This window comes from the organism of the source record quoted next, unplaced genomic scaffold, assembly GCF_019419815.1.
Source record: "Pyrus x bretschneideri cultivar Hongxiangsu unplaced genomic scaffold, Pyrus_bretschneideri_v1 Contig265, whole genome shotgun sequence".
NCBI lineage: Eukaryota > Viridiplantae > Streptophyta > Magnoliopsida > Rosales > Rosaceae > Pyrus > Pyrus x bretschneideri.
The window spans coordinates 521,259-637,449 of NW_025999574.1; the positions used below are offsets into that span (position 1 = coordinate 521,259).

Genomic DNA, 116,191 nt, shown 5'->3' on the forward strand with positions numbered 1-116,191 from the left:
TTTTAGTCATAAATCCTAACAGATTTCACCACAGGTGCTTAACTCCTAATTCTTTTACCACAAAGACTATCTTCCATCTATTATATCACCACCACGGAGACTAATATTCCAATCTGGCCAAATATAAACTACAAGGAGAGACTAATACCACCATATAGGATGGGAATATAATGGACTTTTCAGTTGTGCCACCTTGATTGCCTGCTAATTATGGAGATCTTTTTATATAAGATTATAAAAAAATTCTAACCTGGCGGCCCCCTTGTTCCACGTCAGCTTGTGTAATATGATTTGCGTTACCTCTTAACCCAAGAATCAATTATCGGGCTTGCTTGGAATCAAATTGGATTATCAAAAGGCGAATTATTATTATATTGTTTAATAATTGTGATATTTTTCTTCATTAATTAACATTGATAAGCTAAAGGTAAATTTGAACCATATTATTACTAGTTTATTGTGAAGCTAACACACACCGTCCCTCCCCCACGGGCCCCACCCCACACACACCCACCATAAGGAGAGGTAAATCCTCTGACTGGATTAAAACCCACATTTCATTCGTGAAGAAGCAAATTTGGGATGTAATTTTGGTTTCGCATTCCAAACTTTAAGCCTATGTTTGAACAAGGGACTTTCAAAATACCAAGAAACTTTAGACTCACTTGTTAAAAATACACTACAAGAATACTACTGACAAACCACTCAAGCACGAAAACACTACAGATGCACTACAGACACACTAAACCTTAAACAAAAGACTTTCAAATGGGCCTAGGTTCCATGCAACTTAAACCGATGTACGGATATTAGTAACTTTTCTTTTAGAACCAAAACAAGATGCAAGATCAATTGTCACTTGATCGCCTTCTTCCTAATTTTACTCCTTTAATTTCATAATATACCCAACTTTTGCTTTTGCTATTTACATTGCCCCCACTATCATGTCTGCTTAATCATCCCTAAAGGCTGAAGGTTTAATTCACAAAGAAAGTTTTCTTCTATTTCTTCAAAAAACTCGTACCTATTAGCCTCTGGAAAATCACTTGGCACCCGATCGCCTTTCAACTTGGATGCACGGGAGACTGACAAAGTAGTACATCTACGTACTGGGAAGACTTTGGCGAACGGCATCATCAAGAAACACTGCCTCTTCCTCGCTTTGACCCTCCTTCCAAACCTTGAATTTCAATGGACGACGACTTGAATTGTTCCACTGCCTTAACAATGACATTTTATAGGGGCCCCTTGTTTCACCAAGAGGACTCATACAATGCCACAGTGCAGAATCTGGGTCTTCAGATGCAGGTGCTTTAACTTCATGTACATCTTCATCATCATCGCTTAGCTCAATTAACTCAGCTTTGGATGTGCTTTCATTTTCCAATTTTTGCTCAACACATTCTTCACTTTGCCTTTTAATATCGACACTGGAACTAAAATGGTGCGGCTCTTGCAGGTTGACATCAGGTTTACCTTGAGAAGCAACATCAAGATGTTTTTTTTCAAACTCTTCAGAGAACAAGACTTTATGAGACTTGTTCTTCACTTGAACGAATTGGTGCTCCTTTTGACGAATGCCACCTCGAACTTCTGGACTCAAAATATAAAATTGTCTAATCAACTTTACAGAAGTCAGTCCCGGTAGAAATGTTACTACCATGTTCTGTAGTAGATGCATCAAAATGGTGTCCACACTTACATACCAACAATAAAACTCTTAAATACTAAAGTATCACGCAGTATCTTACGTTGATGTTAACACTTGAAAGCATTTTCTTTTTAGAAAAGATGTTGCCCTCACAAAGAGCCAGTTACTCAAATCACATTACCAAGTGAAACTGACCAGAAAGCAAGAAAGGAGAAAACACTATATATCGAAAACAGAATGGGTTAACAAAAATAGTATTTATGCAGAGTGACAGTTGATTTGACATAAATTTCAATTTCATATTCATCAACCTCAATCCGAAGCAAGAGTAGAATTTTAGGACGTCTAAAATTGTCAAGATACTAAAAATTCTGCGAGAGTTACATCCAATACTTGTCACTTTCAGAACTAAGAATCAAATGGTAACGTTTGTCATGATCTAGGAACGCTGTTTCTGCATGCAAGCATGTCCATATTCCCGTTGATTAGTGGAAATAATAATGAACTCGAGTGAACAATATAGAACTCATCATTCTGAGACAGAAGCTTAGAACAAACCTGCCGGATCAGTTCCTCCATTTGAAAGACACAAAGTTACATTGACTAAATTAGTGTTTGGAGTTGGACAGGACCCCTTGAAGGCTGAAGCAGGAAAGCCATCACATTCTTGTTTATCCTTCCTTGGAGAGCTCTCAGGAGTAGGTTTAAATTTTTCTGTACCTGCGAACACTTCCAGAACCTCATTTAATGATCGTGATTGTTCCAACGGTGTTCCAAGAGAAGCTTCTTAACAATATTTAAAATTTCAAGCTTAACAAACCTGATGGATCTGTTCCGCCCTTTGCATGGTAGACAGTTCTGTTGGCTAGACCAGTTCTGGGAGTTTGAGAAGACCATTTGGCTCTGGGGGCTGATTCAGGCGATCCATCATGTTCTGTTTGATCCTGGCTTAGAGAGTTCTCAGAAGTAGGTTCAAGTTTTTCTATATCTGCAATTACTTCTGGAACCTCATTTATTAATCGGAATTGTTCTGATGGTTTCTCAAGAAGCAGCTTCTTATCCAAGTATTGCTCAAGCGTATTCAGAAAATTTAGGTCAAGGGTCACAATTTTCTTATCTAGATAAAGTAGTACATAGGGATAAATTATATGAGTCTCCTGTCAACCACTCATGGCCAGCGTAAAACAGAAAAGAAAAAGCTAAACTAATGAACAAGGGGGTCAAAGAACAAAGGAATGTCGTTTGTTGTTTCATGTTGCAAACATTCTAATTTAACAATGTAAACAATTTCAATTTGATGAAGGCCAGACCTGGAAATGTGCTAGACACTGTAGTAGGATTAGTCAAAGGGCTGAACCAATACCCTTTTCTGAAAATATAAAATTGAAACTAAGACTAGAAACATTTGGTTCCATCTCAACTTAATATAGATTTTATAACAACTAGCACACTTGATACTTCCTAGTCACTGAAAAACAATGGGTCACATGCGAAACTTAATAGCTCGAGACAATCTACACAACGAAATATCTAAAAAGAATGAAATGCAACAGAACCAAGGAACATATTAGATCTGTCCATATTCAAGAACTATCTAGCATAGTAAATTTTGTCAACGCATTGCTTCACAATATGAACTTGTCCCTACATCTCCAGGTTTCTACAACTACACATGTATACTATAACAATCATAATATACTAAACCTTCCCAACATATGTCATACACCAACATTTTTGTTATGTTGTTAATATCATCAATGAAAGGATATTCTCTCCTCCATCCTTTTTCATTTGCCTGGTCAATGCGCTTTTGCAACAGAGACAGCTCTCTAGCAATCCACTGAGATGTTTTTGACCAGATGATTCAGAAGTACATAAAATCAAAAGGCAAGCAAGAACGTTAAAATCCACACACAACAGAAAGATGAGCAAATACTGGAGTATGAAAGTCACATGAAAAAACAGATCATTGCACAATAGACACTTTTCGAATAGTCAAACACTCCATAACGGCATAGTGTAGAAAATATAAACAACAAGATATGTGTTGCTGACATTTACCTAGCACAAAGCCAAAAAAGCGTACAAGATTTCATAAAGTCTGTTTGGCTGAATTTTAAATAAATATTAGGCAAAACAGTACACAGAGAGTAGTGAGAAACATAATACTTATATCAGTTATATGTGATTTTTTTTTTTTTTTTTTACTGTTCTTTGCTTTTGCTCATTTTGATGTTGTAATTTTATTTCTCTAAGTAGGTATTTTGAAAAACTTTCCAAAGATGGTGTTTTGTTTTTCATACTGTTTCTGTTCTCAAGTGTTCTGAAGCAGAAAAAATTATTGCACCGCTAAATAGACTTTTGGTCTAACAGTTAAAAACATATTTGCGTTTTTACAGTTTCAAATCATAGATTACAGTCTGAAAACAATATGAAGTCAATATCTTTCCAAAGCATGCCCCAGCTTATTTGTGAGGCATCCATAGTAACACTTTCAACTATTGGGAATCTCAAAATTATGATAACATAGAAAACAGATATTCTTGTTAGAGGTTAAAGCAAGAAAACGCACACGCTCCGTTATATCCTTGTGCAGACATCTAGCCTTCTGTTCAAGCTCCACCTATCAAACAAGAAAATCCTGATTAACAGATTGAAATATATCAAATACTCTATGCAAACCCAAGTATTGCAGAAGTATTTGTTTTATAATTTATATCTAATCTAATTTATCTTAAAGTTATATTAATTGAGTTTAAATAAAAATTACATAGGCGGTCTAAATATATTTATAAATGAAAGACGAATGCTTTCAGAAATACTACAAAATAATAAAAATATAGACAGTTTGTAATTGGCTGTCTAAATTATTTATCAAGTTGGATCATCTGATTTTGTACAAGAAATATGTTTTTAAATGTAAATGTATAAGGAAACGTGACATCGATCCCAACAGGCTGGAAAATAAGAATTTACACACATGCTATTCATGAAAACACTATGAAAACTGGAAAGTCTTTAAAAACGTGAAAATGATGAATAACAGTCTTCCCCCATCCAATATTGCAAAACCATACATATTTATCCATTTCCCACCACAACACAACGAAAGAAGAAAACGAGTTAATGTCATAACCCATCAGAGTAAGAATCTTTGTAATTCTGGAATGAATCAATGGACAAATTGGTTGAGTCATTATCAATATCAATTTGATGTATCACAGATTGAATGTCATTATCAATATAATTCACAAACTGGTGAATTATATTCAATATCTTTCCATAGCAACAAATTGATCCCCTGACTACTAATTTGGACTCCTTTTAAAAAAAAAAAAAAAAAAAAAGAAAGGAAAAAGGGAAGACTACTAATTTGGAATCCCAACGTATTACCATGTAACCTATATTTACTTCTCAGAGCATGCCAAAGGGAACCCCTCTCCATATTAAGACTCTGGGACCAAGTCCAAGAAGGACCCCGTCACCAAATTACCCACCCTAAGCCACCGCTTTCTTTCATTCTAGATAGGTTAAAATCTTATTCAACATTTGCATAAATTTGTCAAGTTCAATAAAAACTTTTAATAAAGGTAAGCTTTCATTTATCTACAAGTTTTCAGAAAACACTAAATTGATCATGCATAACAAAAACTTACAATAGTGGGCCTCTTAAGTTTTCCTTCTTTCACTCTCTGATGCAAATCCTTACACTCTTCCTGCATAACATACAATCCAACTGAGTGCTCATTCTGTGAAAAACACTTGCAAAATATAGAAAGCAGTAACTTTAATTGATTCATGCAATTTTGGTTTCTGAGTTTGCACCTTTAATTTGTTTTTCTCATTATTTGGCACAAAGGAGGCGAAAGGGTAGGGACCGGGGGAGGTTTACACTCTAACTCTAGTCTTGGGTATAGGGGTAAGTGTTCTCAGCCACAGTAACCATAATTTGTGTTTGAAAAGAAAGAATAATCTCTATGAGTCATAAGGAATGACAATTATGCACAAGAATCAAAGTAAGTGCCCTTAACAAACATGAACAACTAAATGTTATATCTTACAAACCGTGGTCAATGAAAAAACTTGACCTACATAAACGCCATTCTAATGAACCAAGTTTTTTAGTTTTGTTCTTTGAAAAGAAAAGCCAAGTTAGTTAACTTTCACCATCTTACAAGAAATTTGACACAACAATATTACCTCACAGAAGTCATCATTTGACAGCTCGCAGACCTGTACATCTTTTGGCATATTGACCAGTTGCATGAAAATTTCTGTATTCATTTCACCATTGCTCGAAGTTTTCCGTATGCCTAGAAAAGTATGAAATGATAATACAAAGCATAAGTGATCATCCAAGGAGAAAACTGGCAGGATTACAGTTCTAACATATAAGAATCAGGAGCCCCTCCATTTGGAAGCACATTGTAGTGAGGTGATCCTAACCTAAGCCTTGCATCTCATTAATCTCCTAGTGATCTAACTTTTACATGGTTATGAGATCTTATAGACAACCATCCCCCATCATATACAACCCCATCCTGATCCGTGCACTCGTGCGGACACAGGAAAATGCCTACAATACACCTTTGAGATCAAACAAGTGCAAAATGTAGATTGTTTGTTTCCAACCCAAGACCTCATGCAACTGAAACTATGACCCAATGTTAGACAACCATCCCCAAAAGCTTAAACTGTATGGAATGGGCCAACGATACATATCAAGCTAACACATTGAATTCGTTATTTATGATATCTTACTTTGTCATAATATTTGTACAAGAAAAAAAAACATTGTAATCTCTGCATGAAAACCAAACAGATGTATTCCCCAGCTAACACCATGATAAAAACTCTGTTAAAATTACTGCATCAGGATTCTTACTTTCACGAACTGCTGAAAATATTTGCAGCAAACAGAATTGAGTTCTTTAATATCAGACGAAAAGGTGAACAGTCATTACCATTCAAAATTAGTAGCCATCATTAAGAACTTACCTTTGACTTGCAAGAGCTGGTGAGAATTTTTCTGTGAATAATCATTTGGGTCAGATTTGACTCTCACAAAACTTCCTACTACTTTTTCATCAAAAGTCTCAGGTTGCTTTAACAAGTCCTCCACCAAACTCCTCTTCAGGTACACAAGCTTAATGTTTTCAGCAACTATGGAAGCAAAACAGGTTTTCCGCACAAGTGGAACTACATTTGTCTTTTGAGGTTGTCTATCTGAGACCAACTTGGGCTGCCTATTACAAGTCACCATAAGATTCTTATCATTGTCTTCAGAACTACTGTCAGTCTCATCCTCCTCGGTTAAGTCAAGATTCTCAGCAAAATGGGCATCCAGAAGGTTATATAACCTATTTATATTGATAGATTTCTTTCCCAAAAGAGACTGTAGCATTGGATCACACATTACTGTCTTCTTTTTCTGTGGGTGAAAAAGGTTGTGTTCTTTACAGTAGTTTGAAACTATAGTGGTAACTTCATTCTGTGATAACTCCTTAGTTGTATCTTTCCCAATGGAAATGAGGAATTCTAAGAGAGATTTTGACCCCCATCCTCTAAACTCTATTTTCGTTGCTTTTGCTTTCCTTTTCATTGCACACTGGTTTCCCTTGGATCTCTTCTTTTTGCCAACTGGCATGTATTCTTCTCTATCTTTCCAATTTTCGTCGTCACTTTCTTCATCAGATTCAGTAAAACTTTCTTCTTCTTGAGAAATTTCGTTTAAATCGAAGTCAGAGTCAGGTGTATGGTTCTTACCATTCTTCAGTAAGTCTTTTGCGGAGTAAACCTGCTCTGAAGATAAGCCTTGTTTCTCTTTTATTATTTCCCAATATTCCATGAATAGGAACTCAAACGTATTTCTTTCTTTGAAATCAACTCTCCCCTGAAAAACAAAAGAGCACATTCTGAGATGACAAAGAGGACAACTCTGGAGATCTATATCATCAAATCACAGAAGGCCTGCTTCACTTCCCTTAACAAACCAAAATGACAAGCCAGAGAAGTGACCAGGCCACAGGTCACTACATCCGTAATTCCGTATTTACAAATAATTGTACATGAAAGAAATAACAACTTCAAGTACAAAATAATACAGTATTTAAAAGAAAAAAAAAATCCTGTATTTCAAGGTTTCTCTTTTGGACTTTACGTTATCTATAGATCTCAAAATTTATGAAGCAACTTAATAAGATAAAGTGATAAACAAAGTTAATTTTTGAAAATTATGATTCTAATATCCCCAATCTTAACATAATTTTTACAAATTTACCATGGACATGATTATTAACTCTCTACCCTCATTAGATACTAATATGAAACTTCAAATATGCATAATGACTAGAAACAGGAATGATCAGGGACGGAGCCATAAATTTCATTTAGTGGGGTCAACTTCGAACAATAAAAGTAAAATCCTTCGATAATGAGTCATGATATTTTTCACGCAATAGACAATTGTACTTTAATTCATGGAATTTTCATGCAATAGACAATTGTACTCAACCATAGAATACAAGCTGGATGGATGAATTAGATGGAGACCTCAACCATAGAACACAAGCTAGATGGATGAAGTGAGAGTGCATCCGGCGCGTTGTGTGACCATCGTATGCCACTAAAGCTCAAGGGAAAATTTTATAGGACGGCAATAAGGCCGGCGATGTTGTGAATGTTGGACGGTGAAGCATCAACATGTACATAAAATGGGCGTAGTGGAGATGAGGATGCTTCGTTGGATGTGTGGGCACATGCGAAAGGATAAGATTAGGAATGAGGATATCCAAGGTAAAGTAGGAGTAGCCAAAATTGAAGGAAAGATGAGAGAAAATCGGTTACGGTGGTTTGGACATGTGCAACGAAGGCTTGCTGACACTCCGGTTAGAAGATGTGACTACGAGACAAAGGTCTAGGGCTGAAGGGGTAGAGGAAGACCTAGGAAGACTTTGGAAGAGACTCTAAGAAAAGACTTAGAGTACTTGGATCTAACAGAAGACATGACATAGAACCCAGCGCAATGGCTTTCTAGGATTCATATAGAAGTGGGAAAAGGCTTTGTTGTTGTTGTTGCTGTAGACAATTGTACTCAATATATTTCCATGTTACGAGAGCATAACAAGCAGGTTTAAATTGAATCTACTTCAGAGAAAAAGTAAATAAATTATAAGAGAAAAAGTAAACAATTCAACTGCAAATGTGAACACCACATGGACATTCTACTACTTCTTAACTTTTCCTAATGAAATTTATCAGTTAACTACAAGGTTGATGGCCAAAATTGAAACTACAGGACCAAAGTAGAACACGGACCAAACCAAAAGGACTGAAAATTTAATTGGCCCGGAAAACATTAGGTCTAGTATCTAATTTTTGGATTTCGTATTTAAATACAATTGCTTGGGAGAGTTTCCTACTTTAGATTTCTCATATGAAACAAAATTCATGTATGCAGAAGAAACAAGAGAAGCCTTTTCTTAGCATTAATCAGAAACAACCATACCCCATCAGAATCCACATCCACATTTTCTTCTATCATTATTGCAAGCTTCAAACAATGATTGCAAAATCCTTCACTCCCTTTAACTACAGCAAACTCAGCATCACAGAGGCAACGTCCACACACAGCTTGCGGGCAGCAAAAGCAGTAAAATTTGGGAATTCTTTGGCATATGAAGCAAGAATGGCGATCTGAAATCCAAGAAAACATATTACTAACTGGCTAATCTATTCTCTACAAATTGATGCTAGCAAAAAGAGACGAGATAATAAATACTAAAACTCAGATAACACCTAAAGTATATAAATTGCTTTTTATTAACTGATAACACTCTACATTTTCAAAAAAGAAAAAATAATAATGAACTGAAGGAAGAATTATCTTCCATGGCCACATTTCACCAAAACTTCTACAAGAGTTAACATATCTGTTAAATTCTTTATGAAATTGATACATTTCACCAAAGTTTATCTCCTCCTTTTTTTAGAACAATTTGAATGCAAGGTATGAGAGCTACAATTGCGAAAGTCAGTTGAAGAAAGATTTGAGAACATCTTTATGGTGAATAACTAAAATACATCGAGTCAAGTTTCATGCATACATACCTTGGGAGTGTCAAACATAACATAGAAAATTGTACACATCGCACCTTTTTCCATGCATAAAATGCGCATATTTCATTGACAATGACATGTTGTAAAGCTGAGGCATTATCATAGAATAAATTGAGAGCTTACTGCAAGTCCAGCGATCTTTGCTCTTCAAAAACGAGTCATCTTTTTCGACACACTGAGGATGATAAACTTTTAGACAGTCCCTGAAAGATTAGAGGGAGCATTTCAACTAAAAGACCAAAAGCAAAAACTTAAGAGAGGAGGAGGGTTCTTCCTTTTGAAATCACATCCTTGACTAGTTGCATCCTTTTGATAATCTTAAATCCTTTTAGATGAGAAATATCTAGCCACATAACTTTATGTATTTAAATGAGAAACAAATTATGCTCTAAGTCATAGATAAAATTTGAAAAGTTAACAGAAAGCTTACTGTCTACCTACATTCTGTAATCCATTCTCATTATAACCATTGAGTTTTCATCAAATGACATAGAACATGATAGGGTCTTATTAAAATTCTTAATGATAAGAATCAGTCCTAAAATGCATTTCTAATAGTTATTCATACTTGTCCCGCTTTTAAATTTTAGTTTCTTATTTCTTTCTTCGTTCAGGTTGCTGGGGGTCCTAAATCTTAGCATGCCTGCTACTTCTTAAAAATACACCGCAATTAAGTTAAAATTACAATGTAACAGAATGTAACAAATGAGAAATTGAGAATTGCTTTCTTAATTAAATTAATTTTTGGGTTCTCCAATTGCGGACTCCTGAATTTAGAGTCAAATGCTCAAAATCCTAAGAACCCTAAATTCTGAATCCCAAAAAACCATTATACTAAACATAGTTAAAAGTCAACAAAAAATCTGATGGGTGCATGGCTAATTTTGTGGGGAAAGAAAGCATGCTATTCAACAGGACATCTTGAAACAATACCAAAAGAATACGTTCATATAGCATGTCCGGTTTTAAATTTAAATAAAGCCATCTATAAGCACCAACAAAAAAACATGTGCTGCAGGATTTTGATTCCAGGGTCCACTGAATTAACCTACTGTCATTGTGGAAAGACGAAGTTGCCTTCCTCAATGCAATATATGAAGTACTAGTATTTCAATTTTCTGTAAAATTTCAGAACTCACTTATAATCACATATCCTCACAGCTCCTCCATCTTTGCATCGAAAGCAATAATCTTCACAAATTTCTTCCTTTCTTCTTTTACTCTTTCTCGGCATTTTGATCAACCCTCTATTCTTCAACCCCAAAATGCCAATTCAACAACCCAAGTTCTTGTATCACAACAGCTTCCCCTAAACCTGTCAAATCAAAGCAAAGTTTAAAAAGACACCACTGCCACTGCCCCCCCCCCTTTTTCTCTCCCTCTCTCTCTCTCTCTCTCTCTCTCTCTCTCTCTCTCTCTCTCTCTCTCTAAGCATGACCATCAGCTAACATCACAGTACCAAAAACAAAACAAAAAAATCAAGGAAAAACCTCATCATCTTAAAAAAAACTAAAATAAAAAGAACCCCCCAAATGCATGTATCAAAAAGGAAAAGAAAAAAAACCCAGTTACCCAAATGAAAGCAAAAACTACTTCATACAATAACATGCAGGAGCTCCAAAGTCTAATCAATAAGCTTCTTCTTCAATTTATTTTTTGTGGGAATGTTTATCTTTCTAAGCAGCATTTCATGTATTCAAGTTCTACCAAATTAGTAAACCCATAAACAAAGAAAATGTAAGAGACCCAGTTGAGAGAAACAACAAAAGAGAGTACCTTTACCCTTAGGCCTTCAAAGAACAAGTCCATTGCGTTTGCAGCAATGGCGCTTTCTGTAAACGCAAGACCCAGTGAGGAGGGAACGAGGAGCTTAGAAAGACGACAGTGCTTAGCGCTGTGAGAGTAGAAACAAAAAATATTGGTGAGAAACAGACGTTTTGCGTTGAATGGGGGGCAGTTCATAATAAAGCTATGCCGTTTGGGTCAAATGCGAAAAGAATAATCTGGAATTTTGCCTCGAACATTTTGGTTCGGGTGGAAAGAAAGTGGAATCCCATCACTCGCTCTGCTCCTCCACTTTACACCGTCTTTATGTTCGGGTGAGCATATTTTTGGTCACCGCCACCTTCTAGTGGAGAAATGTCCGGAAAAATTTAACAAAAAAAAAAAGAAAAAAGAAAAATCATCTATAATGACACGTGGCATATGTGATGGTATTCTAGATACTTTGAAAAATCTCTCGTCGATTATACTGTCAAGTAGACTATATGTAATACAATTGGTTGAAAATTTGTAAAATATCCAATACTTATTGGTCGTGAATATCTTAATAGGACGAACTGCCACGTAGATATCTTTACATCGGAACCCCAAGATGAGCGCTTTCCTATTCTGACTTCCCCAGAGCCTCTGATAGCACATCCAAGACAGCGATGGGTTTTCTGCCCTTATGGGAGTGGAGCGACATAAGTTTTGAGAATTCAAGAGAAGGTCACGGCTAGACGAGCCGTTTATCATTACGATAAATGTCAAGTGGAAGTGCAGTGATGTATGCAGCTGAAGCATCTTAACAAACCGGTAGACTTGAACCTTGTTCCTACATGACCCGATCAATTCAATCAGGCACTCGCCATCTATTTTCATTGTTCAACTCTTTGACAACACCAAAAACTATTGTTCAACTCTTTAACAACATGACAAATCAAAAGCTTTGTCCTCCCCTCTATCTATTCAAGGGATGGAAGGAATTCGAGCTAATTATATTTTTATAATTGGTTTAAATTTTGAGATCTATATCGGTATATAGACAAAAATCTCAAAATTAAATTCATCTAACATTGATAAATAGGACGATGAGAATTACTACTTGAGGGTGCTGAGCAAAAATGCACCCATTTTTTAGTACAATTTTCTTTTTAACTTAAATGTTTGGTATTCCTGCCACATAATATTACGGTCTAATTTATTCATTTCTAACTATATGTAAGAGATTTTTAGTTTGAATATCGAGAATGTCGTGTGTTGGGCTGGAAATGATAAACTTTATACGACAAGCAATTTGACTTCCATGCTATCGTATGGATTTTGATTGAACTCTACATGGAAGTAGAGTTTGCGACTTTTATTTTGGATTTTAATTAAAATGATGACTATGATCATGATAAAGTGGTCATAAGAGGTTGCGGCGGTGGTCCCGGCATCTATAGTGGCTGTCGTGGTGTTGGTGGTAGTCATGTTGGGGTTGGTGGAAGTCATGTTGGGGGAGGAGGTGGTAAGGTGGTCATAGGAGGTTGTGGTGGTAATGGTTGTGACAAGGTGGTAGTAGCAAAGTAAGAGCGAAGGTGGTGGTGGCAGTAGCAGAAGCGGCGGTGGCGAGGGTGGGAGTGGTAGGCAAGGTAAGATAATGCTAACAGAGGTAGTTGTCGTGGTGGGTGACGGGAGTGACATAAAAGTGGTGGTAGGAGATTGTGGAACGGTGATCATGTCCGGGCACATTGAAAAATTTCCTAAACTCTGGAAAATTTTGATTCATTTCACTCCCTTCCTATTAATCTGGAAGTTCTTCTCATGTACAAGGAAATGGTTCAGTTCTAGAGCCAAAGAGCGTGGTTCTCGAGCGATTGGTAACGGCATAACAAGAAGAGGATAGGGGAGACCAAAATGGGTACTAAATAGTTTTCCAGAGATCAGTGAACAAGGCAGGGTAATAGCTCCAGAAAGCAAAGCCTACTCTACCAATAATCAAGGCAGGAACATTTTCCGTCCTTGAAATGGTGAAATCTGCTTCCATCCCTCACTATAATTTCTCTCTCAAATACCTTCGAAATTATCTTGCTTACCTCATGACAATCCTCACAAACCCTCAAATTCTTCATGATTCGGATGCAATCCCCAGCCTCTGTCACTAACAGGCCAAAAGCCATCGCAAGCCGCTCGCTGTGCTCCTTTATAACGTTCTCTTTTTCTTCCTCCCCTATATCATGCAAAACTGATGTGACATTCGGTGAGTAGCCGGCTTCTGCTATTCGTGTTCCAATTGTCTCCAGCATTTTGTGAATCTCTAGAGAGCGTTCGTGCTCTCTATCCCCTGCAACAAATTTATGAACTTTACCGTGTGCTTCAATCAAGCTCCAACCTGCAGCTTTATTAGTATTTTGCTCGACCATTAATCTCCGAACTCTCACAACGTCTTCCCATTTCCTTGCTTTTGCATATATATTGGCTAGTTGTACATAATGCCCGTCATGGGTTGGATCCAGTTCTAGTAATTTGTTCCCAATCTTTTCACCCAATTCTATTGATCCATGTATCTTACAGGCACCAAGGAGTGTTGCCCATAATACAGGATCTGGGGAAACCGTCATCTTCTCAATCAACTCAACAGCTTCATCTACAAATCCTGCACGGCCCAAGATATCAACCATGCACCCATAATGCTCCATCTCAGGTAATATGCCATACTTTTCCGTCATCAACTTAAAATGACGTCTTCCTTCGCTTACCAAACCTGCTCTACTACAGGCACCCAAGACACCAATGAAAGTCACATTTGCGGGACGGAAACCCTCATCAACGAACCTGTCAAAAAGTGCAAGTGCTTCTTTCCCAAGGCCATGTGATGCCAATCCGCAGATCATGACATTCCATGTCCAAATATCTCTCTGGGGCATGTTTTTAAACAAGAGCTTAGACTGTTCGATGCATCCACATTTTGCATACATGTCAATCAGAGCTGTGCCAAGGCAAGCAGTCAACGGAAAATTCAAAGACTCAGCAAGGGAGTGAACTAATCTACCATGTTCAAGCAACCCCAATTGCGCGGACGCTGAAAGAACAGAGACTAATGTGGCCTCATTCATCCTAATCCCTTCCTCCTTCATCCGTTTAAAGCAATCCAACCCTTGTTCTAACCGCCCATTTTGCACGTAACCCGAAATCATCGTACTCCACGAGATCACGTCTCTCTCGGGCATCTCCTCAAACAGCTTCTCTGCAACACCAATCTGCTCGTCTCTTACAAAAGCAGTCAGCATTGAGTTCCAAGTAACCACATCTCGTGAACTAACATTCTCCTCAAACACCCGTTTCGAGCATTCAATTCTAGAGCAAGAACAGTATAAATGAATCAAAGCATTCCTCACGAAAACATACCCGCCAAAACCAAGTTTTACAACAATGGCATGAACCTGAGCTCCTTCAGTGAGAGCCATAGCCTTGCTGCAAGCTTGAAGCAGAAAAGTAAAAGTATGGTTGTTGGGCTTGACGTAGGATCGCAGCATGGAGGAGGAAAAGAGAAGCAGGGAAAGGAGAGGCGAATCGCTCTTTGCGAAGCAGCGGATCATGTTATTGGTGGCGAAAACAGATGGGTATTTGATGGAACGGTAGAGAGAGAGGGAGTAGTGAAATGTAGTAGTTGGGGAGAGAGAAAGGAGGCAGAGGAGATGGGAAAGGAGGGGAGAGTAGGCGGCGTGGCCGGAGACGATGATGTGAGCATGGGCTTGCTTGGTTTGGCGGAGTGACGGGCGCGGCGGGAGTGCAGAGACAAGTGAGGAGGAGGAGTGAGAAAGTAGGGAATTTGAAATGTGTTTTGGAAGAGATGGGAAGAGGGATTTGGTTTTGTAGGCAAACATAAAGAAGCTCTCTCTCTCTGCAACTCCAACTCCGAGTTTCTTCCTTCACATAATTCTGAATCGGAGAAAAAAGCAGGGGATATTCTATAAAATATGGGGACGATCAGGCGTGATCGGCCGATCCTCCCCTTCAATTATATTTATTTATTTAAATATATTTTATACTATAAGTAGGCAAAAGTGAAAGAAATAACATTTGACAAAGATGATAAATTATAGCAATGGTCTAACGAAATTGAAGAAAATAATCATATTTATACGTTTTGATAAGTTGAGGGATTTGTTGTGTAACTGTATCACACAAATGATGTAGGTAAAAAGAGAGGAGGGATATATGTATTATTACTTTTTACTCTTGATCTGGTGTGTTGTATTGAGGTTACAAACACACCTCTATTTATAGAGATTTTCATCTGACACATCCTTACGTGCATAGTGAAAAACTTACCATGCTAGGACTTTTGTCTAAGACTTTTAAAGGTTGCCACCGAAAGTCTAACTTGGTTTGCTACCTTACATAATTACATATGTGGCATTCATATTAAGTTTCATAACATTTTTTATTTTTTTTATTTTGTTTTGTTTTTCTTTCCCTTGCCATAACATCAAATTATCGTCTTCATATTCTACAAAATGTATTTTTGGTGCAAAATCTCTCACAATTCATGTTTAAACACTCAAAATCAACTATATAAAATACTCAATTTAAAGATATATATTTGAATCTATCCATCTCCAGCTCTAGGTTACCATGCACATGCAATTCGCCAAGCTCATCGTTCTCCATCTCCAGCTCCAGCTCCGACTGGTAGTGGTGGATTTATGTTGTTCATTCAGAGCACGTACGTACGTAGATAGGTAAGTTTCTTTTTGTTCATTTGATTGCTTATAATCAGTGTTTCAAAAGACTCGCCCTGGGGCGTTCCTAGGCGGCCTTAGAGGCGAGGCTGCATCATTTTCGTCTCTGTTTTAAGGGAGTTGGCAAAATACACGCCTAGGCTGTCACATCCCGGCCCAAGGTCCACCACATCCCGAGCCCACTCCACCACCGTAGCACGATATTGTTCGTTTTGGACCCCGACCACGTCCTCAAGATTTTGTTTTTGGAAACTCACACGAGAACTTCTTTGGGAAGTCACACGAGAACTTCCCAGTGGGTCACCCATCATGGGATTGCTCTTGCGTGCTACTCGCTTAACTTCTGAATTCCCATGGAACCAGAAGCGAGTGATCTCCCAAAAGGCCTTGTGTTAGGTAGGGAAGGGAATATACATAAAAGGATCATTCCCCTGGGCGATGTGGGATCTTACATAGGCTTCTTGGGGCGCGCCTAAGCACCTGAGGTGTCGATTGTGCGTCCCTTTTTCATTTTTAAGTTTCAAAAATCTGGAAATTTTTTAGAGTTGTAGAGCTACTTTGAGTTGCAGGCCATGAACACCAACAAAGGAGATGAAGAAGATGAAGAAGAATGCTAGGTTTTTTAGGCTGAGTTTGTGTTTTTAATTTTTTTTTCTTTTTTTAATGCTTAAACTGACATCACTTTGCCATATTTATTACCCAATTATCTTTACTTTTTAAAACTAATCTCACTTTAAAGACATTTATGACCCCACTATCACTTTTCTTTTCACTTTTTATTTATAATATTTATTTTCTCATATACCAGATATATATTAGATAAGCATTGCTTTGTTTTTGTTTTTATTATTTTCCTGAATATTCTCATGATTAGGCGTAGAAAAGAAAACATCTTTTTATTTGGATTATTATTTTCTTAATGTTATATTATTCTTTTTTTTTTTAATTTGTTATATTTTTTTCTTATTTCTTATTTTTTTAGACTACCTATCCCACCCAAGTATTATCCAAGACTCTCATATAAATATGCACTTGCTTAAGTAGATGTTTGAAATTGATTAATTTGATTGCTTGATTAAACTTGGTTATGTGAAGTTGAACTTGTTTGTGACTATTATATTGTTATATGTAAAAATATGTATTAAAAAATTGGTCTCATGAGGCGAAGGCTTTTAACTAGAGAGAACTATCCATCAAACACCTCACTCACGCCTTTCCCTTTTAAAATATTGCTTATAATAACCGTGCATAATTACTACAATCATTCGAATTGGTCTTGTTGCATGCAGGTACGGCTTTTGAGATTGGAGATGCCGTGGCCAACAGGGCTGTGGATGCTTTGATGGGTCCTCGTCATGTCACTGCGCTGCCGCTGCCGCTGCTGCTTCTGCTGATCCTGCTGTCCTTGCTATTTCTGCTCCTCCAGCTCCTGCTGCTGCACACTACAAACCATGGCTAACACAAGCAGTATCAGTGGTTCAGATGCCTGCAGTATCACTCCAAGGCATTCCAAGATGTATGCAATGCTCGCTACGTCCTTTTCCCTTCATTATTTTCCTCAAGATTTATTGTGTCAGTGACCGTTTGCAGTTTTCGCTTTTTTCGAAAACTACAAACTAATTATATGATGACCTTTGGGTTTTTTGGGGCAAATAATTATACAAAAAACTAGATTTTAATCCCTAAATAAGATGAAGTTTAGAAAAATGTCTTATACAAGCTTAAAAATTAATTTTAGCCCCAAGACTATTTAATGCTAGCATATGTATTCAATGTTTCTTTTTTTTTATTTACAATTTTATGAATTTAAATTTTATGAAAATATTATAAATTTTAATTCTCATTATGGTAGGCATCTTATATAAGAAAATATTTTCGTAGAGATTTTTCGGTACACTTATGTTTTTGCATATTTTCTTATCTGCCACTAATTCATAAAAATATATTTAGGTACGAACATTTCGGTACAATAGGTTAGTATAATATGTTTAGGTACAAACATTTCGATACACTAGTTTAGTATAATATATTTAGGTACTGACATTTCGGTGCACTAGTTTAGTATTATATAATTAGGTACGGAATTTTGGTACACTTATGCTTTTACATATTTTCTTATCTATCACTGATTCATTATAATATATTTAGGTACGGGCATTTCGCTATCCTAATTTAGTAAAATATATTATGATATGGATGTTTAGATACACTAGTTGAAGAAAGTTAAATAAAATTGTATAATGATAAATTTAAAATTTAATGTAATAACATTAAATAAGTTATCTATTAAATATAAAAACTTTGACAAAAAAATTCTATTAATTATAAAAACAAAAATATAATATGAATTTGAATTAAGTACACATTAAAAGTCTAAAATCAATAATTAATCTAACATCAGATTTTTTTTAATTTTAATCTTCTTGAAGAATTAAAATTTAAAAACCCCATAATTATATGACCACCTTTGTGCAGTGCATCAACGAATTTTAAGTGATATCAGCAATTTTAAGTGATAAGCTGTACGAGTGCAAGAAAAATTCCAGCATGTTGAATGCTTAAGCATTGCTTCCTTGCAAATGAATTCCTGTGCCTATCATGATGGTGAATTGGTTGTCTATTTGTGGGGGAAGGATTCATATAAATCTTTATATTAGTAGCCCTTCTTATTTGAACTCGATTCGATCTGTGCTTGTTTATTGCGTTCATGTTTTTTTTTTTTTTTTTTTTTATTAAATTTGGCCACAAAGTCCATCCCACTCCAGTATTGTTATCATGGGAAGAGACTTTGAAGAGAATTTATTGATAAACAAGAAAAATACAATATGTCAGGGGAACATGAGGCCAAACTCAGACAATTAAATAATTCATAACCACAATTGAAAACCTCTTTTAGCAAAACCTATAACAATGAAGCTTAGAAAGGCTCTGAGAATAAGCAGCTGCAGCACAAGAAGGGCATGAATCCCACCTATGGACACCAAGGTGCTCAACACTATAATTGGCCAAATAATCAGCAACTTGATTATCCTCTCTAAAAATATGAGAAATCTGAACCTGTATGGAGGATAGTAAAACTTGACAGTTATGCTAACTGACCAAAAGCCTCCATGGGATAGATGTCATGGAAGGTGAGGATGAAGAGAGAAGATGAACAGAAGCCCCGTCAACTTTTGAGTCCTTTAGCCTTTTCGCAAAGCCAAAATCCGCCAACTTGACATTTCCGGAGGATCCCAAGAGCACATTCTTGCCCTTGAGGTCACAATGCACAATCCCACTTTCATGAAGATACTGTAGGCCGTGAACAATCTCTCTGGTGTACAACCGAACCACCTCTTCCTCCAATGCGCCACCGAATATCTGTGACACATTTGACAAACTACCCCCTGCCATATACTCCATGAACACATTGATGCATTTCCCTTCACCATTTTCCCTCCCCATACATTTAACAACGTATGGGGAATTCAGACTCTCGAGAATCGAGAAAGAATCTTAACGTCTTTCTCGAGAGCATCAACTCCATCCCTTGACTGCGCAGATTTCACAACAAAAAGCGCTCCTGTGGCTTTGCTCATGGCCAAATGAACACTGCCATAAGAACCAGACCCGACCAGTTTGCCCTTCATCCACTCACCGGGCAGAGGAGATGTGCACTGATTGCGATTCACCGCCATGTCCCTTCTGATATTTTAAACTGGATAAGAAAACAGGATGATGGAAAAAAAAACATGGCAACAGTTCCAGATTGAATGGAAATCGGAAACGTAAACAAAACAAGGAATTAATTTGGGATTAAACAGGAACTTCAATGACAGAATTACTCTCGTACTTTGATGGTAGTCAGATTTTTCAAAACAATTAAAGCTCATGAAAAAAACTGTAATGATGGTAGAGCGGTTTCCCTCTCGATGGAAAGCCGCTCTAGCAGCAAGAGATTTCTCCTGAAGTTTTACTAAGCAGACAAGTTTGATATTCTCCTCCTTTTTTTTAAGATACAATTTGATGTGGGATTTAGAATTTTTATGAAGTCTGATAGGAAGGAAAAAAAAACTGTTGGCCATCCTAGCCTTGTGGAACACCCTCGAGTCCTATCGGCCAGACGTAATGGTCCCTGCCACGTGACAGTAACTACAACTTAATTCAATTTCTTCATACATAAAAAAGAACGGTTATTGAGGCATTAAATTTCTTGCCGTTCATTTCACTTAAGTTGGAATTTCATCCCTACGAATTAATGGATTATAGTAGTTTAAAACGTTGTTTCTAGAAATTAGTCACTCCTTTTTATCACGTGCGTCGCTCCCAACTTACAGGTTATTGTTTTGCTCCATGTATTTGTGTACGGGTATACAGATCGATTGGTTACAAAAGAAAAAAAAAATGCAACTCTTTGATGTTTTGTGGTCATTAAAATATACAATTTGATGTTTCATGGTCAGGTTTTCCCGTTGATTTCGAACAATTTTTTACATTCGATTGTTTTTTTCTGGTTGTATTAACAGAGGGCAATTTGAGATTATTTGAATGTTTAACCATAACGCCTTCTGCCTAAATAATATGGACTAACCTTCATGAACAGGCTCAAGCGTGTGTAGAAAATATTTTTTGAATCACGGCGTACTACGCGCGATTTATACGTTTTAAATGTATTTATTTGCATAAATTGACAACAAATATTTGAAGTAAATGAATAATTTTAGATTATGCTAGAAGAAATCTCTCATAAACCAATTATAGCAGCCGAATTTACATAATAAAATCGGTCTCTATAGAATTTACTTTAAGAATATAGAAAATAATATTTAACAAACAATTGATTGAATCATATTATTACTAGCTCATTGTGAGGCTAAGACCACCCCTCATCCCCTTAATGTAAATAATATCGTTTGTTTAAAAAAAAAAATCATTTGACAATTAATTTAATCACATTATTATCTGTATGCGAAAGACATTTTTTATAACCGGCATTACACAACTCTTAAAATATTTTGAACGTACTTAAAAATAGAGAAAATAATATTTAAAATATACAATTTGATGTTTCATGGTCAAGTTTTTCCGTTGATTTCGAACAATTTTATATATTTGATATTTTTTTTTTCTGGTTGTATTAAAAAAGGCCAATCTGAGATTATTTGAATGTTTAACCATAACAGTGTATTAAAATTCCAAGGCGTGGGTAAGGCATCTGAGGGATAGCCTGGCCTAGGTCTGAGGTGTGAGGCGAAACCTCCCGGAACCTAAATTTTTTAATATATACACACATATATTATATTAAAAAAAGATTGTTAATCAATAATCATCCTGAGCACACACATATATTATAAAAATATATACATACATATATATATATATATATATAATAGAGGATGAAAAGTACAATAAGCACACATAAATGAGGCAGTTAAAACCCAACCCAAAATTTGGGTTTGGGAGTTATAAAAAAAAAAAAAAAAAAAAAAAAAAAGAGCCAAACAGAGGTGCCTGGACACCCTGAGGTGCACCTCCGCCACCTAGGCGACTCCAACTAAACCTTCCGCGCACTCCCTCAAAACAGAGGTGGCAACCCTCACGTCCAGCTTCAGAGGCCACCTAGACGCACCCTGAGGCAAGCCTTCTAAAACATTGAACCATAATGCCTTCTGCCTTAATAATACAGATATAGATAAAAACAAACCACTATTAAAAGTTGGATCCAAAATTTATAAGGAAAATTGAAGAGCACAAGGAAGTTGCAGATCTTTTTATACAACTTAGGAGATTTATAGAATGGTAATATACGCAAATACCTTCTAATCAAACTGGTTTTCTTCTTATTGAATGTACAGCACCAATATGTGGTATAAACATCGATTTATTACAAGAATCACGATTCAAGATGCTATACGCGGGCAGAAATTTCACTCACAGCCACATCCTCTTGCAGGTATAATCGAAAACAGTCTGCAAAATACTTCTTGATGATTCCTCGGGTGGCAACTTTAGAAGCTGAGCCACTTTCGAGAATCCAGCCTTGTGCCTAAGCAAAATAACTTCATCCACTTCTAATTCCGTCTCCTGCTTGAACAACGGTGGTTTTGTTAAAGCCCACTGCATTGACCAAATCGCCAGAGGGCGCATGTAAGCTAAAGATCTGTATTCACCGCTGGTGGTCCAAGCTTCAGGAGTCTGAAAAGAGTATCTGTCGATATAAAATGATAAAGGAGTTAGGAAGAGAGAAACAGAGAGCAGATAACATGTACATCAATACGTTGAGTTAACAAGAAATTGACAATAAGTGAGCCAACATTTAATGGATCATATATCCCTTGACTCCCTTCAACGAGATTGTTGACAATCTCCAGTATGGCCGCATTTCAGAAACTTGGAAGAGAAGTCATGTATTGCCATTTGTTTAAGCTAACATCCAACATAAACTTTAAACACATATGGTGCTCTCATAAACTCAATCTGAAACTCGTGACAGTAAAATTCACAAATATGGATGGATATCAGGCTCAAGCTGTTCCTATAAGTTAAAAGTTCAACTGAACTTGGAGACAGAGATGATAGTTGTGATTGTGGTGATGAGAGGTTTTTTCTTTTATACTTTTTCTTTCAAGGGTAAATCTGGTTAACGAAATATGCACAGAGGAGGGGCTAATATGAGCAAATTTGGAGGTTACACAAGAACCACCCTATGGTTATTTGATGTCCGACTTCTACCAATCTTGAGCTTTCGAATTACTGATTGTAAGTTAACTCACCCAAGTCCTTCTTTGGACCATCCAGCTTCATAAATTCCCTCCGCAGTATGAAATCCCATATCAATTGCATCTTCCTGAATCATCGATGCAGCTACAGCGTATGTAACTCCGGACCATATTTCTCTTGACTGCAATGTTGACATGTCAACCTTTCCATTAGGTAGCATCCCGTTAACAGCCCCTCGTCTTCCATCCTCAAACTTTAGGACATTGTAATTATAAATCTTTTCCAGTGCACTTCGTGCCTTGTCTTCGTCAACAATTGGCAAAAGACCACATGCTCTGGCATACCTACAAAGTAGCTAGACAGTAAGTTTTAATTCATCGCCATGCATTACTAAAGAACAAATAACCACATGATTTCCCCAAAGTACTGAATAGGTCATGACTAAAGAGAATAACTTCACCGTGTGTGATGGTTTTGTGAAAGGAATCTCTTGATTGGCATGAATAGATGACATTCAAAATATCTAAAATGTTAGTTGAGTCACAACATACCATTGTCCGGCCAGTTGATCAGCTTGAATTGATGAACTAGAAGCTTGACCACTGTTGTCATAATTAAAGTAAGATCCATTCCATAATTTCGCATACACGGCTTTTGCCTTCTGAAACTTTTGCCAAAAATAAACTTCTGAACCCTTGTCACCTACTTCTCGTGCCATGCCTGATGCAGCCTGCAATGCTGCTACCCACAGCCCACCACTATATGCACTCACACCATAGACTGACCACGTATCATAAGTCTGATCTGGGAAGCCATCATTCTCGATCATTCCATCTCCATCTTTATCAAATTGTTCCATATAAGCCATTGCAACATAAACAGCGGGCCAAACGGCTTCTGTAAACTTCTTATCACCCGTGGCAACCACATCCCTGTAAACTTGGAGAACAAACTTGGGATTCAAGTCTTTCCACCTATCTGTGTTATACAGGTTATAAGCATTTACTTCAAACCAGGGGTCATGGAGGCCGATATCATGAGGAACAGCTCCAAGAACCTTTCGTTGGACCCACCTTCCATCACAGAGAAGTCTCATCTTACTGGGGTCGTGCATCATTACTGCTGCTGCAAAGTCTCGTTGGATGCTGAGTTGAAGTTTTGGAAATAGCATGACTAGTGCAAAAGATGAGTAGAAATGGACATCGTAAGTATTCCACATCTGATATTCAATTCCTTCAAGATAAAGGAATTGACCAATGTTTTCTTCTCCCTCCTGAAGGAGATTTGTTCCAAATGCAGAGTTTGCTGCTATGGGCGTGTGAACTTGCTCAAGTGTTGATGTCATCCTTCCAAGAATGTCGATAGCAGTATCATTTTGCTCGGGTGCATCAATGACGCTTTTCAAACCTAATGAGGACTTATCAAGGGAAAACTTCCTTTCTATAATACTTCTTAAGCTATGGACTGGAGGTGATCCATCTGCAAAACGATTTATATGAAAAAAAGATTAACTAATGTTTCACTATAACTGTCCAATTTCACCATGAAAAATCTCGAACTTAACAAATACCTGTCCAAACTGTGCCCCCGGAATTTAGAAAGTATAGCTCATTGAACAGAGTGACAGGGTACCTGCAGAGAACTTTGACATATCTTAGGAATCTGATCAGATCGGACACATGCTCAAATCAGATTAGATATCTAAAACTCACCATTCTGGAAGTCTCTTGTCCTCAAGAACTGGTCTTTGCCATGCTTCAATCTGGGATTCCCAATGGCGATGCTCTATGTTTCAAGGAAAATAGAATAAAAAACAAAGGATGTAAGGCAACCGATGACAATCAATGGATAACATAACAAAAGAAATGGTGAATTAGGATTTCTTAGTTAAAGGAGTAGGTGAGTTTCACACTCCTTTGTGTGACCAGGCGACAATATACTATGTGACCACTTCCTAGTTTATAGACCAATGTTCCTTTAGGGTTGGATGATGACACAAGGGTTATGTAAGAGTGACTGACCATGAATTAGGTACAATCGAATAAATAATTATATTTAACAGCCTTGAAAAAATTCACCAACGTGAAATGTATGCAATCAACCATTACCAAGAATGGCATCATGAGCAATATTTGCAGCAGCTTCCCCATGTGTTCCATAAAATTTAGTGTACCGCCTGTTTATAAACAAATTTCAGCACGTAAATAACTAAATACTATTCCACAATATCATATATTTCCCCCATGTGTTTGGCCACCCACCTGTGATACGCCTTCCCACCCCTAAATTTTGCTTCTGGGCAATCCCATGCCAATGAAAATGTTACAGTACGTACTTCACCAGATGGAACTGCCACAGACGCAGCAATGGCTGCCCCAATAGATGATCCGGGTTCTGAAGGTAATGGCATTTCTGCAGAATTAAGACGATCAAAGGATCCATGCTGTAACAAAAGAGGCACAAGTATCAAGGTTTTTGAAGAATAAGAATAGTTCGAATATACCAAAATCAAATGGGTCTCCTACCCAGCACCATTCCTTCAAGAGCATCAAATGATTAAATGAAAATCTCCCATAAAAAGACAAAATTGTTGTATATAGACCAGATATTTGGTACAATCAAAGTGTCGTTTGTAACAGTGAAATCTAGCCTTATAAACTACTTCCTTGTAACAATTAAAATACAAAGGGATGAAGACACTTCTATGACATGAAAATGTTAGCATAATCTGCTGACCTCTTTTATCTCACTCCACATGTCCTTAGCTGTGACACCCTTTGAGTCACCAGATATCACAAAGCAAGGGCACTCTGATACGTGAACACCATCAGTCTCCTGTGCTGCTATTGCAAATGTCACTGGGGACAGCCCATTTGCAGTCCTGTATCTGCAAATAATGAGTGTTACATGTAGATAACATAACAAACATGTCATAAATTGAGCAGATCATTTCAATAATTGTTTTCCATCAAGAAAGGAAACTTACTTGTGATGTAGAAGTACGCCATGCACGCCATCCTTCATCCTAAAAGGTTAAATACTGTGGGTTAGAGTAAATTTTAGTTAAGGTGATGAGCAATTGGGTACATTTAGAGATACATCAGGAAAAATATATATGCACCGCCATGTGTATAAGTACACATGCATGTTATTTAGAAAACTCAAAGGTCTAATTTGGAAATCCAAAGAGAAGTGAAGCTAACGACAAGATCTTACAATGCTCTTGAATTGGAGTGATGACCAGAAATTCCAGAAAGCCCTCCAACAGAATTCTGAATGGGACATGCCAAAATGATTTTGAATTAGTTGTAATGGCATCTCATGGGATAAGTCTCGATTCAAGATTGCCAAGAAAACATACAAAAAGAAAAAGATAAATAAAATAATTCACAAAAAATAAAAATGACTTACTGCCCAGGTGAAAAGCAGTGTGACATCAGCTGAAGTCTTCCCAGAATTATATAGCTGGAAAGAGAGAGAAAGAAAAAGAAAACTCCTGATACAGCTGCGACAGATTTTATGAAACCATATTTCTCACAGAACATTCTTACCGTATAAGTAAAAACTGAAACAGGCAGGCTGCTCTCCTTGTAATTATGGGGAATAAAAGGTGAAATTTGACGACAGACTATTTTGAGAGCTGGGTCAGGTTCACCTGCATTAAAGAGAAAATTATGACCCACAAAGAACATAATACCACTCAGATGTGTAACATTTGATGTATCTTACCGTCATAAACAGACCAAGCCCTTGGAAAAAGGGCATGATATGTAGAATTATCCCCTTTCAGATTCCAGTCCCAAGATCCAATCCCTGAAACTTGACTTTCTCTGTTCATGCACACAATATCAGTAAATTCGTTCATTCATTCATAGCGGTTCCTTATTATAATGAAAAGTAAACAAGTTTTTTTGCTTCATGTTTAGGAACTTACTTCAGATCATCTGGGCTCCTCGGACAGAGCACAGTAGAATATTTTTCACCATTGGTGCGGGAAACAAATACCTGGCACAGCATTTGTAATTCAGTAATTAAGGGAAGAAACTTTTACATCATCTTGAAAAAAAAAAAGGTCTAATAAGAAAGGCTACTGCAACTATTTGTTAAAATGATGATGAAATATTATCAGAAGGTTCCAGAAGGGATAAGAGCGAAGCTAAAAGGACGTCTATTGAGATTGTATCAGACATTTATGCATCTTATAACTTAAGGAAAAATCAAATGAAGGTTATGTAATGAGGTACCATAAAACTATTGATTTTTGTAAAAGATTTCAAAAGAAATCATGGACTTGAATTTGAAGGTTCTTCTGCACACTTAACTGAACAACTGTAGACTCTTTTGAGAGAGCATCAGTGTCTAACACATGGGGACATGTATTATGCTTCTAGAGTGTTGCAATCCATTAAGTACATAATTCTCCCCAAGAGGATGTGTATATTATATAACTTCTGATTGTTGAAAGCATTAGCAAAGAAATGCCTCGAGATGGCCAGCAATAAACTTACATAATTTTCTACTTTTCTTTCGATAAGAATTAACTTACAGAAAATTGATCTGCTAAAACAGGTTTCTCTTCACATCTTCCAGGGAACAGCTGCCACCGCTGAAAATCACCACTGTAACTTCTTCCGATGCTTCCTGCCCTAAGAAAGCAAACAAAAGGATTATATAAGACACATTTGCAAACAAACTGATCTGCTAAAATGGTTGAAACAGATCACAACTGAAACAAACACACAAAAGAAATAAATTGGGAAAACCAAAAGTTCTCCTGTGAGAAACGGTAAATAGATACAGTACAGTAAATATATTTAGCTTCAATAATAATTCCCTGCATCTTGTGACATTCAACGATGTCTTTGGTTATCAAAAAATGAACCTTCAAATATGATATGCAAATAAATGTATATTCAAGTATGATATACACAACATACGTCTATCTGCCCCACCACCGGCAACGTCTTAAAAAATCATCTTGTTTCTCTACAAGCAAACTGCCCCAAAAAAGCAAATACTATGCACCCATAAAAGGTTGACCTTCTCCCTATATATCTTCTCTATCAAATTAATAGAAAATTAAAAACTGAAAACCAAAATGATAAGGTTTTCAAATGGACCCTAAACTACACGTAACCAGAAAGCTTCAAATACACACAACAAGATAGACATATGCACAAAAATATGTCTTGACATTGCATAAAAATTTGTCTTACTTCTATACTATGCAATTGGTTATGCTTATGTGAGAGAGAGAAAGCGAGAGAGATTGATGAGTTACCCAATACCACCAAGTGGGACACCATGACTAGACGTTAGAGAGCGCTTCGCAAATGGATCAATGAAGCCCTCCTGCAGATAAAAAACAAACAGGGGTGTCCGTGTTAGGAAGAAATTCAATTAGATGGATCCCCTAAAATAAGCAATCATCAAAGTAACTATGCTCATTTTACATTAAGAAGATTACCCTTTCGTTAGCAGCTTCTTCTCGTATATGACGCCATAGGCGAATACCTATTGGAGCCTACCAAAAACGAAACACACAATATTGTTGAGAGAAACAATACAAGAAGGTAAAGGTCAGATATCAAATGGCAGTCTCCAGTCAATACGTCATTTGTTCAACTTCATATATGGTGCACTTCAAACTTCATACATTCATATATGGTGTACTTCAAACTTCATTCATTCTATATTGTTTAAAAGACCTTAACTCTTTCCAAAAGAGTACATAATTAAGTGTTTCTAACTCAAGATATGAACATGAAATCGCACGACCCACAGGATTTTAAGTAAACATTTATATTGAAATTTCCAAACTTACCAAATGAATTATCTCTTTTAAACTTAGAGTGAATGGCAAAGGTGCACTGCCCTTGCTGTTTAATTTTCGTTGCCATGTCAGCGATGCAGGCTTCCCAGGGTCGACCTTAATCCAGATAAACAAAAGAAAGTACATATTAGAGAGCACCCAATAGCACAAAACTTTCAAGTCTCAAACAAATTTCAATCAACAGTCTTAGGTCACTCGTCAGATCTTAATTACATCACACGGACTATGTTAAGTAATAAAAAACCCACTATTTTTATTGGCCAAAGCCAGCATTCCCCAGTGACAGATTCTAAGCGTTTTCTTCAATTTTCATATTTAAAGAGTAGAGACATGAACACAGTGGGTCTTCAATATAAAATGATGCAAAGTAATCAGCCTTCCTTTCTATACTTGAAGACATTGAAAAGTTAGACTGAATACAATTACTTCATCTATTAGCACAGTTGCATTGTCACAATTATCCGTCTCCTCTAAGATGCATACGAAACAGATGCTGAAACTAAAGCCTCGAAGACATATTCAGCAGAAGTTAAAAGTCACAGGCTTTTCGTAAGAGAATGCAAAGTCAGTAATTAGCCGGATAAGTACACGAAATTCATCTTTTGAAGAATATAAGGACAAGTTAAAAGTCAAAACCTTTAATACACATCAAAAACAGGTTCAATTTACTTGTTTCAAACAAACAGGAAATGCTGCTACAAATAATCTGTATTGATCCTACCTTTTCAAGTGAAGAATCCGAATGCTCGTAATCTCTTTCAGCAAACCCATTCTCCAGTATCTTCTTCTCAGGCATGTTTCCTGTATCAAACAAAACAGTACTTAATCGGACAGACCGCAGTTACATGATTAATTAATAATGTTCTTCATCTTATCATGTGCCTTCAGTTAACTGGAAGTTAAGAACATCAACACAGGCATAGAAATTACAGCTACCATTTTACCTCGATAAGTTGGTAACAAAAAAATGCCCTTTTCCATCCTCTCATCCACCAAAAAAAAAAAAAAAAAAACTACTGCAAATAATTTCAGAGAATTCTCTGCAAGATGATCAAAATTACAGAAGTGGTAACCCAGATAGTAATGTTGTGGATAACTGTAGGACCCACATTCCTTTGACTTTAGGTGATCACTTTGCAATGCATCCTGAATCCGCAGGATTATTGAAATTTGCAATTCACACAACCTCAAATTTCATAACAAAAACACAAAAGAAACAGAACCCAATTGCGGAAATAAACAAGAACACAAATCAAGATAAAAAATCTTCATGACCGATTTCAACTGAACATTAACCCGACCCAACAATCCAAATAAACATAACAAAAACATTGACCTTTTTTTTTTTTTTTTTGATCGAAAACAAAAATATCGACTTGAAAATGCAAAAGAATCGACCCAAAGCGATGAACAAAACTGTGTATATAATTCAAACCTGACAGTTATCAGACTGGAACTCCAACCCAGAGAAACAGGAGAGGGAGGGAGAGGGCGGGCGAGAGAGATGGAGAATAATGCTAATGGTTAAAGGCCGGCCTTTGACCGTTATGCATGTCCAATCCAAACGCAATAAAACCCAACAAAAGTCTATAACTCCGACAGCATGACAACGACATTGAGATATTTGAAGAACTATTTCTCTTCTGTTTTGTTGGTTGGTGAGTGAGATGTCCCGGTGTCTCGGTTTTCTTTACGTTTGAATTTCGGAATGAGACTTGTATGTTTATTATTTTAACACACTTATCTGATTAAATCCACAACTTATAGGAGGTTTACCGCTGTTTGATTGGTTAAGTTGTCGATTTCTGGTGTTCTAGTAACAAAATATAGTCGGGTAGGCAAATTAATGGTACTGTAAAAACATATTATACTGTAACGACTTCTATGATAATGTGACAATTAATTTAATATTCGTAAATGTTTTAAGTCTTGTGCCAATGTATCACTTAAAAATGAGAGTTTGGAAGCAGTGTGCTTAAGTATTTTTTGTTGGAAGAGTAATGTGCTTAAGTAAAAATAAATTAACATGAACTAGTGAGATTACCTTATCGTTTTTCAAAAAATAAAAATAAAGAATTTGAAATAGTACATGGCTTCAATTTCTCATAAAATGGTGGGCTTCTTATTTTTTTTCTTTTTCTTGATTTGTCTTGCGACTCTAAAAGAGAGTCCAAGATGATTCATGTCGAATTAAAGTATGGTCGTTGAGATATGGTAATCAAGAAATTACACACTCTAAACGTGAGTTAGGCTTCTTGATCATAATATCGTATCCGTCATTTCGCATTCAGTACAAATCAGTTGTAGTTTACATTATTTACGTTTAAAAAAAGGATAAGTATACTTTCATTTCTGTTAGGGCTAGTTTGGGGTTGCTGTGTTTTTTTTTTCTTTTCAAATTGCTTCTATTGTGCTGTGAAAATAAATAGGAGTGAAAAAAACAGATAAGTGTTTGGTAAACTATGGTTCACTTGCTTTAATGGAAAAAAAAAAAAAAAACCACTTTTTTTTAGAAGCATGTGTAGTGCTACTTCTAATTTTGTTGTTACGGACCCATGATTTTGAATTTTTTTTTTCTCACATTTACCAAACATAATTAAGGCTCCAACTTTTTTTTTTTCAACAAATGATATTATTTACACTGAAAGAAGAATGTATGCTCAGCCTCACAATAAGTTAGCAATAATGTGGTTTATATTCTCTTTTAGCGAAAATCGAATCTAAAATTTCTCATTTATAAATGAAGATAAATAACACTAAAAAAAATTAAACTATTTCTTGATTTATGCTTGTCATCTTTGCCCAAGCTCTAACTTTTTTAAACAGCTAATCCAAATCCAAAAAGCTACCTTTACCAAAACTTTATGCAAATCTAAGACAGGGAACTTTTTTAAAAAGCTACTTTTACAAAAACTTTATGCAAATCCAACAGTGAGAGCATTGATTCCCAGTTAAAAGTTAAAATCTTTATTACTGTTACCGGAAAAAATTGCGTAAGAGTAAAAACGTACCCCCCAAATATTGTACCACATCAAACTAAACCTTGTTTTTTCCTTCCCAACAGGATCCTCTCCGGATCTTTTTGGTAAGGATCCTAGTGATCCGTGAATCGTGTTCATTAATCGTACATTATGCGATCAGATTTTATTAAATACTATTTATGTTTAATTTTAAATAAAAATATTTAAAATAATTTATGACTTCACGATATACAATGAATGGACAAGATTGACGGATCTCCAGAATCCTCACAATGAGGATCCGGATGTAAAAATTGACAAGTAATTAACCTCCAAAGGACTAAAAATACTGAAAAGTACAAACTAATTGATAGCTTCAGGCATATACATCGTACTATATACTAGAACAACAAAACCATCTCAAAGTTACGGGATTTACTCGGTAATACCTTAACTCAACATCATGGACTGAGAAGTTACAGAAGCGCTGATACATGTCATTTCGTCAAAGGGCTTTCATCAACAGGAAGGTATTGACTTCCAAGAGACCTTTAGTCCAATTGCCAAGCCAGTTACAATTCGGATCTTACTCATTCTTGTTGTCCAATATAATTGGTTTCTCAATCAATTGAATATAAGCAATGCCTTTCTTCATGGTGACTTAAAGGAGGATGTCTACATGCAACAACCTCCCGAGTTTGTTGATCCAAATTCTCCGAATTCTGTTTGCAAGTTGAAGAAATCCCTATATGGACTAAAACAAGCCCCTCGAGCTTGGTTTGATAAACTATTTCAAGCTCTTCATTCTCTTGGGTTCCAACAATCTTCATATGATGCCTCCTTGTTTGTTCTCAATGGTCCTCATTTAGTTATTGTTCTTGTGTACATTGATGACATTCTAGTAACCGATTCTAACTCTCAACTCTGTCAACAGTTTATCACACAACTCAGTTCTCAGTTTCCAGTAAAGGATCTTAGTCTTTTACACTACTTCTTGGGCTCAAAAGTACACAGATCCTCACAAGGAATTTTTGTTCATCAATCCAAGTACTTACTTGATCTTCTTAAGAAAACAAACATGGAGGGTGCCAAACCGTGCTACACACCACTTAGTTCCACGAAATTAGATAACAGTGGGCCTCTCTTGTCCAATCCCACTGAATATCGTTCTATTGTTGGAGGGTTACAATACCTAACTTGGACTAGACCAGATCTTGCTTTTGCTGTCAACCAGATCTACCAATTCATGCATGCTCCTAGGGAACAACATTTTCAGGCAGCTAAACGAGTTCTCCGATTTCTTAAAGGTTATCTTTCTCACGGTTTGTGGTTCACAAAGGGTCCAATCCATCTTTCAACATACTCTGATGTTGACTGGGCTGATTGCACTTTTGATAGAAGATCTACAAGTGGCTATTATGTGTTCTTAGGCTCCAATCTCATTAGCTGGAGTGCTAAGAAACAAAGTACTATTGCACGGTCATCTACAGAAGCTGAATATCGCTCATTAGCTCATACAGCTGCAGAACTTACTTGGGTTTGCAAAATCCGCATAGATCTTCACTTCCCTATCCTTACACTGCCTACACTTTGGTGTGACAACATCTCAGCAATCTCCCTAGCATCTAATCCTGTCTTTCATGCTCGTACAAAGCATGTTGAGATCGATTACCACTATATTCGGGAATTGGTTCTGGCTAATCTTCTCAAAGTACAGTATGTTTGCAGTGAAGACCAATTAGCTAATCTTCACACCAAGTCCCTATCCAAAAGTCAATTTCAGTTCCTGTGCTCCAAGCTTCCAATTGGAATCTGTTCTGATTCCCCTTTTAGCTTGAGGGGGTGTATTAGGGAAATTGACAAGTCACCCATTTCAGTTACTGTTAAATAGTTTGTTATCTCTAAATGTAATTAGCTATGCTAATGTTTGTGATTAGTTAGAACTGTTATAAGGTTAGGCAATTAAGGGTTATCTTTGTAAATAGCCAAGGGCTATATATATATATATATATATATATGTCTTCACAGTGTACAAATGATTATTTAGAAATATAATTGAAAGCTTACAGAGGAAGTTTCCAGTTTCTATAAGTTCGAGTTACAATGAATTCTCCGTCTGGGGCCCTTCCAAACATAAAACGTTGTGGGGACCTTTTGCTATCTAACTCTTCACTCGTACTTTCCAAATCAAATAACTCTTGCATGAATTACTGGTATGTTCGAGTACAAGTACGTGTTGACTGGTTTCGAGTTTTTAATGAATTCTGATTAGTCGATTTCATACTATATATTATTCCCTATTTTTGGTATATTTTGGTTATTATTTTGGTGAGATTTTATACTAAGCCGTTTGACCGTAGCAATGAAATAAAGGCCCAATGCGCAGCTTTTCCAGATTGACATTTCTGGACGTTTTGGGCATTTTGAAGGTTAAGATGGAATATTTTGAGAAATATTCCTTCTGAGGATTTGTAAGGGACGTCTTCAACTTTCAAAAGAGACCTTTTTGGACCAAGTCGGAGTTGATTTGGTCGGTTAAAAGTCTGATTTTCTAAGAAGTCTGAATTTTAGTTTAAATAGAACCTTTTATTTTCTGGTTTATTTTTTTATATTATGTTTCCTAGTTTTATTCTAAGACTTTTTAGGGTTTTATTTTGTAGTAGTATAAATAAGACTTTTTAACTGTTAGGGTTAGTAAGGAAGGAGAGGTGGAAACGCACACACAAGCCTTTGACAATTCAAGTTTATTTTCTAGGTGTTTTCTTTCCATGTTTTTAATAAATTTGTTTTATGAAGAGGGTTTCTTGTGATTAGTAATTATAAGTTCACTTAAGGCGAACATCATACTCTTAAGGGTTGCATGGTTTTTCAAAAGATTTTCACAAAGCTTAATGAGTCTTGCATATTTATATTTGATCTGAACATCACAGATGAATTGCATGTTAGATATACGTTTTCGCTTGAACATCACGAGAAACATATGCATTAGGAAAACCTAACCTTCAAAGCATGTGTGTGGAAATTCGTAAGTAATTGATAGAATTGCAAAGGATTGTTAAGGAAACAGCGAAACCTAGGCTTTACAAATTGACTTCATCTAAATCGTTCTCTAGTTAATTTCTTTAATTGTTTTGTTTTAAAATTCGTTTTTATTATATTAAATTCTAAAATCAACATTTTCCAAATTTTGTTTTCAATAATTAATTAAGAGTTGGTTTTAAACACAAATTATTCATTCAATCTCTGTGGAAAACGACTTTGTTTGAGCTGCTATACTACGACAACCTTATACTCTTGCAAGTATTTTTAAGTGTTTTTATCCCTACTTTTGCAGGTGGTAAAAATTCCTATCAAATTCTTCCTTCCAGATCCAGGAAAGCCGGCAGAAATGTTTCAGAGAACATCAACAGATTTCTTCTGCAAATATGATATCAAAGATGAATTGAACTGCAAAAAGAAGAGAAAGAATTACCAAATATCAAATGGACCACAAAGGATAGATGATTGACCAAATATCAAATGAAACAAAAGGGCAACGGTTTCAGTTTCAATTCCACGTCAATTAACTTGTCAGAACCAGTCGTAACACAAATATTCGTACAAGAAAATGGAAGGAAAGTGGCTCAAAGCATATATAGTTGAAAAGATTGGTATAACGCTCTCACATATTGTATCTTACCTTCCTCCTTGGGGATGTTAGGCTGATCAACCAAGAGCTGCTGGAGTGCTCCCAAATCACTGGCACTAGAAAATTGATGAACGAACGTCAAGTACAAAAGCTTAGTTCTTAAAAGTAGGAAGAAATATGTTGAAATATGACCATGTTAAAAAATGGCTGACACATCTGCAGATTACACCGAGTTCCAAAGTGTGCCAAATTTATAGTAGACTAGTAACTGTAACATAAAAAATCCAAGTACACTGGAGGTCCAAATAAAGTTCAGCCTACTGATCTGAGCTCCCAAAATCCCCAGCCCGGAAAAAATGGAATGGAAACTCAGAAATTGAGAAAGTTGAACTACAAACATATAAATAAGTGTGGGCTGCGAGGGCGGTGAGCTGAATCTCAACACAGTTCATTCTCCCTCGATGTTGCATGCTAAAGAAGAATAAAAGTTGCATTAAATAACATCTTCCAAACTACAACAGAATCTCTTCACATTTGGAAGGATCAAGTTCCTAAACAAATTAGAAAGGTAAAAATATCAGTTCTGATTAGAAGATAAGTACTTCGCACACCTGGGTTTCAAGGTCAGTTCTGACAGTGCTGAAACCAATGATGACTTCAAAAGGTACCTGATAAAGGAAGGGGAAAAGAGAAAATTATTCATGATCTCGAGTCTCAACCAATATATAACCCGAAAAGAAAGTTTAATTACATTGGTGCGTGGTGTGCGACTGTGTGTGTGGGCAGGAGAGGACCAGACATTTTGCAGCAATTTAGATTAAACTTCCAATACATCCAATTACCATAAAGTCACAGAAAAATAGGAATGACATCTGGCGAAACCTCGTTTGACATCTCAAAGCTAGCACACAACAATTATCGTTTAAGACACCAAAGAGTTACATACTCAGAGCAATGCATGTCCTGGAGAAGCATAAGCCCATCTAAGCAATCCGCAAGACTGGGCTTTACGCCAATTCGTTGCTGCAGTTGTTTTACACTCAGCTGACCAGAAGCACCGCCTTTTACCATCTGCCTACCATCACGATGGATCTTCCCAAGAGACAGTACAATACCATGAAACTCTTCCCTGAAAATAACAACACAAGTTTAACCTTTCCCCCCCCCCCCCCTTTCCACCTAAAAAATGACTGGTAGCACTAGATATACGCAAATAAGCACGCTATGCTTTCAATTGGAATAATCATGGTTTAGGACTGAAATGGATGCATTCATAATAAATTTCAGTTACCACCACAACAACAACAAAACCTTATCCCACCAAGCGGGGTCGGCTGTATAAATCCTAAAAAGCCACAGCTTTCGGTTTTGGGCCAAGTCTAGCTGCCGTAGTCCCGGTTACCAGTACCAGAGAGAAAATAACAGGAGGAAAGTTACTTACATGGTTTTCTTCATGGAAAGGAAGATGTTTTGCAATGATTCCATCTGCTTTGCCAGTAGTGCCTCTTCGATACCAACGACATCTTTCAAACGGCCGTAGTTCTTGGAATCTTGAAGCACCTGATCAAAAAGGCAAAGTTAAGAAATGAAACCCAAGTTGTAAATTAACAAAAGGCATATCAAGAAATGGTTTTTCTTTGGTGTGGGTTTGTTTTTCGTGGCTGCATATGGAAGAAGCAATTGGATAAGAAGAGGGGGTTCGAGACCTGCAACCTCTCAATGATGGAGGAGGCGTTCCTGAACTGCGAAATCAAGCGAGACTGAAGCAGGGCCCAGCTATCCATCTCATCCTTCACCTTCCTGAACCTCTGCTGGTACCTCTTCACCATCGCCTCCATCCCCACGACACCCACTCCACACAGAGAGTCAGAGCCGGACTCTAAGAGGGTAGCCGAAATTTTAAAATTTTGGTTTGCTTGTAGAGACGGGTCGAGTTCGAGTTCGAGTTCGAGATTCCACCTCTTTCGCATGTGGCTGCGGCTGTGTTGGTGGTGAGGCGGAAATGAATTGACGATGGGTGGGTTGTAGGGTGGAACCGTGCAAGGGTGGGTGCGTGGTCCATTTTAGGTTTTTAACTTTAAATTATTATCTTCCTAATCATTACTAACCTTAAATTATTTTCTTCCTAATCATTATTAACATTTTGAAAATAATTATGATTGAGGAAATGACCAAGGAATGTATGACATTCCAGTAAAATTTTAAATTTGTATATGAGATTGTAGTGTTTTAAAACTTGAAAATGCAAAATGTAATTTAACCATCATAATTATTCTCACAAACACAAACTTTTCGTCCCACTTTAAACTTGTAATTTACCTACCCCTTGTGAAGCTATAGGTCCCATAGCAAAAGTAGCATATTGAGGACCCGCAATAAAATTCAAACCAAAAGTTACAAAGATGGAACTTCAAATAGAAAAATGTAAAGGAGGAGCTGGAAGAGCAATACTCTCTCAAGCCATCCTGCAAAATAAGCAATCAAGCACACGGAAACACAAGCAACATATCGCCCCGGCACAGAAACCTCAGCGAAACTGCAGAGATTTCAAGTGTTTTTTTTTTTTTTGGTTTGTTAGATTAGATGTTTGATTAAGGAGCCAATGGAGTTCGAACCAACACCGTGATGCAAGAACAACACTCCTCTCCACTACTATGATAGAGAACCACTTGCGATTTTGAGGGTTCAGTTAAAATACTTGGTATTCCATTACACCACGTAACAACCGAAAACTTAAACCACTCAGACGATCGATGGATTGAGAAACAACAAACCGGTCCCGTAGATTTTGAGCAAACGAGTCTGTCTGCAATTTGGTAGCTAATCTCATCCAACCGGAAAACAAAATCATGTTTCAACTCAACAGATTCGAATCAAAATCGAAAGGTTTTGCATATAATAATACAATTAGATCTTCACTTCAGCAAACAAGGAAGGTGGATTCACAGAGAGCGAGAGAGAGAGAGAGAGAGAGAGAGAGAGAGAGAGAGAGAGAGAGAGAGAGAAATCATATCATGAATTCGATCAAGCAAGCAAAAACCCATCACTAATCTGAAGAAAACTAGAAAAACAAACCAAGAATAAAAATCCTTATTCAAAAATCTAAACCCTTTACAATCAGTTTTTCTTTACCACAAAATTGATATTGATATTGACCAGGCGAACTCAGTTGCGGCTGCATGCTTCTATCTAGCTGTGGTTCCGTGACCTTGAACTACTGGTGAGTGAGATGATGGAAGGGGGCGCATGGGCCACCCGAGCAGCGGAGGTGAGTCCGGGGGTGATGCATCTCGACTAGGAGAGAAGAGGCTCAGTTCCACAAAGGGTACCCTAGAAGAACCCTCCTCCCTTTCCAAAGTACGAAAAGAAATTGATCCACGCTTTGCTGACACATCAGAGTTTCTACATGGGCTGATTCCAGAACTTTCCTCCATATGACTCTGGTTAGCAATAAGAGAAATGGTGTCATTTTGATCATCATTAACTCTCCTACTCTCCAAGTCCTGTAAACTCCCCAGGGCTAAAGAATCCGCAACAGGGCAGTAAACAAGCATGCATATACACACCCCGGCACAACATAAAAGTGCAAGAAAAGCCAAGAAAGCAAGAACTTCAAACTGAATGTGCTCTGGTTTAGATAAAACAGAGAAACCAAGCAAAGTAACTCTTAATGGAAGGAAACTTGAAACCGAGAATATCAATGTATAAACTCTCTTCTGTAGACCCTTGTTGATGACCAATTTCAAAATCTGCCTTCCAAGCCAAAACAAATAGGCAGTAAGAATGATTGCAAAAATCCCAAGGAGGATGGTACTCAGCAAGGGGTAAGTGCAGAGGGCAATGTGATCAGTCTTGTGCACTGTACTTGTGAAGTAGGAAGGCAATTTACGTAAACTCTCATTCCCGTAGAGTTCGGGTCCAATTAAAATAACAAAGAGCTGAAGAGCAAACACTGGAAGGCAAAAGAAAAGAATGTAACCAGCTGTTTTCCCATTCCACGTTTGGCTTAGAATTCCAGTCTCCATTGTTTGCAAGGGCGCACGAAGTAGAAACACAAGCGTCAGGAATAGGCATGGTTCTGCAAACCCAAGGTTTGAGACAATGTAACATTTGCAAAGAGTCTCCTGCCATTTCAAGTTAAGGGCGTTCAACACTCTCCCCTCACGTCTCAACAAACTTAAACGGACAATTTCACCGAAACCCCACCAGATTGCAAACACGATGAAAGTAATTCGGATAATCCAAGGGCCACTGAAATAACCCAGCTGAATAAAACCCTGACTACGAATGCGAGAGCGAAAATAAAACAAGTAAATAATGCAGAGGAAACCAAGAAGGATCAAGAGAGCAACTAGACATATGGTCAACACACCGAGTGTATCGGCAGCAATACTCGTCAGGGGCATTACCCGAAGCACAGATTCCACGCATGCTCTCTGCCAGCATGGATACAATGATCCTCTAGTAGCGTAAACGCTTCCTTCCCACAATTAACGAGAACTATCAAAGCAGTTTAAATAGTAATACCAGAAGATTCTCATCGCACTCATAGATATATCAATTACTGAAGTTGATGTTTCCAGGACATTCCCGTGAACAACCATACAGCACCAACACTATCTGAACAATGTTGGGCTCTTAGGTTGATTATGTGACCCACACACCTGCAAAACAGATGGAAGAAAACCATGAGCACACAAGGGTTTACAAAGATTGAAGATTAAAAAATTTATGGTTACAATCAACATAACTCAGATAACTTAAACTTTAATTAAACAACAAGCTAAACAATAGTACACCAATAAAAATTTATAACTGCCATCCCTGAAAGAAAGGGTAAAAAGGTCACACAAAATAACCAACCCCATATAAGATTGTCAAAACATAATAAAGACAAGTGCGTACCACTTAAAAGAGGAAACATGAAAGAATAGCTTTTACTCGAGGCAAATAATAAGTGATTACAGATTCTATGAATATGTCAGATTTTGCAGGTACCAATTTTTGCATAAAAAATTAGAGCACGTCAAAGTGTCTGCGCACCCAAATATCTACTCTTTGTAATAGAAGAGATCTACATGTCCAGAAAGAAGAAGTGCGGATGGAATCTCATTGCTTGCGTAACATACTTCCCTCGGCATTGTGAGAACTAGTTTCGAACGATTGACGTGCTTTTAAAGCTTACGAAAATATCAATCAAACTACATTACCTCTCTTCTCACAAAAGAGTGTTTGCTCTAAACTGCTTATACTCTTATAATCTGACAAAAATCTTAGTATTGCATCTAATTCATGGACACTACTGATATTCTATCGAGCTATATCGACGTGCGCAAACAAATCATAAAAATGAAAACAAAAAAGAAACCAGGAAGCCTAAGGTTGTTCATTTATTTGATATCCATTATAATAGACCCAAAAACTGGAAAATATAGTTTGAATTTATAATCTAGTTTCTTTTCATTTCCTACCATTTCTCAGCAACCAAACAGTCCTTAAACATCAAACCGAATTTCAAAATAATAAACCTTGCACAAACATTATATTCCAAATCATTTCCAGAAGAAATTACAAGAAAACAAAAGTCACAAAAATGACTAAAAAATAACTACACCCAGAAAAATTAAACGAATTATGAATAACACAAAGAGAACAGCAAGCCGCAAACATAATAGAAACCCTAAATTCAAGAAAAGATGGCACAAATTAGTACGAATTAAAGCAAAAGGGAGATCAATCGAGATCTTACAGAGCCGAGAATCGTGATCTGCTGAAGCCGAAGCCTGAAGTGCAGAATCGGACGAGAAGATCAGCAAACCCTAACTTGCACAGAGAGAGGAGAGAGAGGAGGGAGAGAGGGAGAGAGGGAGAGACAGAGAGAGAGAACAGAGGGACTGGAGAGAGAGAGAGAGAGAGAGAGAGAGAGAGAGACTAGTTAGGGGAATAGGTGAGTGGGACTTTGTTGGTGACAGCCTGTTTCCAGCTGTGTCGTCCGAGCCTCGTGGTTCGAAAACTGAGTAGGCTTGCTTCGCTTTCTTCTCGAGCCTACGTGGCAATGTCGTGGCGGCGTTTACTGTGAGTGTCCTTTTTCTCCTGTTTATTTTTCCGTTGAGGACAATTCTTTTGGGAGATCGGGCAGTGGATTCTCGAGTTTCCTCTTCTACACATTTTTGACTAAAACAGCATAACCCTTTGCAAAAATATAATTTTAATTTCTTAATATGTTAGTTGTAATAATTTGGTATAAACATGACATCGATAATCGAAGTTAAAACTTCACATACAAGTAAAGAACAATACAACTTAAAAATAATTTTTTCTAAATACGACGATAGATTCAATTAGAAAAAACATTATTAGTACAAAACTTCGCCAACAAACAAACAACTAATTGATGCACTCGTTAAATAATAAATTTTGAAATGAGATTTGAAGGATTCTCAAAATAGTTAAACAACAAGTCACAATGAAGAGCATAACGAATTAACTGATAAGCATCACCATTGGCTTGGCGTTGTACATGGTAAAAGTTACTCCAATGATTGTAGAGAGTAGATACTATGCATCTTTGACAATAGGTCAAACGAAATACAAATTGACAAAAATATTCTTCAATGCTATGACTCAGCTATACGCGGAGGCGCGTAAATTTGATTCAAACAGTTGTAGTCGACAAAGTAACAAATAAAAAAGCACAAAATAAGTGCTTCTTTTAAAATGCACTCAAGCAACTCGAAACGAGCCCTTGAAATCTTGGCTAATAGTGATAGTGATTTTAGCATTATTTTACTATAATTAAGAGAGCACGACTTGTTAACCCTTTTTTTTTTTTTTTTCTTCTTTCCAAGACTTGTTAACCTTTTTGAAAATTCTATCCATGTCATCATTTTAATATTTACACAAGTCTCCGACTCTCCACTCAACCACAATTTTATTTATATACATTTTCTTATTGAATTAAAAACCTGATTATGTTGACAAAAGACAAGTAAACCCGATACTGAACTCGCACTTGAATTGTAAAAGGTTGGGTTGCTCTTCTAACCCAACCAACCAGTAGCAAGTTTTAGTTAGGAATTGAAAGAATTTTGAAAAAGTTATAACCCCATGACGCTTTATGGAGTTTCATTGACTCTATGTGGCCGTTTAGAAGTGCTTTTAAAATAATTGAAAGAGTTTTTACAGAAAATAATTTGGATGACTCTGCATGATTCGGTTTCTCAGTCTTGTTTCGAGGAACCTCCTAACCTTCTGGCCGATCATTTTGTAATAGATGTTCAAGGTTGAGTTGTGAGTTATGGGGGGTGCTTCTGCCCTTCTGTGCTTGTAATGTGTTCTCAAATGTTATTCTTTTGAATGAAATTTATCGTTGCTTGTCAAAAATAAAAAAATAAAAAAAAACAATGCAAGTGTTTTTCCAGGATTTCTTTGTATTTTTACCAAAAGATTGAATAAAAAAACATTTTCGCTAAAAGTGCTTTTAACCATTTTAAAACACTTCCAAATGAATCCTTTGTTAATTATGTAAAATCATTAAAAATCTTAGATGCCTGATTTCCTAAAGTCTAAAATACTACAAAATTGCTCCAAATCCCTTAAAATTCTTCGTATTTTAAAAATATTTTAAAATCAAATTCTAATAGAATACTAATTTACTACTATGAATTTATTTAAAATATTAATTAAAATTTTCGTGTTTTTAAATACTTTAAAATTAAATCTTAATAAAACACTAATATAGTTATAATTTTGTGTGTGTCAAAAGATAAATTTTGTTAAATTAAATGTTAGATTAGTCATCAATGAGGTTTGAACTCACGTTGTCATGCAACTTAACATCTTTCCACAATTGTGGTAAAGGGCCACTTCCCACTTGTGACATCCCACATCGCCCAGGGAAGTGATCCTTAAATGTATATTCCCATCCCTACCTAGCACGAGGCCTTTTGGGAGCTCACTGGTTTCGGGTTCCATAGGAACTCCGAAGTTAAGCGAGTAGTGCGCGAGAGCACTCCCAGGATGGGTGACCCATCGGGAAGTTCTCGTGTGAGTTCCCAGAAACAAAACCGTGAGGGCATGGTCGGGGCCCAAAGCGGACAATATCGTGCTACGGTGGTGGATCGGGCCCGGGTTGTGGTGGGGGCCAGGGCCGGGATGTGACAAATTGGTATCAGAGCCTATCCCTGGCCGAAAATGTGCCGACGAGGACGTCGGGCCCCTAAGGGTGGTGGATTGTGACATCTCACATCGCCTAGGGAAGTGATCCTTAAATGTATATTCCCATCCCTACTTAGCACGAGGCCTTTTGGGAGCTCACTGGTTTCGGGTTCCATAGGAACTCCGAAGTTAAGCGAGTAGCGCGCGAGAGCACTCCCAGGATGGGTGACCCATTGGGAAGTTCTCGTGTGAGTTCCCAGAAACAAAACCGTGAGGGCGTGGTCGGGGCCCAAAGCGGACAATATCGTGCTACGGTGGTGGATCGGGCCCGGGTTGTGGTGGGGGCCTGGGCCGGGACCCTGATAGGAGCATATTTAGGCGACTTACTTAGCTTGTTTTCGTGCATCTATGTTGTTAATTCATAGTTGTTTTAGTAGTTTAAGCCATTTTCGTGTGTTTTTAGGTTCATATGGCTAAGGAAGCAAAAAGATGCATTTTGGAGCATTTTGGAGCAAAATTGGGCTTGGAATGGATAGCATATGATTGGAGCCAAAGTGTTGGACGAATTTGAAGGCCTTGTATTCATTTTGGACATAAAACAAAGGGCCTAGCCCATTCTCTCTTAAACCAACCCCAAGGCCATGCATTTCCTTCCAATTCCAAAGCCCACAATCACTTCAAAAGCCATGCAAAGAACCATCCATTCCATCAAAAACAATCCATCAATTCACATGCAAAACCACCATTAACACACATGCACCCAAACAAAGCCAACCTAGCTAACCCTACATGCATTCTTTATGCAACTCTTCATCATTCCACCATTCATTCTTTATTCCACAAACAAGTCACATGCATTTCCACCTTCCTACTTCATCATTTCACCACATTCTCCCTCTTTAACTCATTTCATTATTCATTCACTTTGCATTCATTCAATTCCACCCCACATGCACCCTTTATTCTTCATCATTGCAACCATGGCACATTTACACCAACAAAACAACTCCCATGCCATGGCCTACTCATATTCCCATTTCCTTTCCAACATCTCACATGCATTTCCACCTTCCTACTTCATCATTTCACCACATTTTCCCTTTTATTTCCACATGCAATTCTTCATCATTGCAGCCACAAACACCTTAAACAAATAGCCATATACATCTCCACTCCTCCTATAAATACCCTTGCATTCATTCATTCAAAAATCATCTCATCTCATTCACAACACAACACACCACAAACACTTCCCTAGCCGTGAGTTTCTCTCCCTTAGAATCCAAAAACCATCTTCCATTTCCACCACTCCTCATCCATTTCCATAATTTCCCAACACTTCCATCCCCCCAACCAACTATCCCTAGACCTTATGCTACAATAAAGAGGAAGATAAGAGGGCCTAAACGTTCATACAATTCAAGATTGAGTTGTTGGAATGTTTAGGCGTTTCTTTGATTTCAATGTTTAATTTCAATTCTCTTTGTTTTGTACGTATGAGGAAATAAACCCCCTTTAGCTAGGGGGTGATTCGAAACTATGTTTATGTTTGTAATATGATTTGATTACTTTTAATTACGTTTCATAAGTTGTGAATTCAATTTGTTTAACTGTTTGATTGATAACCTATTTATGTATGTTTATTAAGAATGAATGCTTAATTTTCATGCATGAATTTGACGCTAGAATATAAGTGAGTTTCACGTAATAGTTATGAACTTATATTCACAAGTAGTGGAGGTTGCTTATAAACAATCGTGTTAAACATATTCTTGGCATAAGTTTCATGCAATCATAGTAACGAATGCCTCGTCAACACTTATAGTTTTCATGATGCTTAATGATTCTTGCTTGTATCTCTATTATGCAATTCATGTAGGGAACTTGTGAGGAATGCTTTGGATTGTCGTATGCAATCATCCAATTCATTAACTTAAGGAAAACTTGACGGTTAATTTAAGCGGACCTAATTAACCCGGGGCGTTGAGAATTCATGGTTTATTGAAAAGCAATTAGGCATCGTTTTGTATGCAAGTATAACATATGTGGAGATGAACCCCTTAGTTAGCTTCCCATCCATTCATTTCCGTCAAATCCATATTTACAATTTGTTTTATTTCCAAGTTTCTATTTTTAGTTTAAATTCGTCCAAATCCAATCCCCCTTTACTTAATTGTTCAATTTAGTTAGAAATCAATTTAGTTTGTGTTTTTAAAGCATTTTGAGTCTTTTGGTTTGTCTTAGTGTTTTAACGTTTAGTTTCACATTCTTTGAGTCTAGTTTAGTGTTTTATCTTGTTTTTACGTTTTTGAGTCAGTTTCCAAGAGATTAACAATCCCTCCTAATCCCCGGTCCAGAACGATCCCTACTTACATACTTACTACAATTGACGAAAAGAGGGTTTAATTTGTATGTGTATAATTCTCGCATCACCCATCCTGGGAGTTCTCGTGTGAGTTCCCAGAAACAAAACCGTGAGGGCGTGGTCGGGGCCCAAAGCGGACAATATCGTGCTACGGTGATGGAGCGGGCCCGGGAAGTGGTCCCACCCGGGCCGGGATGTGACACCACTAATTTACTTCTATGAATTTATTCAAAGGTAATTTAGTCAAAGATTAACAAAAACTACTATTTAGTCATATATCAATGCATATTTTTGTTATGAACTTAATCAATGATATATTTTTGTTAATTAGGAATAGGTTAATGATAAATGTTAAATGGGCTTTAAGGCTTTATCATAGTTAGAATTTTACCCTTCTCTCATTTTCTCTCATTTTTTTTCAAAAAAAATTGTGATTACATGCTGCCCGACTTTTCTCTTCCACCCCACAACTAGCTGCCAACCAGATTTACAAAATATGTAATCAAGACGTCATGTGCGCTCCACCTTCCCCCGCCAAGACACCACGTCGATCTCTCATAGCCTTCTCCCACTCTCAATCTAGCAACTTGTTCTTGGTGGGACTGTTTGACGACACCACACCACCGCCACCACCTGCTGGAGAAAAAAAACCCGAAAATCAGACCCAAAAAGCTATGATTTCAATACATACGCCACGTTGCCACTATCTTTCACCGATAAGGCCTTCTCGTTGAGTCCAAAACAAGTAAAGTCATATTGCTGATAATATCGTTTTTTTGAGAGGGCGATTGTGACAGCTGTCCCGAATTATTTGTACTGTATGTGTGAAATGACGTTTTTGCCCTTAGTGGTTATTTGTTATTTTGGGTGTTGTGGTGATGTTTGGCTGGTTACATATGGACCACACATTCACCCTTATCCTCATCTTCTTCCCTCGTATACCTTCTCTGTCTCGAACATTTTCTCTCTTTCTCTCTCTCTTCTTCTTCTTTCTTCGTACGAACAAGACCCAAAAACCGTGAAAACGTTGTAGATCAAGGTGGACAACTATACCTTTGTGTTCGTGAGGACCATGCGAGTTCAACCATACCAATTTTAGGTAGGAAATCCTTCGATTTCACGTCGAACCAGGAATCTCCGTTTTGGTCACTGTTCATGCACACGTGAAATGTTGTGTTTAAGGGAATTTGAAGCTTGTAGGAAGCTTAGTGAGGTCCTTAGGAAGCTCGGGGTGGTTTGTTGGAAGGATTTGGATGTCGGGTGTGACATCCCACATCGCCCAGGGGACTGATCCTTATATGTATATTCCATCTCTACTTAGCACGAGGCCTTTTGGGAGCTCACTGGCTTCGGGTTCCATGGGAACTCCGAAGTTAAGCGAGTAGCGCGCGAGAGCATTCCCAGGATGGGTGACCCATCGGGAAGTTCTCGTGTGAGTTCCCAGAAACAAAACCGTGAGGGCGTGGTCGGGGCCCAAAGCGGACAATATCGTGCTACGGTGGTGAAGCGGGCCCGGGAAGTGGTCCCACCTGGGCCGGGATGTGACATTGGTATCAGAGCCTAACCCTGGCCGTGGTGTGCCGACGAGGACGTCGGGCCCCTAAGGGGGGTGGATTGTGACATCCCACATCGCCCAGGGACTGATCCTTATATGTATATTCCATCTCTACCTAGCACGAGGCCTTTTGGGAGCTCACTGGCTTCGGGTTCCATGGGAACTTCGAAGTTAAGCGAGTAGCGCGTGAGAGCATTCCCAGGATGGGTGACCCATCGGGAAGTTCTCGTGTGAGTTCCCAGAAACAAAACCGTGAGGGCGTGGTCGGGGCCCAAAGTGGACAATATCGTGCTACGGTGGTGAAGCGGGCCCGAGAAGTGGTCCCACCCGGGCCGGGATGTGACATTGATACATTTAAGGATTACTCCCCTGGGCGATGTGGGATGTCACATCGGGATTGTGAGTTGCAGGTTTGGCCGGATTTTGTGAAGTTTCTACGACAAGATTCCGTGAATTTCAGGGCTTGAAAGTGGGGATGTTCGTGAGGTTGAGTAGATCATATTGGTGTATTCACACACCCCATTTGAGCATTGTATGAGATGTTATTACATAGTTTTGGTTATGTGCTTTAAATTAACGTTTTTATAGTTGTTTCGCATATAGGTGAGATCTATCCCGAGGACGATCGCAGTCACTCGAGGCAAGGGGGTTACGACCCTTCCACATACCAGTGAGTGGGCTTTTGGTTTTCCGTATATACATATATACTTGTGGTTTTTCCCAGAAAATGATATGGAATGTTTATATGTTTTAAATGCCATGCATTGCGTTTGCCTATTTATTTATGCATTAGTAGTTGCATATATGTATGTTTGGTGATGCGAACGTATAGGTAAGTTATAGTTTATAGTGTGACGTAGTGGTTATATGAGATACATAGAGAGCTCATAACCTGCACCCCCGGTGTTAGTGCTCCCGCCCAGAGTAGGGCACAGTCCTTCACGTGATGTTCACCTCCCGCACTACACCCTTATCTTGGATACAAGTTAGGTACACAGTCCTATCGTACAGACCACTATAGATGGTTCCGATTTGTAGGTGACTCGCGATTATTCGCCCAGTCTTCACGTGACCGTAGCACTTGAGTGTATTTATTTACACCCAGTCCTATCTTACAGACCACTTTAGGTGGTTTCGACTCGTGTGCAGGTATAGTTAGTGAGTTGAAGATTTAAGCTCTAGATTCAGCCGTACAGGTCACGTTAGGTGTCAGGTTGACATATTACATTGCATTGATTGACATTACCTAGGTTACTTACAGTTTATGTAGAGGCATTCGACACGGCATATTTTTGAGCATGTTTTCGATATATGTGTATATTCTATTTTCTAGGAAACTATAAAGGTTTTACGGCGAAGGGTTAGAAATTTTAATAAAATGATTTTGAAAAGTTTTGTTTTTGCCCACTCACACTTTCTGTTTTGCGCCCCTCGATGTTCTAGTTTGGGTTGCTTTTTTGGTGGCTTACAAGGAATCCACGACATATCTGAAAGATTATATCCAGTGTAGGACCACCTCTAGGTGTGTTTAGTTAATGTTTGTTCCTTTGGATTGCATTAGGCTTTCTGTGCTTTGAATATTGTTGTCACACTTACACTTGCACTTGTAAGTTAACTACATTGTTTAGTAGTTTGGTTTTTATTTATTCGTACTTTTACTATTATATTTTGCTTTCGTACTGTGCACATGGCTACGTCACCCTCACTTGAGGCCCAGCACGCCTTGATTTAGGTCGGGGTGTGTCAGCGATATTTTGACACTTATCCACTTAATTATTGTCAATACATCGATATTTTTATCGATATTATTGCGATAATATCGGAGACGATATTTTCAGCATTTTAATGTATATATTTGGGCAAATATCGATAATATCGTGAGATGAAACCCAAAAATACTTGAAAAATATTGAAAAGTCTCAATCTTGAGCATAGAGGGATTCGAACCCTTCCTTTTGTCAACCACGCACCTAGGTCTTATCCAACTCGTTACAGATGTGTTTGTGATTACATATTCAGCCTGTATTATTTATATGGTCGTTAAGATATTTGCAAGGCTTGCAAGCTAATATTTATTATCTAGGATAAATTTCTATGTTTTAAAAAAAACCAAGGGGATTCCAACCCCTCCCATTTTACTCCTTCAACACCTTGACCACCATATCACTTATGTTTTTGTGAAAATATGCTAAAATATTTATATATATGGTTTTGTTTTGAATTCTTTTTGCAAGAAACAAATTTGCACATGACAATGAATCTTTGACAATTTCTTTTCAAGTATCTACTTTTGAACTACTCACCACGTTCACTCGCCTAACTAATTAGTTGTAGTCATATTTCTATATATATGGTTAGGTAGTTCTATTTCTATATATACAAATAAAATCAAATGGTCCCATGCCGTCCCTTATTCTCAACATCTCTCCAAAATAAAACATAATGCTCATGTAATTCTCAACATCTCTCCAAAATAAAACATAATGCTCATGTTATTCTCAACAACTATCAACCTCAATTTCCCCTCAAGTAAAAAAATAAAATAAAATTGAACTATAGTAAGTTATTTTCATTCATTATTGTTATTTAATTTGCATGTTTGTTATTATCTATTCCAAATTTTTGGTGGTATTATATTTTAAATTATGTCAATTAATTACTTAGTCAATGGCATGTGGTTTTTAATTTTTCTATTTTTTATTTGGTCACTTACATGTGTGTTTATTGTCTCTTGATTCATTATTAAAGACTTTATATGTTTTCATCACATTTTGTTACATTTGTGTAATTATTATTTTACTGTTGGTCCACGTAGATTCTATTTGGCCTTTACACAAAGGGTTCCATATTTAAGGTAAGTTTACAAACTTATATTTATATTATTGTAATTTACACAAGAACAAAAAAATTTGTGTGGACCCGTGCATGTGATCGAAGAACCAAATAATACTTGCATGTTAATTTTTTGAAGTAATAGATAATTGACTAAATAAACATCCTGCAAAGTTTCAATAAAAATTTCCAACTTTGTCTTACAATTTCCGTGGTTTTTATTCAATTTTTATTGATATCGATAATATCCCGATATTTCCATCGAAATTTCCATATTTTTGGACGACTGATATTTGCGATATCATCGATATTTTAGACCTTGGTCGTGATGAGCATCTGTGGGGGATGAATTTGGGGTTGAATTTTATGGGTTTTGATATTTTCTTCTTTTGGGTTTGAAATCTTTTTGCGTTTTGATTAATTTGATGAGCATCTGTGGGGGATGAAGTTGGGGTTGAATTATATGGGTTTTGATGTTTTCTTCTTTTGGGTTTGAAATATTTTTGCGTTTTGATTAATTTGATGGGTTCTATCTCCCTTTGTTCTATGATATGAAATTTATATTGTCTTAAAGAAGTAATTTTATGGGTCGAGGGAGACTTCGTGAAACGTGGAAATGATGATGGGAAGAAGAAGAGAACTAGGAAACGGACACTGTAATGTAGTGTCTGAATAGAAATGTAAAAACAGAACTAAGAAACAGACACTACATTGCAGTGTCTGAATCAAAAAGTAAGAAAGCAAAAAAAAAAAAAAAAAAAAAAAAAGGAAACAGACATTGCACTGTAGTTTCTAAATCAAAATGTAAAAAAAAAAGACAAATAGAATAGGGAAACAGACACTGCATTGCAATGTATGAATCCAAATGTAAAAATAAAGAGTTGCGCAAAGAATGAAGCATAGAAGGCGTGTGAGTGATGAAAAAAAGGGAACCAAGAAATGGACACTACAATGTAGATTTTGAATCCGAGTGTAAAAGACAGAATCAGGAAACAGACATTGCTCTAATTCGTATTGACTTATTCCAAAATATGAAAAAAAGAGTATGAGAAATAGGGCAGTGGCTGATTAGTATTCACCTATTCCAAAATATGAAAAAAAAAAAAAGATGAGAAATAGGGTGTCGGTTGGAGTGGGTGCCAGTTGTAGTGGTATATTTTGTAATTTTTGTTTATTTTAAATGCATTTAAGTGTTACAATACATGATTGATCTATTTATAATTAACATAAATATTGTTGATCTACTATCAATATGATAACTTTGTATTGATTTTATACAAAATCACTCTTTATTTAAAATGTCAATCAAATACAACTCTTTCAAAATATTTAAACTCCTAGCTTTTTACTAATTCATAATCAGATTGATAGAAATTAAATTGAGGAGAAATTAGATTGAGGAGGAATCATAATCATATTCTTATTAAGTTTTTTGCTAAAACTGTCTGAAATCAAAATACGAAAGCTAATGAACAATAGAAATTGTGTATTAACTCATAGGGTAAATTACATTTTCATACCTCAGGTTTGGGGCCTATTTCAATTCCTTACAACATCTTCAAAACATTTCACTTTCATACCTTAAGTACTATTTTATTTCAAAATAATACCTTCGTTACATTTTCCATCCATTGATCCGTTAAGTTCTGACGTGGCTGCCAAATGTCTATCACGTGGCAAAAAAAATAAAATTTTAATTAAAAAAAAAACTTGAATCTTCAGCCAAAAAAAAAAAAAAAGGTTAGAAAACTAGATCCCATCACCCCACCCTCCCCCTCGCCGAAACCCCCCATACGTAAACCTTCAACCGAAAAAAAAAAAAAATAGAAAATCCAGATCCCGCACACCTTCCTTCCCAGATCCCGTCAAAACCCCCTCCTCGGGGGTGTCGGAGCCTCATCATCTTCCATCCGTCGTTCGCACCCATCCTCCACCTCCTCCTCCACACCCATCCTCCACCTCCTCCGTGCACCATCTTCCCATCTTCCCCCTTCCAACTTGAGCCCAACCTGTAACCCAGAAAGAAGAAAAAGGAAAAAACCCAGCACACCCACCCTCCGCTCCCACCCTCGCACGCACCCTCTTCCCTCCTCTATACACCCCACTCCTTAAATCCACACTCATTGGGGAAGACGGGATCTGGGTTGTATGGAAATGGAGAGTTTTTTTTTCCTTTCTTTTTTGGGTTTTTTGTTTTTATTTTCTGGGTTGCAGGTAGTGGGTGCAGAGGAGGAGGTGGAGGGTGGGTGCACAGTGGGTTTGGGGAAGACGGGAGGGAGGAAGATGAAAGATGGGCTTTTTTTTTTTTTTTTTTTTTTTTTTTCCATCTCCTCTTCTTCTTCTAGGTTGTAGGTTGGGTTGGGGGTATAGAGGGATAGGGGTTGCGGGTTTAGCTTTTGTTTTTGGTTTTTATTTTTATTTTTAGAAGGTTCAGTTTTTTTTTTAAATTACAAATTTTTTTTTGCCAAGTGGTAGACATTTGGCAGTCATGTGGCATATATGTGGTAACCACATCAGCACTTAACGGATCAATAGATAGAAAATGTAACGGAGGTATTATTTTGAAATAAAATAGTATTTAAGATATGAAAGTGAAATGTTTTGAAGATATTGTAAGGAATTGAAATAGACCTCAAACCTGAAGTATGAAAATGTAATTTACCCCAACTCATACGAATCGAATGAAAATTAATATTATTACCAAAATGCCCCTATGATCAGTAATCTATTTGTTGTTGCTGTTGAAGTTGGATTCACGGAATTTTCTGTCTTTTTCTCCTCCTCCTCCTCCTTATAAAGGTTCAGAGTGTGTCCTCCTCCACGTTCAGACTTTTACTCCGACGCCCATATGCTGCCGCATTATTACAGTTCAGATTCTTCTTCTTCTGCTTCGTTGCCGGGGCTTTGTTCCTTCTTCCTTCTCGCTCTTAATTTGTAGTCTGGTTTTCTTTCTAAATCTCGATTTCACGGATCCCTATAGGAATTGAGGTCCTCACCGTCGCCGGAGTTTTGTTTCCGGTCAAAATCCTCTGAAATCAGTGTATACTGAGACCCACCTCTCTTCATCGCCGGGGTCCTCTGGATCTTCCAATCACTTGCACTCAACAATCAACATGGCTTATGTTTCGAGCAACAAAGAGGTAAACCTTACATTGCTCAATTTGATGAAGCAACAGCTTAATTAGTATGATCTGCTTCCTAGTTTTGAAAATATTGTGTTAAATTACGATTGGGCGGGCTTTGTGCTTGCGTGCTTGCAGGGAGACTCTTATGATGTGAGCAATGGTGATGCTCAGAAAACCGTTTTCGATTTGGGTGCATTTGTTGGGGACTTGACCGTTGAGGAGGATGCAAGCAGGTATATACTTATTTCGTATATCTACATAGTTGATGTATTGAGTTCACATTGTCAAATTTTGGCTAACGGCTATTGGATACTGCACTAGGAATCAGTATTCACCCATGTATGAGTAATGCCATGCACAAACATTAGAGAGGTTTATGCGTGCAAATTAAATTGCTTGCTTGAAATGCATGTGCGGCGCGGCCGCATATTATGCTGAGTATGTTGATGACAGATGGAATAAGTATTCTAGAATTTCAAATTATAGTCTGAGAGTGCTTCATCTCAGAAATGATTCCATTGTAACTTTTTCCTCTCCTTTCAGTGATGATATATCGTTAGAAGGACTGCAGCAAGAATTGGAAGAATGTAAACACGATGATGTGAGTAGCATTCAAGTTTCCATGCTCTTTAATGCTCCAATACATGGTTCTAACGTATTTCTTTTAATTGGTATTTTGTTTATTGCGATAAGAGAGAATGGTCTTTTCTCTGTGCTTTGAGGTTTTGAAAATGGTTCTTGTGAAATGTAATTATCCGTTGACTAAGGAGAAGTATATGAACTCATGACAAATGGAATTCCTGGAAGTGATTTTTTCCTGGTCAGAGAACTCATATGATCTTATTTACATATTGAAAATAAGCTAGTTAGTTCATAAGGATTCATGTGGTTGGACACCTATCCCATTTTAATACTTATGTGTAATTTGTGTGAATAGTGAATACAGTAATTTCCTTGTAATTTTGTCGCTCTATTACTTGTGATGAACTAATCAAATGCATCAATATTTCTTCTATCTATCATCTGAATCTGATGTAGAAAGTTGGGAATGTATTGTCTTGTGGTTATCACTAAAATGCATTAATCTTTCGACTATATATCATCTAATGTAGGTAGTTGCGAACATATTGTCTAAAGGCACGAAACTTCGGGAGCATACAAAGGGGGTTGAGAACAATATACGACAAGTTGAATTGGACTCCATCCAGGTTCTCGTTCGCTCACATTCTCTTTACCATTTTTTGTGCATTCCCTAGTTGAATTATTTCTAACAGACTTATCGAGTTATTGATATCGTGATAATAGTTCCTTTTTTTTTCTTTTGTTTCACTTGAGTAGCTGTGCTTGTGTGCATAATATGTGCAAATAAGAAGTGTTAATATTCCTGTTGAAATGTGTACTTCCTTGAGCTTTTTGTGATTACAATATTTACCTTGTAACAAGGTTTATTCACGGTGAACTGTTCTCGTTTTGGTTATCAAACATTTGTTATGTGATTCAAATCTTTTCCGAGAGGTACTCATTTTTCTTGGAAGAGGCTGTGAAAATTTGTGAAGGGTTAAGATTTTGGTTTCATCCTGTTGTGTTTTGGTGCATTTTGAAATAATGTTGTCAAATTTCACCGTTTTCACCATAAATGCTTCTTCTATGGTGCATAGTTATTAATTTTTGTGAAAATCATTTATTCATGGCTCCCATCTAGTTTCCTGCATTAAATTTATATATATAGTGGATAAGGTTCTGGGAATAATTAATTTGATCGTTAGGATCTTCCTTTATGCAATACTGCAGGACTATATTAAAGAAAGTGATAATCTGGTATCTCTTCATGATCAAATTCGTGATTGTGACAGCATCTTGTCACAGATGGAAACTCTTCTGAGTGGATTTCAGGTAGATTGGTCCTTTCTTTGCTGTTTTACAATCATTACATGCTTTCACTCACAGAATGACTGTATCTTCTTTTGCTTATATTGATAGAAAGACTTCTGGCTTCCACTTATGTTTGCAGAAAATATATTTAACGATGACTTTTTAACATAAACATATATACCCAAATAAAAACCCTCGTAAATATCTCTAGGAGGATTACTTTACAGAAATTTTTTTTCCTTCTTTTGACCAGCGTATAAAGTTTTGCTTCAATCAAATACTTTGTATATGTATCGTACCATTATTTGAGTCATGTTAGTTATATTTGCTGCAGTAATTTAATAGGAATGCATTAAAAAAATCCACTTTTGATTTCCATTTTAGTTATATTCTAAAATTCTAATTAGTGTATTGTATTCTTCTTGATTGCGGAGGTGTTTAAAATAACGTACAGTGTTTGAATTTGAAGGTGTTATGTTAGATATATGGACTTTTATATTTTTTTTCTTCTAGTTTTTCATTAATAAAGTATGTGTTTCTTTTAAACGGTTTCTAAATTTTTATTTTATCCCACAACTATGCTCGAAAACAATACTAGTATCATTTCAGCTGTGATACAACTCAAAAGCGCATAAATTTCCAATATTACATGCATTTTAAATGATATCCATTTCCTTTTTCCTGTTCCTTTTCCTTTGGTTTATTAATTTCATATTAGGTTTCCTCAAGTCTTGTTGCTTAACCTCCAAATTCTTGCATTGAGATTTTATTTTATTTCCAATATTTTTTTTAAAAAAATTTAAAGCAAGAGCTTCTATTAAAAACATAAGCATAAGACTGGAGAACAAGGAGTGATCTGAAAAATAAGCACAACATGCAATCAGCCACTCTATCCTTAAATAAATACAACAAACCATAGAATTTTAAGGGGATTGTTTGTCAATTATCCTCACCCTTAACATATATTATATAAATGTCATTAACACTTCAAGAATTCTTTTCCAGTCAGAGATTGGTTCAATAAGTTCAGACATCAAAATTCTCCAGGAGAAGTCTATGGACATGGGTTTGAAGCTGAAGAATCGCAAGGTACCATTTGTTTGTATAAAAAAGCTCTATGTCTTTGCTTCTCTTGAGTTCAATTAACAAATAACCTTTTTGAGTATTAATGAGGCATGCTCCTCTGTAGCTTGCTGGTTTGTGTTATAAAATTGTTGGAATAATATCTGTAGAAATTTCTTACTAGTTTAGCAGATAGTGTGGTATGGAATGCCTGTAAATCATCATTATTGATTAAGGTGAAATGATGGTAGACATAGTTGGTCTGCTTCTTATCCATATGCTTCTTGTTTCTTATATGAATGACCGGTTTATGTTCATTTACCAGGTGGCAGAATCAAAATTGGCAAAGTTTGTTGAAGATATTATAGTCCCTCCAAGAATGGTAGACATAATTGTTGAAGGCGAGGTATATCTTATTCTTTTAATTGTTAAATTTATCCTTGTAAATGCAATATCATCATTTTTCACGTTTTTTCTGTTCGTATATGATAAAAAAGTGCCATTATAATCTTGATAAGAATGTTTTCTCACACTCTCAGCTGTATCATTTCTTAAGTGAAACTTAATGGAGTGTAACACGTTCTTTAGTTGGCATATTGAATTTGTATTATGTTGTGTTGTCTTTCTTTCATTGCTGTTAACATGCTTAATGTCTCGTTGTTATCCAGGTGAATGATGAATATATGAAAACTTTAGAGATTCTAAGTAAGAAGCTCAAGTTTGTAGAAGCAGATCTTATGGTTAAAACTTCAAAAGCCCTAAAAGATGTTCAGCCTGAGCTTGAAAAACTCCGACAGAAAGCAGTTTCCAAGGTTGGTACTAGAGTTGCTAGATAAACTGTCTGATATTGATCACCTAATTGCTTGTGTAATTGTATGTTCTTATCATACATGCCTGATCTATGTCAGTAGAACTGTAAACGCCTCTTAGGAGTAAAAGCTAGTGGTCTTGTGACAAAAATTGGTCATCCTAGCCAGTTAAACATGTGCGCATGTGAGTCTGTCCATTGCTATATGGGAAGCAATGTAATTGAGGTATTTGTCTACTAACTAGTAACTAATTTATTGGGAGGGATTTCAGTCTCTAGTCTAGACTACCAGGTTTTTCACTCAATGTTTTGTTTGTAGTTATGATATGGTTAAAACCTCATGCACAGTACTAATCCATGGTCGGTAAAAGCTGAAATTTGAACAACAACAACAACAACAACAAAGCCTTTTCCCACTAAGTGGGGTCGGCTATATGAATCCTAGAACGCCATTGCGCTCGGTTTTGTGTCACGTCTTCCATTAGATCTCTTAAGTCTTTTCTTAGAGTCTCTTCCAAAGTCTTCCTCTACCCCTTTGGCCCTGAACCACGGGACCGAACCTCTGTCCCGTGATCGCATCTTCTAACCGGAGCGTCAATAGGCCTTCATTTCAGATGCCTAAACCATCATAACCGATTTTCTCTCATCTTTCCTTCAATTCCGGCTACTCCTGGTTTACCTTGGATATCCTCATTCCTAATCTTATCCTTTCTTGTGTGCCCACACATCCAACAAAGCATTCTCATCTTTGCTACACCCATTTTATGTACGTATTGATGCTTCACCGTCCAGCATTCCGTGCCGTAAAGCATTGGCGGCCTTTTGCCGTCCTATAAAATTTTCCCTTGAGCTTCAGTGGCATACAACGGTCACACAACATGCCGGATGCACTCTTCCACTTCATCCATCCAACTTGTATTCTATGGTTGAGGTCTCCATCCAATTCTCCGTTCTTTTGCAAGATAGATCCTAGGTAGCGAAAGCGGTCGCTCTTTGGTACTTCCTGGTCTCCAATCCTCACCCCTAACTCATTTGGGCCTCCGTTTGCACTGAATTTGCACTCCATATACTCTTTCTTTGATCGACTTAGGCGAAGACCTTTAGATACTTCTCTCCAAAGGTTAAGCTTCACATTTACTCCTTCCTGAGTTTCATCTATCAACACTATATCGTTTGCGAAAAGCATACACCAAGGAGTATCATCTTGAATATGTCCCGTTAACTCATCCATTATCAATGCAAAAAGGTAAGGACTTAAAGATAAGTCTTGATGTAAGCTTACAGTTATGGGGAAGCTTTTGGTTTGTCCTTCATGAGTTCTTACGGCAGTTCTTGCTCCATCATACATATCCTTTATAGCTTGAATATATGCTACTTGTACTCCTTTCTTCTCTAAAATCCTCCAAAGAATGTATCTTGGGACCCTATCATACACTTTTTCCAAATCTATAAAGACCATGTGCAAGTCCTTTTTCATATCTCTATATCTTTCCATCGATTTTCGTAAGAGATAGATTGCCTCCATGGTAAAGCGCCCTGGCATGAATCTGAATTGGTTGTTCGAGACCCTTGTCTCTTGCCTTAGTTTATGCTCAATTACTCTCTTCCAGAGCTTCATTGTATGACTCATTAACTTAATACCCCTATAGTTCATGCAATTTTGTACGTCGCCCTTATTCTTGTAGATAGGCACCAGAGTGCTCTTTCGTCACTCATTTGACATCTTCTTCGTTTTCGGGCCCACTGTTTTTCTATGCTTCATCTTTTTCAAAGCTACAACCACTTCTTACATCCTAATTCGGCAGTAAAAGGAGTAGTTTCTACACTCTTCTGAGTTACTCAACTACCTTAAAGAAGTACTCCTTTCATGTCCTTCATTGAAAAGATTATGAAAATAACCTCTCCATCTGTCTTTGACCGCGTTCTCTATAGCAAGAACCTTTAACTGACATATTTTATATAGACAATTTTTTAGTTGAATTCTTGTTAGTAGTTGTTATGGATTAGTATTTGAGTTCTATTGTGTTCCCCTAATAATGTATGGAAGAATGAATTCTTTTTTATTTCATTGTTCAGTACATTATTTTGAGCTAACTCTTGGTTCTCTTATATCAGTTTGTAAAAAACTTGGTCACATCTTAGGTATCGAACTAATTCAGGTCTTATATCAGTATTTGAAAATATTGGTCACTTTCTTAGGTCTTCAAGCTCTTTTGTATTTATTTTCTTGGAAATGTTAATTTCACATGATTTAAACCAGTCAAGGCATGATTTAGACTTGGCACAAAGCCGAGTGTAGTGACGTTCTAGGATTCATACAGCCGACCCCACTCAGTGGATAAGGCTTTGTTGTTGTCAAGTTATGCTGCTGTTTAATTTCAATGATCCATCTCTTCTACAAAAGATTCATAATGTATGAGTTTTTATCTGTCTATATCTATCTTTCCGCAGGTGTTTGACTTCATTGTTCAGAAGCTTTATGCATTGAGAAAACCTAAAACAAATATCCAGATCCTTCAGCAGAATGTTCTTTTGAAGTACAAGTGAGTAGTTTCTTACAGTGTTCTCAATTCTATTTAGTTGGTTTCCATTAATATCACAAATTAATGGATCAAAGTCAAGTTGAATTCAGATCATTGAACCAACCCATTGACAGCCCCAGTTGCTGATATTCAGGGTGGCAGCAACTATTAAGGATAATGGTCTATTTACATGGGATATTAGAGGATTTGGGTAAAAGTTATGTTGCTTATTATTTTGATGCCGGGAAACAATCTGATTCACTTATGAGTTTGATCGTACGAGATAAATCAGACTGTGAAACTATTTGATTGTCTCATGAGTTTAAGATTAGGAGAAACTGGATTATACAGTCTGTCATTTTTATGTGTGTCTCACTCCTACTATCCTTTTTCTGGATTATGTGTTGGTAGTGCTAAATGATTGTAAAAAATAGTCTTCCTTGAGCTGTTCAGAACAAGTTCTCCATGGTGATATTGTTTCTGTATAAATATAGCATTCACTCATGTACCAGTAATGTGTGAGTGTGACATGGCCAAACATAGGTATCTGTTAAATGTGCATGCTGTTTTGGGTTTATTTCAGGTGCGAGTGCTGGTATCTGTTAGGCGTGTATAGATATTGTTATCAGATTGATTTTATTTTTGTTTTTTGATTTATTATTTGACTGATTCCAGTGTGACAATGTAGGTATGTTGTTTCCTTCCTGAAGGAACATGGCAAGGATGTATATATTGAGGTTCGCGGAGCATACATTGACACAATGAACAAGGTCAATACTTTTAAAAATGATGACCTGTCTTTGAATTATGATATTGAAGAACTAGAATACTGCTAGATGAATTACCATACATAAACAGGGAGTGTCACAACCTCATTGTCCATTTAACTTAAAATTCTCTCTGTTTTCTTCTATTATCAATTCTGGATTAGGTGATTTTGATTGTACATTTTGTTGATCTATAATACTTCCATCAAAGCCGAAGCTAAGCTTCATAAGTGTTTAACTGCAGATAGTATCCTACTTCATAAAAAATGCTTCACAAATTTATTTCTTTTTTTTCTGTTTTTCTTTTTGGGTACTGGTTACACAGTTTATAACTGTTTACTAGCAGATTACAAGCTTTATAAATGTTTACTTCCAGGCTGTATCCAACTTCATCAAAAAGCCTTTAGAAAGTCTTGTTTTTTAAGTTGAAGCCAAGTAAGTTTAAAGACCTTTCTCATTGCTTCATCTGACATCCAAATTACGCATTGCCTTCCTGTCATTTTGAGGACAGAAATTCCAAAAAAAAAAAAAAAACTACTTACATGAGATGTGAAACTCATGGTGGTCAGAGTTTTGATACACTTAGCTGCCCTATGCAACTGTACTATGATATCCAATGCAAGGGGAAGTTAGGGGAGAATGAAGCGAATGATCTGTTAGGTAGAAGGAGGGAGTTAAGGGACTGACTTTTAAGTTATGTATTTTACGGGTTTTAATATAAATAGAGACACAAGGAGTCGTTGAAGAAATTTAGAGCGGAAGAATGAGGATGATAGAAAAGAATGGAGTCAAAAACTAGTCAACCATGGCTAAATGCTCAAAAGCAAACCTATATGCAGAGAAAACACATGTTTACTGAGGAATTAATGTTTGAACCTCCTGACAAGAGGGGCATAAGAGAAAACACAAATTTATTTATTCACATGTTAATTGATTGATTAAATTTGATGCTATATTCTCTATTTTATAAAATTTGGTTTCAACATAGAAATAGTGTACAAATACTTTGTTTTATTCTATTGCTGCATGTTTATATGTTACCTTGTTTTAAACTGTTTACATTTTGTCCCACCAGTACTCTATGCACATTTGGCCTTTTTCTTTAATATTCTAAGGTTCATAACTTCATATAAAAGGGCCTTTCTGCATGGTTGAAATGACCCTGATATTTGAAGTTCATTCCTTGGTACCTCATTTTAACATTTAATGTAGCTTTATTAAAGGAGTTGGATAATTTATGCTATAAATACTATTGTAAAGGGTAATTGGTAGTGGCACATCTTTTCCCATTAATAAAAAATGGGGCAAAAAGAAAATGGATAATGTATGTAGTATATTGAAGTTCAGTTATATGTTTTGCAGGTTCTCAGTGCACATTTCCGCGCTTACATTCAAGCACTTGAGAAACTGCAGTTAGATATAGCAACATCTAGTGATTTAATTGGTGTTGAGACTAGAAACACTAGTCTCTTTTTAAGAGGAAGGGAACCACTGAAGAACCGGTCTGCTGTCTTTGCCCTTGGGGAGAGGAGAAAAATTTTAAAGGTTTTGTTACCGCAACTAACTCGTTAATCCAATTTTATACAAGCCCATGGGAAAATGATATTAACTTTATTATCTTTGCTAAAGGGTTGTTTCCTTTTTTCGTAAAAATAGTTGCGAAAAACTATCGACAAACTAATGCAACCTGTATAACTTATTTATGGCATAGCGATTATTATGCTGAATGTTGCCATTTTTGTCCCACTATTTTAGCAATGTGACATTACATGTTAGAACAGCCTGCTATATATGTTGAAGAATATAAAAATTGCAAGATAGGCTGGAGCAACAGAGGAGCTCTTCTGTTATGTTGATCATTGTATCATGATTCATGCCTTTATGAATGAAGAATGATCAACATTTTAAATCTGTTGTCATAATCAAATTGAGGAGATCTTTAACTTCTTTGGGCCTGTTGGTACTATTGATACTGAATGTCTTTGAGATGGGACTTGTTGGGAGCTTAGAATGAGTATATCTTTAATAGCTTTTGAATGGTTGGAATTGGCTGTCTAAAAACAGGCAACACTGTAAATGTAGTGTATTGTGACAAATGACATCTTTAATTGTGAGTATTTTAATTTTGATAAGGATTGTTATACTTCGTCTGATACTCCATATTTATATGTTCAATTGGTATAAATGTGATAGATGATGATTTTGTAATGGGCAGCTATTGTTAGTTTTCTTATAATGGCATTTTCTTTATATATCTTGCATGTAAAAAAACATGTCATGTTTGAATTTTGCTATCTGCCAGGAAATTGAGGAACCTGCATTGATTCCACATATAGCTGAAGCCAGCAACATCAAGTATCCATACGAGGTCCTCTTCAGGAGCTTGCACAAGCTACTTATGGATACTGCTACTTCCGAGTACGCTAGAGTTTGCCTCTGCTCCTCATTAATGGTTTCTAAAATGCTAATGGAAAATTGATCAAATAATGATATTTGTTTTCACAATTTTCCCCTCGTATATGCAGGTATCATTTCTGCGATGATTTCTTTGGTGAAGAATCCATATTTTATGAAATTTTTGCAGGTAAATCTGACAGCTATTCTTAATTCATCTTCTTATGGTTAAATATTTGGCAAAATGCATACTGATTATAAGTACAAAGAGCATAAACTTCTCCCAAATTTTAAAGCATTACTGGTGACTGTGTTTAGATTCAGATGATCACTTTGGATCATTTGAAGATCTCACTGTGCTTCTTTTTGAAAATTTGGTTCATTTTGATGACTTCTAATGTCTTTTAATGCCAGGCCCATTTTCTGTAATTGACGAGCACTTCAATTCAATACTTCCAAATTGTTACGATGCTATTGGGGTAATGCTTATGATTCGCATAATACACCAGCACCAGGTAGTGTTCCAGTTCCTAAGATCATATTTTTTGTATACGAGTTTAATCATGTCCAGAGTTGTTATTTAACCTGGTTGTCTGTATGTTGGTCTAGGTTTTCTCATTAATTTGTCTTGTTTCTTTTGTTTTTTGAGGTGTTTCATGGACTACTTGTCCATGCTTCTTGTATTCCTTGTGCTTTCTCTGGATCAATCTTGTGCTTCTAACTTTCTTATATAAATAAACCAAATAGTTTTAAATATCAGTTAACTTTTTTGGGCCTCCATATTGTCTGCATTTTTTTTTCTAGGTTTGGTCCTGATGTGAGTGTTCTTACTTTGTAGTTTGTACCACAAACTCATGACATGGTCATATTGTGCATACCATGTGGCATAGCCACATGTCACTTGGCTATAGATGTTGAACAGAAAGTGTTGGACAATTCTCATTCTAATGAGACCCTCAACCTGTGTTCTGTGGTGCGTTTGCTAGAAGATATTCTATTTCTGATTCTTTTTCCTTCCTTTGCAGCTCATTATGTCTAGGCGGCGTATTCCATGCTTGGACTCATACCTTGATAAGGTTTGTGTCCTTAATTTGTATGCATTCTAATCTTGTCATCTGCATTCTGCATGCATTTTCGTGTATTCTTAGATGGTTGACGATAGGTAAATGTAAAGAGTTACAAATTGCTAGTATTGACATATGTTTCTTCAAGTGGATCATATTGAAAGCACAGCTTGTATTCGGCTCTTATATCATAAATGCATGTAATGACTTTGCCGTCTGATTTGAAACATTAACAGGTCAATATTGCCCTATGGCCTCGCTTTAAGATGGTGTTTGACCTGCATCTAAACAGTCTGCGGAATGCAAATGTGAAGACATTGTGGGAAGATGATGTTCATCCTCACTATGTCATGAGGCGTTATGCTGAATTTACAGCTTCACTTATCCACCTCAATGTGGAATATGGAGATGGGCAGGTTAGATATAGAAAATGAACTTAAAAACTTAATGCTCAGTAAGATTCTTGATCACTTCATGGGCTTAATTATCCTTTCATGATTCGCAGCTTGAATTAAATTTGGAGCGACTGAGAATGGCTATTGATGACTTGCTTATCAAGCTTGCTAAATCATTTCCAAAACCAAAACTACAAACCGTGTTTCTGATAAACAATTATGATATGACGATTGCTGTGTTGAAGGTAAACTCAGTTTTGTAGTTTCTTTTGTCTTTTCAAAATTGAAAAGGAACATCAAGGAATCTATATCAACATGAAGGTGAAATTTAAACGTCTGGCAAAATTTCTTGAACATGCTCAGTCGTATCAGTTGCATGCTTTGGCTGCTGCTGTTTTTACAATTTTTGTCATTTGAATACTAGGAAGCTGATCCAGAAGGTGGTAAAATTCAAATGCACTTTGAGGAACTTCTGAAAAGCAACACGGCATTATTTGTGGTAAGTGCCTGGTCGTGCTATCTATCTTGCAGATAATGTTTTGGTGCAAATTGAAGGTTGCATCATGAGTTCGGGTATCAGCTAAACATTTTATCTTTCTAATTCATATTTGATATGGAACTTCGGTATTGCTTGCGTATTCTTTAGAAGCTTTTAACAAGAACATAAATGGAAGCATATCAAGTAAAAGTATTAAGTTGATAAAAGTCAATTTTACTTACAAAAGTAATGGTCCGTTTTTCATAGATAGGAAGGGATAACGATTTGCATCAGTGGAAACAGTTCTTTCCTTTAATTCACCAAGGAAGCTTTAAGGGGAAAGTTAATTGGTTATAGATTATATGTTTTTAAATTAAGAAGAAATTAGGTTTTATAGCCATTAGCCAATCAAATGCTTTCTCTACTTACCAGTATATTGTAATCAAAATGATGAGAATGGGAGAAATAACGCAAACGTATAGCCTCTTTTGATCTTTCTTCCCTTTACGGTATATGGTTTTGCTTTGCTTCTTTTGTTTTAAGCTTTCACCTCTCTCCTTGCAGGAGGAACTACTACTAGAGCATTTTGGTGATTTAATCAAGTTTGTTAAAACCCGAGCTTGTAAGTATTTTGATGAATAATGCTTTGGCGTCTTATACCCTTCTAGTTTCTTTATATTAATGTACTTATTTGCAATTTCCTTATCAGCGGAGGATCCAAGCGCTAGTTCTGAGAAGCCTATAACTGTTGCGGAGGTTGAGCCCCTCGTGAAGGACTTTGCAAGTAGATGGAAAGCTGCAATCGAACTGATGCACAAAGACGTCATAACTTCTTTCAGCAACTTCTTGTGTGGTATGGAGATCTTGAGGGCGGCATTGACTCAGCTGTTGCTCTATTACACTAGGCTCTCGGATTGCATAAAGAGGGTTGTTGGTGGGTCTGCTCTCAACAAGGATCTAGTGTCCATACCGTCAATCATGTACGAAATTAGAAAATACTCGAGGACTTTCTAGGTTGTTTCGGTTCATATGGGTTTCCTGCGTTTGGACTTTTGAGCATAATGTAACACTTGCAGTCATCAAAACTTGCCGAAGAAAGACAGTTACAGTGTACTTTTCGCCAATAAGCTTCTTCGTGATTGCTTTTGAATCTTTGGTTTGTCACCAAGACGCCATTGTTGTAGATTAGTAGGGCGTGATGGTACTTGACTTACTGTTATTATTGAGCTGAAGAGGGGAGCCATAATTAGGAGAGATTCTCTCATGCAACCAAGATTTAATACCAGTCATCGTCGTACAATAAATGTTTGCCATGTTTGGTGACATGAGAAAATCTCTCCGTAATTAGAGGGGTGTTCAAAGTGTTCATGTTCAACAATGACTTTGTTAGTCGCCACCAGCCAAAGGTCATGTTGAGCTAATTTCAAGAGTTTGACACGAATTTCTTCTTAGTACATTTTGCTTTCAAGAGTTTGACACGAATTTCTTCTTAGTACATTTTGCACGTCAAAATTTAGTCTTCGTTTGGTATTTAGGATTGAATTGATTGGATATTCTGCTAAATTAAAGGTATGTTGAAGGGAGATGGTAGGATCTGGTCAAAGCAAAAGAAGAAATTGCTCAAAGCCTTCCTTTGAAATTTTGTTTCCACTGTTTCCAGAGACGTTTGGACACTTTTAGTCACGCAAAACACCTGTCCCACTGAGTGTGCCAACACATGATTTGGCTTGAGTATTTCTTTCAGTCTCAATGCCAAGAGAAGATTTGTGAGGAAAGATGATTGCATGTAGATCTGACAATTTCTTACACGATCCATTAATACGACATGTAAACGACACGAAAATAATAAGTTTTGGGTCAACATGATAATTAATCGGGTCATTAACAGGTTTACATGAGAATGACACGTGGGTAACCTGTTTCGACGTGATAAGAAAAAAATTATTTTGGTGATTTTAATTTTTTGAACAACTAAAAAAAACTTACTATAAAATACAATAGATATAATGAATATGTATTTATTGTTCATTAATTATTATTCTATATAAAATTTAAAATTTAAATTTTAAGTTTTATTTATTTATTTATTTTTATAGTGTATTATAGGCAAAGATTGAGATTAAAAATCATAAAACACATTAAAAATAAAAATATCAAGTAATTTAAAATTACCAAACACATTAAAAAAAATTATAATAATTAATTTACATGTGTGAAAAATATGAAAAAAAATATGCAAACGCTCATAGTCGCATCCTCTACGCTTTGAGGATGGGTATATGATCTTTTGAGTTTTTAAAACCATACAAACTCTCATGAATAGTATTTTAAGGGAGTTCAAAATAAACAAAATTCATAATCATTAATGTATAAGTCTGAAAGATGTGAAAGCATAATAAATATTTATAATTACATCCTTAATGTTGAGATGATGGTTACATGGTCATTTAGATTTTTAAAACCCTCCAAATCTCATGAACAATGTTTTTATTTGAGTGCAAAATTAATAATAATTATTGTAGAAGTGTGAAAAATGTAATCACTCGTAATGAAAAGTGTTACAACTTTCATGAAGGGGTTAACTCCGAAATTTAGTATGTATATACTGATTTAGTATTATGTTTTACATTTTTTTGGGTCAAATTATGTTTTTCATTTTCATTTTTATTGATTTAAAATATATTTTTCTTAACGGGTAACGGGTCGGGTCATATTACCTGATAATATTAACGGGTTGATTTCCGGTCAAGTCATATTACCCGTTTACTTTAGACACGACCTGTTAAGCTATTGGATATGACATGAAAACGACAAGAATACGAGAAACACGACACGAATGCTAGGTCTAATTGCATGTGTGCCACTGTTAGAGGCTGTCAAAAGACAATGTATGTGTGGTGATTTTGTAAATTTGTACGAGATCTCTAAATCAAACAATTGAGACGCTGGTTCAGTTAAGTTACTTTTTATGTCTTAATGCGAGGACTTTTGGGTTTTCAATGTGTCGTGCTTGCCTCAAAGAATACAAAGACTATGAGCCAACTAAAAGGAATACGCATGAATGTAAGAATGAAAGCCGTGATACTGCTAAATCAGATCAGTGAACTGGGTTAAGTGGAGAACATTTTGCCTCGGAGAGGAAAACTTGGTTGAAATGTCCATCAACTAGAACCATACAATAGTCATGAATTTTGAGGTCTTGGCTCCAACTTTTGAGACGAAGGTTTGACGATTTTATGTTTATTCGGATTTTTGTACAATTCCTCTTTGTCTGCACCGTTATCCATACATCCCCTTCATTTAATTAAATTTGGACTTCAATTTTGAAAAGGTAGTTATGGGAACGAGATCCATTATGTCATATTCTTTTGTCTAACCGTTACCAATTACTCTATTAAAAAAATTAAACGAATTTAAAAATGATATAAAAATTTTAAGAAAGACGGCCTGGACCTTGACGTGTTCATTTCTTATCACCATTATTTAGTGTAGTGTATACTTATTACTTTATTTATTATTATTAGATGAGTTTGAATTTTGAAATTTGTGCTTGTCCACTAGAATCTCGAAATTCAAACTTATCTAATAATAATAAATAAGATAATGAATATACACCACATTAAATGGTAGTAAGCAAAAATGACAACTTGACTAGTCCTGTCCCATTCCATATTCCTGTGGGACCAATAATCTTGGACCCACATATCGCCACGTTGCAGAACCTCAACTCTCTCTCTCTCTCTCTCTCTCTCTTCCTGCTGTATGTCGCCCTCTTAGCCTCTTGTTCGAATGTAAATTTTAAGTTCTCCCTCTCTCTCTCTCTCTCTCTCTCTCTCTCTCTCTCTCTCTCTAAAAACTACCAATAACGGAAACCAAAGCAAATAAAACTTACTCGGTTTCGTTCTGTTGAAGAAAACAGAGTGGAATGGTGTCTGAGAGAGCTCTGCCTCTTCCGAGTTCAATATCGTTGGATGGCTCATCGTAATTCCAGATCCTAAAATCTCTCCCCCTCCCCCGCCCATCTCTCTAGAATCTCCCCGTTGCTCGTCTGTCATAACCCACATTTGAATTCCCCAAAAGGGTAAATATTTTCAATTCAAAGTTATAGTCTTGGATGGCTTTCGTTGGAATTTACCTACCTTTTCTATTTATGGAATTAACCACATTGGCCCCAGAAATTTTCGCTACTTAGTCACCCTCGCTCTGTTGTTCCTTTTCCGCCATTTGATTCCGTTCTGCATTGCCTGATTCCCCAATTCACATTCTTTCTGCAGGTTTGATTCCTTCTCTCTCTCTCTCTCTCTCTCTCTCTCTCTCTCTCTCTAATTCCCACTGGATAAAAAGCATTGGCCTTTTTTGAGAAAAAGTTTCCTGCTTGGGCTTGATTGTGATTGAACGACTTGTTTTCGATCTGGGTTTTTGTAATTTGTGAATTTGGCATTGGGGGATTCTTAATATCAACTGGTAGTGTGGAGAAATCCCCTCATTGGGTTGTTGGCATTGGTGGAGTTTTCTTGAATTTGGGGATCTGTGTTCTTTTGTGAGTTATACTTTTATTGTTCTCGGTAGGTATTCGTTTAGAACCGTCGATTCGGAGATCTGGATTCTCTGCCATTTCCCTTGGTTTGTAGAAAATTGAGTTGAACTGCTGGTTGTGCATTTCGTATTCAAGAACTAATCTGAAGGGTGCATTCATTATATAGAAGTTGTTGATTGGAGAAATTAAGTTTTTGATCAGTTGAAAGTGGTGATGCAATGCTGATCGGATTACATGCTTTCGCTGCAAAAATCTCGGCCTGAGAAATGGTGTTTTGCACTGGGAAATAGATGAATTTTGCAGTATTCTTGTTGGAATAAGGGACTGTGAAGTAGAATAATGGGCTGCATTTGCTCAAAAGGAAGGTCAGCCAATCAGTATGTTTCTGAGAATCATCGTAGAGACAAAGAACAAAAATCAAACAAGTCTTCAAAAGGGTCAGAAGCTGCAGTTGGGGCTGATGCAACTGCGCGGTTGATAACCAATCCCCGCACAGAAGACAATGCAGGGTCAACTCCTATTTCATCGGATGAAGGGGAGAAGAAGATGGTGGTTGCTGAGAATCCCACAAAACCCTTCATGGAGGGTGGGGCAAGTGGGGGAAAGTTACCGTCTGGGCTGACTAGGATAACCAGCGTAACAAATGGAGAAAGAGGTGCACAAGTTATTGCTGGATGGCCTTCTTGGCTGACTGCAGTGGCAGGTGAAGCGATTAGTGGATGGGTGCCTCTCAAGGCAGACTCATTTGAGAAATTAGAAAAGGTCTGTTTGTTTGCTTTTATATCTGTAATCCTCTCGTTTAATAACAATGTATTACGTCTCCTACATTTTAAAAATTTCAGGTGTGAATATTACATGTTTATTGTGAATCTCTGATTCTTTTCATTTACTTTTCAGAGTAAATTAAAATTTTGGGGTTTGTTTTGGAGTTTTGCTTTAAGTTTGTACCAAGAGCATAATGCGCATTTAGTTTTTTGGTGACATGCTTTAGAAAAGTCTTAATTTGTCAGATTGATTTGCTTACAATTGTTGTCAGGTGGTGTCAGTAGATTTTTATTTGTAAGGAGATATATATGCTTGCACATTCTGATGGTAAATTTAATAGCATTCTGATAGTAAATTTATCATGCATATTAAGATTTTAAAGTAGGTTAGATGCACTCATACTGCAAAAAAAAAAAAAAAAAAAAAAAAAAACTAAAACTAGCTGCTTCTTATTGAAGTTTTCAGCTACAAAGCCTACAATACTAATGGATCCCATCTATGCTCACTGTTGCATTGATACCTTGTTTGTGAGAACCACATGAAACCAAGAAGTTTGAAACTACTCCACTCTTGTCGGTGTCCACATTAAGGACATTTTATTTTAGTCCTATTTCTAGTGATTTTTTTCTGTTCTGCGTATAATGCAGATTGGACAAGGAACTTACAGCAGTGTGTACAGAGCCCGTGATCTTGATTCAAACAAAATAGTTGCACTGAAGAAGGTGCGATTTGCCAATATGGATCCAGAAAGTGTGCGTTTTATGGCGAGAGAAATTCTTATTTTGCGTAGGCTTGATCACCCCAATATCATGAAGCTTGAAGGTCTGATTACATCAAGGGTTTCGGGCAGCTTATACCTTGTCTTTGAGTACATGGAGCATGATCTTGCAGGGATTGCAGCACGACCTGGGGTCAAATTCACTGAAGCACAGGTCTTTTCATCCTTCTGATCTTATTTTTATTGTAGTAGCAGGATGGTTGACTAATCTTTTCTTGCCGTTGACATGTGTTGTTTGTGCGCTGGGTTGCAGATTAAGTGTTACATGCAACAGCTTCTCCGTGGACTTGAGCATTGTTACAGTCATGGTATCTTGCACCGTGACATCAAGGGATCAAATCTTTTGATCGACCATTATGGCAACCTCAAGATTGCTGACTTTGGGCTAGCAACCTTTTACCGACCCCGCCAAAAGCAGCCCCTGACAAGTCGGGTAGTAACCTTGTGGTACCGACCACCTGAACTTCTGCTTGGCTCTACGGACTATGGGGTTGCTGTGGATTTGTGGAGTGCTGGTTGTATTCTTGCAGAATTATTTGCTGGGAAGCCTATCATGCCAGGAAGAACAGAGGTATTTTTCCCAGCTTCTTCATGATATATACACCTAAAACTATAAACGTATTTATATTTATGTCCGCTTGCTTCACATGTATTAGATGTGGAAAAAAAAAAAACTAGATATTCAGTCATCTTAAACTCCCAACAGCAAACTTTGAATTTAGTATCTTTGTGTGTGAATGTGTTATCGGTATGAGAGGGGAGTATAAACACAAAGTCTTGCTTACGTGTATGATAACTGGTTTTTCCATAATGGTCCAAAATAGGCCACAGCTGCATTGTTCTTTTTTTGTTTCTTCCCACCATCATTTGATAAATATATGCGCTGTAACTTAGAATGTAAGCATGAAGAATTTGAACTACTCTGAGATGCAACTCTAGTCGTTCAAGAGCATGAGCTTGATGTTTGGCTGATTCGAACATATTATGTAACCAGATTCTAATGAATGTCATATTGTATGGTTAAGCCCTTGTGCTCTACCATGAATCTAGCAACTATACCAATGGCTATTTGATTGTGATGAGATCTCATTGTTAATTTTTTTTTTTTTTTTTGAAGGTGGAGCAACTACATAAGATATTCAAACTTTGTGGCTCACCTTCTGAAGAATACTGGAAGAGATCAAAATTGCCACATGCAACTATTTTTAAACCAGCACATCCCTACAAGCGATGCGTTGCTGAGACATTCAAGGACTTCCCTCGATCCGCATTGGCCCTGTTAGAGGTTCTTCTAGATGTAGAACCTGAAGGTCGGGGAACAGCTTCTTCTGCCCTTCAGAGTGAGGTAATCATGGGTTTTCTTTGATTTTGGAAACCATGCTGCCTATTTCTGTTCTATTTTGTGATCTTGTCAATTTGAAACAATTTTGGAAATTAGATCTTACTTCTGATCTATTTTTATTTATTTTTGTTTCCCAGTTCTTCACATCTTTGCCTCTTCCCTGTGATCCATCAAGTTTGCCCAAGTACCCACCGAGCAAAGAGTTTGATGCCAAGCTCCGAGACGAGGAAGCTAGAAGGTGAGCTATTTCCAAATTGTATTAACTAATTTTCAGGTCCTTGTGCAAGCGTTGGTTACGAAATCTCTGTACTCATACTGTTAAAGAGTATGTATATACAGAGAGAATAATGTTCTCTTGCTAGATATTTCACATGTTATGTTGCCAAGATGTTAATCTGGCACCACACATTCAAACAAGAGTCCACCTAATTAATGGAAAGAGATGTGTATGTGTGTTTTGAGTCAAGATCAGTCTTGTTTTTACTTGCGCTTGAAAATTATTCTCGTCTGAACCAGGCGAAAAGCAGCTGTTGGGAAAGGTGGGAGTTCCAAAGACTCAAAGGCTGTGCCAGCATCAGATGCCAATGCAATACAGGTATTATTCCCTTACAAGTTTGTAATTATATCTTCATGTTTTTAAATACAAAACTCAAATTGTTGCAAAGAATTATTTATTTAGGTTCTAAACATTTTGTTGTATGTATTTTCTAATCTTGAAGCGACAAGGACAGGCTAACCCCAAAAGCATCAGTGAGAAGTACAATCCAGAAGAGGATAGCGGCTCTGGCTTTCCTATTGAGCCTCCCAAAGGAGCAGCACCAAATGCCTTCTCCCATTCTGGCCAGTCAGTGCACCCAAGTGCATTTGGATCTTTGCAATCTGGCCACTCTAAGAATGGTGCGGAGTTTAGCAGGCAGAAATCTTACATGTATCGTGGAGCTGCCCAGTCCTCGAGGTTTTCTAATTCAGCTTCAGTTCGAAATGGTTCACGGTTTGATGGTAATATAGAAAGTGCAAATCCACATTGGCCAGAGGAGCGGATAAATGGAAGATATAACTATTTAGACAACGGGGATTCCTCTGCGAAACATGATTGGTCCCGCCATTTTCTGGAAAGGCCAAGGTCTTCCCATAAGAAGGATGAACAGCCATCTGGGAAGGAGTCTGCAATGGTAAAAGAGTTTACCATTTTCATCTATTGCATGTTTAATTTTAAAAGTCTACACCTTTGTTCACTGCCGTTGTAGAATTTAATATTTAACATGAATAATACTAAATCATTTTCCGTTTGGTATCAGGGTTATACTAACAAGAAGAACCGGATTCACTACTCTGGACCATTGATGCCCCCTGGAGGAAACATTGAGGAGATGCTCAAGGAGCATGAGAAACAAATACAACATGCTGTCCGCAAAGCTCGCCTGGACAAGACCAAAACCAAGAAAGCTAACAGTGACAATGGTCAAACAGAATCTCTACTTCAGCATGTAAGAAACGGCAGGTGATGACAAAAGAGAGAATTGCACTGCCTTAATTTTGAAAGCCGGAGCTGCTCAGATCGGCATAATTCTGATACTGAAGAAATATTCCTTTCGAGAACTTGATAAATCTCATCACGGAAAGATAAACTGGGACGCATGGAGCTCCTTGTGATTATATCACATCGAATATATACTCGATTTATGAAGGTACGCCGTCAACTCAAGTACTAATCATCACATGCTAGAGTTGATTCAGAACGAGTATTAATCTTGCATTCGAAGTGTCTTAAATCTGCGGGCATTGACTTATAACCTGCTCCTGAATGATGGTATTTGTTATTGACAAACCGGAAAATGTTTCGTGGGCAGATGGCGAGAGAAGATCGTTGCTTTGGTGTTGAGATGCTGGAGACAAGCTGAAAACCTATCTGTTCAATCAGCTCTATTACATTCCTTGTAAAGTAAAAGGTTAAGTTATATGATTAGGTAGAAGGTTTTGTCATCACATTCACAAGTGCATATAATTAAGGATAAGCTCCGACGTGTGCAGTTTGTTTGTCGTAGATTAATTTTTTACAAGGTAATATTGTAAGCTATTTTAATTTAAGGAGATGAACATATGAACTTGGGTGCAAGGCAGGGACGGTGTATTGCGCTAATTGGCCTAACTCACATTACTTCTCACACTCTTTTAATTTCCGATCGTGGAAATTTATTAAAGAAGAAAAGACAAACTAACAAAGGGTGTGTGGAAAGTAAAAATTAGTGTAGATAGCATCACCCTTGTTTTCTTGCTTGAATCAAAATCCTGGAGTCCCCTTCAATAATAATTTGATTAAAACTTAAATCCATTTCTGTGATTAACTATGAAGACTATGAATAAAATATATCTAAACTAACAATGAACATGATAAAAATACAAAAATTGATTACAAAATGGATAATGCTAAGGGAGACAAAATTTCTAAACCAAATGATGTGTCACCAATAAGAAATAAACACGTTAATCAATACTTAACAGTCCAATTATCGACAACCACATCATTTGATTTAAAAAATTTGTTCTCCCTAACATTACCCTTACAAAATAATATTTTGCTTTTGTAAATAACTATAAAGAATTGAAATTTTTTAAGCTAAGAACATTTTGAAAAAAAAAAAAAAAATTTGGATCAGAAATCCAAAATTCCTATAAATATTTTTGGAATATTAGGAATCCCTATATTCATTTCACTTTCCATATAAGAGAAAAGTATACATTTGGCAATTTAAGATTCCAATAAACTAAATTAATGAGTGTAAACTGAAGAAAGAGTAGATGGTAAGTTAATTAATTAATTAATTAAATTACTTTTCTTTTTCCCAAGAAATAATTACATGTATGAACTATTCATGGTTAGTTTGTAAACACATGGCACGAATCTATAGCGGGGTAACGCTACACCCTGAGTAAGAAGGATAAGCAAAAACGAGCTTTACTATGTATGATAATTATGATACGTTTTTGGAGTGTAACAACTCCATAAATAAACCTAGTACCCTATCATCAACACCTCCTAACTCAGGAAATTAAGCAGCCACTAAACAAATCTCAGATTTAAAAATGGCCAAACAATCGAGACCTGCAACCAAATGGAACTCATAGATCTACCAACCTTAACTTGTTCCCTTTGCTTCACAAAGAATCCTAGCAGCTCTTATGTCTTGATCAATTAAGCATCCGAACCAACTTCCTTCCCTTCGTGTTTAAGCATCCATTACAAGTACTACAACGCAACGCCTCCTCATCAACCCAGTCTCTTTCTTCCTCCAACTCACTTTACCAAATTAATCAAAACCGTTACATATACATACTTGCATATATATACATATATATATATATGTATATGTATATACGCACACACATATATATGCATGGTTTAGGGTTCCAACCTCTCATCTTAACCTATTTCTCTCCACACATACTGATCAAAGACACAAAAAACCAGATAAAACCAGCCAAACCATGAGAACCAAAACCTATCCAACTTTCAATGTTAAGCTTCTCCTCCTTGGAATTTTCCTTGCTTTGGTTGTCATCTTTGTCTTCAGGTCAAGTTCTGATTCATCACCAGCTTCCTCCAATGAAAAATCCCCCATTTCGGGGAAAGAAGCCGTAGATGATCACGAAAAATCAACTAGTTGTGAGTCCACAATGACTTGCAACAAGATTCCAACCTCCCTAGCCAAAGCCCTAATCCACTACACAACCTCCACCATCACCCCACAACAAACCCTAAAAGAAATCTCAGTCACATCCAAGGTCTTGGACAAGAAATCGCCCTGCAACTTCCTCGTCTTCGGCCTAGGCCACGACAGCCTCATGTGGACTTCCCTCAACCACGGCGGACGCACCATTTTCCTCGAAGAAGACGAGTCATGGATAGAGCAAATCCGGCGCCGCTTCCCCACTTTGGAATCGTACCATGTCACATACGACAGCAAAGTGAACGAGGCTAACAGTCTCATGGATGTTGGGAAGGGGCCTGAGTGCACTGCAGTTGGTGATCCTAGGTATAGCGTGTGCCAGCTGGCACTCAAGGGGTTGCCCAGTGAAGTGTATGAGATAAAATGGGATTTGATCATGGTGGATGCACCCACAGGGTATCATGATGAAGCACCAGGGAGGATGAGTGCCATTTATACGGCTGGGATGATGGCCAGGAACAAAGAGGGGGGAGAGACTGATGTGTTTGTGCATGATGTGAATAGGGATGTGGAAGATAAGTTCTCCAAGGCTTTTCTTTGTGAAGGGTACATGAAAAAACAAGAAGGGAGGTTGAGGCACTTCAATATTCCTAGTCACAAGGATAGTTCCAACAGGCCCTTTTGCCCTGAGTAAATAATTCATGTGTTTTTATATTTTTTTGCAAATTAATTCATGTTTCATATTGATTTTGATTGTCTCAATTTGATTCCATCCATTTAAGCGTTTCTTTCTGTTTCTTTTTTTACTCTATGGCCATCCATCCTTAAGTGATTAAGAGTACGTCTAGAACTTTGAAGGTCGTCGGGCCCTAGAATGAATATAAACTATGAAAACCTTTGCTTTTCTTGTTGTGTTTATCTTTCACTCAAGACTTCCTTATATAGTGGTTCGGAAGAGTGGAGAACGACAAATTAGCCCATAAAAATCCTAATTATATTCCAGTATGAATATCTCTTAATTTTCTTCTAACTATCCCAATAATAATAAAGATAAATTATATCAATCAAACACCCTCATTTAGATGGATTAACATTTTATTTTTCTAATAGATAAATCCTACAATGATCAACAAAGTCCCACCCGGATAGTTTTGATAAGTGCTTCTCCAAGAGTATTCCATTGTACGATTGACGAAGAGGACACTACTTCATCTTCTCGTATATCTATAAAAATCCTTTTTCAAAAAACAACAGGGAAATTTTGTTTCTTCATCTCAGTTTTATTTGACCAAGTATAACAATAATCTACTTAAATTGGAGATAATGATGGCACACAAGTTAAGAGAACGAGATGTGATGATCAACATTAAATTGACTGTAAGACCCCATCTGTAGATGACATCACAAACCAACTTAATAACGAAGCCATAGTAAGATATTTATGATGTGTAAGAATTTGAATCAAAAAATATTCATTGAAATAATAAATCCAAAGCTGCTACATAAGCACTTATCATCATTCTTACTTGGGGACACGTATTATCTCGGGTTTGACCCCGTTATTAATCACATCACACCATAACAACTAGAAGTTTCATACAGCAGTAAATAGTAATATAACAAAGTGCAGTGCTATGCATAATCAAAAGTGCGATCATGCAATAATTATTACAACATAGAAAAAACTGTAGTCAAGGAGCCATCAACCCAAGGGATGAAAGCCTCACTGCCAAGCCCACTGATGTTCTCCTTAGTCTCGTTACACCCTGAAGGGGTCGATAAAACAAAACGTGTGTGGACCAGTTTTATCATAATTATAAAATCTTCATTTAAACATAATAACCCCTGTTTGGAAAACATATATAGTGAAAAACTATATAATATAATACTACCATAATAGTAAAGTCTCATTCATCAATATCAACGAAAAACCATCAAGTCAAATCCATAAATCATACATTCAGTCAATCAGTCATGCTAGCATCTACTAACATAAGTATAGCAAGTAGGAAATATACTAGCATCAACTAGTTAATCTCAATAACGCTAATAATCATCAACCCTAGCGTCCACTAGGACAAATTTAACCTGCAAACAAATCTACGGCCGAAGATAACTATACGACTCATCACCTGATGACCATGTGGTAAAAATAGATCATGAATGATATAAAGATATTATCAATATCGTCACTAATCTCGTCAGAGACTTAACATATTAATATGCATCCACATATTAAGCATATATAAGCATGTGTGTGTATATATATATTAATGACTAATTATGAATAAGCATTGCTATTTTTCAAATTTTAATCATTTGACATGGTGATTATTACCATGATAAAGTGGTCGTATGAGGTGGTGGCGACAACAATGCTGGTACAAGTGTCACGTGGTAATTGTTGGCAAGATAGTGATATTCTATGTATTGTCTTAAGTGGCTGCAATAGTAGTAGGGATGGTGATTGTGGTGGCGACATGGTGATGGGGTGGTGGAGGATTGGGGGTGGGGTTGTGGTGATGATAGTGGTAGAGAGAAGTGAAAGGAAAGAGCTTCACAACAAGGAGGTATATACGGTCGTGCAAGGTTACTTATTTGACAATTTTGTGATATTTAACACTCAATTAGACACATGTGAACTGTTGTGAAATATGATTGTTGCAATTGAATTAGGATTTGTGGTTATCTCGTTTGTAAAATAAGTATGTTAAGTTGAATCGAACTGAACTGCAGTACGTAACACACCAATAGGGTCAACAGTGGGAAAAGAACATGTCAATTGAACATCACTGGTGTGTCGCGCCATCTCAGCAGTCATGTTAGTCTGTAACATTATATCTTGCATCTCTTTCCTGATGTCTGTGTGGTGATGTATTACTAGTAATTTTACAATGAGGGAATATGAAAACATGAAGTTACGTTTTATATTCCTTTGTGTGCCTTTTTAAACCCCAAAGGAGTCTCCCAATATTCCACTATTTAAGTGGATTAGATGTTCCGTAAAGCGTACGAAGCTTGGATTTGTCAGGAATTCTGATTGATTGAACTTTGATCTTGATCCATGTGGAACTGAAATTCTATTTGAATTACAACGGAGTTTGTGAGACTTTTCTAGAAATTTTGATAGAATTTGTGGATTGACACATATATTTTAATGACTAATTATGAATAAGCATTGATGTTTTTCAAATTTTAATCATTTGACATGGTGATTATAACCATGATAAAGTGATCATATGAGATGGTAGCGCCAACAATGCTGTTTTCCAAATCTTTTCCTTTTTATGTTGAATAATAACTTAATTTCAGAAGAATTTCCCATGGAGCTTTGCATGCTCCAACTCAAACAGGCTATAATTATGTCCACTTTCCCATTTACAACCAACGGTTAATGCGTTTTTTTTTTCTTTTTCTAAATGGGTTAAGAAAATATTTGTAGAAGTGAAAATTTAAACTTGGGAAATCTGTACTGTTTCGTGTCATCTGTTCTTAATTATCTCGTTACCGGTTTTTCTCCATTGTAAGAAACAAGTATATATTGCTACATTTTGTTATGCTTGTTTTAGTTTCCAACTAGAAAAAATGCCCGCGCGATGCTGCGGGGCTTGAATGCATCACCTTGAACTGCATTGTACAATTAAAAGGACGAAACGAAACGTTTTGGTTAGCTAATATATAGAATAAACAAAAGTAACACATAGTTTACAGACATGTTGCCCTTGTAGCGAAGGTGAAAAAATGTATATCTTCTAGGTTAGGTACATGTTTGAGTAGTTGACAAAAAAAGATATAGACTGTTTTGTTCTCATTCTAGCATCTAAGTTTCCAAGCACAAACGTGCAAAGCAAAGAACATGCAGGTGTTGAAGCAAAAATGTTGCTAGCTGAAAAGATGTAGAACGGCTTACAGAGATTGCATTGTTCACTTTTTTTTAGAGTGGACATCTTCCGCACTATAGCAAAAAACTGATAACTGCAAGCAATAGAGCAGATAATATTAAGATCGAAATGCATTCTGGAAACCATGGGAAAACTGTAAAAGTAAAAAAAAACTGTGATGGTCGAATGGATTAAATTTGTGAAATTGCAACAAACAAAGGGTAAATGTCATAAAGGTTTAACTGACGACCAATCATTTATACTTGATAATATTCTAAATTATCAGCCGGATAAAGCTGTTAAAATGTGTTTTGGAATCAGTCCTTTCACAGCATGTTTATCCACGTTGTTTTTTTTTTAACTGCCTTTTATTTAGAATTGCAAGTTATGGCTATAATTAAATTATCCAGTATTTCTCATCTAAAATTTTCCAAACAAAAAAACACATCAAGGACAATTATGCAACTCCAAAGCACAAATGTTAACTTCTAGATACAATGAGATACACATGCTCATTTCAGAAATGGAATCCATATAAAACCATAATCCATAAAAACTGCAATAGTTAAACTGCAAGCTAAATCGATTAAGTAATCAGAAGGTAAACACACCAATTTTCAAACAAAGTGAAGAAATTGAAATTGTCTTATAAAAACTAACTAAAAGTTTATGTAAATTCATTGTAATATTATCTAAGAGGCTACATAGAATGTTAATATTGCATGATACAAAAGCAATGCAAAATCTACATGTTTAGGTAACATCATTATGCTTAAGAAACAGAAAGCATCAGAACAACATCAAAAGTTACAAACTTGCAGAATCCCAAATTACACTTTCCCATCGAGACAATTTCTTAACTAATGTAATTTGTGTGGTTTTCGTAAAAATATTAACTTGGGTAAAATCATATTCCACAAAATTAGAAATTGGGGAGTGAAATTAAACACCAAAACTTCACAGGCAACCAGCAGATCATGGAGCTAATATCCTACGAAAAAGGTTAGAAAAACAGATATCATACAGTAAGGAAGAAGCTCAAAAAAGGCAACCGAAACACAACTATTTAGACAACATACATCAATTTTCACGAAGCATTTAGCACAAATGTCAAAAGATACACCAATTGACAGAAACCAGTCATAAACACCATCAGGAAGCAATTTGTATAAACTTTACATTCCTCACTCAAACAATGAAAGATAATAAAAAAAAGAACAATACCTTTTATTCCATTACAATTTGAGCATCCAATCCGAAACCAATTGGTGATGGGTGGAGATGCCCGAGATCATTCAAACTATTTACGTAAGGCTTGAATTCCCAAAATGGGATTCAACATCTCAAAACAAATGACTTTAAGATCACCCTTTTACCTTTAGAATCAAAACGATACAGCAAGGGCAGGCAAACAAATCCCTCGAAATGGGCCCTAAAAATGACTTATACATTCTTTCTCACTTACCCATGTCCCATCTCTCTCTCTCTCTCTCTCTCTCTCTCTCTCTCTCTCTCTCTCTCTCTCGCACAAATAAAACCCCAAATATAATCCCTGAAATCTCACCCAAACGTAATCCCTGAAATCCCCTCTCTGGGACATGCCCCACCTCTCCGTGTCTGACCCCTAAACCAAATCCGTAAAATCCTACTCTCTCTCGTTGCAAATCACACAAATCAAACCCCAAATCTAATCTGTCAAATCCTCTTGCGATACGCCAAACCTCTCTCTGTTAGAACCCTAAACCAAACCACTTGCAGGCATAAAATTATGCAAAACATAACAGAAAATAGGTAATTTCAAAAACATGGTGGACAACCATAAAACTCACAAAAACATAGTGGAAAACCATAAAACTCACTTTGCGAAACAAAACTTTTGGTGGCTGTTATTTAACATTAGTCATGTTTATAGATATGCATGCACGTACACAAACAGATGCATATATACACATGCACGCATGCATGCATACCTATATAGGCATGTACATACACACATAGATGCATACATACATACATATACATGTACATACAAACAGAGGTGCGTACATACATATGTACATACACATTTATATATGCACACATATACATGTAGCTATACAGATGCCTATATATATATATTTAGATATATACTTAGGTATATATTGATACATATACTTGCACATACATTTGTACATAGACATACAACAAATTTTGATAACCACAATCAAAGCAACAAAAAAACCAAAAGCAAAAATTCAATGCTTTAAGTAGAAAAAGTTAAGTTTGGTTGTTAAACCCATTCCTAAAGATGAAGTCAAGTATTCATAATCAATCATTGTTGTATCAACAAAAAATTAGAAGGAAAAAAATTCTAATGACTGAAACAGATGATTGTGAAAGGGTTAGGATATACATGCTGCTAGGAAATCCAGATTCCGGTGGATGAGACTCTGTTTCTGAAAAAAGTGCGTATACTTGAGCTGCAAGGATACATCGCATAGTAAAGAAATTGGAAGGAAAAAGAGTTTGTATTGAAACACAGTAAAGAGATTTGCATCAGAAATTACTTTGTATAAACAAAATTTAAAATGGATAGATAGATACCTCACTAACGGTCTGTCTTGTGGCTGCTGTGTGAATGGATGGTTTGATCTGTATGGTTGTGTTGGATTTACATGCATATCAAGAATGAAATCAAAAGTTAATTTCAAAAATATATCAGAAACCAAGAAATGAAAAAACAACCTAGCAACATATGGATTCGAAAGATGTGAAGTGGAAAATGAACCTGAAGATGATTTGTTAAGAAGCAAACAGTAGGAAAGTATGAAGAAACACAAAAAAATGAAAACAGTGCAACCCCTTTGTTTATAAAGACAGAAATATCAGCTAAACAGTGAACTAAACAGTGAGCTAAACAGCCTACACACCCTAATTTAAATGCAATAAACTTAAAAAGGAGTCTTAATTTTGTTTACTCATAAGCAAAGGAAAATAAAATTATGAAAAACAGAAATATCAGAATTTTCAACACTATGTAGTCCCCTTATTTGCAAAGACTAAGAGGAAAGTCTAATAGGTAAGTAAACAATTTTAAAATATCTAAGACAGCTTTAATGAAGGAAAAATTAGCCATGCCAATTTTAATAAAGGGAATGGTAAATCAAACAGTAAACAGCAAAATTCAAACAATAAACTTTGTAAATTAAGGTGCTTTTTTACTTAAATTCTTTTTGTTTTGGCGTCAACCTTTCATTTTGCTGTAAATTCAAGTGTTTTCCCTCTCTGTTGATCCAGCCGCTTATACTTGTCAAATGTTGGTTCTTCTTATGCAAATATTGATATATTTAACAGGTAACAACTACCTATATGCAATGGAGCACCAGAAATTAGTGTACAGTATGGTTATTAGGACAATGGATTAAATTTTAGGATAAGTTTGGACATGCAGCTAACCTAGAGGTGAACTAAACAACCTACAAATGACTAAGAGGAAACCCTGATAGTTAACTAAACAATATAAAATATCTATGAGAGCATTAATGATAGGAAAAAATATCTATGACAATTTTAATAAATGCAATGGCAAAGCAAACAGTGAACAACAATTTAAAACAATAAGTTGAAATAGAGTTAACCCTAAGATGACCTAAAAATCTACAACGATCTATTGATAATTTTAATGAAAGAACACAAAATCTGTAACAATTGCTAAACAGAAAAATGATGAATCATACAAAAATTTATCAAGAAACAAATAAATTAAATCAGTGCAAGGCCCTAATTTACAAAAAATTGAGACTTAATCCTAGCACCCAACTGAACAAATTATTAACATGCCTTGCAATTTGAATGAAAGAACCAAATATGAATGGCAATTCTAACAAAGCAAATGGCAAATTAGACACTAAACAATTAAGGAAATACAATGCATTACCTTTTGAATCAAGGGAGAAAGCTGAAAACCCACACCCTGCCATTCCCCCCTCACCCGTCCCCTCCTCACCGACTCTGTGCGTGACCTCTTAACCCTAAACAATGCATACACGCATGCTTTCCGTTCTGTATCTCTCTCTGATAATTCCTCTCTCTAAAATCGCAGAAAATCCCATAGATCCTGGCACTAAACCCGTAGCTCCCATCTCTCTCCAATCTGTCAGCCTCTCTGTTTCCATCCTCTCCACTCGCTCTGTCCCCTTCCTCCCCTTTCGGCACAGCCACACCCAGCTGTGTCCCAGTGAAAAATCAGAGGCATCGTCTTCTCTCTCCAATTTGTCAGCCGTTCTGTCTCCATCCGCTCTCTCTCCTCAAGTCAAAGGTTGAAATGCAGAGGGTGGAAATCGGGGCTAAAGAGCAAGTTGTTTAAAAGCATTTAAGTGGCAGTCTTGTAAATAAACTGAAATGTGGTCCAAAACACTGTTCATATGAATAGTGCGATTTCCCCTCCTACTTTAGACTAAAGTAATGTCTTTTTTTTTTTTTCCCTCCAAAGTTTTCAATGTCCAGTGATGTAAGTATAAAATTTGTACTTGGGAAGCTATGTACTTTATCGTATTAAGAAGTATTTATTGAGTATTAAACCAGAGAGGATATGTACATATCCAGGATCTTGTCTCTTGGGACTCAATTACGTCTGTTTAGTTCTATGGTGATGACATGGATGAACACTTAGTCTCCTTATGGTTTTTGTTTTATCATAAGGACTTCTGTGTCTGAACTCTAGATTTTTTGCGAGGTAAAATGAAAAACCAAGTTTTTAATCCGGGAACAAGGATCACCATATTCTTACCACCCCCCCCCCCCCCCCCCCCCCACTTGCATGTATTGCTAGCTAATGCATCATGCACCATCTTTTGGTTCTATCATTAATTATTGGTTGAATGAAATGGTATCATTATGTATGTGGCAGATTGGTTATTTTGTTCTGCATATCACATGGAATATGAAGTATGTTGTAATGCCATATTATCTTTTTACTCATTGAATTGTGCTTGGTTTACTTGTTACCATGTGAATGCATACAGAGTTCGGTTTCATGGTTCTTATTTCAAATCCCTGTACTTTCAGGGCCAAGGTTGGACCCTTGCTTGCCTTGCCTTGCTTCCAAAAGCTTTAGATGATGTTGGGATTTATCATTTTGTCGTGTACAGTGGGACAATCTATTTCCAATTTTCATGGTGTACGACTATGTCACCAGCAAATGGTACAATTGTTTCCTATGTTTCTTTGATCTGGTTCTTTTCAGCTTTGCTGGGAACCAGGACACATCTTGTGCAAAGAACATGAACTTTTATAAGGTTTCCAGTTTGCTTGATGCAGTTTACCTGATCTTTTGTTCTATGAACTCTGTATTTTCTATCAATTTTCCGTATTGCTTGACATAAAAAGCTACGTTAGTATAGCACTATTTCCATGCACTTTCTGAATTTGCCCAGTAAACTTTCTGTATTTTTGTTTTATCTTAATGAACTCTGAAATGTTTATATGATCCATATCCATCTGTTTATTCGAGACTCCTTAACTGTCGGTACCTTGTGCAGTTCATTGACAACCTTACATGGCTCCGAATTTACCATATAAAACCCCTGTTTGGCATGCATTTATTTCCTTTTTAGTTTATGTACTTCGATGATAGTAATCTGAAGGCACTAATATTTCTGTTTTGATAGTGTCATGACATTACAAGCATATGATATGTTCAATTTAAAATAATAATTCTGATGCTATGAGCCTAAACTTCTGATGGTATTGAAATTGTCATATTTACAGGAGGTGATTCACGCAAGTAGAGAGAAGTGAAAGGAAAGAACTAAACTTCTTTGGATGATGAGCAGTAACTAGATTCTTGTTGTGCAATTGTTTATTTGGAATACGATTATGATAATTGCGTATTTGTTTGAAATTAGCAAGAAAGTTACTCTGTTCGCATACACAAACATAAATATTGGTATAACTTATACATGCAGTAATAGTTATGAAGATTCAACAGTAATATCATAAAGCTTTTCAAACATTGGCGTACCCAAGTTGGTTAAAGCAACGCTCTTTCTCTCTACACTTAAGTTCGAATGCTCATAGTTTCTCTTGAATTATGGCATAGAGCTTGCTCACAATGTTATTTTGGAACCGCGAAAACCCAGTACTCCATGGCATGTTCAACAACAACGAGCCAAGAACACTCCAATATCCAAATGCAAACCCTAGTCCCAAGCCCAGATCGAACCAACCGTCTTCTAGTAAAAGACCAATTCCTCCCTTTTTTTGATCACCCGATGAAACCGAACTCCCACCATGGTTTGTGCTGCACTTCTCCAGTGGAGGTCCACAAAGTTTATTGCCAAAGAAACTTGACCGATCAAGGCTCTGAAGTTGTGTGCTTTCCGGAATCTGTCCTGTCAGATAGTTGTAGGACAAGTTCAAATTGCTTAGAAATGTTAACTTTGACATGCTTGGAGAAATCTGACCTGTAAGTTTGTTCCTTGAGAAATCGAGAGATTCTAACCATCTCATATCACCAATATTTGAAGGGATGTTTCCAGCCAAAAGATTTCCTGATAAGTTGAATGATTGCAAACAGACGAGGATGGTCAGCTCTTTAGGGATCTCTCCAGATATAAAGTTGTCTGAAAGGTCCAAGCTTGTCACCAAATTAAGTATTTTGTTGTACTCCACCTCCCTACCTTTTCTCACCAAGATTACATTCTCTATGTAGTTGTACTGGAAAGAAGTTGAACCATCATCAAATGATACAGTGGAGAACAAAATGGGGTCTCTCGAGTTTGAAAAATTTGCCATGGCTGTGAAATTCTTGAAACATGTTGGTATTGCTCCGGAAAGGTGGTTGTCCGCGAGGTCCAGGATCTGGAGATTTCGGAGACTGCATAGTTCATGAGGAATGTTGTCGTGAAGCATGTTTGAACGGAGGTTGAGAATTCTCAAATATGAAAGGCTTTTACCAATCCATGTTGGTATGCTTCCAACAAATTCATTTCTGTGAAGGTCAAGAAGGGCCAAGTACTCACATTTTTGCAGGGAAATAGGTACTTCTCCAGATAAGCGATTATTGCGCAAATGCAACGATTGGAGGCGTCCTAAGTGCCCAACGGAGGCTGGAATGTTCCCACCCAAACTGTTGCTTTCTAAGTTGAGAACTGTCAAGTTTTGTAGATTGTCCAAACAGTCAGGAATTTCTCCATTGAGAAAATTGTCTTGAAGCTGAAGAATTTCAAGTTGTTTTGGCCCATCAGTCTTGTCACACAAGAAATGAAACAAAGTTCCGGAAAATGATGAGTTGGAAAGATCTAGTATAGTTATGTGGGAAGAAAATAGAGGTAATGAACCGTGGAACTGGTTAGAACCTAGGTTAATTACTTCTGAAAATCTAGAATCTATATTCGGAACTTTTCCATACAATTGATTGTAAGAGAGATCCAAAAGTTGTAATCCAGGGGAAGAAAAGTTCCAAAACCAGGTAGGAATGATACCTGAAAGAGATGTATTTGACAGGTTAAGAGCATACAGTTTTGTTTGAGTTTGAAGCCATGCAGGCAACTCTGATGGCTCTAGATGCCAAGAATTTAGAAACAAGGTGTATAATTGGAAGGGAGGAAGCCAATTTGGACTAGTTTTCAGAGTCAACGAATTTTCGCTCGCATAAAAGTATTTCAGTTTTGTAAGATTGGTGAAATGAACTTCGGAGACAACACCCTCTAATTGATTGTTACCAATGTTCAAAACTTCTAAGCATGACAGATTTCCCAAGGACACTGGAATTGGACCTGATATTGAATTACTTGAAAAGTCAAGCGAGCCTAAATTTTTGAAGTTACCAAGCTGAGACAGATGACCTGAAAGATTATTATCTGATAGACCTAAAAACTCAATGCGACTTGAACTGCACGCAGACAAGCTTTCAAATATTTCTGAAATGCTTCCGCTGAAATTGTTCCTCGAAAATTCGAGAAACATTAGCTTACAAAGGTTTCCCAATGAGTTTGGGATTTTCCCATCAAGTTGGTTGTCTGATGTGTCAAGATGGACAAGGGCTGTTAAGTTTCCAATGGAACTTGAAATTTCACCATGAAAGTTATTTTCTGAAAGAAGTAGTGTTTCAAGATTGCTAAAAGTATACAACCATTTGGGAATTATAGAACTGATAGAGTTGTAATCGAGATTAAGAACTCGAAGACTAGTCATGTTCGAAATTCCGCCTGGTAGGACACCTAGATCACATTCAGACATATGTAGTTCTACCAGCTGAGAGGGAAGTGTGCTTGTCCCCTGCAACCAATGTGATACTTTGCTAAGATCTATAGCAGCAATATCCAGGTGTTGCAAATGAGAAAGGCCAGAAATCCATTGAAGGTTCTCAACTACAAAATTGTTATCAAACAGAGCAAGAGTGCGAAGACTCGAGAGGTTTCCTAGTTGAGGAGGAATTGTTCCTCCAAACCTTGCTTCTGAAAGGTTGAGATATCTTAAACTTTTCAACGAACCTAAGAAGCTAGGAATCTGTTTTCCTTCAAAATCATTTCCGTATAGGTCCAGGTAGCTAAGATGCTTTAAATTGAGCAGAGAAGGATTTAACTTACCACCCAAGCACAAACTCTCACTTGAAAATTCATCATCTGCATAATAATTCCCAAGGTGGAGCTCGCAGACATGACCGGTTTTCTTATCGCAGATAACTCCAGTCCAGTTGCAGCAGTCTCCTTCGCTGCCAACCCAAGATGAAAGCCGGTTTGAAGGATCCTTGAGGTCTTGCTTCAACATCAAAAGTGATTGTCTCTCATATTCCTTGCAAGGCGCACTGATCAGATTGCCATTGCATGAGCAAATGCTAATAGTTATTACAATGCTTAGAAATCTGAGAAGTGAAACAACTCTCATGGGATTATCCATATGGTTTTTTTTTTTTAATATAAACTATATATCAAGTCTTTGGGGTGAGTGGGGAATGAGTAATTTGTAGTGCTTTCATCTAGTTATATACTAGTTATATATAACATATTATTGAGGAGAGGAGGTCCAATTGTGGCCTACTCAATACAATATGTTGAAAGATAATACCAGCGTCAGTAAGCATGTCACGCTCAAGAGCAGTGCCAGGAAATTTCCTAAGGGCCGTGCTGCATGTGGTACTTGGCATGATTGCACTCATAAGGGTTGCAAGACTAATACAGTGTCGGTCAAGCAATAGACAAAGTCACGATTGCTTATCAAAGAGCTGCTATTTTGTCTACATCCATCTCCACATCATGGTAGACCAACGCGTTACTGACTAGTTCTTAGGTCAGTCAAGAAGAAAAAGACGAAATGGAAAAAGAAAAGTGTGACATGCCTTTTTCATCACATTCAGACCTAATTTTCCACGCACAAAGATGGTCCTTGGTCCAACCCCGAAGAAAACTAGTGTGGTTTTAAACTTTTAATTAGGGTAGAATTTTTTTTTATATTTTTGTTTAATGTTTGCTCAAAATCTTCCTGGCTTCAGAAATCAGGGCTAGTAGTTTTCAGATAATCTTAGGCGGTGTATCGTATATAGAGTTCGATGGATTTTTACAGAATTATGAATATATGAATTTTGAGCTTGATCCATGTGGAATTTAACTGAATTCTATTTGGATTATAATGGAGTTTTTGAGACTTTTATCAGAAAGTTTAATAGAATTTGTGGATTGTCACAGATATTTTAACGACTAATTTATAAATAAGCATTGCTGTTTTTCAAATTTTCATTATTTGAACCGGTGATTATTACCATGACAAAGTGGTCATATGACGTGGTGGCACCAACAAAACTGGTGCAAGTGCCATGTGGTGATGGTCAGCAAGATAGTGATAGTATAGGTGTTGTCTTAAGTGGCTGCAATAGTAGGGGTGGTGATTGTGGTGGGCAACATGGTATTGGGGTGGTGGAGGAATGGGGATGGGGCATGGTGATGGTAGTGGTAGAGAGAAGTGAAGGGAAAGAGCTCCACAACAAGGAGGTGTATTTGGTCGTGCAAGGTTACTTACTGGACAAAGTTTGCGATATCTAACACTCAATTCGACACATCTGAAATATAGTGAAATATGATTTTCACAATTGAGTTAGGATTTGTGGTTATCTCAGTTGTAAAATAAGCATGCTAAGTTGAATTGAACTTAATTGAAGTATGCAACACCAACAGTGTCAACATTGGGAAAAGAACATGTCAAATGAACATCACTGGTGTCGCAAGCCATCTCAGCTGCCATGTTAATATGTAACATTATATCTTGCATCTCTTTTTCCTGGTGTCTGTGTGGTGCTGTATTAATGGTAATTTTGCTATGAGGGATATAAAAACTTTAAGTTACGTGTGTTAATGGTAACTAGCAAACGATGCCAGTGCGGTGATGCGGGAATGAAAACCGTACAATTTTTTTTGTATTTAGTATTATTTATACATAAAGGATAATACTTGATGTGTACATACTATTTACACTATTTACATACAAAAGATTTGATGGATAATGCTATTGATAATCTCACTATATATGCGGATAATCACGCTATTTTACTCTACCATAACCAAACTGTGTAGTTCTAACGAATCTTAAGTCGTCAATTAATCTCTAAAGGACAATGTCTCTATTAATTAGCTGTCGGAGTTCCCTGAATGGCTTTCCCCCACCACCTGGTTTCATGGATTGGCAGAAGTCATGGTTCCAGATCTCCACTTAAACAATTTGCAGACACATCAAATCTCAGAAAGTTTGAACAAAATCTACAAATTAACTTGTACTATTTATCACATGTGAAGATTGGTAGACAATGAAATGAATAATATGTAAATAAAAATTGAAAGTGATTGATAGCCAAACACTGAACTCACCACAACATGTTTGAGTTCTACAAAGGTTTAAGAGCTTACATAGAAAAAGACCGATGTCAACTGGAACAAGGTCTGCTGCTTCTTTTGATCTCCTTATTTTTTTTTATGTCGTTTTGTTGGCCTTAAAAATTGCTTAAACTACGTGGCGGGCAGGCCCTTCGGTTGTCTCCAAAGTATTTAGCACTTTGAAAATGCCTTTTGCTCTCCAACCTAGTGTATAACATAAAAATATGTACGGCAACGCATGTGGGTTTCGGACATCGAATTTGGAAATTCGAGTCCCGTTTTCAATAATTTTAGTAGTAATCGATTAGGTTGCTAAATAAAGGTTATGGAACTTTGGCTGTGAATGAATAGAATTGGTTGGTGGATATTGGTAATTGTGGTTTCTTATTAGAAAGACAAAATTAAATTGAATAGGGAATTTCGAATAGCTTGATTCTATCTTTCGGTACATAGGCGGTCTAACAAAGGTTAGATGCAGTCATGAAACAAACAAAAAAAATTATTTGCGTTTTGGCCATGTCATGTACAAGTATTGGTGACGCCATGTGTCGATCTTGGACATATCTCGGGATCGGCACATGACAATATCGAATGTGTACAATTGAAAAATGTAAATTATTGGTCTAATTTTCATCTTCTTTTTTTTTTTTTTTTTATATTTTTTATTGGTTCATGTTTGTCTTACATTATAGTAATGGAAGAGAGATTTTTCAGTGTAATCGGAACATGGAGTGGTACACTACGTATCACTATACAAAATGGTGGGATATATGTGTTAAAAAGTTAATGATCTAAAAATTAAAATTTTCCACCATTTATATAAAAACACATGATGTACCACCCGTGTTCTGGTCACAAATGAAAAATTTATCGTAAAAGAATATTTTGAGATAAAGTTCATGCAACAGATTGGACCCAAGTGAAAATCTGAAAAGATAAATTTAAAGTTTTCCTAAGTTTTAAGAAACTTTAGGATTTTAGATAACTTTCTCTCTTTCCTTCTTCCACAAGGAATTGTTCTAATTATTTATTTTTTTGGTCGAGTTCTTTATTAATTAGTTTTCCGATTCCTACTGGTATTCCAATTCGTAGACGATTTTACATTTGCTTCCTATATAAAGGGTTTTAGGGTTAATATAGGGTTGTTTTATCTTTTGCAGCTGCACCAAAACTATGGCGGCTATGGCGATCTCTATGAGTCAGAGGAGGCTGGCGACCGAAGATGGCTGTAAAAACAGCGGGCCGAATTCACGTCGTCACTATTTGGGACACGATGATGAAACTCATGGAGTTTACATGCCCCCATTCAAGTTGTCCCGTATGATGAAACAAGTCGATGATAAGAGAAGCGTTGAGTATCAGCGGTTGACGTGGGACGCCCTCAGAAAGAGTATCAACGGCCTTGCCAACAAGTTGAATGTCACCAACATCAAGTATATAATCCCGGAAATTTTCACCGAGAATCTGATTCGCGGACGTGGTCTATTCTGCCAATCCTGCATGAAATCACAGACGGCGTCGCCCTGGTTCACTAATGTGCTTGCAGCATTGGTAGCTGTTGTCAACACAAAGTTTCCTGAGGTTGGTCAGCTTTTATTGGGAAGACTCGTCTTACAATTTCAGAGGGCTTTTGATCTAAAAGACAAGCCTCAGCTACAATTTCAGTGAGCTTTTCATCGAAAAGACAAGCTTCGGCTACTAGCCGCTGCGAAGTTCATAGCGCATCTGGTGAATCAGCAGGTGGCTCACGAGATTATAGCTTTGGAATTGCTCACTTTTCTGTTGGACAATCTTACAGACTTCAAGGTTGAAGTTGCCGTTGTCTTTGTGACTGAATGTGGATCAATGCTTCGGGACCTTTCGCCTAAAGGCCTCTATTTTATCTTTGAGCGCTTTCGTGGAATTCTTTACCAGGCAAACATAGAGAGAAGAATTCTGTATTTGATCGAAAACTTGTTCGCTAAGCAACGGGCCAAGTTTCAGGGTCACCCGGCTTTTCTTCCCGAGCTGGACTTAGTAGAGCAAGAAGATCAGTTGACGCATGAGATTTCTCTTCGAGATGAGATTGATCCACAGACTAGCCTTGATCTCTTTCAGCCCGATCCTGATTACCTCGAGAGCGAAAAGCGGTACAAAGAACTCAAGAAAACCATTCTAGGTGACGAGTCTGAAGATGAAGAAGCCAGTACGTATGATGCAGTTGATGCAGTTTCGGATAGTGAGGATGATGAAGAGGAAGAGGAAGAGGATGAGCAGCAGCAGATGGAAATAAGTGACCAGACACAGACTAATCTCGTAAATCTTCGAAGAACAATCTATCTTACAAGCATGTCCGGTTTATGTTTCGAGGAGGTGGGACATAAGCTGATGGAGATTAAGCTTGAGCCTGGCCAAGAGATGGAAGTATGCATCATGCTTCTGGAATGCTGCAGTCAGGAGAGAACCTACAGCCGCTATTATGGTCTCTTGGGGCAGAGGTTCTATTTGATCAACAAAGTCTACCAACAAAACTTCGAGAAGTGCTTTGTGCAGCAGTATTCCATGATCCACTGTCTTGAAACAAATAGTCTACGTAATGTTGCGAAGTTTTTTGCGCATTTACTCAGCTCAGACGCCCTCCCCTGGCATGTGCTGACCTATATACGCCTGACGGAAGAGGACACCACTTCATCTTCTCGGATTTTCCTCAAGTTCCTTATCCAGGAATTGTCACAGCATCTTGGCATTCGATTGCTGAATGAGCGACTCAATGATCCTGCAATGCAGATGCAGGGCTGTTATGATTCTATTTTCCCAAAGGATAATCCCAAGAACACCCGCTTTGCCATTAACTTTTTCACATCCATTGGGCTGGGCGGCGTCACTGAGAACCTGCGCGAGTACTTGAAGCAGATGCCCCGGCTCATATTGCAAGAACAAAATCAAGCGTCAGATGAAGATGAACATGAGAGTGCTAGTTCTGAGTCTGATGAAAGTGAAAGTGATAGGAACAAACGACACAACAAGCACAAGCCTATGCGACAGAGTGAAAGGCACGAAAGACACGAGCAGCACAAGCGTAGCAGCGGAAGTGAAAGGCTCAAAAAACACAAACGATGAAACGAACCGTTGTTCGAAAAAGAAGAAAATAGAATTGAGTTTTCTTGTTGTCCAAGTTAAGTGTTTCCTTAACCCTAAACCGTTATTTCAGTTTATTTTTACACTAGAGATTTCAGTTCAATTTTCCACAGGTATATAACCTGTTACGAAACTAATATTCATCTATTACAAGGGGGAAATTGTTATTGGTACTCTAAAATTCTCATTTTGTACTCCAAACTTTCTATAATTAAAAAGAAAAATATATTTGTGAGAATTGCAAGAAGTGTCAACATCAATGACTACAATAGATTAACGGTGAGTACAACTTGATAGACACAATCAGTGTATTGCCGGTTGTCACTAAGAGAAACGGCAACTACTAGCACGCGGCGGTCAACTTCGATGATATTAACTTCGAAGTTGGTAATTACGCCTGCTTCACGGGCGTCAAACAAGAACTAGAAAACGACCAGGAAGGGCGGAAGTTTTGTCGATGCGCTTCACTAGTTCCATTGATATGTAATTTCCAGGACATTGATGCGACCGAACAAGTTTCTTGAGTGCCTGTTGTCTACCTGCCCAGTTCTGGAACTCAGACTGGGGAGTGCTTTGACAGTGTCACACTTTAAAACACCGACTTCAAGGTCTCAGACGGTTCTTTGCAAAACCAGCTTGGATCAGATTCACAGGATGTTAAATTTGAATGACCAAAAAACACACTTTCCTCTCAACAGAAAAAAAGATTCCTACACCCTGGGAATAAACTGAATATAATTGCAAATATATACTGGACTGGACGCAACAATTAAACCATCGATATGGTGGTCCGAAACAATTTTAAAGCAAAAGTTATATCCATCGGTTGAAGATATAATGTAAGTCTACAACATGCTGAACAGGAACACAAAACCAAACTCCGATATTCAAAAATTCAAATACAAGGCGTCACTCCCAAAAAAACCTCCCCCAGTTTATCATTGGAGAAGTCTGACATGTGTTATCTTCACTGCAAGCAATTCTCTCAGCAGCACGTAACTTAAAACTCCACATATGCTTTGACTGCAGAAAGCCTTTCTGCAATCACTCTAGTTCCTTGTCAAGCAAAGTATAGAAGGATCACCTTCCAAGCCGGCTTAATTTTTCATTGCCAACGTTTGAGAGCGGAGTTATGACCTATTGATATACAAGAGATGAAATAGAAATGAGATAACGCTGTAGAATCAGAATACATAATTTGGGTATAGTGATATGATTTTAGCCATCTGCAAAGCCAGGGTTTTATCACATAGAAATACTTGCAAGAGAACAATGTAACTGTAGTGCAAATGGCTGAAGCAAGGTTGATCTCCACAGGGACTGATGCCCTTACTATCAATATCAGCAAAAAGAAGAGGAGTTTGCTCGTAATCAACCAAAATCTTGCAATGAAGAAACCAAGTATGCATACTAATGAATAACGCCAAGGATGCAATGATTAGTCTCAAAACCCTAAAAAACAAAACATTGCATCCAGACCCGAGTTGAACATTGCACAAAATAAAATCGAACTATTACCAAAATTGACATTATACTTCAAACACAAACTCATTTAGACACACCTAACAAAGGATGAACAAGACTTATTTCATTAATAACATATATATACCAGTGCAACATGATGTGACACATTACAAATTTTCACTAAAAAAGCTAATAAAACATATCTACACCAACGTGACACATAACATGCCTCAAACCCCAAAACAAAATTGCCTCAAGATAGCACACAATGTGGCACATCAAAGATCTGTAAACAGTTTTTGTTATTTTTATTATTGGTTCTTCCAATCTGGTTTGTGAGATTACGGGGTGGGGTAAGAAACAATTAAATCCTCACCTCCAGTAGAGGGTTTATCTTATATAAAGTAATTTTCCCCTCCATCGACCAGCAAACAAGTGCAGCACTAAATAATGATTGCAAAATTATAACTGAAAAAATAAAGTACAATTTGGTTTTCAATGTGTGTTGTAATTTGCAAATGTGTGAAATAAATTATGAATGAGTTGAAAGTCCTTTATGTAAACTGCAAATATGTATCAGCAAGTTTATAATTACCGGGTCAAGAAGATGGCAGTTGGGCTTCCAGGGGATGGCGGATTCTGCTCTATTAATTTAACAAGTGAACCAGCTTTAGCAAGAGCATCAGGGTCGGTACCAGACAGAACTTCTACTTCTTCAAGCTCGACTTGTCCCTTAGTGTCCACCTTCACTTGTCTCTTAATTAAGTCCAAGTTCTCTTGAAGGACCTCAATCTCTCCAAATGGTAGCTTCAAGTCTAAGGCATGGGCCCCAAGAGTAACCGCCTCATCCTTTTTGAACCTCAAAAAAGGCATACAAAGCTTTTGGGTTTGTCTAAAATCTTTACTCTGACCAACTGAACTTCTTTGCAAAGCCTCCAGAATTACCTTGTCTGAAGCAAAAGTGTGAGTATCTCGGTCAAAGTTACTTTGTAGTATCCTCAAACACTCCGCCTTCCATCCATCGAATTGCTCATTTACATATATCAAACCAATCAACCTTTTGGTTTCCATCGAGGTTTTAACTGGAGGACCCTTCTTATTGGCTTTTGTTGAGCCTGAAGTTTGCTTTTCAAGAAGCTTCCTCATAACAACAATGGAATGTTGCAAATACTTGTTGGCACTCTGGAGGATCAGATCTGGAGAATCAGCCACAGGCCATCCTGCATTAACCACAAACCCTTCCTTCTTTAAAAGTTCCCTCCATACATATTCGGCATAGTGCGGACAGATTGGGGTAATGAGACGTGTCTGCACATCCATAAAACGCCACAGCAATTCATGGTTCATGCCCCCAGAACCACATGAAAGCCTGTACTCATCCCTAGAAGCCTGAAGATCGTAAAACCCAGTCTTGAGCGCATCTCGGAACATGTAATCCCGGTAATTCTGCTCAGTCCTGTTCACAGCAATATTTATCTCATTCAAAAAGACCCTGTCAGCATAAGTAGAAGGAGGACCTATTCTCAAAGAGGATTCTGCAGCTAAAACTTCTTCCATCCATGCGATCTCTTTAGTTAGCTTTAGAATAGCAGCATTTGCAGTCTCAAATACGAAATTTGCATCATCAACACCATCTCCAGCATCAGCCAATGAGAATCGCGTGGCATCAGCAGAAAATTCCTCAATTGCCTGGCGAATGGTCCTAAAGTTCCCTGTAGACTTAGACATCTTCTCAGCATTTAACATGATGTGCCCATTGCATCTAAATCCACGAGGCCAATGCTTCTTGCGCATAATTGCCGTGTGGTTGTAAATGCAGAAGGTTAAATGATTTTGGATTAGATCCTTGCCAGACACTCGAAGATCAAAAGGATACCAATACTCAAATTCCTGCTTCATCTTATTAAGATTGGATGACGAGATGTCAGATGATTCAGGATATGGGCCATCACAGAAAATATACTCCCAGACCTCATCAGTCATTTGTTCAGGTTTAATTACAGATTTGCTGGAACCATACATGTCTCCATTGTGTAAAATGTGAGCAATAGTGTAATAAGCCATGTAAATAGTTGAATCAGACAACGACTCAACTACAAACTCTTCATCCCAGGGAATACGAGTCCCAAGACCAAACGATCGTGAACAAGCCCATTGATTCAACCAACCCAATGTGTGTTCAAATCCATGTCTTGTCTCGTCATGATACAAATTCATGCTGGACAAGCACTCCTCAGCCAGTTTTTTCCATTCGGGTTCCCCATATGTGATATACCATTGATCTGTGAGAGCCACAACACATTCATCACCTGATCGTGACACCACCCGCTTCTCAGGTTCACTATATACAATTGCTTCATTTGCCTCTATGAGCTTGCTCCTTATCAACGGTTTTGCCTCCTGGACTTTCCATCCTTCGAATTCACCCACAATAAGTGTTCCTTCAGTGAATCCTTTCAGGTATGTCAGCCTCTTGGCTTCTGCTAGCTTCTCTTTCTCATTCTGGCTCTTGATTTTTAGATCTGCACAGACCTTTTCCGCAGCTTTATTTCCAAATTCAGGAATATTGATAATTGGAATAATCTCAAAGGGCATGACCCACTCATCCTTCACGCCATATTTTGCTCTAAGAGCGGGTTTGGCTTTTAAATCATGTAAGGCCATATAATCATCAGGAGAATCAGCAGGCACACTGGTCACAATCCCAGTACCTTTGTCTGTCAGGACAGTCAACATAGGAAGAGTGTAAATAATCTGATTGATTGCACGTGGTGACTTCAATGGAAGGCCAATCAAATCACGGCCCGTGAGCTTCACCAAACAGGTAGGTTTCTCTGGGACCCTAGAATACTTCTGATAGGCAAGATTAAGTGCTGCTCTCTGCGTTAGAATAAGTACCTCTGTTTCATTGATTTCAAAGGCTCCATATTTCCCATCAGGCAATACCCATGCATTTGTTTGTCCATACATGGTCTCAGGTCTCAGTGTTGCTGCAGCAAGGAACACTTTCCTTCCCTCCAACACTTTCAGTTTAGATGGGAAAGGTGCAACCACCTCCATTTTGATGAGGATGTATTCCTGGGGCTGAACACCTTCGCCACTTGCCCTATCATGATCTGCACATGGCTGCCCATCCAATGGAGAGTAAATTGTGTAACGGACATCTTTCACAATCTTGCCCATGGATTTTAATTTCCTCACCTGCCACCTCACAAAGGCATCAAAAACTGGGTTCATGTCTGTAGTAATAAATGACCGCCTCCAATCACATCCCAATCCAAAAGCCTTGAGGTCTTCCACTGCCAATGGAGGAAAGAATGTCAACCAGTTGTATGGATTTTGGAATTTGGATATCTCGCTATCGGAGAGGCCAAAACTACGCATGATTTCCCATTGGTATGCTTGTCCACCTGATTTTGATGCAGCCTTTGACTTCTTTCCCTTGAACTTATCTGGAGGTGCTCCACTATTTGCACCTTCTGTTTCTGCTTCAACTTCCTGACTCCCCTGTTCCACTTCTTTTGGAAAAACTGGAGGGTCGCCAAACAGTTGAATCTCTCTCGCAAGTTTATCAGCCGACGCTTTGATAGGCATGCCAGTGCAATGGAAAGCAAACGGCAAAAGCACATTGGCACCTCTTAACCTATGGTAAGCTGCAGCAAACTCTAGCTTGGAGAGTGAGAATGCATGTCCAAGATGCAAAAAACCATTCATGTACGGAAATGGAAAGTTTCCAAAGAACTTCTCCCCAGGTTCGGGAGGCTTTTCGCAAGATTCAGCTCTGAAAACATCCTTCTCTTCCCACCAGCTTCGAACCTTTGTCTCAATCTCGAGGAGGTGGTCTCTCCTGGCGAAGCTCCTACCACCACCTTCAGCCGCCATTTCAGTAATCTTACAGAAACTGCAAAAAGTGAAATGTTTTACATAAGCAAACCAGCGTTCCAAAGGCATTATTACCTCAAATAAAAATCCAAGTAAAACATCCAAATTAAAATTAACCCCTTAGAGTGAATGAAAAGGCAACATGGTTGTAGCACAATTTAAAAAAAAAAAAAAAAAAAAAAAAAAGCAAAGAATTATTATTATTATAGAGGATTAAAAGCCAAGCAAGTCCGCACTGGTTATTCACATAATTCGAAGGTAAATTTCAGCTAGATAAAAACCAGTTATCACCACTACATACATACACAGTGTTTAAAAGTTCTTCGATATGGTTGATGTTTCAAAAAATCAGAGGAAGAACTGAAAGGGAGTGGAATCTAAACTTCATCCATATTGGAGAAATTCTTCAATTTCGGCTAAAATCGACAGATTTCGTCAATATTTCCAACATCAGTTAAATCTCGGAGAAACACTTATATGTCGTGTTTGACATTCCTCAAATTTCATTTTAAATTTCAAACGTTTTTGAGTAAATTTCCATCATTTTGCAACCCATATTGATATCGATATATCCATCTATATTTCCACAAATTTGCATATCGATATTTCCATCAATATCGGTATTTAAATACTGTGCAAACATACATACGTACATATTCACATGTATGCACTTACACTAACCAAATCAAAGAATCAGAGAAATCCAAATTCCATCTTAACAAATAGATACTAAAAACTAAAACATCAAATTTAATCGGAAATTGTAGCAGTTGCGTTCAGAAACTCAAATTTTCCAAATAAAAATAAAAATCTTCACTTTAACCCCTATTCATTCTGATCAGTAAATTAAGTCATTGAGAAAAAAAAATCAGTAAATTAATTCGACATGAGCAATTTGTAAAGAACAAATCTTTACTATTCAATCACAGAATGCATAGATCGATAAGCTCGAGTAAAACTCAAATAAAAATATTTGAAACCGAAAAAATTAGAAGAAACAAACCAGTGAGAAATATACCTCCGGTTCAAGATTGAACAGGGCAGGGCATTACATGAAAGTTTGCGCGCGTTTTCTCGAGCTAGACGAAAAGCCAGGGGAGAGATTAGGGTTTCTGCTTCTTTGGGGACGATAACGATGTGTTAAAAGCGGAAGAAGGAAGGAGGAGAAGGAAAGGAGAACTTAGGAAGAAGATGAGGACTGAGGAGTAAATTAGGGTTTTGGGGACTCGGACTTTAACTGGGCCACGTGGCAGGTTCTGAGATTCGGCTTATTTTGGAAAATTGAGTTTAATAGCTCTTTACAACGAATCTTGTTAAAATTCAATTTCTTTTTTCTCAAAAAAAAAAAAAAAAATCAATTTCTTTTTTTCGACGAAATTACAAGTTAAATTGCTCTTAATTTTTAGGGTAGTGATATTCACACATTTATTTTTATCTTTCACATATCATTTTAAATTTCTGGCATTTGAATTAAATAAATTGAACTATACCCCACATACTTAATAAAACTCACCTTTACTTTTTAAACTAAAATTTATCTTAATACATCCCACATTTTTTCCAATACTACCCTCACAAGCAACGTACACAATAATAAGACACCTAACGCTCAAACTCTTCATCAACATCTGGGTTTATGTCAATGGAGTGTTTAGTTTTTTGTCAATTAGAGATTTTAGATTTCATATTTGAAGAAATTGGATCAAAAGCATCGAATGCAAACCAAGTTCTGCAAAAAAATAGAATAGAGCCATTGCAATCTTAGCAAGTGAATTCAAAAGGTTGTTCAAGATAATTTCGGAAGTGTTCATCATCAATTCATCATCAAGCCATCACATTGAAAGACTATTTCTTCTATTGGCTTGAGTAAGGAGAAATAATTTGACAAGTTGCCCTAAGTTGCTTCATGAGGTTTTCAATATTTGTTTTTTGTATACGCTCAACAGACAATAGCAAACTCCACCATATCAAAAGCAAACCCGTTCAATTTTCTCTAAAGAGATTTTTGCCAATCGAATGAAATATTATAAAGACAAACTGATATTTGATAAATGACATTGCAATGAATTGTATTGTTGAGTTTAACAGCGGGTGAAAGTAGCTTCGAGAGCTTGAAGAAAATAATATACACTAAAAATGATTTTGAGGTGCATTCATAATCTTATGGGGTCTCAATAGTCTTTTTGTATTAAAGTGTATAAGTAATATTTTATGAGGGGTGCATTCAACAATATGTGAGGTGCTAATGGAAAAACCCAAAGATCAAGGAACAAAATTAACAAGAGTGTATATAAGGTAAACCCAATTTTTATCACTTATGTGTGCTTGTGCTTACTCTAAGTTGTTAACAAAATATTTTGAGTCATCGTATATTTTATCGATACGCCATTTGAGATGGCATTAATATTTCGTTGATGTGCTTGTGCTTTGTTGTTGGTAAAATATCAATGTCATATGAACATCATATTGAAGAAATATTGACACTATCTCGATGAAATATTGAAATCGCTGTCGACATACTACGACAACACAATATCGAACATGAGATAAATAATGTAGATAGTGTATCAATGAGATATAGATCCAATTGATGAAAATAGTATCACCAAAGGGACACAATATCTACGAAAATGATATCAATGGAGAAAACCAAATATATTTAAATTAACAAAATCAAAGTCAAATACAACATATTTTTAATTCAATGACACCACTTATTAGCACTATCATTTTCTGAGTGGAAGGAGAATAAAGCATCGAGACATCCACGCAACTACTTTGGCACATGTTCTTCCGAACAGATTTCTTAATATGTTATTCCGAACAGATTCCTTAACATGTTCTTCCGAACAGATTCCTTAACATGTTCTTCCGAACAGATTCCTTAACATGTTCTTCCAAATGCTCTGTTAGGATTTGTGCTTTTAGCTAGAGAGCGCAGCGTGGGAGCAAAAGGAGTCGACGGAGAGGTTGAGAGTGAAGGGTCGGCATATCTGAAATTATGACTCTCAGGGATCTCCTCCATATGATTTTGAAGAAGAGGTTTTATTATAAAGTTAATTGGTAATATGGAGATCAGTTCAACGTCTTATAATCTTTGCAAGGTTTATTCTTTCATTAATGTGAAGGTAAAATGTGAGACTCTTTTACGTCCACATTCTCACACGCCATTTAATATGTGGCTAATTTTCAAGTCAAATACGTGGACAAAACGAAACAAATGACGTGGAGCTCGTGTCGCCGTTGGGCTTCACACGTGGACCTACTCTGATACCATGAAGAAGTTGAGATTCCACCATAAAATTGATTGGCAATATGGGGTGCAGTCCAACCTCTTATAAACCTTTGCAAGATTAATCCTTCCACTGATATGGGATTTTTTTAACTTCACATACTCAATTTCAAAAGTAGGTTTTAAATTAAGAGTATTTTCATCAAAGAGAACTAATTGAAGCTAGGCTATTTTCTGTTGGTTGGTCTGTAACTGGGCTAGTAATCCCAATTTCCCTTTATTTTTTCCTTAGATTATGTGGAGAGATTTTTCTAAGTGCTAGGTATTCAAGTGGTACTCCACATGTCCTTATATAAGTGGAGGAAATTATATATTTTTTTTTGTGGTTCTCCACCTGTATTAAGACAATTGGAGTGCCCACTTAAATACCCGGCACTTTGAAAAAAATTTTGATTATGTGCACAATGTCCATGGTTTGTGATAGAAGAGAAAGACTTGGTTTATCGTCGTAGCGTTCTGGTCAAATAATTATGTGTAAGTTTTACTTTATATGACAAGATATTATTAAATCGAAACATCTGTGATTGTGAACTCATACCATACGGTTGCTTTTATAGATAAGCTTTGTGTCATGAATCATGATCTCATGTCAACTTCAATCATTGAATTTTGCCAATGTTTGTTTTTTTAGAGAAGTAGGATATTCATTAATATTGTGAAAGATTACGTACAAAGAGGATACGGTGTTTCAAGGTGAGTATCGAAAAAAAATATTGTCAGAATTTCAACTCGATCGAAAGAAAGAAAATATGTCACACTATAATTACATAGTTTGACTATCCTCTTAAAGAAGATCAACAATTAAGTTCAGAGGCTCCTCGAACCATATGAGATCTTGTGCTGCCATCAAGCCATGCCTTGTCAGCCTATGGGCTTGTTTAATACACATAATTGGATTGAATTGGAGATGATCAAATTTCAAGATATTTAAAGGTGGGAGTGAATTTGTTTTCATTTGGAAGGGATTAGAAGAGAATTAGCTATGAAGAAAATTCATTCCATCTAATCCTATTTAAGAAGAATTAGAATGGACAAGTTTTCTTCGCAAGTAATCCACTCTTCTATCCTTGAAGTGTTCATAATTTTATAATTTCTCTCTGCAATATACTTTTAATTTAGTATGTCATCCCTTACAATTCAAATTCCAATCATTTTGTGTCAATGTCGTTTTTCATTTAAATATGTTATTGGACCTTGATTTTTAAATGAACAGTGATTTGGCCAGGTCCTTTTGCTCTAACAAACAGATCAAGCAGCAGGCCACCACTTCGGACCAACTTCGCCCTAAATCTAGATGATACTATTGTGCGCATTAAAACACAAAACGCAAAGGTTGAGATTTAACCAAATAAGACGGCTCACTCGTTAAAAACAATGTGCGAGGGAGGACAATGATTTGGCCACCTTAAAACACCGTATCCTCTTTGTACGTAATCCTTCACAATATTAATGAATATCCTGCGTGATTTGGCCTGAGGTTTGGAAGACAATGATGAAAAACCAACGTTATGGTTAATCAACCTGCTTCACGTCCATGCTAATCTACTTGGAGACATCGATCGTACCCCTTTCGAGGATTCGACACCGGTTCTTAGCCCGATAAGCTTAGAACTCATTGTTCACCATATATGTACGCATTTATAAGTTGAAATCTTTAACAAGCAAAGCATAAGCATAGAAAAGAATCACGATCAGTTTATTAAAAGTCAGTTAACTTGTAGTGCAAGTTTCCTTACTGTTAATTCACTGGATTTACAATTCATTCTGTTGGCTAGGTTTTCTCCATACTCGTTTCTAACTAGTCTTGCTCTTATCGGGCGTGAGCAGGGGCGGATCCATAGAGGGACCAAGGTGGTCCCAGGACCACCTGAAAGTTGGAAAAACGCCTATGAAGGTCCTCCGGGGACCCTCCAAATGTTTCGGCAGGGGGGAGAGATCTACTTCTAAGACTATATAGGCTACACCAAGGCAATTATTTTGTCAAATAATGTTGGTCAATTCAAAATCCATCCATGGAGGAGGTGAAGGAATTGCACAGGGGTACAACAGCTTTCTCGCGAGGAAGTTGAAAGAGACGCTGATACTTTCATTTTTTTTTCCCTTCTACGTTGAAGTTTTGGACTTCTCATTTATTCAATTAACATCTTCATGGGCTATCAAATTTAAGAGTGACAAAAGCCCACTAACTTTAAAGACCTTTAATTTGTTCTTTTTTTTTTTCTTTTGGAAGTTGCCCATTTTTTAGATAATTTAATAGAAAAAATAATTGATTTTGGAGAACTATTATCTTCTTTTCTTGCCAAAGAAAAGACTTTATATATATATATATATATATATATATTTCGTAAAAGATAGAAAACTATCAATGTAAGAGAACAAGGGAATTAAGGCCACTTAGTACTTCGATTCTCACCAAAGACGAATTCGAACTACATTATTATTAGTCAATTTTAAGACTAAGCCCACTCACTCCTCCTTAGTATAGATATTCAGTCAACCTATCTCCCGCGCTTACGAAGATCTCCAGCGGCAGCATAGAGTACCCTTGGTACAAAAAAGAGTTTCTTGCCTTCCATAGAATCATAAGAGCGAATGCAAAGCTATGCCTAGGCAACTCCAGGCGAATCTTGTCACAGAGTCCCTCACGGACATCCCTCTAGCCCTCCAGACTCCGACAGCCAGTGAGCAATCGTGCAAAACATCCTCAGTTGTTTGCGACCGTTCATTGCAAAACAAGCAGCTTCCTTCACAATCAATCTTCATTTTCTGCAAATTAGCACACCATGATAATATTGTGGCAACTGGCAAATCATATTTCTGATGATATTTTGTTCGAGCAGATTTGCAACCAAAGAATCTGGATTGTGTAGGAGCCACTAAACTTGCTTTTTTGGTAAAACCCAAACTAAATCATATAGATCTCGGATCGTGCCAATGGTTAAGATTTATAAAACTCATTTGATTAGACAAGCAAAGTCATACTAGCACTTCCATTGTTTAACATATTAACTTTGTTTGTCTAATCAAATGAGTTTATAAATCTTTGTAAATCATGTGGAGATGAATACCTCAATTACAATCACAAACCTCAATTACAATCACAAGTCCTGCTCTACATGTTTTGTACAATCATGTTAAACTGAATTACAAAAGATACTAGTGGTAGTCTTATTATCGAACAATAAATTCATACGTTGATCCAATGCAAACTTAAATTTTATGCGATAACTTCCAATTAAATAATAGATATGCCTTAATAATGTGATATCAAACTAAATATTTGTGATTTACATGTAAAAAAAATCATTATACTAAAAAATGCAAAACTAAAATTTTTCAACAAAAAACTCAAAATATCATCATTTTCTATTTAGTTTTTTTTTTTTTTTAAAAATATAATGGGTGGCAAATTACTGTAATCTACCTATTCCAGGATCGGAAGAAAAAAATAAAGGAAAACTAATGAAAATGACTTAAAAACTTTGAGTTTTAACGATAAGGGCAGAATAAAAGGTAAAATAAATAGTACCAGGTTTGATTTTTTTAATGTAAAAATGTAATTTTTCATTAAAGTTAACAGTACTGTAGATTTTTCGTTAAAACTAAAAAAAAAAAAAAACAAAGGTAAAAAATGATGAACTTTAAAGTGGGGCCGCGGGAAAAGCTTTTGTAGCGTCAAGGATTTGACGCGTGAGGTAAGGAAGGAAGTAGAGAACAATACAAAGACAAAAGAGCCCCTTGGGTTCCTTGTGTCTTTTAAACCCCAAAAATCTTCCCCCATCATTTTCGATTTCAATTTGCCGACTCTCAATCATGAGCAACGAATAGTAAGCGCTATTTTCCTTCTCCCCCAAACTTCCCATTTCTGTCAATTTTTATCACGTGCCTGAATTATATCTTACCGATTTTCTGTGCATTTTTTGGGTTTTTTTTTAGCGATTATTTGTTCAAGCTTTTGCTAATTGGGGACTCGTCCGTGGGAAAATCTTGCTTGCTTCTCAGATTCGCTGTCAGTCAATTTTCTTTTCTCCTTTATGTTTAAAAATTAATATTGTGCTTATTTAGAAATAAATTTTAGGGTTTTGAGGTTAATTTTTCTGTAATTGGTTCTCAAATTAATGCATTTTGCTGCCTTTTATTTATGCTTTCAGGATGACTCCTATGTAGACAGCTACATAAGCACCATTGGAGTTGATTTTGTGAGTATATGTATATGTGTGTATATATGTATATTTATATGTATATGTATATATTTATATTTGTATAATTGCTTTGTTGTTTTTAGTTTATTTGTTGACGTTTGCTTATTATTTTCAGAAAATCAGAACAGTGGAGCTGGATGGCAAGACAGTAAAGCTGCAGATTGTGAGTAGCGGTTGCTTTCGTTTTTCTTTTTCTATTAAATGTAATTACTTGTTGGGGCCAGTGAGTTCTACATGTATAACAACAACAACAAAGCCTTCTCCTACTAACTGGGGCCGACTCTATGAATTTTAGAACGCTAATGCGCTCGGTTTTGTGTCAAGTCTTCTGTTAGCTCCTCTTCCTAGATCTTCCTCTGCCCCTCTTGTCTTGAGCCTTTGTCTCATAATCATATCTTCTAACCGTAGCATCTATAGGTCTTCAGTTCACATGTTCAAACCACCTTAACCAATTCTATCTCACCATAACCGATTTAGCATGTATGTTTAAGTTTGACTAAAATAATTTTTTTTTTGTTATGGGTCTATTATGGGTTTTGAATCAATTGGTGTTATCTTATTTTCGTGTGTCTATTGGACTTTTGGTTAAAATTGTTCTCCAAAATTTGATATGCTTCTGATGTAAATGAACATTATTGGCTGTCTATTTGCATGCCTTTTCTTTAGTGTCGTTCTTGATGAACAATTTCAACTTAACAGAAATTTTGTTCCAAAACGACTGCAAAATTGTATATTTCTGTCATGAGAGAATAGTTCTAAGTCCAGTTCACCAAGTCTTACCCAGGCAGATCAGTAGAAGTATTAAATTGATAGACAGGATATTTATTGGAAATGTTATTTATGATCCCTCATGGAAAACTGAATAGGGTGTTCAATTGCTCTTGCTTGTTGATTAATCAACATTCGGTAGGAAATTAACATATTCATCTTTTCTGTTATTTAGTGGGATACTGCTGGACAGGAGCGGTTCAGGACGATAACAAGCAGTTACTACCGAGGAGCACATGGGATAATTGTAAGATTGTTTACTTGCTTTTTGTATTTTCTTTCGTGCCTTGGGGGTTAGCAGGGTTGAAGAAAATTAATGGTAAGAATAGATCTTGAGCCCCTGGAACTAGAAACCCTTAACTGGGATGGATGCACATGATTTGGTGCAATTGGTCAAACCTGCATGATGAAGTTGGCTGACAATGTTATAAATTTGATGTAGATTATTGATACCCCTTTGTATATATTTTCCTTTCTTTAAATCAAAACGCTTAATATTACCTTAACTATCTTTCTTTCATTTCTATATTAAAGTCGGTAGTTAATGAAAGCGAGTTTTTTTTTTTTTTAAGCTATTCTGAAACATTAACTATGCATGACTTTTTCATATTACATTAGAATGTAATGTGTGGTTTCATTCTTTACCATAAATGAAAGAGTCTTAATTCTACTGGAATTCATCCAGATTGTGTATGATGTTACCGAGATGGAGAGCTTCAATAATGTGAAGCAGTGGCTGAATGAGATTGACAGATATGCAAATGACAGCGTGTGCAAGCTTCTGGTTGGTAATAAATGTGATTTAGTTGAGAACAAGGTTGTTGACACACAAACTGCTAAGGTAAATGTTGTAGTTTAGTTGCGTGAACAATTAATCAGTTTACTTTAAATGCTTATTTTCTTCACCACACTTTTGGGCAGTTGATATGCTCAGTCCACTAAAAGCATCAAACCTGTTCCATAAAACTGTTAAAACTGTGGGCGTGTTTGCATGTTGCTTAATTTGCATGTTTATTTACCTCTTATTTCCAGTTACAAGTCTGGTTATGTTTATTGCATATTATAGTGCTGTAATATTAATTCTTTTTGACATTAAGAAGTGTACCTCGAAGTGCTTTGCATTAGTAGAGTGGGTCTTCAAGGTTTGAGCTTCTGGGAAGTTGAAATGCTCCTAATGACGTTCTGGATGATTCACATAAATGTTGAGTCGGAGAAAGTGATTTTCCATTGATGAACATACAATCTTTGTCTATCAAGCTTTCTATAAATAACAATGATTTGTTAATAATTTCTTGCTGTGGCTTAACTTTCTATCTTGTTTGTAATGATGCACCGTAGGCTTTTGCTGATGAGCTTGGGATCCCTTTCCTTGAGACAAGTGCTAAAGACTCGATCAATGTTGAGCAGGCTTTCTTAACCATGGCTGCCGAGATAAAGAAAAAGTAAAACCACTAATCAACTCTTCCATGCTATAATTCTAAACTCCTTTAACCTAATAATTGCTCCAATGATAACCGTAAAATATCTGTCAAAATCTGTGATATATTTCTTCTTTAAACTACACCTAAAAGAAGAGGAGGTATTAAAAAACGATCTTACGGAATAGCACTTTATTTTGTTTTTGTTACTGTTTAATTTTGTGGACAGATACTACATTGTGGTTTTACTTGCTTGTAAACTCTTATCTTCGTAATCGTTTTTTCGTTTAAAATTTTGCAGAATGGGAAACCAACCAACTGCTAACAATTCGAGCGGAACTGTAGAAATGAAGGGCCAGCCAATTCAGCAGAACAGCAATTGTTGTGGTTAGTCATACCATTCCTAGTATCAAATCTGTTATAAAATCCTAAGGCAGTGGAACTGTGTTGACCGAACTGTCGTGTGGATCCTTCAGAAACTTGTAAAATATTGCCTACTTGAATCTTTGTCTACGGAGAAACTGGAATTAGGCCTGTTAGATGATCGGTATTAAACGTCTACGATGATTGAAAGAAAAATTTGCAGGATTAACGAAAAAATGCAAGGAAAAAGTCGTGCCGGATTGAAGAGTGATAGTTGCATTTGAAGAGTGTTCTTTGCTCAACCCCCTCCCTATGGATTGCCATTAGATTTGTTTGATTTAATTGACACGAACTCATGTTTGAACCCAAATGATGGGTAGACCTGAAAACCCGAGTGAACCCAAACCTGGTTAAACTTGAATGAACTTTAGCCCATCAAACCCGAATTGTGAAAGGCTGGTTAGGATTGGGTTGACATTCCAACACGTTCGACCTGTTTGACTGACATCGTTGGAATCAAATCAACTCTTACAAACCTTTGGATATTTTCTTCACTTTGCCCCTTCCACAAAGTTTTGGTTTGATGGCATTCTTCATCAAATAAATGATTTGAATTTTTGGGCTAAGGGAGAGTTAAAGCATTTTAATTGATGTTTTTCTTTCATTTACACGGAAGAAAATCAAATTCGTGACCCTTTCCTCGCCACTTTGGTCAATCCGTTTGAATTAAAATTTTCATTTGAATTTATTTAGAATTTTGGATCAAATTCCAAAATTAAAATGATGGACAGTAGAGTGGAACACACCAATTAACAAAATTAAAGAAATAAAGGACAATTTCAAGTCAATAAGGTTCTTTACTTTTAGAGAGTCGGGAGAGGGGATCATTGTTTTGCAAAGAAATTGTTTTCACGACTTGAAACTATGAATTTCTTGGTTACAAAGAAACAACATTTCTGTTATGCAAGACTCGTCTTGTAATGCAAAACTAAAGAAGTAAAAAACAAAAAAAAAACAAAAAAAAAAACAACGGATATTACAGTGAGCTTTTCTCCTGTATGTTTGGAGCCAGAGATCAACTTGGAAAATTCAACAGAGGGAATGTGGGATGACATACCTTTCTCCTTGAACTGAACCTACATATGCGTCGTCCAATATGCCCTACAGGAAATGACCTAAAAGCCCATCTCAAAAATCTGATATTACATTTTTGGTAGAATTGAAAACAAATGTTTGCTAAAACGAGAGAATTAAAATTGAATAGATAAAATAATACGAATATATACCTCTGTTAAATCATCGATTCAATGTTTTGAATTGCTCCTGTTTAGCTCTACAAAGCTAACACCCTCCTTTTTATCTTGGTCTTCAAATGTTTCAACAATTAACCCCATCATTTTGAAAATGGAATTCAATACTTGTTAAGGAATTAGAGAACGATACATGGCTGCACTATAATTGTGTGTATAGTACCTTGGTCTTGAACTATTTTATAGGTGAAGGCAACAATTTTGGAACCCCAATATTGGGAAACAATGTGCCAGATTGATTTACACACCAAATTTGGTTTAGTTTTTTTTTAGATTTGTTCAACACGTGGTTAGTATTTCAACCCATTCTAGATGTAGGCGACGATTTTCAAACCACAATATTGAAGAAATAATGTGTCTGGATTTGGGGATGGATTTAATAAACCGTATATGGTCTAGATTTTGTCTAGATTTGTTTGACATGCGGTTAGTAATCAATCCATTCTAGGTGAAGGTGACAATTTTGGAACCACAATATTGAAGAAACAATGTGCATGAATCTGGAAATGGATTTAATACACCGTATCTAGTTTAGATTTTCTCTAGATTTGTTCGACAAAGGGTTTAGTTTTTCAACCCATTCTAGATGAAGGGACGGTTTTGGAACCACAGTATTGAAGAAGCAATGTGCTTGAATCTGGAGTTGGATTTAATACGTCGAATATGGTTTAGATTTTCTCTATATTTGTACGACACGTGATTAGTATCTCAACCCATTTCATATGAAGGCGACAATTTTGGAACCCCAGTATTGAAGAAACAATGTGCATGAATCTGGAGAGGGATTTAACATTGTATCTAGTTTAGATTTTCTCTAGATTTGTTCGAGACCTAGTTAATATTTCAACCCATTTTAGGTGAAGGCGACGGTTTTGGAATCATTGTATTGAAGAAACAATGTGCCTGAATGTGGAGATGGATTTAATACACCGTATTTGGTTTAGATTTTCTCTTGATTTGTTCAACATGTGGTACTATTTCAAACCCATTCTAGGTGAAGGCGACGATTTTGGAACCATAGTATTGAAGAAACAATGTGTGGAAGAAAGATTAAACGACGAAATTATTAACCAAACACACGTGGCAATGACCTAACAATTTGTTGTACCATTTTATTTTTCCTATTAACAAACATAAAAAAATGTTGAATACAAGATTACTTGAACCACGAGCCTCTTGCATAATGCTTTTAATTCTTAAAAAATAGGCTTTTTAGCTAAAATGGTCCCTAAGATTGACCTAATTTCTCACTTTAGTCTCTGAGATTAAAAATCAATAAAACTAGTCTCTGATTTTGTCCACGAACAATCGTTTTGGTCCTTAGTGAAAATCTCTATTAAATAAGGAAATAATAAAAATACCCTAAAATTTTGTCTAATAATTTTAGCCTATTATTTTTTAAGTTGAGGATATTCTTGTCATCTTGGTTCTTATAGAACAAATATTTTCACGGAATACTCAAAATAATTAAGGGTGTGCAAACCCAAGAACCTTCGATTTTAAATCTTAGGAACCAAAGTGAGAAGTATGCTAATCTCAAAGATCATTTTGGTTAAAAAACCTAAAAAATATCGAATACCGCAAAACTATATTTCGTTTCAAAGTAGACACCGAAAAAAAATAATCATCGCAACTTCGGAGTGGGGGTATAGGCATAAGCCTTCCTAGACTCCATGACTTCCTCAAACCAAGCGTACCGTAGCGGTTTCTAATAGCAATAGTTCGAATGCGGTTTCTAGTAAATTGGTGAAAAGTAATAATTTTGGCTCTGACCTGTTTAAGTATTTCTACAAATACAATCCAAACCTCGTGAGGCTTAATCTTACTTAGGTGTTTCATCCATCTAATCATCACTGTTATATACCTCATAGATATACCCCTTACAGAAAAAACCCGGGCAACGGGAAAAATAAATTATAGTTTGACAAACGACTAAGCAACAAGAATAAGTTGAAAGCAATAATAACCCACGACAGAGACGAATACGAAATGAGGAAGAGAACAAATACCGGAAAAACTCAATTTAATCAACCTCAGGTTGAAGAACAGCAAGCCTTCTTTGTATTGACCTCTGAATCTCCGGTGACTGCAATTGTCTTCCCTTCTTTGATGCTTGCAGGTGTTGGCTCGCCTGATGAGATAGACTTCTTACTAATAATACGGTATATCTCTGCCAGAATTGTCTGGAAAGCCTTCTCAACGTTGATTGCTTCAAGAGCAGATGTTTCAATGAATGAAAGGCCTTCTTTTTCGGCATAGCCCTGGGCATCTTCTGTGGCAACCGCACGTAGATGCTTCAGATCAGTTTTGTTCCCAATCATCATGATCACGATGTTTGAGTCAGCATGGTCTCTTAATTCCTTCAGCCACCTGCTTACGTTCTCAAATGTTGTTGGTTTTGTTACATCATAGACAAGTAAAGCTCCAAGGGCCCCTCTATAGTAGGCACTAGTGATTGCTCTATATCGCTCCTGTCCTGCTGTGTCCCATATCTGAGCTTTCACAGTTCTCCCCTCGACCTGACAAAATGAACAGGAGGTCTTAAACAGCACAACATTCATCCACTCAAGTGTAAGCCAAAATACTGTCTTATTGACTGAGGGAGGTCTTATAGAGCATGATATTCCAGTCATGATACTTTTACAAAAGGGAGAGCTTTTAGATGTGTTCTAATTGCAATGAAGTGGTGGGTGATAGAGGTGAGACTTTGCTTGTATGATCCTGACCAATCCCAACTTTGGACAGCTTGGCCCAAAGTATTCGGTAAGTTCAACAAGCACAGACAGAATTCAACATGAGTTAAAAGTTTGGCAAACATATGAAGGAGTATCACCAACACAAGCAACTCAAGCAACTTATCAGTGAACCTGTTTAATACAAACCCACATATAGGGAAGGACGAAGAGATGTCCACATCATTGAAAAAATGCGGAAATCAAACCCCCAGTCACTTCAACTTGTGGTCCATTTCTTAGGTTCAACTTCAAAGATTATTTATTGTGCATACAAATACAACTGATCTCATAAATTGAAGTCATGATTCTTTTACAAAAGGAAGAGCTTTTAGATGTGATCTAATTGCAATGAAGTGGTGGGTGATAGAGGTGAGAATTTGCTTGTATGAACCTGACCAATCCTAACTTTGGGCAACTTGGCCCAAAATATTCAGTAAGTTCAGCAAGCACAGATGGAATTCAACACGAGTTAAAAGTTGGTCAAACATATGAAAGAGTATCACTAACACAAGCAACATATAAGTGAACCTGTTTAACACACACCCACATACAGGGCCGGACCAAGAGATGCCTACATCATTGAAAAATGTAGAAATCAAACCTCCAGTCACTTTAACTTGTGATCCATTTCTTAGGTTAAACTTCAAAGATCACTTAAGGTAAAATTAGCCCAATAGGAACCCATTAGTCATCGAAATTGTGCATACAAACACAAATGATCTGATAAATTGAAATGATAATGATGGTTATGATTTCCAATTTTGTCTAATTTATAAACCTTGATGGAGGACTGAAAAATAAAAGGTCCTAATCATTGGACGGCATACTAGTTTGAGGAAATCCACACTTCTCATTGTTTCGTGAACATCCAGTATTGATCCTTCCTCTTCAGTCTTCATACTTGAAATCCGTTATCTCAACAGTATTGGTCCACTACTTAGATTTGTTTAAACAAGTTACTGAAAATTTTACATATAAATTTCTCGCCAACGCAGTCAAGATATCATAATCTAAACACCACAAAAATAACAAGAAACTAACTAAAGAAGATATGACCAACCGTCCCAAGACTCCCTCAGGGCTCATAAGGCAATGTTCGGCAAGCAAGAGCAAACTCCCTAACCCCACAATGCCTGCCCGTAATTGATTCCAAAAAGGCAGGGGCAAGTTTTTAGTATCTAGTTAGGGAATTTGGATTTCTCTTATAAGCAATCGGATTTAGGGACAATCCATCTTTGATTCCACACCATTTCTCATTTCTCACATCATTAGTAACTATATGATCTGCTTAAACTTCAAAAGAAAAGTAAGCAGATTACAAAATGGAACTTGGTACCCCATGGAGTGAAGAACAAACCCAATTGAATCGGTTCTCGAGAATTCAACAAATTGAATTCAATTCTGGAACCAAGAAAACTAGCAGATCTGGAACAATTTCACATTATACAAATTGGAAACCGATCCAAATCCCGGTTCAATTAAGCATTTCTCAGAGAACCCAGATCCAATTAACTCAAGAAACATTAAGAACGAGCATAAAGAATGAGATCAATCCCGGTTCAGTAACAAATACAAACACAATCGGTTTCGTGGGGGTGTGTGTGTAATGCATCTATATATATAAATATATACTGGAGAGCGAGAGAGAGATACAGAGAGAGAGAGAGAGAGGGAGGAGGTGAACCTGGAGAGTCCGGGTGGCAAATTCGACGCCAATGGTGGACTTGGACTCCAAACAGAACTCGTTGCGAGTGAATCGGGAAAGGAGGTTGGATTTCCCTACGCCAGAATCGCCGATTAATACCACTTTGAACAAGTAATCGTATTCCTCGTCCGGCCTTCTCGCCATATCTCTCTCTTTCTCTCTGTTTTTTATTTGTAATTTCGATGTTAAGCGAAGAAGAAGCAGCAGCAGCAGAAGCGGAAGATGTGTGGAACGGACGAAAAATCAAAAGCCGTGATGTGGGTTTCGTTGGCCTTTTTGGCAGATACAAAATGTCCCCAGTCTTTTGACTAAATTACCCTTTACTGTTTAATGGCTTATTCACTTGTGATTTTGGAAATAAGAGTCAATTGGTACTAAGATTTATCGGTATTCTTTTTCGCTCACGTGTGAGAGTTCTTAGGTTTGATTCTTATCAAAGAAAAATTTGAACCACATTGAGGCTAAGCTCACATCTGCCTCCTAGTGTAGATAATATCGTTTGTTAAAAAAAAAAATTGAAATAAGGGTAGAAAAGGAAATTAAAGTAGGAGATGTGTAACGGAGAGGCATCCTTGTACTCGAGTAGGTGAGAGGATTCTCGCTGGATCCTCCAATCACATTTGTTTATCGTATATCGTGCAGTTAGTTTTTGTCAGATATTGTTTATATTGAATTTTAAATAAAAAATTTGCAATGTTTTCTGACCTCACGATGTATGATGAACGGGTGTGATTTAAGGATCCTTGGGATCCTCACAAAGAGGATTCAGCAAGGATCCTCACTCCTCGAGTAGTAACCAATTTTGCAGTTGAGAATACTCTGCATTATTATCACGATTTGAATAACCGAATTTAAGATGTGAAGAAGAACATCGACATACGATAATATTAAATAGCAATTTATATAGGGTGGTGCTATTTGTCAAAGTTTCAGAGAAATGTGCCGTAGTCCACCACTAACAACATTGATGTTGTTTCCACTTAATCACCTGTGCAATCAATAGGTGTGAGGTTTTTATGCAAAAAGGCTCGAGGCAAATAGAAGTTGAACCATTTGATATAAGTTATGATTTGCTTTGTATAATGGCTGATGTTGGGCATTTTGCTTTATTCAACATGCCCTTCACATTGGGCCTTTTGGGAGTTGGCCAGACGTGAAGCTACATCGGTCATGTTTGAAAACTCGTTCTAAAACCAAATTAAAGCTTCAGAGAAACATGTCATGGTCCACCACTAATAGCAATAATATTGTCCTCATTAATCATCCGTGCAATCAATAGGTGTGGGGTTTTTATGCAAAAGGCCTTGATGCAATTAGAAGTGGACCTTTGATATAAGTTTGATTTGT

At 36.8% G+C, this 116,191-nt stretch overlaps 14 protein-coding genes and 1 long non-coding RNA gene across 22 annotated transcripts; 6 read left to right on the forward strand and 9 right to left on the reverse strand.

The window, feature by feature from the left end:
- Window positions 1-749: 749 nt before the first annotated feature.
- On the reverse strand, window positions 750-11,902 carry LOC103933392 (uncharacterized protein At5g08430). 5 transcript variants are annotated; one of them, XM_048587351.1, is made up of 13 exons: window positions 11,792-11,810; window positions 11,546-11,663; window positions 10,909-11,084; window positions 9,893-9,972; window positions 9,159-9,346; window positions 6,650-7,544; window positions 5,852-5,964; window positions 5,308-5,367; window positions 4,224-4,274; window positions 3,421-3,491; window positions 2,472-2,728; window positions 2,210-2,380; window positions 750-1,593 (listed from the first exon to the last, which is right to left on the reverse strand). In XM_048587351.1, the coding sequence occupies exons 3-13, from the start codon at window positions 11,001-11,003 to the stop codon at window positions 1,103-1,105; spliced, it is 2,472 nt and encodes an 823-aa protein (XP_048443308.1). In that variant the 5' UTR covers window positions 11,004-11,084; window positions 11,546-11,663; window positions 11,792-11,810; the 3' UTR covers window positions 750-1,102. The 5 variants fall into 5 exon arrangements, with proteins under 5 accessions (XP_048443308.1, XP_048443309.1, XP_048443307.1 ...); XM_048587352.1 differs by having other exon boundaries at window positions 11,552-11,902; XM_048587350.1 differs by having other exon boundaries at window positions 11,546-11,899.
- A 1,513-nt stretch (window positions 11,903-13,415) lies between these two features.
- LOC103933413 (pentatricopeptide repeat-containing protein At5g48910-like) lies at window positions 13,416-15,530 on the reverse strand. The gene has a single exon (XM_018644034.2). The coding sequence runs from the start codon at window positions 15,397-15,399 to the stop codon at window positions 13,501-13,503; it is 1,899 nt and encodes a 632-aa protein (XP_018499550.2). The 5' UTR covers window positions 15,400-15,530; the 3' UTR covers window positions 13,416-13,500.
- Window positions 15,531-21,945: 6,415 nt separating this feature from the next.
- Window positions 21,946-30,358, reverse strand: LOC103933391 (non-lysosomal glucosylceramidase). Of its 4 annotated transcripts, XM_009343079.3 has the most exons (21): window positions 30,225-30,309; window positions 29,734-29,975; window positions 29,511-29,590; window positions 28,781-28,885; window positions 28,424-28,480; window positions 28,238-28,308; window positions 27,503-27,602; window positions 26,891-26,961; window positions 26,686-26,786; window positions 26,508-26,611; window positions 26,368-26,421; window positions 26,173-26,228; window positions 25,943-25,981; window positions 25,693-25,843; window positions 25,218-25,399; window positions 25,065-25,132; window positions 24,669-24,741; window positions 24,527-24,588; window positions 23,508-24,435; window positions 23,010-23,300; window positions 21,946-22,444 (listed from the first exon to the last, which is right to left on the reverse strand). In XM_009343079.3, the coding sequence occupies exons 2-21, from the start codon at window positions 29,768-29,770 to the stop codon at window positions 22,168-22,170; spliced, it is 2,907 nt and encodes a 968-aa protein (XP_009341354.2). In that variant the 5' UTR covers window positions 29,771-29,975; window positions 30,225-30,309; the 3' UTR covers window positions 21,946-22,167. The 4 variants fall into 4 exon arrangements, with proteins under 4 accessions (XP_009341354.2, XP_009341356.2, XP_048443316.1 ...); XM_009343081.3 differs by lacking the exon at window positions 29,734-29,975 and having other exon boundaries at window positions 30,225-30,358; XM_048587359.1 differs by lacking the exon at window positions 30,225-30,309 and having other exon boundaries at window positions 25,693-25,837.
- A 4,567-nt stretch (window positions 30,359-34,925) lies between these two features.
- LOC103942372 (uncharacterized protein At5g43822) lies at window positions 34,926-37,406 on the reverse strand. The gene is made up of 6 exons (XM_009352559.3): window positions 37,084-37,406; window positions 36,819-36,937; window positions 36,324-36,506; window positions 35,989-36,045; window positions 35,429-35,493; window positions 34,926-35,196 (listed from the first exon to the last, which is right to left on the reverse strand). Exons 1-6 carry the CDS (start codon window positions 37,345-37,347, stop codon window positions 35,153-35,155), a joined length of 732 nt encoding a protein of 243 aa, XP_009350834.2. The 5' UTR covers window positions 37,348-37,406; the 3' UTR covers window positions 34,926-35,152.
- A 970-nt stretch (window positions 37,407-38,376) lies between these two features.
- LOC103942373 lies at window positions 38,377-41,281 on the reverse strand. The gene is made up of 2 exons (XM_009352560.3): window positions 41,127-41,281; window positions 38,377-40,041 (listed from the first exon to the last, which is right to left on the reverse strand). Exon 2 carries the CDS (start codon window positions 39,781-39,783, stop codon window positions 38,563-38,565), a length of 1,221 nt encoding a protein of 406 aa, XP_009350835.2. The 5' UTR covers window positions 39,784-40,041; window positions 41,127-41,281; the 3' UTR covers window positions 38,377-38,562.
- Window positions 41,282-53,019: 11,738 nt separating this feature from the next.
- Window positions 53,020-65,923, forward strand: LOC103945018 (vacuolar protein sorting-associated protein 52 A). The gene is made up of 21 exons (XM_048587355.1): window positions 53,020-53,153; window positions 53,267-53,426; window positions 53,547-53,644; window positions 53,955-54,012; window positions 54,524-54,619; window positions 55,203-55,304; window positions 56,289-56,372; window positions 56,671-56,751; window positions 57,014-57,157; window positions 59,605-59,696; window positions 60,364-60,445; window positions 61,805-61,987; window positions 62,745-62,860; window positions 62,968-63,026; window positions 63,251-63,351; window positions 63,862-63,912; window positions 64,137-64,316; window positions 64,406-64,540; window positions 64,720-64,794; window positions 65,338-65,395; window positions 65,483-65,923. The coding sequence occupies exons 2-21, from the start codon at window positions 53,400-53,402 to the stop codon at window positions 65,785-65,787; spliced, it is 2,127 nt and encodes a 708-aa protein (XP_048443312.1). The 5' UTR covers window positions 53,020-53,153; window positions 53,267-53,399; the 3' UTR covers window positions 65,788-65,923.
- Window positions 65,924-68,601: 2,678 nt separating this feature from the next.
- LOC103945017 (probable serine/threonine-protein kinase At1g09600) lies at window positions 68,602-74,311 on the forward strand. Its single transcript, XM_018646907.2, has 9 exons — window positions 68,602-70,072; window positions 70,723-71,007; window positions 71,107-71,424; window positions 71,971-72,198; window positions 72,333-72,433; window positions 72,712-72,790; window positions 72,915-73,367; window positions 73,494-73,883; window positions 74,046-74,311. The coding sequence occupies exons 1-8, from the start codon at window positions 69,650-69,652 to the stop codon at window positions 73,698-73,700; spliced, it is 2,094 nt and encodes a 697-aa protein (XP_018502423.2). The 5' UTR covers window positions 68,602-69,649; the 3' UTR covers window positions 73,701-73,883; window positions 74,046-74,311.
- Window positions 74,312-75,576: 1,265 nt separating this feature from the next.
- On the forward strand, window positions 75,577-76,651 carry LOC103945016 (glucuronoxylan 4-O-methyltransferase 1). The gene has a single exon (XM_009355523.3). The coding sequence runs from the start codon at window positions 75,682-75,684 to the stop codon at window positions 76,555-76,557; it is 876 nt and encodes a 291-aa protein (XP_009353798.2). The 5' UTR covers window positions 75,577-75,681; the 3' UTR covers window positions 76,558-76,651.
- Window positions 76,652-77,442: 791 nt separating this feature from the next.
- Window positions 77,443-84,039, reverse strand: LOC103951766. The gene is made up of 4 exons (XR_667820.3): window positions 83,661-84,039; window positions 82,328-82,375; window positions 82,137-82,203; window positions 77,443-79,838 (listed from the first exon to the last, which is right to left on the reverse strand). It is a non-coding gene; the product is annotated as an uncharacterized LOC103951766 (long non-coding RNA).
- A 1,559-nt stretch (window positions 84,040-85,598) lies between these two features.
- Window positions 85,599-88,705, reverse strand: LOC103945015 (receptor-like protein EIX1). Its single transcript, XM_018646906.2, has one exon. It carries the CDS (start codon window positions 88,622-88,624, stop codon window positions 85,796-85,798), a length of 2,829 nt encoding a protein of 942 aa, XP_018502422.2. The 5' UTR covers window positions 88,625-88,705; the 3' UTR covers window positions 85,599-85,795.
- Window positions 88,706-91,343: 2,638 nt separating this feature from the next.
- On the forward strand, window positions 91,344-94,620 carry LOC103945043 (pre-mRNA-splicing factor cwc22-like). The gene has a single exon (XM_009355545.3). It carries the CDS (start codon window positions 91,762-91,764, stop codon window positions 92,254-92,256), a length of 495 nt encoding a protein of 164 aa, XP_009353820.2. The 5' UTR covers window positions 91,344-91,761; the 3' UTR covers window positions 92,257-94,620.
- Window positions 92,434-93,687, forward strand: LOC125478770 (pre-mRNA-splicing factor CWC22 homolog). The gene has a single exon (XM_048587342.1). It carries the CDS (start codon window positions 92,434-92,436, stop codon window positions 93,685-93,687), a length of 1,254 nt encoding a protein of 417 aa, XP_048443299.1.
- Window positions 94,475-100,282, reverse strand: LOC103945014 (leucine--tRNA ligase, cytoplasmic). Its single transcript, XM_009355521.3, has 3 exons — window positions 100,070-100,282; window positions 95,765-99,070; window positions 94,475-94,842 (listed from the first exon to the last, which is right to left on the reverse strand). The coding sequence occupies exons 2-3, from the start codon at window positions 99,049-99,051 to the stop codon at window positions 94,836-94,838; spliced, it is 3,294 nt and encodes a 1,097-aa protein (XP_009353796.2). The 5' UTR covers window positions 99,052-99,070; window positions 100,070-100,282; the 3' UTR covers window positions 94,475-94,835.
- A 5,801-nt stretch (window positions 100,283-106,083) lies between these two features.
- On the forward strand, window positions 106,084-109,238 carry LOC103945013 (ras-related protein RABD1). Its single transcript, XM_048587354.1, has 8 exons — window positions 106,084-106,170; window positions 106,280-106,352; window positions 106,495-106,542; window positions 106,661-106,708; window positions 107,489-107,560; window positions 107,999-108,154; window positions 108,652-108,755; window positions 109,033-109,238. Exons 1-8 carry the CDS (start codon window positions 106,157-106,159, stop codon window positions 109,121-109,123), a joined length of 606 nt encoding a protein of 201 aa, XP_048443311.1. The 5' UTR covers window positions 106,084-106,156; the 3' UTR covers window positions 109,124-109,238.
- A 2,911-nt stretch (window positions 109,239-112,149) lies between these two features.
- LOC103945012 (ras-related protein RABA2a) lies at window positions 112,150-115,098 on the reverse strand. The gene is made up of 2 exons (XM_009355519.3): window positions 114,824-115,098; window positions 112,150-112,923 (listed from the first exon to the last, which is right to left on the reverse strand). Exons 1-2 carry the CDS (start codon window positions 114,986-114,988, stop codon window positions 112,438-112,440), a joined length of 651 nt encoding a protein of 216 aa, XP_009353794.1. The 5' UTR covers window positions 114,989-115,098; the 3' UTR covers window positions 112,150-112,437.
- Window positions 115,099-116,191: the final 1,093 nt, after the last annotated feature.

Excerpts from the sequence above, each read along its gene's own strand:
- LOC103933392 (XM_048587352.1), bottom strand. The coding sequence starts at position 11,003 with ATGCCGAGAAAGAGTAAAAGAAGAAAGGAAGAAATTTGTGAAGATTAT. Across the intron at positions 7,545-9,158 it reads TGGATGTGGATTCTGATGGG|GGGAGAGTTGATTTCAAAGA; the intron begins GTATGGTTGTTT and ends TTTGTTTTTCAG. Across the intron at positions 1,594-2,209 it reads TGGAGGAACTGATCCGGCAG|AAGTTCGAGGTGGCATTCGT; the intron begins GTTTGTTCTAAG and ends TTTTGAGTCCAG.
- LOC103933413 (XM_018644034.2), bottom strand. The coding sequence starts at position 15,399 with ATGTTTGCCTACAAAACCAAATCCCTCTTCCCATCTCTTCCAAAACAC.
- LOC103933391 (XM_009343079.3), bottom strand. The coding sequence starts at position 29,770 with ATGGAAAAGGGCATTTTTTTGTTACCAACTTATCGAG. Across the intron at positions 24,436-24,526 it reads CGGGGGCACAGTTTGGACAG|ATGGATCACCTCCAGTCCAT; the intron begins GTATTTGTTAAG and ends ATCGTTTTGCAG. Across the intron at positions 22,445-23,009 it reads TGGTCCAAAGAAGGACTTGG|ATACTCTTTTCAGACTCCTG; the intron begins GTGAGTTAACTT and ends TTATATCGACAG.
- LOC103942372 (XM_009352559.3), bottom strand. The coding sequence starts at position 37,347 with ATGCGAAAGAGGTGGAATCTCGAACTCGAACTCGAACTCGACCCGTCT. Across the intron at positions 36,938-37,083 it reads CCATCATTGAGAGGTTGCAG|GTGCTTCAAGATTCCAAGAA; the intron begins GTCTCGAACCCC and ends CTTTTTGATCAG. Across the intron at positions 36,046-36,323 it reads CAGGACATGCATTGCTCTGA|GTACCTTTTGAAGTCATCAT; the intron begins GTATGTAACTCT and ends TTCCTTTATCAG.
- LOC103942373 (XM_009352560.3), bottom strand. The coding sequence starts at position 39,783 with ATGCCCCTGACGAGTATTGCTGCCGATACACTCGGTGTGTTGACCATA.
- LOC103945018 (XM_048587355.1), top strand. The coding sequence starts at position 53,400 with ATGGCTTATGTTTCGAGCAACAAAGAG. Across the intron at positions 56,752-57,013 it reads ACATAATTGTTGAAGGCGAG|GTGAATGATGAATATATGAA; the intron begins GTATATCTTATT and ends GTTGTTATCCAG. Across the intron at positions 62,861-62,967 it reads ATGGATACTGCTACTTCCGA|GTATCATTTCTGCGATGATT; the intron begins GTACGCTAGAGT and ends TCGTATATGCAG.
- LOC103945017 (XM_018646907.2), top strand. The coding sequence starts at position 69,650 with ATGGGCTGCATTTGCTCAAAAGGAAGGTCAGCCAATCAGTATGTTTCT. Across the intron at positions 72,434-72,711 it reads CGAGACGAGGAAGCTAGAAG|GCGAAAAGCAGCTGTTGGGA; the intron begins GTGAGCTATTTC and ends CGTCTGAACCAG. Across the intron at positions 73,368-73,493 it reads CTGGGAAGGAGTCTGCAATG|GGTTATACTAACAAGAAGAA; the intron begins GTAAAAGAGTTT and ends GTTTGGTATCAG.
- LOC103945016 (XM_009355523.3), top strand. The coding sequence starts at position 75,682 with ATGAGAACCAAAACCTATCCAACTTTCAATGTTAAGCTTCTCCTCCTT.
- LOC103945015 (XM_018646906.2), bottom strand. The coding sequence starts at position 88,624 with ATGGATAATCCCATGAGAGTTGTTTCACTTCTCAGATTTCTAAGCATT.
- LOC103945043 (XM_009355545.3), top strand. The coding sequence starts at position 91,762 with ATGGCGGCTATGGCGATCTCTATGAGTCAGAGGAGGCTGGCGACCGAA.
- LOC125478770 (XM_048587342.1), top strand. The coding sequence starts at position 92,434 with ATGCTTCGGGACCTTTCGCCTAAAGGCCTCTATTTTATCTTTGAGCGC.
- LOC103945014 (XM_009355521.3), bottom strand. The coding sequence starts at position 99,051 with ATGGCGGCTGAAGGTGGTGGTAGGAGCTTCGCCAGGAGAGACCACCTC.
- LOC103945013 (XM_048587354.1), top strand. Across the intron at positions 106,353-106,494 it reads GCTTGCTTCTCAGATTCGCT|GATGACTCCTATGTAGACAG; the intron begins GTCAGTCAATTT and ends TTATGCTTTCAG. Across the intron at positions 106,709-107,488 it reads AGACAGTAAAGCTGCAGATT|TGGGATACTGCTGGACAGGA; the intron begins GTGAGTAGCGGT and ends TCTGTTATTTAG.
- LOC103945012 (XM_009355519.3), bottom strand. The coding sequence starts at position 114,988 with ATGGCGAGAAGGCCGGACGAGGAATACGATTACTTGTTCAAAGTGGTA. Across the intron at positions 112,924-114,823 it reads TTGCCACCCGGACTCTCCAG|GTCGAGGGGAGAACTGTGAA; the intron begins GTTCACCTCCTC and ends TCATTTTGTCAG.